Source organism: Pipra filicauda, unplaced genomic scaffold, assembly GCF_003945595.2.
Source record: "Pipra filicauda isolate LSUMZ 115617 unplaced genomic scaffold, ASM394559v2 scaffold5_size6683894_pilon, whole genome shotgun sequence".
Classification (NCBI taxonomy): Eukaryota; Metazoa; Chordata; class Aves; order Passeriformes; family Pipridae; genus Pipra; species Pipra filicauda.
The window spans coordinates 129019-273197 of record NW_024104754.1 but is presented as its reverse complement, the minus strand read 5'-3'; the positions used below and the strand labels follow the sequence as shown (position 1 = coordinate 273197).

Sequence of the window (144179 nt, the reverse complement as noted above, 5' to 3'; positions counted from 1 at the left end):
GGCTTAGAATAAAATATATTTTTCGTATGGATTAATGTAATAAAATGGGCCTGACCTTTAAGTCTGATCCGTCAAGAGATAGTCCAAGCAGGGTTCCAACAGTTGGCAGTCTTTTACTGTGTATAAAGTTTTGTTTAAATTTTTAAGATTTCACTGTGATTTCTATGGCTTTGACTTAGTTTTACATTTAGCCATTTCTAATTTTGTTCTAACCTTCTTTGTGGCTTCTGGGTGAAACCACTACAAAAATCCAAGGAAAATAGATCACTCTTCCTGCCCATGGAAATGTACTACGGCTGGAAGAGATTGAATCTTAAGCAATCAGTTTGCTAAAACTTTTGCATGACCTTGCATTATATTGTGATATAAGTATTTTTTTGCATCACTCATTACTTGGTAGAACTACAATCAAAATGTGCCTTCTGAAGGCATACTAATACAAATGCTGTTGTTTTTCATGATGTCTTTTATCTCATGGTATAATATTTAACTACTAAAATACTTAACAATCATTAATATGAATAAATGCCTTTGTTACCTTTAACATCTAGAGGCTATATCATTAACCAGATACACATCAAATGCTGAATACGTATCTTTAAATACCTTCTGTATATTAATTTAAAATACAATACAAAGCCCAGGTTTTATACATGCAAAGCCTGAGATTTCTGTGGATCATATTTGTCTCACATGATTTTATTTTTTTCCTGCTTATTGAACTGTTACCAGTGGAGGAATCAGTAATTTCTATATACTTTTTGTACAATTAGATCTTGTGCATAGATGTTTATGCCATTGTTAGTAGTGGCATCAGTTTGGCTCCAACTTTTCATATTACTGAAATATTCTATCCTTTCACAGAAGATAACCTATGTCTATGGAATTCACACTTTTTTCTGAAACCTTGCCAGTCTTGCTTTTGGTCAGTGTTGCCAAGATTTGTAAGTGAAAGTCCCGAGTTTAAATATCCATACTTCAGCATCAGAAACCCTTTGTAGGAATGGCTGCATTTTTTGTAGTTTTACTTTCAAAATATTCTTTTGAAGTAAAAATGTTTGAAGTAATGCTTATATTGTGAAAGTCCTCTATGATACAGATTCCATTTTCCTACATTTCAAATTGATTGTATCTTGGAAACCTCAAGATGTTTTACAATGCTGGAGAAATAAATCCTCAAAGGCAATATAAATCTTATTTCCTAAGACAGCTACCTGAACAGGATAACAGAATTCAAGCTTTTCCACTTGAATTCTGAAGAAAGGGACTGCTCATCATGCTTTTCCGCCCCTTGTCACTTCCTAGTTTATAACCACCCTCTGATTTTCGATGTTCTTTGCAAGGTACTGATGTTAACAGTTGTGATTTCTGCAGGAGTTTCAGTGCAAGGAGGCAAGCTCTCCAGGGAGTACACCTCTTTTTTCACTTGCAGATTTCCAGAGAAAAAAAATGATTTTAACTACAGCTCTAGTCAAATGCATTTCATATGTAGCAGTCTTGGCAAACAAATGACCAGGAAGAGGAAAGCAACAGTTCCTTGACTACTTTTCCCCCACCACCTACTCTTTTTATTGAGCCTTTGCTTCCCTTTTGTATCAGAAAGGACAATTTTTCACCTGGAGGATAACCTAGCAAAAAGACATATACTTGGAAATAATTTTTATGAAGTGTATCAGTGAAATGATAATACTAATGGTTGGTTTCTAAGCTGCATGTGAATTTAAAACATTTGCAGGTGAAACAGTAGCAAGTTTTGCAAAGGAACCGTAACAAAATAATATTTAATTGGTGTAACAGTTGTAAGACTGGGAGTAAGGAATTCTTTTGCTTCCCTGGTAAGTACTGTTTGAGTAAAAGTCTGCAATTCTCTCAAGAGAAGAATGCTGTTTAAGTAAAAAAATTATTATTTCTCACTTAATAAGGAACTCTTTGTTCAATAAGACTAAAAAAAAACCTAATTTGCTCCTACAAGATTGATCATGTCTGCAATACTGAATGTATTTCTTCATAGGAAAAAAAAGTTGATTTTGCTGTTTTTAAAAAATGACTGTTAGATCCACCAAAAAGGTCTCCACCTTAAAATCACTTGAGTATGCCACTTAGCATACAATTTTTTATAGTCTTTAAAGTGCTTGATAATACCATAAAGTTTTAACCTTCATTTTATTGGTACCTGTTACTTTGCGTGTTATGTGTTTAAAACCAATGAAAAGATTTTTCATGAATCACATGAATTTTTATGTTACTGTTCACATAAAAAAGCCTTATTATATCTTTTAGTAGCAGGATTTTGTGTATGAATTATGTAATTGTCAGTATGCATTTTTTTGAACTGTAGTTTCTGGACCAGAAAACCATGTTTAAGTCACTCTGGGCATTAAAATTAAATGGGTAAATTACTTGACTGCATCAACTGGCAGGGTCATCCTGCAGCAGAATACAGAGTTGTGAAATGAAGTATTAGTATATCTTTAATTTTGAAGCAGTGTAAAAGTTATTCAAAGGGGATTTTTTATTTACTTTAGTTTTAACCTGGTAAGTGAACAAAAACTGAGAAATCAAAATGTGGAAGGTTTAAAATACTCTATCAACAACCAAAAGTTGCACAGACATTTCAGTTTTTATGCAGAAGAAGTAAAGCTTGATGAAAGACTTTTTAGCCACAAAAATGAGTCACCTTAATTAAGATTACTAACCTTTTCAGTATCTTGTACTTCTCTGAAGCACTTTTTAAGTTTCAAAAAATCTAGCTTCCTCCAAGGCAGTTCAAAGAAATCACAGAAATTTCTCAAACAAAAATCTGATGCCAAATAAAGTTTGCAATTTGACCAGGCCTGTCATGTTAATGCCAATGAAAAACAATGGGTAAAGCAGGCCTCTCATTGAAAGGGAGTCAGTACTGCTCTACAAATAAGAAACAATTGCTTTAGAAAGTTTTAGAATGTTTGTAGATAGTTTCATTTGGGAATTCTTCTCTCAGACCAAAATATGAGACCCTGAGATGAGTTCGGTTGGTTAGAGGATGGTGCTAATAATGCCAAGATTGTGGATTTCATCCCTGTACAGGCCATTCACTTCAGAGTTGGACTCGGTGATCCTTGTGGGTCCCTTCCAGCTCAGAATGTTCTGTGATTCTGTGAAATATCTTGGTTTTTTCCTCCTCTAAAAAGCACTAGCCAAACACAGTTGAATGCTGACTTTCATGACAGCTTGGCAAATGGCACCAGTCAGCAACAATTAAAATGATGCAAACCAATAAAATTATGCAATAAGGAAAGCTAGGGATGGTAATAGATAATGATAATCAGTATTAACATATTGATCCAAACAGTCCACAGGACATCCACAGGAGCTGTGCCTGCCCATTCCCAGCAGGGCACAGCAGAGGGGCGGTGTGAGGCTGGGGAAACCGCTCTGGGACCTATCTCCATTCCTTCCCTCAAGGTGTCTGCCCCACCCAGGCACTCACCTTCTTACCACCCAGGGCCTCAAAGTGGCTCCGCAGTTCTTCCACAGTGACGGGGACGTGCTCCATCATCTGAGAGCTACCTGAGGTCTCCTCCTTGGCCACGTCCAGCCTCCTGCTGTCTGATGGCACCTTCTCCAGGGTGTTGCTGCAGCTGATCTTATCTGGCACCAGGGATGATGGAGCTGGTGAGTACCGGAGCATCAGGCCAGGTCTTGTAGCATTGGTGGACTCCCATCTCTGCTTGAGGAGCTCCACGGAGCCCTTCTGCAGGGGCAGGTCTGCCAGCTCCAGCGTGCCCTGCCAATGAAACGTGGACCTGGGGTCAATGGCCAGTGGCACAATGCCAACAAAGGCCACCACGGAGTGGCTCAAGAGCCCTTGTGGGTTGCAGGCTGGTTGCTGGGACAGATACCCCTTCCCAATGGAATGCGACTTCCAGTAAGACCAGATCCAGTAAGAGTCAGTGAAAGGGTTCAGCGTGTTCATATAAGAGGAATATGTTCATTATAGAATGAATTAAGGGTGATGTTCAGACATTTTATTCTTAGGCTTGACAACAGAATTGCTGTCTATCATGAATGGAAAAGCAGCAAGCACACAATTAGGGAGAATTCCAAACAAAGTGGGGTTAATGAATGAGTGCCTGGTAATCAGCATGTGCTGCATGAAAGGTGTTGTGACAGGTGACTGCTGTTTTCTTTTAGATTGATACAGCTGTCTGTATTGTGGAATGAGTCACAGCATTTTAATGCAGCCAGGAGACAGAAGGGCTACTGCATTAGCTGAGAGAGTACTTGGATAGTCTGGAAACACAACCCAGGGCAGTTCTGCTAATTGCACTGTAACTCTTCTGTCAGGTAAATTGCTAAGTGTTGACATCAAATCTTTCTGATCAGTTGGCTGTGTTCTCACAAAGGCTTATTCCATCTTTCTTACAGTACGCTTGGGAAGGAAAATTGCCATTCTGTCATTTTGCACCAGTTGCTGATATCTGCTCCTCTTTTCCTGAAATCAGCTCCCAAGTGGTTTGATTTTGAGCTTTTCTGCCCTGTAGCAAATACTCAAATGTAAGTTTTTACCTCTCATTCAAAAGGAAATTTGAGTAAAAAGAATATGAATTTAAAACAGTAAAGAAAAAGAAATGTTAAAAAGGACTGAGACCCAGCTAGTAACTAAAATCTTAATTCATTAGTACCTTCCTTCTTGGAAAGAGATTCTTGTATGTGTGCAACTGTCCTACTTCAAGTGAGTGTGCTTTTCCTAATTCAGGTGAGTGTGTCTATGCAATATCCATATTCTCCTATGTTTTGCTTCACTGATAGTGTGTCCTTTTGTTGGTGTTAGTGATTTTCAGGATATGTGTTATGCCATCTTTCAAAAATAGTCTGGAGTTCACCTCCTTCTCTCTCGCAGAAGCAAAGTAGCTTCTTTGACCCTTGTCTATTTTGGGACCTATAGCTGATAGATGACAGATAAAATGAACATGTTTGTTTTGATTGCATGATGTGTTGGCTGACGTGAAATTGTGTGGAGATTCAGTAATTTCTAAAGTTGGTGGTTTGCTGTGCTTCCCCCCCTCCCCCACAAAATAGAGATTTGGTTGCAACATCTTCATTTGTGTCAGGAATAAGTTTGGTGTGTCCTAGATGTCATTTGAGGTTTTCGCATTTTATTACTGGTGTTGCTGATCTTCACAGAATCACACAGAATCACAGAATATGCAGAGTTGGAAAGGACCCACAAGGATCATTGAGTCCAACCCTTAGCCTAGCACAGGACCATACCTGAGAGTATTGTCCAAACACTTCTTGAACTCTATCAGGCTTGGTGCTGTGATCACTTCCCTAGGGACCCTGTTCCAGTGGCCAACCACCCTCCAGGTGAAGAACCTTTTTCTAATATCCAGCCTAAACCACCCCAGACACAACTTCAGGCCATTCCCTTGGGTCCTGTCACTGGTCACCACAGAGAAGAGATCAGTGCCTGCCTCTCCTCTTCCCTTCACAACAAAGTTGTAACTGCAATGAGGTCTCCCCTCAGTTTCCTCTTCTCCAGGCTTAAAAGAATAAGTGACCTCAGCCACTCTGCAGGGAGCCTTGTCCTCCTGTTTTCTTTGGTTTGGAGACTCAAGTGTGCTTCTGTGGCCAAAACTGATGTGTTGGAGAGGAACATTGCAGTAAGAAAAAATTAAGTTAGCTAGTGAGTAGTCATTCTGTCAGAAATGGATGGTGGAATTTTTGTAAGGGAACTACCTAAAATGCTATATAACATTCAAAAGTAGGTCTTTGTGAATGCCAGCTATAAATATTTTGCATTAATGTGTTTGTTTTATGAGACCAGTGATAGTACAGCATTCAAACACTGCAGTCAAACTGTAGGATTTCCTTTTTTGTATTTCTTCTCTGGGATCTTTTGTATCTCGCTCCCCCTGATTTTAAAAGAGGCCTATGGTAATTCTTCATTGCATGTAATAAATGTATCCTTTTCCTGAGCAAACAGCTATGGAAAGGCCTGTAGATTTTTTGCACTCATGAGTTGCAGACATCAGTAAATTTCAGGGGTTTTTTTAAATCTGAAGTTGCTGGTAAATCTGTCTTCACAGTAGGATCATTGAAATGGTATTCTTTTTCTTGCACTTTAAATGAGATAAGCCCTCTTCTACAATTCACAGACTGTGTATTCAATTGGTAGGTGAACATATGCATGCAAGGAAAGAGCTGTTGAGGAAAACTGTATGTTCTGCTGTATGTTCCTTTGCCAAAATGGCTATCTGAATTTTCATCATATTCTTGATATCTTAAATTTTTCTTACATGTAAACTCTTTCATTTGTTCACTAGCAAAGCAGTAAACAGAAATTGAAAAAATAGTAAACTGATACAGTTTACTTGTAGAGCTATATGTGAATACTGTTGCTTGTATCCCCATCATGCATATTGTACTGGTGAGTCCTCTCCTAACATTAGGAAACAGTCTGTTGTAAAATAGCTGCTTTTTGCCACTGCCTATTCGTCTGGATTCCCTTCTCAATTAAAATAAACAGACAAAAAGCCCAACACAACAAACCACAACACAAAAAAACCCTTCACACGAAAAACCCCCAAAATCTTTCAGGGACAGGATTTGATAAGTCCTTCCATGATCTGCCATCCTACTTCATCCAACTTTTGCCTCTGAGACTTCCCTTCCTATCCTACCATGATTCCAGGTAATCTGCACTGTCAAGAGTCCCTGGCATGAGGCTCCATAGGCCATCTTAGGATAAATTATGAGAGAAAGAACAACATGTTGAGAATGAAGACTAGATCTCATTCAACCCAATGTTTTTTGCAAACCACTGAAGAACAGCCCTTAGGATCCAGAGGAAGCTACAGAACAAAAAGCAACTGACCCCTTAGTTTATGGCAATGCTGGGAAGGGAGGCAGGGAGATGAAAGAGGAGACCAGTAGCTGCATAAGCTCTCCTCTAAATCTAGTCAAGAACAGAATAAAATAGTTCAGTTGGAAGGGATCTGGAGCAATCATCTCGTCCAACTGCAATATTCACTGGCCACATTACTAAATCTATTTTGTGCTAAGGACTCTTTATATCTGCACATGACAGGTAGCCTCATGCTTTTGACACCATTACTTGAAGCTTGCAGTTTCTTCTGCAGGTAAGTAGAGCCTCCAGTATCTGTAACATTTCATTTACATTTCAGACACTTCTTAACAAAAGCACCTCAAACAAGTTTATAAAGAGCTAAAATAGTTCTTGATTGCTAGAACATATAAAGCACTTCCAGATTCCTAGTCATATTTTGAGAAAATACATTATTTGGGGCTATCATTTCACATGCCAACTTTTATCCCGATACAAATACGGATAGCTAAATAATAAAACTTTAAGAAATGTTGTTTCAACTCTGAATTATGACAGACCCTGTTCTAGCAAATATAACAAGGTTTTGGTATTTTAAGGTAAATCACACTGAAACAGCAATTCTCATAACTTACCAACAAAATCAACACATTTTATCATCTAATAAGAGAGGACTAGAAAGTGCATTATTTGTATTTGTGGGATTGAGGAAAGACTTGTTTATTATTTTTCCTCTTGCCCCACCATTCCCAATTATTACATAAGCAGTATCAGGCCTCACACTAGAAAGCCTATTTACAGAAAGAAAAAAAAAGACAAAAAAAGAAAAGCATAAATAGCGTATTTGTACGGAGCTTATCTCACCACTGTGTTCTTCTCAGGCAAGTTTTCCGGTTGTGACTCCACTGCATTCATTGTGTGCCTGTTTAAAGGAAGACAATTTTAAACATTCTCTTAATTCATTGGTCTCATTTGACTAACGAACATGAAGCTTGGTAGACACACGTCTGATAGTAGTTACGAGACACCAAATCTCTTACGTGCTTGCGTTGCCAATGTATTATTTAGTGAGGCATGGAGGTAAAGTATGCTTTCTGCCATACCTCTGGCTGTGCTGTGTGTGCTCACCTTACACTGCTTAGCAGTGGCAAAGGCTGGAGGCAACAGCTTTTGTTTCAGTGTTCTTTGGCAGGAAACAAAGCACCTTCCAGTAAAAAATTGCTGGTTCTTAACTACTTAAGAAAGGTTTCGGTAAAAATTATGATTGGTAAATCATAATTTAAAAAGGATAAGAAAGTACATTCATATCATTCAGGCCATGTAAAGATACCACATTCCAATGCAGCTGACTTTCTTGCAATAAGCATAATTGCTTTTCAGTAGTTTCATTGTAGACCAAAAGTACATATTATAAATCATACAGGAAAAAGGTTAGGATTTTCAAAGATTTTCATCTACTATGTTACGGAACTGTTACTTTTGCTTTTTTCTCCCTTCCTGCCTCAATTCACATCTGTCCCAATCACACATCATCAGCTGAAGGCTGCAGTCAGCAGGTGCTGCCTGCTGACCTTTACATACCTCACCACTATGGGCAAAAACATCCAAATTCTGGGATTTCTGGGCCACTGTCCCCACAGGCAGGCATATGCATCTCAACACTGCCAACCTAGCCTCCCAGAACTCTTTTTCCAAGAACACCAGCAAGGACGATGCATGCAGGGACAGAACACGTTCTGTAACCTCTCCCCAAATGACTAGGTGTTCTTAGGGACATATTTTTGGGGTGGACTATTCAGTAGATAATAAAAGTACCCAGACATAGGCAGCACTTCTTTTTCATCATCACTCTCGACTACTTGGCTAACTTCAGCTTCTCTCACGTAGCCAGCTGGGCAAAAGTAAGTGTTCAGTCAGCTTTGGCATGCCATACTTGGTTTTCTTTGATTTACACTTGTTTTTCTTTCTCTCTTTCTTTAGTATAATTAAAACTTTTCTGACTTTCAGGCTAAAGCTCTTTGTGCAATAGAAGTTTAAAGGACTCTTCAGCCAAGTGCAGGGTACACTAAGGGTACCCTTTCGTTTCCACTCGTGCCACATGTTTTGTAAGTCATAAAAATTACATGAAATCTTACTTCAAAAACAAAAGGCCATGAAATGCACAAAATAATGAATGCATTTAAAATACCTATGCAACTCTTTTGTTTTTTCCCCCTTACCTTTAAAGCAGTAACAAAGCTTATACTGGAAAAAAACTTACCATGCTGCAAGTTGATTATATGTGACTAATGCTTCTAACATTTAATGAGAGGTGGTAAAATCTGTGTGCAGAATCTCCTCTATTCTGCCCTTGACAGTTATTTTTATTTCTGTGTAGCTGCTATACAGAATTGCCAAATCACTGTGCAGGCTTTTTCCCTCTTTCAAGTTTAATCATGGCTAAATGACTGCAAGACAACAGGGCCTTGTTTCATGTGTTTTAAACCGAAGGGTCAGAAAGCTCATGGCAAATATTGCTGAGCATGAAATCCCTGTTCTGAGACTCATCCATCTCATTGCTACACCTCCATAATTTCCACCCACTCCCCTAGGTCTATCCTTGTGAACTGGTAGAATGCTCATATATACTTGTAAAGCTCTGAATAGTCTAACTGCTGTAACTATAGAGGAATTTATTGCATTTAGTTTTGCCTAAGAAAATCTATTTAATCGTTTATATTTTTTTAATTAGGATTATGTTTTAAAATAGGAATTTACTTGATCAATATCTGCTCTTTATCATTCCTGATAAGTCTTAAAGCACAGTCATTGTGAGGCTATTTGATGTACACTACAGTCCTCTGAAAGTGGCTTTTTCGGTTAATGTGTTCTTAGCAAAAGGGAAATTAGAGAGAAATCCTACATAGGCCTCTTTGCTTCTATAGAGAATCAAGAAAAGAAGTCAGAAGTTTGTCTATAACTTGATATAAGTTTGTATATAACTTGAATTAAATAAGTTTGTATTAAACTTGAATTAAAAAATTAAACAGCTTGGTCCTCATGGTTATGATAAAGGGTGATCCAGAGATGCACATTACCTGTCTACATTAGGGTACCATCTGTTCTACATTTGTATTCAGCTGACAGCTAATAAATGTCCTTGGGAATATCTTGCAGGAGGAGGGTGCAGAAAAAAAAGGTTTTAATATTGAGTTTTAACAAAAAACTCAGTACTTGAGTTTAAATAATGAGTTCTGAGTTAGATGATGCATTTCAGAGTAGGATTCTGGGTTTTTTTCTACACAGATAGAGCCAGTGAAATGCAAGTAAGGATTTTATAACCTCATCACTTTAGTCAGTGTTCTGGGAGCCGTGAATTGCAGCCACATGTAACTGGTTTGGCTCTGTCTTGGCAGGAATATATGAATCAGCACAGAAAGGAATATCACTTTGTGAACTTGTGAACACAGCAAGCCTTGGCGACATGCGTTAAATACGTGGGTGAAATTCCCAGGATCATGGTATGATTCACTCATATTGGGTAACTCTTTAACTGGTCAGTTATTTTCAAATGGAAAAATTGCAGCTGACTAGCTTGTTGGTAAGAATGTGTTATGAGTATGTTAATAATAATTCCATTATTATAATTCACCAAAAATAACCCTTATGTGATTTCAAGAGACAGTGGCATCCATTAAAAACACAGCTGATGTGTCACCTCTCTAACTCTAGAGGACAAAGTTCACTGTGCTTAATCACCTGCCCTCCATTGTAGACAAGAATATTTAGGATGCCTTAATTTTGCTTTTAATGTCTCTTAGGAATGGCTGGTGAAATGCCATATGTCTTTCTTTTTGGCATGATAGATTTTTCCATTATACTGCTATATCTAAGCCAGCAAGGAGGGGTGCTCCATACTGAGAGATCTTGAAACACGAATATTGGAATTATCCCTACTGTCGTTGTGAGACTATCAGGAGAAGGATTTCCTGTCAAGTTTTCCACACAAAAGACATTATTACTAAAATGCATTGTTTAAATTATTTCTGTTCGTTTAATAAGTATTGTTTGACATATGCCTTCATAAGGAAAAACAAAGGTTTCAGTGGAGCAGTTATTATTATTGTGAATATATAAATACTTATTATTATTACATCACATTATTATTATTGTGAGCATGTGAATATCTCCTGGAAATGTATGCATCTTGTATTTGTTCTTCCCACAGTTTAGCACGTGGGAGCTTCAGTATGTTATAGAATCTGGTATGCTGGAATCAGTCATAGGGAGTTGTAGCCTCAGTTGTCTGTTTTGACTGTATTAAACAATTTGAAAATGATTGGGTGGTTTCAAATTTCATACTATGTATGAAACAGAGATGAGAAAAGTCCTATTTTGTTGAGGGAGGCAAAGATAAATGTGGGCAGGCCCTGAACTGACCTGAGTGACTCCCAAAAGTTTAGTTTGAGTACAAAGACTAAGACAGACTAGTCCAAGGTACATAGCATAATATCTTAGCAATGGAAGAATGATCTGAATGAAGTATTACTATCAAGACAGACCTTAAAGACAAAGTCAAGGAAGAAGGCAAGTCCTGAAAGGCTAAAGCAGTATACTTTAAGATACTTGGTGCAGAGAAAAAGAGGTGTATAACCTCACCGGTATAGGGATACACACAGCAAAAGGTACCTAAAACTCATGCTAAGCAAAAAAATAGATGTTACAGAGAAGGCATATCTATTGTTAACTATGCTTGTATTAGGAATGAGATTTTTATATCTTAATTGATGTAAAATGTACATAATCTGGTCCACTTTTACTGTTACTACAGTTCAACATAGGAAATAATTTATGCCATATGATGAGAAAATAAAATCTTGGTATGGATCACTTCAAAATGGAATTTTTTGAAGTACGATATACAAGGTTATTAATTTTACCTCTCTTTTAAACCCAGTTAATCTTTTCATCTCTCGAGAGTGTCCATAGCAGCGACTGGGGTATTCCTTTGGTCTCTCCTAAATAAAGGAATTTCCACACTGGGAACGCTAAGGGGAAAAAGATTTTTTTTTTTTTTTTTTAAGAATGAGGTAGGGTAGGGCTTTGGGGAGGAGGGGGGAGAGAAATATTCTTTTTTTTCTGTTGCTTTTGTTCCTCCACAGAGTAGTAGGAGCACTGTAGTAAGACGTACTTCCAATGAAGTTTTATGCCCAACAGGCACAAATAGGTAAATGATGTTACTATTTCAGCTGGTGAGCACAGGCCTTACAAAACCCACTAAAATAGGAAAGTAAATAAAATGTGATACATGTATAAGCCTATGCTATCAGATGTACTTAACCATGAGACCTCATAGAATAGGATAGTGCTGTAAATGTCTGTATATCTCTGTTTACAAGTGATTGCAAAAGGTTAAGGAGAAAGACAAATGGAAGTGAGTTATGATAGACATTATCTTGTCTGATTGACACATTCTTGCTTATTTACCTCAAAGATCCACCAGAGCTGGGTGCAGTACTTCAGCTGGGGTCTTACCAGAGCAGAGTAGAGGGCACATCAACTTGCACAGGTTTCCGATAGAGTAAATAATGTGTTCTCTTCTTTTTAATTTTTGAAATATTAATTATTTTCAATTTAGAACTGCAAGGGAAGTCCAGTTGCTTTGTACAGCAGTGAATTTTCTAAATAAAATTTACTCTAAGGAGTATGATGTTAAAGGGCATTCTGAAAGAGGAGGTGCTGAGAATGTTCAGATAATTCACAACTGGTCTTCTACTAGCTGTGTCAGAAAACTACAGCCCTTTTCCAAAGTAATAAGCTTAACAAAGATAAGCCTTGCTACAGAGAGTAGAGGCAAGAATTAGGATACTTTTACTCAAGAACAGGCTTGTAGCCTCAGGATTGGCAAGCACTGACTTGGAAAACCAGCTGTTATTTAAAAGATTTAATTATTTGGGATTGCTGACATCTTCTAGGTTTTAAAGTAGCCTGGGACAGCTTTGGTCTACTGCTTTACTTCCTTTTCAATCTTATGAATGTAGTTTCTATGGTCTACTTGAAACAGCACTGCAGGATGCCTTTACCTTCTGTCAGGATGTTCTGCAAGGAACCTCTCTGTCCTTTGCCTCCATTGGATTTGCAAGAGCACTATCAGAAGGATGTGACAGCATTTACGATCTCATATAAGTAAACTTCTGCATCAAGACTGCTTGCTTCTGTCATCTTCTTCTTTGGGCTACACTTCTCACCCTGATGGTGAAACAGATTTCATTACTAATAGTAGCAGAAATAAATTGGTTTTCTTCTGGAAGAGACAGTGCTAATATTGTCTAAAATTCTGAAGAGAGGACAAGTACTTTCAATACTTTTTTCAGATGTATTGCTGAGTAAGCAGGAAATAAAAAAAGAAAGGAGATCTCATGTTTCTAAATAGCTTTTATAAAACATCCAAAGTAAAAAGTAAGTGAGAGCAAAACACAGTATTTTTTTTCAGATTGTTATATTTGCATTCAGATGCATCATATTGTACTGTCCAATTTTCAGTTATGTTCACTGTCAGAAGTTGTAGGAAATTAGTGAATCTCGTAAAATAAACTTAACAAGAAATTTTCAAGGAGTGATTATGGTAAGTTTTATGGGTCAGAATATCAAGAACATGTAATGGGGCTTTTATAAGGAAAAACTTAAGGAAAGAGAACATTTCAAATACCATTATCAATGAAAATAACAATATGAGCAATTTTTAACCCGGAGGAATTCTACTGAGGAGTTACCATGCCATCACTAATAGAACAGAAAAAGCCATAGCTAAATCAACTGCAATGCTGAGTAAAACACATACAAATCATTAATTTGTTCTGTTCTTGCTGCTGGTGGCTTTTATTTACCTTTCACTCTCTTCTATAAAATTTCCACTTTAATGGATGAGATATAGGTAAGTGGTAGAGAGTAGTACTGGGAAATAAAATGTGATTTGCATTTTCTTATACCTCTTTCTTAATCTGTATTGTGTCCAGAAACATAAGCTTACAAATCCAACAATAACAAGAAGAAATTAAATATTTGCAGCTTTCTTTTAACAATTTGGAGCTCTTCTAGTGCACTGTTTTAATTTCCTGTCCCAGCAGAGAGGAGAATTAGACTTTATAATAAGAACATAATAGTTGAAGAGATTGTCCTTTTTATTGGCTTGCTCTGGTTGTTTAAATGTGACCATGAGAACTGTAAAATCAAGGAAATCCTTTCTTTTATATCTGTCTGACACAATTTTTTCCTTCATTTTATTTAGATGTTGGGTGGTCACATTGCTCACACTGCAACTGCAGCTTAGGAATGTAGATGTAAAATCTCATATTTTTTCCACGTGAACACTTGTTATGATGGTCTTTCATATAGAGGTACAATGCTTTACATTGAAAATGTCGTTTAAAAACAGGTTGACTCTTCGTTTGTGACTTCAAGCCGCTCCTCATACGGCTTCCCCTCAAGGCCCTACACCATCTTCGTTGCTCTCCTTTGGACACTAACAGCTTAATATCTTTCTTATATTGCAGTGATCAAAACTGCACACAATATTCAAGGTGAGGCCACCTCAGTGCAGAGCAGAGTGGGACAATCCCCTCCCTCCACCGGCTGGCGATGCTGGGCCTGATGCCCCCCAGGACGTGGTTGGCCCTCCTGGCTGCCCCCAGCTCCCTTTCTGTGACACTACTTTTCAGGATCTCATTCTCCAGTCTGTTGCCCCATCCCGGGTGCAGAATCCAGCACTTCCTCTTGTTGAACTTCATATGGTTGGTGATTGCCTGGCTCTTTCATTTGTCTGGGTCTCTCTCCAGGGCTTCCCTGCCTTTTAGGGAGTTAACAGCTCCTCCCAGTTTTGTGTCATCTGCAAACTTGCTTAGTATTCCTTCCAGGCCTGCATCCAAGTAATTTATGAAGATGTTGAAGAGCACAGGGCCCGAGGTGGAGCCTCGTGGAACCCCAGTAGTGACAGGTGTCCAGTCTGATGTTACCCCATTCACTATTACCCTCTGTGCTCAACTTGTGAGCCAATTATTCACCCACTGTGTGATGTGTTTATCCACCTGTGTGCTGTGTCCACAGCTTTACTGAAATCCAAAAAGATGACATGAGCTGGCTTCCCTGGATCAACTAGGTGGGTTACCTTGTCATAAAATGAAATCAGGTTTGATAAGCAGGACTCTCCTCTCATGAAGCCGTGCTGGCTGTGATCAATGACTGTGTTGTCTTTCAGGTGTTTTTCAATACTTCCCAGAATAATCATCTCCATAAATTTATCATGCACTGAATGAGACTGACAGGCCTGTAGTTTCTGAGGTCCTCCTTCTTGCCCTTCTTGAAAATTGAGACAAGGTTCACCAGTTTCCAGACAGCTGGGACCTCTCCGGATTCCCAAGACTGCTCAAAAATCATCAAGAGAGGTTTTATGATGACATCAACCAGCTGCAGTCCCTCTTTCATTAATTTGAAAAACAAATCTTGTTGGAATTCACACAAACTTATTAGAGAATACTGATTTCCTTGTTTTCTCTAACAAAGTTTAAGTTCAGGATGGTTTTCCCACAAGGAGATTAATAGGGAAAATACTAAATAAGAAAAGAGTAATAATTCTGTCAGTCTGGTTTTCCTTTCAGCTCTAGTTGTTCAAGGGCTGGGGTATGCAGCTACTTAAGGATTAGTGGCAGGGAGAGTATACCAGAGCTTTTCCCTTAAGAATTCAAAAATAAAAGTCTGGCTTATGTAAGACAATAAAGCTTTTAAAAGAGAAAGTGACCTGAGTTATTAATATGCAATATTTTTAGGGGAATTTGGTAATTTTTCATTACGTATTCTTAGTCTTGTACTTGTGTGACAACCATTTGTCCTATTAGGGTCATAGTCCAAACCAACAATCAAAGAGGTGCACATTTTTTAAATTAAAAAAAAATACCCTACCAGCTTACCCAGAGGGTATTGAATGTGGAAAACCCCTCCCCTGCTTACGCGCGTGGGGCTACCACTGTATGGCAGGATCCCACTGTTGTATGGCAGAGTGCTGCCGTTCTGCTCTCCATCACAACCCGTGTCTGTTCGGTGACTGGGGCATGAGTGGCCAACCCCCACCCACCCACGCAGCAGCCCTGCAGCCAGGGAACCCCTTACCCCAGCATACAGGGAGTCTGCCACTTTTGACTACTGCATTTCCCACATGGGAAGCCAGAAGACTTTTTCTGTTGGATTGTTTGTTTGTTTTTAGTGTACATTATCCAGCCAGACTGAGATGGAGACTGATTTTGTATTTGGCTAAGGGCTTTGGTGTAAATGACGTGTCCTGTCTTGTAAGAAGAAAGCCATGAAGACTCTGGGTGCAGAGCCCCTCATCCCTCCCCATCTCTACAGGCCCCAGCACCTCATGCAAAAGCCATTCTGTCACCAGAAACTCCCGAAATAGCCACATCTGCAGTGCTGTTGGGAAGTTGGGACTGTTGTCAGCCAAGAAGTTCCGTGCTTTTAAATGTGGAGAGTTTGAGTGGTTTAAAATTAGTTCAGTGGAACTGTAATCAAATCCATTTATATCAACGTGAATAAGTACTTTGTCTGCAAGGCTTGACAGCAGTTGGGCCACTCACAGTGTGCGTGCCCAAATCCTCCAGGAGCAGAATGTTTGGTTGTAAGCTCCCTACCCTGGAGACTATGTTTCTCTAATGTTTGTAAAGAGCCTGATGCAGAAGTGCTGTAAGCCTCCTTGGAGTTTCTGAAATTTTCTGTTGCTTTTATAAAAAAGATGAAATTATAAAATAAGACCAATGTGAAAATAAGAAATGTGAAAACTGGGGACCAGTCTCTTACAGGCATTGTTACTCAACTTATTATTCATAAAGTAAACATGCTATTAGCATGTGACTGCTAAAAAAATCTGTTTATTTTCATATGAGAGAGATGCACAAACAGAAAAAAAAAAGCCTAGAATGTCTGTTTTCTGTTCTATCAATGGATAGGTAGAGTCCATTTTTTTTTTCATTTTTGTCACATTAGGAAATTCTTACATAAAAGAAAAAACTGAAAGTCTTTTCAAGAAAAATCTTAATTTGAACTCCTCTATTTACATAATTTAGTGGGAGAGAGAGACAACATAGTATAAATTCAAAGTTTGACTTTAATACACCTTAGGGAAGAAGACATTGAGGAAAAGTGGTGTTTTTAGTCAAAAGATAGGAATCATGGGATTCAGCATGCCAGAGCAACATTTTTCGATAATGCTGATGTTATTGAAATTAATAACTGCTGTGCAGTGATAAGAAATACAATATTATACTCATCTGGTAGAGTTGTGCATACCATACAGTGTTCTCTGTGCATGCACCCCAGCATTTGTGGGCTTGTTGTGTGCTGTACTTGTCGACATCCTTAGCTGCAGGTTTGTGTTAAATACGTGAGGTGTAACACATGGGTTTTTTTAAATAAAATTTTCCAAAATTATTTTTTCTAAATTAAGGAAATTCTCTGAAGTAGCTCCAGAGTTGTTGAAAGTGAGAGGCATCCTTCAGGCAACAATACTGTAGTGCAGATTTCTGGCGATGTCTTTGAGCTCTGCCATCAGCAGATCACTTGCAATGTCAGCAGTGTATATGTATGCTGTGTGAGACCCCAGAATGTCAGGACTTTGAGGCTTTTCGAATGCTTGAAATTTAACTCTATTAGTAAAATGTTGGTCCAATTATGTATGCAATAGAAGTATTGCTAGAATCTACTTATCTGCAGCTCTGTGCTGTTCTCTTCATTTGCTAAACCTCCAGCAGTGAGATGCAGCCTTCTTGCTAAAGAACATTCGTGTTTCAGCCTGATTAACATTTTTAAAATATTCATGAAAGAGACCTAGAAATTTTGCTGACACTGTTTTTAGAAGAACTAAATGCTCTGGAGCATATATTGAATTGTATGTGGCTGCTGTAGTAGGAAAAAAACACCCTGGAGACGTCTTTTTTCTGGGCTCCATGACAAATTTTACGTCTATCTGCACTTTAGTCTCACATGAACATAAATATCAAACTATTTTAACTTGCACCCAGCTGGAAAGTATATACTTTATGAGAAGAATGACATTTTTTAACAGTACTGTATTCGCAGGTTATGGATCTCATGTGGATAATAAACTTGAAACCTATACTGTATTTGCTATTACATTATCGAAGAACTTGTCTTTCAGGAAAGTTTTTAGATTGTGTCCTTGTTTTATGAAGAACTCAAAAAAATGAAAAAGTTCACCTTTTGTATGCTTGTAGGTAATACATCAAAGCTCCCTGAATTAAGAAATTATGGGTATGTTTCTATGGAAATACTAATTATCTATTTATCCACATAGGGCTTGTTGAGCAGGCTTCAGGTGAGAGTGAGGAAAACATTCCATATTCTGGTCAGCGTTGATCCTCCCTCCTTCACCAATAGAGTCATTAGTACTGGGGTTGTCTCTGTGTCGAAAAAAAGAATTACTTTGTAGTACAAAGTAACAAATACAACACAATTGCACATTATTACAAAATGACTTGGTGATTACAGGTTTGGACTTGATGATCTAGGGGTCTTTTCCAACCATTAATGATTCTGTGATTCTATGAAGCAGTGATGTTAAATCATCTCTTCTGGCAAAATGATACTAGTGGGAGGAATATCAGTAGTTTTGGAAAATAAACTTTAACAAGAAGGGGAAAAAAAGAAGAAAAACCGATTAAAAAAAAAAAGTTGAAAAGGACAAGAGGAACTGTTTAAATACGGAGAATAGGAATCAAAAGGGAAGCTCAATTAATGAGTCAAGAGACAGGCAGCTGTGAGTACTCTGAGAGTCTATCATTTCTCTCTTATGCTAGCTTTCTTGTGAACTGTAAAGAATGGTAGAGCTGAAGTATATGCCTGTTTAGGAAGTCGAATACATTTTCAGTGCAGTGATATAATGTCCCTTTGTTGTTGTTGTCATCCCCCATTTCCCCTGAAGGCAAAACGAACAATAAATTACAGAAATGCCTCTAGCAGAGTTTTTCTATCGGTGTTCTAGGAATCATGACTTCTACAGTTTTTTCTCCACTTGCAGTTCAGACTTTTAACCTATGATACTCGTTATGAAGGGAAAATACTGTGTGACAATCTATTTACTACTCATATAGTCTTCTCCTTTCAGACGTTCCTATCTACCTCCATGCTCAACTTAAAATCCTCCTATCCGGTTGTAGTTGCATTTTATTTTTGCTGGTACCAATCTGAGTGGTTCTTATCCAGCCTCTCCTTCTATAGTAAAGACTCTCCTGAGTTTACTCTGAGTGTATTTTAACTGTCCTTTAAAAACAGAAATCATATAAAAGCAAGTGTTCTCTCAGTCTATTTTGTCTCTTCAAACATAGGTGTCAATATTTTCCTTCATTCTGGTCTAAAGAAAATAAAAACTAATGGAGTTCAAAGTCTATATCAATGCACTTGTAAGGGCTCAGATTGCCTTTGAAAGCCAGACAGTTCAAAATGTATGATTCTTAGCATAGTAATGTTATTACCAATGTAAAGGTAGAGTTGGATCACACAACGAAAAGTAATGTCATGTTAATGTCATTGGAGTGTATATTTGAGAAATAAGTATTTCTGATTTATTTTGTATAACTGTAGTCTTAATGTTTCAATAATATAGATTTCCACATTTAAGCTCTCCAGTTTTTAATAAGTGGAATAGGAAAGGGCTAGAAGATACCATTAAGTTTCATGAAGGGCTTAGGGCAGCCTTAAATGCAAGTATGGAATGAAGTATAGAAGAAACTCATTTTATCTCTCCTTATTGAGTATTTCTAATGGTTTTATTGGTCTAGTATGGATCAGTGTGATGAAGTAGCATTAATAATATCTTATAGGATCTTTTTTTTTTTTTTCAGTTCTTTGATTTCAGATTACCTGTATACTAAAAGTACTGCTTGGGTAGGTATTCCAAATACTTCTCTTTTATACCCTTTATTCTTTCTTAATTGTCCTTCATGTCAGCAAAGAACCATTCTGATAACCTGATTTTGTTTATATTAGCCCAATTTAATTTAACCCTCTGGTAAGGGCTTCAGGATGAGATCTTGGGCTTTAATTTAGCTTTTCCGTCCACTAATTTTTTTCTGGATAATAACTATCTACATAGGTTTTGAGAAACAAAATTTAGGATTTTTATTAAAAGGACAGGATGTTGAGGCTGACTCCAGAGATAGGAAACCAGAATCACTTGACATTGGCAGCCCAGATCTTCCTGTGCTTCCTATGTGTATTTCAACCATAGTAGAAACTGCATTTTCCCTGCAATGTTAGCATTGCCCTCAGAGTGATAGCAGTGTTCTGCTTTGTGCATGGTGGCAGCATGTATTACAGTGGCCAGGCTCTTCTCTACAGTAAAGAAGTTCTATTTTCTAGTCAACAGAAGGGGAAATGCATTTCTTGTTGTTTCATAAGCAGAAAATCCCACTATTAGATCATCTAGGGTAGATTCAGGAGATAGTTCCAGTTTCCTGGCTAGGAATCAGCCTAACCACTGCAGGTGTGCTGTGTGATTTGGCCTGTGTCTGATCCTGACCATTGTCTCTGGCTCTGTCCTGAAGTTGCTACTTTACATCCTGGCTCTTGGTGCAATTGCTCATGCCAGCCTTACCACAGTGCTAGTTTCCAGCTCGCTTTCCCTTGCAGAGCAGCTGCCCCTTGATGCTCTGTGCATGTCTTTTGCTCTTTCTTCTCCCCTTCCCTTTTTCTCTACTCCTTCTTAACTCCTTCTTTCTCTTCTGCTTAACAGAGAAGGATGTTAAGCTTATTGAACGTGAAGGGACTCTGTTGGTGGAGAAATAATACCTGAGATGGCTGCTTGCCACACGAGGATACAGAAGAGTGTAAGTTTCAGTTTAAAAGAACAGGAGTGGAATGTATTTTCTAATGATTTCTGTCTACTTTCTTTCTGTATGTGTAGTTCTTGATAAACATCTAGGTAGAACTCTGGGGTATGGCAGACAGTTTATGATTTTTTTGTCATATGGCAGTAGGAATAAAGCACACTTACAAGTGGATCTTTACCTGAAACATCAGAGTTTTCCAGGGACCCAGTTTAGGTAAGGGCTGATCCTTCACATACACTTGGAAAACACTAAAGTCTCGATTCTTATTGCTGTACTTATGAAGTACACCAGTGGGTATGAACTAGGAGTGGGCAGAACCGAGAAGCCTAATTCCAGATTTGCTTATAAAAGTGTATTAGTAATAACTTTAGGCAAGTAATTTATAAACAGTAACTCAGAAATTAAATCAGTATCTAAATAAGTCTTGCTGAAATTAGCATTTGCTTATATGGATTATTATGCAGATAATGGGGGGCACAAGCATACTCTCTCTACATAGGAATAATTGTTGCTATATTTATTTTTCCATGTGCAATTATTAAACTCAGAAGGCATTGATCTTTTCGTCTCTTAGCCTGTGCTGACAGTGAAGATGTTCTGGACATCCATGATGTGATTCTCTTAGAACTAGCTTAGCTACCAGCACAGTGAGATTAATCTGCATGAAATGTTTAGTTGCTACAAGCAGATCTCATCTTCTAATGTAGCATGCTCCAGAGGAAATGTGCTTTAATTCGTCCTCTGTAGAATAGGAATAACATTCATTCCCAATCACATGTTGGAAGTGGCACTGTGAGAATTAACCAGTCAATGTTTCTACAATACTCTGCTGCAGAGGGGGATGTTATTTGCTGGTAGGTGTGATTCCGAGCTATGACTAACAGCAAAGCACCGTTGTTATTCCCACTTTGCCATTAGGGACGAATAAATTATTTTAACATGTTCTCCACCCACAGAAATTTCTCAGTATCTTTTAATTTGCATAGCATTTTACAAACAGCTTTTTAGGAAAATCAAGAGTATTGAGGAAAAAGAAACTTGGTGGAAAAGAATCATAATGTGTTGCTGCCACACCCAATTGAAATTACAAGTCAGAAAGCAATGTAGCTGTTAAAGAATTAAAAACGAAGGTAAGCATCTATTTGAGGGATGCAGTACAGACCAAAATTATTATGCGTAACTGCCAGTCTCTGAGACAAGCAGCATTCCAGCAGAAAGAAAGGGAACAGTTCAGCATGGAGAGACAAAATCTGAGAGAAGATGTAAAGGTTATTAAAGCTAGCTAGAGAAAATATTCTCCAAGTTTGCCTGCTTTGTTTGAGCTTAAAGTTCAAATGTGATGATTTAGGGGGGCACCTAATCTCTTTTCCTTATTAATATTTGTCCTTTGAATGAATCTAACTTGAAAAGTCACAGTAATTAAGACCTTCTGTATTAATTCCAATATTTAATTTTCATATTCTTGGAATTCAAAGAGCTTGGAAAATCTTGGAAACTGCAGAGGAAAGGAGATTGAGCAAAAAGTAGAATTCCTCATAACTAATGAGCAAAGACTGAGCCAAAAAAAGAATGTTTGAGCTTTGCAGTCCTATTTGATTCCTAGACTAGTTTTATGCCAACCCACTATAGTTTAGAGCAGTCTTGGAGATATTCTAAAGTCATCCAACACCCCCTAAATAGCAGCCTTTCATGAGAGAAGAGAAAGTCCAGCAGTGCCCCTTGTGCTTCCTGTACAGGGACTGGGGCCTGGTGTAGAAGTGCCACCTTTGTGTCTGCCAGAGGGACTCTGTACCAATCACAGGAATTCTTGGCTGGGGAAGTCTGGTTGGTTTTTGGTCTCCGTGTGGCCAGAGCATCACAAAGGGATTCAGACAAACTGGAGGGACTGAACGTCTCAGTCTAGTATATGTATTCCATGCATTTTGTGCTATCTTGTTTGGAAATAAATCCAGGCATGTACAGAGAGGAGCTGATCCAACATTACTTTATTGCCAGAGCTCCAGCAGCTTGCTTAATACTGTGTAATATTTTATGAGTTACCGACAAATTCATTGGTGGGGTTGTCAGGCTAACCATATGGTTGGCTGTAGAGGAACGTACCAGTTTATTTGTTGGATCAAATTTTTGATTGATTAAGACATTTTCAGTTAGCTGACCTTCAAGTTTGGTTACTAGAGCAGCCTCCAGACTTGCAGTGACAAACACCTGAATCGAACTTAAGTTCAGCAATTTACCTGAAAAGTGTGGACAGCTATATTAGATCATTGTGGAGATTTTACTCATCTCCCTGGTGAATATTCCTAGTGGGACAATGCTGTGTTGTATTTCAGAGATGTTAGAGACTTGGCTTCAGGTTTAACGTGCTTTTCTTTACCGTATTTCTATGGTAGCACATAAGAGGACATAATTCACGCAGTGTGTCAAAACATAATGGATTTATTTTGACTTTCTGATGTAACGCCTCTGTAGCTCCTCCAATTTACCAGCATTAGTGTTCTGACTACCAATTTAGATTCCTAGTTGGAAAAGAGGATCAAAGAGCCTATACCACAGCTTTTCTTTTTGGTCCCTACCCATTCTGGCACTCAGACTGAAAGTGAAAATGGGAGTAGTGAAGACCTTGCCCTTGTTCTGTGGTTTCACTTTTACCATCCCTCTTCTCTCCTCTCTGGTGTGTTTTGTAGACACCTGAGGGCTGCCGCAAGTTGTATTACTTTTCCCTGTCCTTTTGGACCCCAAAAGAGAGAGGACACCATTTGTCTGGTGGTTACCAAGATGCATTTTTACATGATTTGAGACCATTGTGCTATCTGATATAAATGGCCTGACTGAACCTGTTCTCCAGCCATCTGAGCAAGGCTTTGTATTTCATGATTTTATTAGCAGCAGCAGCTTTTCCATCAGTTATGATGTTCTGTAAACTCAGTGCCAATTTGCCTTCATGTCATCTGACAAAATGTGCACATAGCGTAGGATTCCACTGTATTTTTTGAGTTCCAGTATTGATTTATTGTAGGTAGGTACCACTTCAATATCAAAAGAATCATAATGAAACTTAAAGGTATTATTACAAGATTTGATGGGAACGGTCTTGGACAGCTGAGGTGTATTTCAGATAAAAGGTGATTTGAGTTGGCTACAGTAGAGATGCTGTTAGAATCTAGTAAAGTAGAAAATACTATTAATATGAGTGAACTGTTGCTTCCTTTTGGCAATTCAAACACATCAGTAATGTGTATTGTGAAGTTAGATACTACATCACTTGCCAAGTGTCACTTGGCACTCTTGGAAATACTTGGAGATCTGCTGATTTATTAATACATTGTCTGCTGCTTTTTATGTGATCAGTTGCCTGCTCTCCTTGAATGTCTAACAGCCTTCTGGGAATTAATGCTGTATTTCTACTCATGCTAATCAAAAGTTGATATACAAAGTATTTCTGCTGTCAAAGGAGCTATAGGGAACAAGAAACACTGAACATGATGATCTGCCTGTGAATCAGCTTTATACCATCTCCCTTTTTGTTTGTTCCTCTTTTTTTTCTCCCTCTATAACAGTAATCATCAAAAAGAAATTTTTCAATTAATTATTATTTTAAAGCTGAAACAGGAAGTAAATATGCATTTTGAAAGCAAGAACAAGAGGCACCTGTCTCTAATTCATCATCTAAAATTTTGACACTTTCTGGTTAGGGCATTTTCTTATAGGCAGATAGCAGACTGCAGTGATTTTGTCTGTGGAGAATTCATTCCTAATTCCCTGCTTCATAATGCTACTCAGTTAAGCCCAATTATTGCTTTTGAGACATTTTGTTCATGTAGTAGTTAGCAAGTGCATTCTGAAATAATGATAATTTTTCTAGTTGCCACTCTTTTTTCTACAGTGCACTAAAGATACCCTTTCACAAGCAATTTTAGTCAACCTCACAGTCAGTAACTATTCAAAATACTAGTTTTGTTTCTACTTTGGTGTTGTCTTAGTGGCATTAGCTTTTCTCTGCAAAGAGTCATTACATTTATTAAAAATATTTTATGCTGATCAAAACTGATATAACAGTAAAAATATAATTTCTTTTAATAGTGAAATAGTAAAGTAGTTATATTACTGTGAATTTTTTCCTAATGTTAATTATGCAGAAGCAGGTTCAGCATAACATGGATCATGTCTGTTGTTTCTCTTGCATTTTAACATCAGTTTTTAAAGCCTTATGGTCCCTTAAATTAGACAGTATTCTTTTTTCTTTTTTTCCCTAGCACTATTCAGTGTTTGACATTGGCTTAGTGATAAACCTATCACTTATGTACATTTACAAGCACTGCTCTATTACAACCCAGTCCTACCAGGTGTTTTGTATTTTGGACTTATTTAGCCATACCTATGGAATATTTAAAATACTAGTTCCCTACATGAAAGTGCAATTTTAAAAACAGCTAACAAAATGTACTATTTCCTCCTCTTTATGTTGTGTTTTTTTTGGGGTTTTTTTGGTCACTGCACAAAACAAAAGTTCTGTCTAAAAACTAAACTTTGACACTGGCTAGAGATTGCCTTCAAATTCCAATGTTAGATTTTAACCCAAATATTATGACATATGACTCAGAAAATTATTTGAAAATATAGTTAAGAAGTTGAACATAAATGCTTAATTAAATGGGTTCAGTTCTTGCAGAGATTATTTTTTAAAATACCTTTGAAGATTGTTTTTTTTCTTCTCTCCATTCTTCCTTAGCCATCTTTAGACCACCAATTGAAGAAGAAAAATAAACTTGACAGACTTGTCATTTGATTCACAGAATCACAGAATCAGATAGGTTGGAAAAGACCTCTCAGATAATCAAGTCCAACCTTTGACCTAACATGAGGACAGTTCTAGGATTTGTCCATATTCTGAGTCTCTCCTACTCTCTTCTTTGGCAAACAGTAGTTTTTTGTGGCTTTTTCACTATTACTTTACTCACTGGATGTTGGGAATGCATATAAAGCATGTTGTGTGTGAAGTAAGAAGGTGTTCAATGATTACCTTGTCCAACATTTCTAATACTCATTTTCTGTTTCAAGGGCTGAACTTAAAATAGTTCCATCTTGGTCTGATGGTCTTCACAAGTTACAACTAAATAGGATGTATCTGGCCTTTGAAAGTATAGTTATTTTTGTATTTCTGCCACCTGGTCAGTATTTTTGGTTCAGTTACGATGCAGTCAACTTTCTCTTGGTAAATAAATGTAGAAGAGTATCTCATTTGTGAAACTTTTAGCTTCCTTTGTCAGTTATGACCAGTTAGGGAGCCTACAGTACAGGGGTATCATTAGCTTTGACAGATACAGAATTAGACTTTGATGTATTATCTTATTTGTATTTATTGGTCAGTAATAAATTTGGACAATAAATCAGGAAAGGTTTCTGAATGTTGTAGAATAGGCTAAGAAGATGAGGAGACTTCAACATCTTGTGTCAGGACAGAGCTTGCTAAAATGATGAAAGAGATTAGGTTTAGGAGGGAAGGGCTCATGAAGCTGAAAACTAAACTCATACCTAGATCTCACAATTACTAATAGTATATATAATAGTGTGGTGTGTATGTTGTAGACCTACCCTGCTTGTACTTGATTTTAACTATATGACTAATTCTCCTATAGAACTACTTTTATATTTAAAAAGTAAGCACACAATTATTTTATTATGTCTTTCCACCTCAGAGAAAGACAGCTGGGCACTGTGGAGCATCGCATTCATACTGGAGCGTGTGCAGCTCAGCTGGTTTTAGAAGCATTTGGCTAATGCTTGGATGTTAGTAATTAAGGCAATGTAAGGCCAGTGATGAAGAGCAGCCTAACAGAAACTTGCAATGACATATATTAATTACTTGCAAAATAAATGTTTGAACAAAAACTGTACTGAATGGAAGGAAATGGCTACTTGCTAAGTTCAAAACAAATGACTTCACAGATTTAAAAGGCAGAAAAAAGTCAGCAGCTTTTAAAAAGAATCAGAAAGTAGAAACACTGATACACCTAAAAGATAGGTATAAATGTTTAAACGGAACCACTACAAAGAAATGAAACATTTTTACATCGTGAAGCAGAAGTAGTTCTGTGAGTAATGGAGTTTGCAACGTACCTTTGCAACAGAAGTCCTCCACTGACATCATACTCATTGAAACAATAGTTGTCACATAATGAAATGACATAAAATGATACCAAAAAAAGGATTTACGGCAAAAATACACAAAATTCAGTTACAATGCATTTTAGTTCCTATACAACATATATGCTTATGGAAAAACATTTTCTCTATTTGGTGTAGACAGCAACTGTAAAATGGAATGCATCAAAAGATCATTGAGTTTTCTCTTCTAATTAATCTAGAAATCAGGGAGACCTTCAAACTAAATTTTCAAGGGACCATGAGCTCCTGACACAAAGAGAAAGTAATGGTTGTAATTGTTGCTTCTGTTGAATCTCTAGCAATTAATTTTATCTTCTTGAGATATACTTCTGTATATATAATGCCAATTTCAGAAAAATAAGTACATCAGAATATATGTATTGTATCCAAAAATATATATGCTATATTGGAAATATTCTGCTCTGCAATTTCTCTCTTGTTGAACAAATTCCTGCTCTTTTCTACTTAAATAATACTATATTGGAAGCTGACTTTCATTTCAATGTAATTTCTATTCATAACAAAGATGGTGTTCAAAAGAACTGTAATTTTCTTTTGAAGTTCTTAATTTTCTTCTTTCTTTCAGAGAGAGTTGAGATATAAAAATAGAAATGCATTTAATGGTGCAAAATGCCTAGGGGCTTACAGCCTGCAATTTAATGTTTTATTCATAATTTCCCACAGTAATTGTAGTTACTTGTTGATCTTCATGCAATTCTTTTCAATATTGTTTGGAATTTAAAATTAATTACACAATTTTTTTTTTCTGGATTTTCAAGATCAGTGTTCCAGTCACAAATCCAGATATCCGTATGCAATTCACAGTGAGCATTTCTTGCAAAGTGCTCAAATACATGAATTATTTAATAATTCAGTTGTTCATCTGTTTCTGTTTGTGAGGACTGCTTCATTTCTGTAGACACAGTAATGTCCTTGATTTGATTTTCATACATATTGGTCTAACTTAGATACTGGTTTTGTGAGATATCTTAGGTTGAATAACAAACAAAATAATTGTGAAGGCTATAAAGGAGAATCTCCCTTTGCAACTTAACCTGCTCCACAGTACTTAATTTCCACTGAGTTTTCCATTGGACAAATCAAATCCTGTTCTGCTGCAGACAATGAGCCAGTGATGTCTCATATTCACATGGCACTGCTGTTTTCTCTGTGTCTCTGAAGTACTCTTATGCTACATTTTCCAGCAGACCTCATAGGGTATTTTAGTCAACCAAATTCTTCCTTGGATCTTTGGAAATGTTAACTGTCTCAATTTTTGACTATTTCTCACAAGAGACCACGACGTAGAAATCTGATCACTGCAGTTAATGTACATCAATTCATATCAACTTGATCTCTGTATACTTTTCCTGATACAATTTATTTCCTTTTTTGTCTTGCAGACTGAAATAAATGTCCCATCTGCAGATGAGTTATTTTTGCGTAGCTTTTCTTACATTAGATCTTTGTAATATTCGTTCTGCTCATATTGCTTTTTTACAAGTGTTTTCTTGCTCTGTATCTTCTTCTTAAATATTTTATTAACTTCTTCAGGCTGTCCGATTTTAAACATTTCTAGAAGTTTAACATACCACTTGGGCCATGCAGCTATTTGGGAATTCCCATTTACAGCTGGGCAGTAAATGTACTTTCAACTAGACCATCTATTTCAGGGTGTGCTTCTCTGACCTTCAGTTTCCATTTAGCAGTACTTGAATTCTACCACGGGAACTCGTTAGTACACATCTGTTCTTTGGTAAGGATAGTAGTCAAACCACTTCATCAAGCAAGGTATAATATTCTCTTTTATTTAAGTATAACGTATGCTTTATGCTGCAGGCAATACCAGTTAATCAATTACACTTAGTACATATCTAATTGTACATCTTTATGTTAGGTGAACAGTCAAGAACTGTCATGTTTAGTTTGGCCTCTCATGTTTATTGAAAAGAATAATGATAACATTTTAGGAACAAAATCGAAGAATTTATTGCAGAAATTTTCCCTAGTTGCTAATGAGCAACACCAAAGTTACCTGTTGCATCTTCTAGAAAATTCAGCTCCTTAAAAGCAATGAACTGAACTATTAAGAAGCACAAAATATGTACAACCTGATAAGAAATGTATTTTCTTTGTCAGATATATATGCATATTTAGTTGCAATGCAACTACCTTAGCTATAGAACATGGTTACTTTAATGCTAAAAGCAAAGTCATTGTGGAAAAATAACGCTTTCAAAAGAGTGATTATTTCCATTCAAGACTGGTCAGTCTTAACAGCATGCCCATGAAATTTATGACTGTTTCTGCTCTGATCTACCTTTGCTAATACACTCATTTCTGCGCTCACTTGCCATCCATCCTATTTCTATTTGTCTATTTAGCCATCCATTTCATCTGGGCAGAACTGCAGACAAGCAGCTCTCTGCTGGGCAGGCTGCCTTACCTGCCATTTCTTTAGTAGCCTAAGACCAAGAATCCTTGGTGAAGCATAATTGTAAGATATTCTATGTCACTGTCAGCAGTTATATTTTACAACTTTCATTAACTGAATATCTGAATATGTTGAAATAACAATATGAAAGGAAAGTATAAAGTATTGAATAATGACACTAAAAAAATCCATATAATTTCTTTTTTGTTGATCTAAGCAGCAAAATTTCCTTGGGGTTGTTGGGTGATAACCTTTCAAGGACACAAAATTAGAAATGTGTTTCTTTGTCATGGGCAAGATTCCATATGTACAATGAAAGAACATCGAGACTTAGTTTCCTCCTAGATCTACAACTGAATGAGGATTCAGAGAAGGGACTTCTGGATGATGACATAACTTTCACATCACGGAAAGACTGGTATGAAAAAAACTTACATAGCTAAAGAGTGTTGTATTTAGGCAGGGTCAGATACTTGGGATATTAACATTCCCTTTCCCTCCTTTTAAACAGGGAAAGCAGAATTATTTGGGTAAACAGAATACATTGTTAGCAGTCAGCCTGACTTCTGCAGGCAAGTCTTATGTTTGACATTCTAGCTGGTTTTTTATGGCTATGCAGTTGAGCATCTTCACTGAACTATTCTTAGAGTTGGAGATTTCAAGGAAAAACAATGGTGGCAATTTTCTGTGATGTCTTGTATAAGACAAAACATACTTTCTACATGAACACAACTAAACTGTAGTCAAAAAAGTTGTAATTACTTAGAACAGTTCTGTTTATCTTAACATTGAAATGAAGTAGTCTTATTTCCATCCCTATGAATTCATGTATGAAATATGAACAACTACACAAAACTTGTCAGAAAGGTGCTTTGGCAGAATTTACCTGAAAGAGCTAAATTATCTGGGCTGAATCAGTTGGAGGTAAACTGCGATGGCAGAAATAACAGTCTAAGGATAAGAAGAAGTTGGTACAATATTGTATGTGACACATTAAGTAAAGATGGGATTATTATTATTTATTATACAAGGGTTTGGTTTTTTCCCTTTCTCATTTTTTTCCCTTTCTCCTTTTTCCCCCTTCCTACCTCTTTTCCAAATGTGATAATAGTGGTTTCACATTATTGAGATGTTGAGGATGCTAAAGCTGAGGTAGCTCAGTGATTATCATTTCTTTGATTAAAGTGTGCTTTTTTAATTGTTATGTTTTTAGTATTATTTTAGCTCTGTACTAAGTATACAATTCTCATATTTCTGCAATTCCTGAATGGAGAAAATTAAGACAGAAGAATAACCTGTCATTCTGTGTCATGCAGTGAAGTGTATCCTGGATTTTGGGGTTTCAAGTAAACAGTTGGGTGTTAATCTTGTTTTGTCATAGCCAATTCCTGTCTCATAACTGGAGGTCAGAAAGTGATGTTAAATATCTTCCCTATCAGGAAAACACATTAGTTAATCTAATAAGCCTTCTGCTACAAATACTTTTTGCAAAACCAGTTATGAAATCTAAGGCTAACCAGAGCCATATAATCTGCATTCGGTGTGAAACTTAATCTAATCAATGATCTATTCTTTCCCTGAAAAAATGATCAGGGAACATGTGAACCCATAACTCCTTCCTGAATTAGATGCTCAGTCATAGAATGCATTTCAGAGTACCTTTAGCAATTGAATAATAGTGAACACATGGTAAAATGAAACTAATCATAACAAGAGTAACTGCTGAGAATAGAGATTGGCAGATAATTTGAAAATGACACTAAAACAAAAATAAAATACATCTTAAAGCATCAGCAAGAGAACTTTAGTTCATGTAAAATAGAATTTGCTCCATTTTCCATAGAGAGCCATAAAAATAAAGTTGAAATCTGTGACATATTTCATTAAAATGCAGCATATGCCTCCTAAATTAAATTTTGGTACAGGACAAACGTCATTGTGAGCTTTATATGTAAAATTTTACTCTTAACTCATTTCTAATAACAGAGCTATAAGGCATTCTAATAACAGATTCTTCATCTTAGCAGTGCAGCTTTCAAAACGGACAAAATTCACAATACTACCTAATTTTTTAATTAATGCAAGGTCTTTGTGTTGTCTTTTGCACAAATGCTTCCAGAAAATAAAGTAATTCTGTAAAGTAAGATGCTGTGCAAAGTCTTTTGAGTGTTTACATGGTAGAGTAATATAAATTTCTGCTCCTACTTTAGATTCTTTTTGATAAAGTCCCAAGTGCTGAGACAGATGTGTGAGGGCTGTTTACTCTCTCATATGTTATATTTGTACCACAAATATATTGAATATGTTTGTGATGGTTTTTTTTGCCATCTGTTTTATTGGGGAGGGACAGAACAGTAACTAGCAAATGTAAGATAGAATCCAGTTATCTTTCTACTCAGGAGAGGCACTTACCCTGCCAATGTGAAACCACAGGTGCCAAGGCAGATTCTGTTTGTATTCCTGGCAAAATCTGTAAGTTCTCATATCTGCAGTGGTGGTGCATTTTGATAATGAGAGTTGCTCTAACTTTCTTGTTCTGTTCAGATTCCTAAAGCATAGGGAGTGTTTTATTTTTCTTTCAGACTGTGTGTCACCTACAGCTTGCAAAGGTCAACATTTGGATGTTTAGGAATGAATTTGTAGCCTAGCTGGAGAATAAAAGGATTATCATTGGCTCATTTCTTCCTTTTTCTCTTGGAGGCTGCTCTTAGTGAATGTATAGTAGCTGCATTGTCCCTGCACTTTTCTGCAATATACCAAACACTTTAAAGAGCATGTGACCTTAAGGATCTATGCAGAAAGAAGCCTATCTAAAGGTCTGTACTGCATGCTGATGATTTTTTAGGTTTTGGGGTTTTTTTGCATTAAAACTAATTTTAAGGATTACTTGCTAGAACTAGCACTAGAGATCAAAAATTGTCATCAAAATTGAAGTCCTTAAGCCTTTCTGCATGGTTTTCTTTGTAAGAAAGTGGCCCAGGGAGGTATAGTACAAAAAGCATTTCCCTTCCTGTTACTAAAAATTTAAAAAAAAAAAAATTAAAAAAATTATAAAGAGAGAGAGAAAACAACAGAGAGGAAAAAACCCAATGAACATGTATAAAATGCACATCACTAGACATAAGGGGTGTGCTGATTGAAATACAACTGATACAGAAGGGCTAATCAGTCCTTTGTGGCATTTGTCGGGTGCTTCCTGTGAAGGGAAGAAATTCCTACGCATGGTATACAAATCCTATAGTATATAATCCAACTTAATTATCTACCATGCATCAGTGCAAGTCTGACATTTAATTTCATTTCATTCACAACCAGATTTGATAATTCATTCAACATATATTATTACATAGGTAACTAAGCAGAGCTAAAGTTAGGACAGGATTGCTATTTTTATAGAATATAAGAATTATTTAAGGGGTTTACCACAGAATATAGTATATTCAGAGAACAGTTTATTTAGGAGGAACCAAGTGATTGCTAGATCTCAGTTCTAATCACAGCTGAAGAGTACTAGAACAAGGTGCATAAAACAGATGCTGTTACCCTTTCACTTTCATCTTCTTTGGTTTTGGGCTGTGTCATCTTCCATGTCACAGCATAAATTGGAGTCACTGTAAGGCAGATAAATTACATGATTTGGGACCTGCACAAAAGATTCAAGATCACTGTAGAGACCCATCAGGCCTGAAGTCCTTCCCAGGTTCCCTCTAAGCTGTTCAACAATTAGTTGGCACCAATATATGCAGACTATCTAGTTACCAAGGATTATCATGCTAATGGTGATCTTTACATGTTAGCATATTTTTTTGCCCTTGATGGAATATACACATCTGTAATATATCAGCAAATATGTCATGTTTTTGTTTGCGTTTTTTTTTTTTTTGTGTGTTTTTTTTTTTTTTTGTCGTTGTTCTTTATTTTCTTGAATAATATAGCTATTTGATGAAGTTTGTTGTTGTGAGCCAGTGGGGTCTTCTTAGATGATTAAGTAATAATTTTTAATAGTGTTTTTCATAAATTAGGAAATAATAAACCCATGAAACTACAAATTCAGAAAAGGGTTATTTGTTAAAAAATACTATTTTCACTAGATTTTGTCTACAAAGCAGAAAAAGAAACAAATTTTCAAATCCTAAAAGATTTGAGACTGATTGAGAACAACATATAGAACAAACCTCTATGTGTACTTTGGGTTTAGTTTATCAAATCACAGCATAACTTTAAATGGAAACAAAGAGGTCTCACGTATTTTGCTGGCAGATAACACACCTATAATCTTAAGTAACACATAACTACTTACAAAAAATAGTTCTACACACACACACACATATAAATAAAATACCTTAACACACAACTACTTATAATCTGTTGCAGAACAATTACTAAAACTTCAGTGTGTTCAACTGGAAAGGAAGCTGGTGACACACGGTCAGTGCTATTTAAAATAACAGCCTAACAGTTGTGGCTGTTACAAGTGTAGCTTTTCCCATCTTCATACACAATATTAGCAGTTGTATTCACAGGCTTTAGAAGGTTGAACTTAATAGTAGAGCTAGAGGATGTTGATATAATATGCAGTAGTTCAGTAAGTCTTATTTCCTTTTAAATTCAGTAGGTAGTCATAAAACTGTGTTTTTTGTTAGAAAGTATACTTTTCCAGGGACATGTGAATAGACAACGTACACTGAGGTAGTTGCAGTTGAGTATAATGAAGGTTTGGCAAGGTCATGAGGTCTTAGGAATCCAGGCAAGGCTCAAGGCATGGCTCTTGTTTGAAATCTACAGATTAAGAGGCAGCTCATAAATTGTTAGAATAACTATGGCTTTCACCACAATTAAATGTAACTATTCTTTTTGTTACTGTTTTGCAAAAGAACTGACCCAGAATTTGAAAGCTCATCTGTAAGTATTATTTACTAGTTTTTCTGTGAAAACATGAGGATGGATTACTCTTCCCCATAAAACCTAATTTAGTATAGATGGAGTCTTGTGACCACATGCTCTCTGTCCTTCCTGGTCTGGTTGGCTTGCCTAGAAGCTGATCTGCATTGTAGCTAATCAAGATGCTTCGCTTCACCTCCCTTTTGTCAGCAGACAAAAGCTCATGTCAGGAAAGCTTTCAGAGGTAATCAATCCAGAAAAATAGATCAGCAAAAGGAAAACACGGTGAATAAATATTTCATTGCACTATGTAAGCCTGTTGTTTTAAATAGCAAAACAAACAGCTTAGGCTGTTTTCTTTACATATTTTAATTATTCATTATTTTGTATACAGACAATATGTATGTGTTCATATGCAAGTATCATTCCAACATTTGGGATGATTACTGCAGTGTTTGAAAGCACATAAGTTCCTTGAACCTCATCATGTTTTGGTAACTGCTTCCCAGAATGCAGTGATATGTCATCTCAATGTATTAATATACTCTCACTAGAGCATCCTTTCCCACTAATATTATTATGGCTACAGAAATTTGTCCCACTTTACTGAATTCAGATGTGGCCATGGGCTTGGCAACAGGGGTTATACAATCCTGACATCCTAAGTAATAACAGTAGATGTTTGAAACAACTTTTTCTGTGGTTTACACTACTAGGAATATCATTCTCAAATTGGGAATCAACAGTGAACGTGCACATGTGCCTTATATTTAGCATAGATGTTTCTGTGGCCTGTAGGAGACTATTGTGTGGGTATGCAACTAAGAGGAACATTTATTTCCCAAGAATTTAAAAGCAAAGTGTCACACAATGAGTGACTTCATGGCAGTGTAATCTGATTATGACAGTAGCAACTATGGGAAAGTAAAAATGGAATCAAAGTGATTATTAAAGCCTGTGGAATAATGGCTTGTGTTTATTATCTAATTGTTCAGTAAGAGTAGAATCAGACCTTCTAATTGTAAAAAGACAGGAGCTCTGAGCTGAGACTTTTTTTTCCTTCCTAAAGGAAAACATAAGGTAGATGCACACATTCTCCTTTTCCACATTTTTGTCAGATGTGTTGAATATTTTTTTGATGTTCCTACAAGCAAGCCACTAGGCATAAATAAATTCACAGTGAACTGCATGCTTTCTTTTCACAAATCTTGAGTAAGAATAATTGAAATGAGTAGCCATGCACTCACACAATGTACAGTTAGATCCCCACAGGCAGCATTTGTGACTGAATAGGTGCACAATTGTATATACTGTGGTCATATACGGTGACAGGTTTGACTTGTCCTACTCATAGAGCAGAATTGCAGCTATGATTCCTTTCAAAGGTTATACCAGTTCTTTAAATTATAAACATTACATTTTAATGTAAATACTCTGGTGGCTGTAAAATATATTGCTGTTTTCTCTTTTGTATATTTTATCACTACTTTAAACTAAGATTTTTACGTTTTGCATAAAATTTTAATGAAATAATGAAACTAACTATTTTCATTGAGTTTGATCTTTGAGCAGTTATTTGCTTTTACTTCCATTCACTGGTCATAATTTTAAGATTTCTTCCTGTGCTCTTTCCCAGTCTTGTTGTGAGTTATTTTTTGATTATTACTAAATGAAGGAGAGGTAGTTCTAATTTTTGTTTTCAGAAAAAGATTCAACCATTTGAGCTTTCTGTTTCAATGCTCATTTCATGTCTCTCTTGATCATTTTTTATTATAGCTATGGTAATTCCAAGCAGACTAGAAGTATGTACAAACTCATTTGAATTACAAAATTGACTGCAGCTGTGAAACTGTACTGTAAAAAGACATAATTTAGAGACTGAAATTTTTTTCTGGAACTATATTTCCATAAATGTTGCTTTGTTTCTAACAGACATCTTGTAGAAACTCCTATAGAATACCCATTTAAGTGTGACAGCTGCAGTTCCTTTCCAAACATGAAAATTCATTTAATTGTAACTGAGTTACAACCAGTTGATGACTGGTCACCAGTGGTGTTCCCAGGGCTCAGTACTGGGGCCAGTCTTGTTTAATATCTTTATCAATGATCTGGACAAGGGGACTGAGGGCACCCTTGGTTTGCAGACAACACCAAGTTGGGAAGGAATGTAGATTTGCTGGAGGATAGGAAGGCTCTGCAGAGGGATCTGGACAGGCTGGATTGATGAGACAATTGCCTGAGGTTCAGCAATGTGAAATGTCCTGCACTTGGGTCAGAACAATCTCAAGCAGTGCTACAGGCTGGGAAAAGAATGGCTGGAAAGCTGCTTGTCAGAAAAGGACTGGGGGGTGCTGGTCAGCAGCTGGATGAACATGAGCCAGCCTGTGCCCAGGTGGACAAGAAGGCCCATGGCATCCTGGCTTGTATCAGAAATACTGTTGCCAGCAGAACTAGGAAAGAGATTGTCTCTCTGTATTTGGTATTGGTGAGGCTGCACCTCCTGTGTCCAATTCTGGGCTCCTCAGTACAAGAAAGACATTGAGGTGCTGGAGCGTGTCCATGGAATGGCAACAAGGCTGGTGGAGTGTCTGGAGCACAAGTCCTATGAGGAGTGGCTGAGGGAGCTGGGTTTGTTTAGCCTGGAGTAAAGGAAACACAAGGACAACCTTATTTTTCCCTACAAATACCTGAAAGGAGGTTGTAGTCAGGTAGGGGGTCAGTATCTTCTCCAAGTAACAAGCAATAGGAATAAGAGGAAATGGACTTAAATTGTGCCAGGGGAGGTTTAGATTGGATCTTGGGAAAAATTTCTTCATGGAAAGGGTTGTCAAGCATTGGAAAAGGCTGCCCAGGGAACCGGTGGAGTCACCATCCCTGGAGATGTTTAAAAGACGTTGCACTTCAGGATATGATTTAATGGTGGACTTAGCAGTGCTGGGTTAACAGTTGGACTGGATGATCTTAGATGTCTTTTCCAACCTAAATTATTCTGTGATTCTATTCAGTTGCTTATTTGGAAAGTCCATTAGTATTTAGAAAGCAGGATTTCTTTTTAGTTTAAAGGTGAGGATGATAGAAAGAAAAACATCTCCATTCTATATTTCTAGAAAAAGATGAGATGGCTCTTACCTCTATACCAAATGGCACAACTGAACTTTAACTAAATCCTCCATGACCTCTTAACTCTTAATTGATGGCTGTGTTTTGATGAGAGGTAGAGATAAATCTTCTACACTGAAATATTCAAAGGAAAATTTTATCTTCTACTGAAATTAAAGTGTTTATATTTTCAGTAGCTATGAAGGACTCAGCTTTTGCTCTGCAGTGTTCAAGTCCATCTGGTTTTATGTTGTATGTTTTTAAGATTTCTGATCAAAGGATAGTATTGACCTTGGGTCATGACAAAGGTGGTATATGAAGGATATTGTATATATGACTGTGGTATTTGTGCTTAAAGGTGAAGAATACTACCTTCTCTAAATATGTGTGATAAAAACCCCAGGCTTTTCTTGTTGCTTACCACTGTAAGTTGACTCATGTATTCTTGTCATGTATTACAAGTATGTTCTCCAGGGCACTTTAGAAACATTTGCTTGCTGAGTGGATGGAAGTAGGATTTTATGGTCATTTGAGGAGTTCTCCAAACACTTTTATTTTCATGTGTCTTAGTCACACAAGAAGAGCCATTCTGTTCAATAACACCCTATTTCTGGCTTCATCTGCTTTCATTGTACTAACTCCTCTTGTAATGTGAGTTGTGATATACATCCAGTGGTTCTAAGAAAGCGTTTTCCTCCTTTTACAGCATAAGAGTTTTTTGGTGCCACATGCGACTTGATTCCTCACAGAAATTCAGCAGATTCTACTTTGGCAGGAGATGTCAGAGCAGATAGTTTCAGCATGGTTTGAATTTCAGCAAGGACAAATTCTTTGCAGTTAAAACAGTCTAATTCATAGTGTTCATTTATATTACTATAAATTCACACTATTTTATTACTGCTAAGTTTCAACACGTTTGATGGGATTTGACTATTGGGAACACCAAGGGACCAACTTGATGGATGAATTTTTGAAATTTTCCCCAGATCAAAAAAAGTCTAGCAACCTAATTGGTACTTTTTCTAAGCTATATTGCTAAAATATACATGCAACTTCAATATGCATACCATCAAACACTTGAATTCTTTCACATTTGAAACACGTTATATTCTGTTTGCCTTATCATCCATTTTGAATGAACTTCCTTCCAATATGTCTGACTGTCTTCCCAGACTCAGAAAATATTTATTAAATCCTTCAAACCATCTTCTACTACATTCCCTCATTTTGGCTTGCCTCACGAACAATATATCATACCATAAATTCAGTTTTTAGCTACTACCTCTACAACGTGTTTCTTTTATTATACTGAGGGCCATCATATTTTTATACACAAACTATTTTTTGAGCCAGTGACTATTCAGGGATAGTTTATACTCCCACTAATAGTCCTGTTGCATTGTGCAAGGATTTGTATGTGAGCAGCATGCCTAAAAATGACTGAAATGTGTCGAGCAGTGGAAATTTTCATTTTTCCCTCCTTTTTAATATCATCATAAGGTTTTACTGCAATAGTATAGGCATGTGTGTTGCACTCTTTTCTACCTTGCCTCTACAGGAAACTATTTCTTCTTCCATATTGGCATTCACAGTGTAGCGAGTTGTTGATGAGAGACACTCACGAGGAGTTTGGTGAGCTTGCAATTTTGTAAATAGTGCTGGATGCTTATGAGCATTCAGTGAGCGTTGCAGGGCCTGCACCTATATTCCACTGCCATAACTCATGGCACTCTTATCAAGAATACTTGACAGTTACATTTGGTTAGGGAGAAATGAAGAGCACTTGAAGGCCAAGGACTTTGTCTGTGAAGTTGGGAAAACAACCTGACTGGTGCTTTGCATCTGGGGATTCTTTCATGACTTCTGCGAGGACAATGGTGAGACTGTTCATAGTAATTGGAAACCAGAGATTTTTAGTGAACAGAGTGGCTTGCACTTAGCCTCCATGAGGTGGAACTGAGAGCTTAAGGATCACATATCCCCTATTCCTTTACTCATGACTATCTGTTAGTTCCCCAACAATTTTATGCTGTGCTGCTTTGATCTATGCTGATGTGGACCTTGTATGTTACTTCAGGGGCAATATGTTTTTCACTATTCTTGCAGATGATATGAAAATGGGGAGAGTGACTGATACACCTGAAGGATGTGCCGCCATTCAGTGGGACCTTGATAGGCTGGAGAGTTGGGCAGAGAGAAACCTAATGAGATTCAGCAAAGGCAAGCGTAGGGTCCTGCACCTGGGGAGGAATAACCTCAAATATCAGCACAGGTTGGGGGCTGACCTACTAGAGAGCAGTGCTGCTGAGAAGGACCTGGCAGTCTTGGGGGATGGAAAGTTGTCCATGAGCCAGCAGTGTGCCCTTGTGGCCAGGAGGGCCAATGGTATCCTGGGGTGCATTGGAGGAGTGTGGCTAGCAGGTCAAGGGAGGTGATCCTGCCCCTCTACTCGGCCCTACTGAGGCCACATCTGGAGTGTTGTGTTCAGTTCTGGTCTCCACAGTTCAAGAAAGACAAGGAGCTACTGGAGAAGGCCCAGTGGAGGGCCACAAAGATGATCAGGGGTGTGGAGCATCTCTCTTATGAGGAGAGACTGTGGGAGCTGGGCCTGTTTTGTCTTGAGAAGAGTAGACCAAGATGGGATCTCATTAGTGCAAATAAATATCTCAAAGGTGACTGTCAAGGGTGCCAGACCCTTTTCAGTGGTGCCCAGTGACAGGATGAGGAGCAATGGCCATAAACTAAAATATGAGAAGTTCCATCTCAACATGAGGAAGAACTTCTTTACGTTGAGGGTGGCAGAGCACTGGAACAGGCTGCCCAGGGATGTCGTGGAGTCTCCCTCTCTGGAAACATTCAAAATCCACCCGGACGTGTTCCTGTGTAACCTGCTCTAGGTAACCCTTCCTTGGGAGCGGGAGGCTGGACTAGATGATCTTCAGAGGTTCCTTTTAACCCTAACAATTCTGTGATTCTTGGAAAACACCGACTACATCAATGTAAATAGTGTATTAGTCCACTGGATTTACTCAGCCTGACCTTATCATATCAATACCTGTATTGACTATCCTCCTCTGTTCTCATGCTCCCCCTTTTACTTCCAATTGTAGCCTGGTGAATTGGCTATATAGAAAGTCTTTGATTAAAGCAGCTAAGATATTGCATACAATCACTCTTGCCCTGAAGGTAGACTTACACATTATTCCCACTTGAAAAAAAATTGTCTCTGAGAAAAACCAGGAAGGGTTAAGGAAAGTGAAAGAGACTTATTGTCAGTGGATTTTCCAAATGATGTAAGATGATTATGGGCTTCAGAGATTTGCACTAATTAGAATCTTTATGTGAGTAAACGATAAAATGAAAATGTTTTTGAACTCCCAGTTATTTATAGAGAAAAAACTGTATTCTGTTTTCTCTTAGAATATGTCTAGCCTTAACATGACAAATGATGCAGCTCACAATTTTCTTATGACACTCTCTGATCCAGTTAGAATCTCTTCAGAGAACATTAATACATTTATCCAATACTGAGGGGGGGAAAAAGGATGTAGAAACCTCAGCCAGAATTTGATATCCATGGTTAAATGATGGGATTTGTTCTGCTAACCAAAAGGCATATATCCATTCAAAATTCTCTACTTAGTGACCATGGGACACAAGGGGCCTGTGTCCTAACTCAGGTACAGAAAGTGAATTGTTCCCAGGAGTGAGGAGGTGTTGACTTAACTTTGTGATTCAGTTGCTGAGGTGTGATGATCGACTTGAGTCTTAGACAATGTATTGTCTGAACAAGGACTTTATGCTGTTTATCATTTGTGGACAGGCCTCATTTGAGATCGGGTCTCCAAATTCAAGAGGATTTAATTGCCTAGTGTAGTTAGGTGTTTTCAGAACTTTGGTAGACATCTCTGTGCATCTTAAAATAGCTAAATACCTTTGTAGTGTTGTCTAAAGAAGCGTATGTGACTCTAGATGGAGTTGAGGGCAGAACTGGAAACGGATCCAAGATCATTCAAGGTCCAGTCCAGCACATCTGCACAAATCATCCTTCCTCTTGAAATTTATTCAACTGTGTCACAATTCTGTGCTCAATTCATTAATTTTTAAAAACAGGTACTGTATACCTTAGAGTGAATTTAAGATTTAATATCTTATAATTTATTGATCACATTGAGATCTTCATTAAAAACACTGGATTGCCCTGAGTGTGCCCTTAAACTTACTTGAAACCAATATGTTTTAATAACTTGGCATAGTTGCTTCCGTTTTCTCCAGTGAGAGACCAATTTTATATTCAGTAGGTCTACAGTATTATTCAAACAGCTCTGCACTCCACTGACAACACTTGTAAACAAAACAGTACAGGAGAGAGCATTTCTTCAGACAAGACAGTCTATGACAATAGTAATAATTTTCAACAAATGCACATTCTAAGGAAGAGCAGATATCCACAGAGGACATCTAAGTTTTTTTTTAAAAAATCTGAACACATTCTGTTTTTGCAAATGGTGCAGTGTTTCACTTGCCATTTTCATGCCTTCAGGTTTAATTAGAATGCCCCTGACAGTACTTTCAGTATTTTAAATCTCCTTAAAGAATCTAAATATACAAAAAAGTATAGTTTACATTAATATAGTTTTCTCAGGAAAAGCCTTCTGTTTAGAGAAAATTAGGCATAATCAGGTACTGGCTGTAGACAAGACATGATAAGTGTTTCTGAAACTGCAATAAGCATTGAAGATTCAATTATTGTGATATTAAGAATCTGAAAGCTAGGTATAAAAGAACTTCTGTTGTCAGGGTCAGGTGATAGCCCAGATTCTATTTTTATTAATTAGTCAGTCTGAATGCCTAAAGCAAGAATAAAAACATTGTGTCCCTACAGAATTAAAATTTCCAGACTGAGCTCTCAGGGCAATGTTTCAGTCCTGTTGCTTCAGGGATAGAGAAAGTATGAGAGCATATTCTGTATGACATATATCTCTCTGGTTCTTAAGAGAAAACCTGTAAATTCCACAGTATTGGAATTACCTTCTTAACAAGTATTAATAAATATCTTAAATAGACTCATGAAATTGAGGGAGGAATCATGTAAAGTTCTGAACTACAGGACATTAAAAGACACCTGAGATTGCGACAAAATTCTCATTTAAAGAAAAACAAACATTGCAAAGGCATCAAATATTGTAAATTTGAGTATGTTTGTAATGAAAACCACAGCTTAATAAAGAGGAAACATCCAACCAGTTATGTGTCATGACTTTATTTGATATCACATGCATTTGTAGTATACATATTCTAATATCTTTTAGTAAGTCTATATAAATTATATATTATACTAACATATATTTGGAAGTCTGAAGGAGAAGTACTGTAAAATTTTACATATGTACATTTGGAGAGAACTTACTTTAATGGAGTATGGAGGAGTGGATGGAGGATTTCCTTCAACATTAAAAATAATTGTTATTTTACTGTTAATCTCAGGTGGAATTGGATTAAGACTTCATTTGTCATAAATGGCCATTCCCTACTCTCAAGTTCCTGGATACTTCTGTGTCACAGGAGGTTATTGCCTGACAATTGCAGAGTTTGAGGCTACTAAGGACCACGTGGAGCTTTTTTCCAACCTTGAAAAATGCTGCTAAGCTTGCTAACATCTCCCTTTTTTTTTGGTTTGTGTTTGTTTGTTTGTTTGTTTGTTTGGTTTGTTTTGTTTTCCCCTTCCTCCCAGATCCTTGCTTGATTAAGGAGGTGGTTTTATTGCATGAGATTTTGTGGGTAAGTGTAAGTGGGAAGTTCACTTGTGGAAAATGTGAACATCTGAACATTTTCATTCAAAAACCCTCCCTGAAATTTCTTTTGTTGTATGGCTGAACAATAATATTGATTTGAAAGTGTGTGGGGTTTTTAAACTAATATTTCCTTTTTCCCCCTTCCTGTTTTCAAATACATTCAAAACCTGAGACCAGGAAAAACCTATATATTTTTAGAGGCAAATTTTTTAATCAAGAGTAGGATGTTCTGGATTTTCAGTGCACTTTAAGAACTTGCAGAAGCACAGACTGCATAGTGCTGAATTTAAGTGTCAGTTCTATTGTCTTCTGATCAATAAGATCCCTTAAAGAATCCAGAGAGACTGACAAAAAAAGAAAAGGAAGTAATTTAGAGAGGAACACTGCAAATGCAGCAGTCATGATGCTTTGAGTGCAAAGCCTGTGTGTTGAGCTGCAGTAAAAGAAATGTAGGCTAACAGCCCAAAAAGGAGTAAAATATGTAAAAAAAGTATTTTTCTATTGACTGTGCCATATGCTGTACAAATTAACAATAAATTGCTTTTTCCAGGAATAGTAAGTATGATATGAAATGGAAAGTAATACTGAATGGTTTGATAGATGTGAAACAAATACTTAGAGTGACAAAGGATACTAATGAAGGGTAGTATACACTGCTGTTTTAATAGCCTGTCACCAAAGGGATATACTAAGGCCATAGAATGTATTTGCTGGTGAATGCTTTCTTTTTTTATTTTTTGGGAAAGAGAATATAGTTGGATGACTCCTGACTAAACTTATCAGGACTTAACTGTGAGCCTTTTTCATGTATCAGTAGTAAAACTTTCTGTCCTTGACCTTTCTGTATATTTTCCATTTAATCTTTTTTTCAGGAGAAAGGGGTGGGAGGGAGTAACAGGAGAGAACAGAAATGGAAGGGAAGGATAACAGAAAAGGAGGTGGTATATTTAACAGATATTGAGAAAACAGATTTTTTTCCTGTTTCTTCCACTGCATTTAAGCATGACTTTGGGCAAGTGAGGTAATGTTCTGGTTTCCAATATGCTTTAGTCAGTATCTTGAGTATTATTTGTCTCTAGGTACAAGAAGTACAGAAGAGATGTAAATATGTAAAAATTCTTATTTGGAACTGGTTTAAACTAGAGTCTTTCTAATGGCTGCCCTTGTAGATTGAAATGATGAATGACTGAATGACAGCCTCACTAAGGGTAGTAGCCTGTTTTGAAGTGCTTAAGAGTTTCATTATTTAGTGAGTCACATTTTGAATAGTTACATTTTTTAGAATTAAAGTATTTTGTTCCATCTTCCGTGTTAAAAAAAAAGAACCAAAAAAACCTTGATACTATGCAAATACACTTTATGATTCATATCCACAAACAATACCAACAAGATAAAAAAGAAAGACACAATGAGATATGTCAGATAAGATTTTAAAATCTTTGCCTGTGAGAAAGAACTGAAAATCCTGCACTTGATACCTAATGATAGAATATTGTCTCAAGTTTTAGAATTACTTTTGCAGTATATTTGTGATACTGTTACTAGAAAGCTATGGCTGTTCTTCTTCCCAGGATCTGCATTACCATGGTAGTTTTCTCTGTTATGCATATAGGACTGTTCTGAATTTTAAAAGATCTGGATCTGGCTGAGGATGAATAAGCAGCTGTAGGCTGCAAACACTCTGCTTGTGACTTCTACAGGAGGTCACAGCAAAAGAGAATAACTGATCAGTCACCCTGTTCCAAACCAGGCACAGGAAATCATTGCTTCTGCTATGCGTGGGCTTGACAGATGTCTGTCTGAGCATTGTGTATTTCTGTTCGACAGATGTCTATCTGATCGTTGTGCATTACTGTTCAAACGTCTCTGAAATTTTCAAGATAAAGACCTAAGAAACAAAATAAAATATGTGTGAAAGTGACACTGTTTTTTAAGATATAAAATAGAAAGTGACATGAGACAAGAGCACCCAAGATGCTTTTTTTTTTTGAGAAGGTTTGACTTTTCCACTTGTTAATATTTCAACCTGTTACCCACAAAGCAACAGAACGAGACACTCTTGATGTTGGCTACACAGAACAAACTTTGTAAGCAAAGCACAGCAGCCAAGATCCTTATCTGACTTTACAGGACACAAACCTCATTTTTAAAGAACTGGCTCTGTAGTCTATCTACAGATAGTCTGTCAAAAGATTGAAACGGATCAGCTGCTGGTTTCAGATACTTCTTTCCATGCTCTAATAAATTGTGTGGCTGCTGTTCAGAACCTTTATGCAACCAAACATAATTTTCTAAGTGTAGGTGGAAGACTGGTCTTGACGTGCAGGATAGTGCAGGATAGTTCTGACTTTTGTAATAACAATAACTGTGGTATCTGAGCGACATTATGCAACAGTCCTTGTGACCTTAAAGCCCCTAGATTTGCTATTGTGACACTTAGCTTCCCAAAATCCCTTTACGATGGTAGGTGAAAATCTCCATTTTGCATCCTAGAAAACTCAATACGCAGGAGACCTAAAAAAATGTCTTAGTGTTTTCCCTTGACAGTGGAAAAAACTGAAATACTTTTTTTCCTACATCAAACAGTTTATAGTTTAAACTCAAAATACAAACACCTGTTAATGACTGTGAAGGAACTACTGTAAGTCAGAGGTTTAATTTCTGTAACTTGAAAGAAAATGCTGTAAGTCATTGGGCCCACAGAAGCTAGCAAGGTAATTATCTGTGTGTTTGCTGTTGCCCTTATTCTCTATGGGGTTTATTTGGTTAAATTCATAAAGGAAAAAATTGATTCAGGATACATTTCTTTAAAATGTCATGGAACAACTATGAATTCACATGTACTTTCAGTAGTCTTTCTGTCCTCTTGGCCAGTGGGCTTAAAATGAGTGAGATGGAAAGAAATAACTGTATTTTTTCTTTTGCAGTCTCCAGTGTGAATCTTTTGCAGAGGGAATCAGATGAGTAATTTCAGTCTAAATTGCAAGGCATATATTAAAACATTATATTACTCTTGATATTAGTAGGCCTAATGGGCATGTATAATTTTTCTCCTTAATGTGTATATTTTTGGAGACATTTGATCCCTTCTTTCCCACTCTCCCCTCTTAGATACCCCTTGGAACAGATTAGAGCTATATTAAGAATTTGAATGAATTCTTGTTTACCTTCCCTAAAAGACCTACAGGTTTTTACATTATTGTTCTTTCCCTCTCTCCCCATTTCTACTTGCACTGAATGTTGGTTTGTAAAGAACCTTCCTAGCATGGTAGGTTATAATTTTAGGTAAAACAGTCCTGAGCAATGCTTACTTGGTGAGATCCTCAGAGGTTTGGGACAAGAATAGAGTCTTAACTGTTCAAAGAAAGTTTCAAAGCAAACAGTGGGAACTCAGACCCAGCACTTTGCAGTTTGAACTTAGATAAATGCTGAAACAACAACAAAAAGAAACAGAGATGTAAGACAACTGGCTTTTCTGGCTGAGTAACAAACCTGCCTAATGGGGCAAAGTATCATTGAGGTAGTAATGGCTTCTGAAAAAAAATTATTATGTCAAATCCGAAGTTCGGTGACTCCTTTACTAAAAAGGTGTTTGATGCCTTTGTTTAAAATTGTAATCACCACAGAATATACATAGCTGTAGTTGTACATTTTTTATTCTGGAAAAAAAATTTGCACGCTTCCATACAATGGTAACATGGCAATGAAAATCTTTATTTCCAGATGTTCAGACATCTAAGTATTTTTCCAAATCATATTCAAACACCTGCATAGCAGAATTAAATGAGTATAATAGAGGAGAAGAGGCACTTAAATTTAGAGATTGAGGTTGTAATTTAATGGCAAAAATCCATTTGAAAAGGGATCACTAAGCCCTGGCTCTATTAGAGTGCAATTACTGAGAGAGGACACCTTGTGGCAGTTGGTGGTTGAGTAAATGCACATACCTGTGAAAAGTTTACATAGCTGCTGCTTTGTAATAAACGTAATAAGAACCTATGGTTCTCTTCTCTATAAGGATCAGATTACAGTCTGGTAAAGTCCATTTTATTGTATTTAAAATATAAATTATCAATAGACAACTTGCTGCTGTTTTGTATTTAGGTTTCTTTTTCTAAAACTTTCTTATCAGTCTTTTGCTCTTAAAGGAGTTATCATAAAATTTAAAGTCTTTTTTGCAAGCTCGGGATTAATTCCTCTTTGAGCAAGAATTCACAAGAATGATTTTGATGTTCAGGTTTTTTTGTAAACATTATATCTTTTTATCCAAACATCCTTTGATTTTATCTTTTTTTTTATATTATCTGTGCTTTTCTCAGTTCAACACAGAAATATCTATGTTCAAGGTAATTGGCATTTAGGTGGTGGCTCTTGTTTAGAGTCCTTCAGAGGACTATCTCTGGTAGGATCATAGCAAGTAGTGTTTTCCAAACAAATTTTTGAGTTGAGCATTTGAGATCTTAAGATAGTGAGGTGCACACAGTTCTCTTTAAGCTGCTCCTTGGCCCAGTCATGTGGTATTTCAAACCTATACATGCAGTACTGAATCTTGAGTAGCCCTGGCTGGATTCACGTCTGGTTTTGTAGATGGGCTTGGGACCACCCATAATATTTAATTTCATTTTTATGTCAGTCTCTATTCTGAATAAAGACAAATTTAAGCAGAAGACCTCAAATGGATGAGATAAGGTTATCCTATGATCTGTTTTAATCATACTTTAACTTAAAAAAATCATTGACATAATATGTGATGCAGGCACATATTCCCCATGTACTTACAAAGAGAACTCCTATTAGCTTCAGTTGCAAGAGAAGTGCTGAAGGGTGAGAATCTTCATGTGAATACAGAAATAGAGGCTAAGAATGCTCCTGAGAGCCTTGAGAATTTTCACAAACAATGTACAGCAGAAAAACAAAATGGAGGGGGGTCATATTGTGAATGTGTTCATTTGAGAACTGGATTATATTAGAAATGCTTGCTGGGAGGCTCTAAATCTCAGTCTTACCAGTTTATGAAAAATTATAGTGTTTAAAAAGCCCAACTGCTTTTTAAAGATATGTAAGGCCAGAAAATCAATTTTTAAATCATGGTAAGTAGTGGTAAGTACCTTCAGCCTGGCAGTTTGTTGGAACTTCTTTTTTTTTTGTACCTATGTTTTGTACCTATTTGTACCTATGTTTACAGCAGTAATCTCAAGTTCACACTTTTAATTCAGAACTAGTTTTCCTCAAATTACATACCTGTAAAACGCAAAAAGAGCACTTCTTCCCAGGTTGTTTGACTGTTGGAAATTAATCCAAACAAACAGATTAGCATTACGCTGCCATTGCAGTGAATGTAGTTAATGAATATAACAATAAGCTGAAGCATATCTAATCAAATTGAAATAAAATTATTATTGCCAAATAATAGCGTGTATCTCAGATTTTTATATGGAATTACATCAAATATTAATTTAACATAAAACACAGGGGGAATTTTTCTTGAAGCATGGCCAAAGATGAAGGTTTTCTGTTTTATTATTCACTCTCACAAGGATACCGTCAAAATTCAATCACTCTTTTGTTTTATTGATATCCAGAATTCCATTAGACCTGGTCATGTTGGAGGAAAGATGAAACATGCCAGCTTTTTATCTCTGTGTTCATGCTTCTTGCAAGTAAAAGCATAAAATGGGATTCTGCAAACTTCATTGGATATCTTGCCTAAGACTGCTGTCAGCGTTCTAGTAGGCCTTTTTACAATTTCAGCTGCTAATCTACTCTATGTGATAGTTACAGTTACAAATTATTGTTTGTGTGTTTTGCTATTCTAGGTCAACTGCATGGGTACATACAGAAATTTCTGCTCATCATTTGACATGATTCTCTCCTGACAAATCCAGCATTTCACTGGGAAGAAGAGGCATTCAAATCCTGATGGAATCAGGCTGTTAAGGTAAAAATCTCTTTTGCAGCTCTGGTACCTTTTTTCTGATGGCAGCACTGAACCAACCATTACTGATGTACTAGAGACAGGAACAGATTAGGTAATGCTGCTGCTGAGGGCCAGTGTAGTCAAACAGCAGGAATTTATTGTTGCTCTGATGCTATTGAACACTTGATTTACAGTATAGCACAGTATAGGATCAGCCAGTGTCTTCTCTATGGCATCAAAGTTTTATATAATTGCTTGTGTTGAATTTTTCCTTACATGGTTAAAACATAACATAATACACCTGTATAGTTTGGAATATGTAGTACTTTATATAGTTGTATTAATATTATCTTATTATAATTCCGTATTCACTCAAGATATTGAGATATCCAGTTTCACAAAACTTCTTCATTGTAAATTTCCATGTAAATGCTGGTTTTATATATAGGTACATGAAGTCACAGACCTCATCTTAAGCATAAATCCTGTCTCTTGGTGTCTTAGAGGTTGGGTTTTGTTGGGGTTTTTTTTGCATGTAATTAGGCATTTTAGTTAGTATGACACACTAACACACTAAGTGTAATACTCTGAGACCCAGTGCAGTTAATGGAGGCAAATGTAAGGATCCAACAGCACAGAAACACCTGAAGAAAAGGGGCTTTAGTGAACATATATATGTATATATTTATCAGGTAGAAATATTGAATCAAGTTGAGATTGACATTTATTTTCCTAATTTGTGTATTTGGTGCCCATGGTGTGATAGAGAGTGAGCTGACATACAAGAGGGGAATACTGCTGCCAGAGAAAGCAGCTTTGTTGGCGCAGCCCTGCTTCTGGCTCTGCCACACTGACACCCCACAATGGGCCAAAAGAAAGAACATGTAGAAAAGCCTTTTCCACCCCCTTTGTATCTCTTACCGTTTACTTAGTATTAGATTTACTTTTACTTACTAGTATACTTCCATATTTAATAGATACATGAGTGATTTAACCATTATTTATTTCAAACTGAAAACTATTTTTGATCTGTGATTTCTAGGAGAATGTTTAAAGAATTTTCAGGCTTAGAAAAAAATTAAATTTCTAATCTTCTCATAATTGCACAATCAAAGATTCAAAATGCATATTTATATTTATGAATACATAATTACTGAGGCTTGTATATACATTTACTTGTGTACATATCTAAATGTTGCAAGAGAAGCATCAACTCACTGTGTTGCTTTCACATCATTTTGACAGATACCTGAAATACAGATTTCTTTGTGCATAGCAAGAACACATGTATGTTTAAGAAACAGCATCTGCTTGCAGCTTATCTAAAAGAATATGAATAGATAAAAATAAATATTTTTCATCTATCATATAATCTCCTGAATGGATAATCAAGAACAGTGGGACACAAAGGGTAGTGGATGAAATGCTGAAACTTAAGTCAATGGGAATTTTGTTATTGAGTTCAATGGGACCAATATTTTAACTGATACATTGAAGTTCCAACCCTTACAAAAATGCAATAGGCAGGTCATTAATCATAACTACTTAGGGTTTCACTAGTACAAACCCATACTTTAAATTGTGATATGAAAAGTTATTGTTTTCTTGTACCCATGGGAGGGTATGGTGATAGTACTCACACAAAAATTAAATTAAAATGGGGCTTCTTATTCATGATGGAAAATATATGCTGATTGCAGCAAGAAGTACTCGTTTTTTGCTTTTTTTTAGAGAAATACAGTTATGAAGCACAGCTGAAGCCTGAGCCTAAAAACATTCCCTTCATTTCTTCAGATGTCCTAGACCTCTTCTATCAACCACCATTACTTCAAGGTTAAGACACATGCAACACTAGATATGAAATTAATATGGATTATTTAAACTGAAAGGTTATTTTAAATTATCACTGTTCAAAAATATGTGGAATCTTTAAAAGTGTGTGAAAGTGTTCTTTTGCAAAAGAAGTATGAAATGCCCTTAGTAATTCGGAAGCATTTCCTGATGGTAGCCAAAATATCAGAAGTGAATATTAAATAACTTCTGAATCACTGAGTTCATTCTTTATCTTCCATTACAAACTTTTGAGGCACAAACAAGATGATTTTCAGTTTCAAGAAAGTACTTAAAAATGCTTTATTGGATACCAACAGTAATTAAAGTATTTCTGGAATTGCCAAACTATAAATCTATGAGAATAATAATTAAAAAAATAAGTGTATGGAAAATTAAGAGAGTTTGTATCTCACTAGTTTTTCTAACTGATTTTTTAATATACTATTTTTCAAATGAATAGTCTATAATTGCTTTTACTATTAAACAGATTCTTAGATAGTATGATGATCAGAACGATATAATTATCCAGGATGACAGACTGAAGTTTGAAACAAACGGATGGCTTACATAGTATTGTTTATCTCCAAACATAAAATAAGACAAAATCTCAAATATGGTTATACTTTGCAGGCTAAGAAGATATATTCTAGAAAAAATATTTCTCCTATTAAACTGAGAGAGGGTAAGTATACTGGGAATTTAAAAGGAAGTTCTTCTCCACCTAGTTGTAATTATTTACAACATGGTAAATTTTTCTATAACATTCAAATAGAATAATCTCATTCACTAAAAAAAATTCAAGAAATATGCAAAATATTTTCATATATCTTGAAAATGTTAGATCACTTTTGAACTGTTGCCAAAAACATGAGGCGGCCATGTCAGCTTATTCCAAGAAGGCAGACAGAAAGAAAATTAATCCAATCTAGCTATCGGAAACTCTTTAAGGGGCTATAAAGTAAAATACAAATAAATAGTACAGATGATTACTCAGTCAGGAAAAATTCATTTGTCTGTTATTCTGTCTATTCATCTGCAGCCTTTGTCACTCAGCCTCTTCACTTAAACACATTTGTAAAAATAGCTTTCAGGCCAAAGATCTGAAAAAGCTGACACAGACAGAAGAGTGAAACTTGCTGAGTGATTCTATGATTTTAGAGGAGTATTATATAAAATTCCCAATACCAGTGGAAGGGAAGAAATCTTCATTCTACCCCACTTCCCTAGGGCAGTAATAAGTACTGTAACTATCGAAATAATTCCATCCTTTGTTTTAATTTTGAATTTATCTCTTTGTCCTTAGTTTACCAATGAGCATATTTGTTACCAAAAAGAAATAAAAATGGTGGCATAGGTATTCTACCATTGTGCCTTCATTCATAAGTGTAGATGCAGGACTCGTACAAAATGCTTTGGCCATGAACCCATAGAGGAAGATGCCTACAGTGAAGCGAATTTCCAAAGGTGGCAGCAGTGTTTCACTATGGCCAGGCAGAAAATGAAATGCCACCATGTAATAGTAATAAGTAAATAAGGTGTATTCAAGTACCCAAAATAACCTGTGGGACAAAAGTTCTTTTTGATATGTGTGAATATGTACACTGCTTTCCTCCAAAAATGTTGCTCCTTTAAAAAAAAAGGATGGTATCATATTGATAGCCACAGGGAAAAAAATTAGGCAGAAAGCACCATTTTAGATTTGGTGCAGGTGAACTCCCTCTTTGTCATGCTGCTCATGCTGCTGAGCAGCATGACAAAGAGGGAGTTCACCTGCACCAAATATCCTGCCACTGCATGGCTGCCACTGTAGCCCTGCTCATCCATCAAACTCAAGGAAAAGACCTGTGAGATTTCAAAGTCTGTTGACTTAGGTGCAGACCCAGCTTCAGGGATTTGATGCAGTTCTTAGGTAATGTTACCCTTCTCTGACAGATCAGCACAATTACTTTAAAATATACTTTATTATTTAAACATTTTTATGGTTGGCCATAGAAGTTAAGCAAAGATATTTCACTGTTATCATTCTGAACCATGGCATTGCCCTCCTAAGAGAATTAGGGTAGTTCACGTAACTGAGCATATAGAGGTTGCTTCAATATTCATGCAGGAATTACATAATAGCTACACCATGAAAAAATTTGCTTTTGTAGTTTTTCACTAATATGTTTCAAAATAGTCTCTTGTGAAATATTTTTTCTGTGCTGCTGCTTCCTTGATGGCTCTTTTTTTGATTGCTCTCTTAAACATAAAATAGGCATCTCTGAGATATGCAATTAAAATGAGGATATAAACAGGGATTCATTTAAAGAAGGATTATGAGGGGAATTCTAAATCTAACTATATAAGTAAGGACTACAAATGTAACCCAGTGCATTCATTAATCTGATTGGCAGAAATCATGTAGCAGCCAGCTGAGAAACAACATTGAAATTGTTTTCTTATACTATGCACTTTATCAGATGTATGCTAAAGAATTCCATCTCTAGTGTCACCTTGACCAATTCCACATTCCACTTACTGCAAAGGAAAACAAATTCCCTCCTCCCCCCCATGCTGTGTTGGTGCAACTGGCCTGAAGAAAAGGTATTTGGGAAGTGAATGTATAGACTGTAGAAAATCTGACCATCTTTCTGTCCTTCATTTACACAGCTACTCTGATAAAAATAGGACAGACTATGAATAATTTTGATGACTAATCCAACTAACGCTCTAATAGTTTTGGACGTCTTTCTGTTCTGTCACATTATTTCAGCTCTGTGTATGTCCATGCCATCTCCTCTGCAATTCTGGAGATACAGGCAGCTTCCCTACCTCCCTACCTCACCTGCTTTATCTTCCCAAAGTCATGCCATTAGTAAAAGGCAAGAATTCACAAGGATACAATGGCTTCTAATGTAGAAATCGACATAGATGACACATAGTGTAACACAAAGATAAAATCTGTATTTGGATTTTGAGAATATGCTTCTATGAGGGAAATGGCTATGGATTTAAGGTAACTCTGGAGGAAACTCAGCTACATTCTTACTGCCATCTAGACACCCATTTCACTGTGCATCTGAATTGCCTGTCTGGCAGTTCAGAGTTGAGGAAAGAGGAGTCATAGTGATTTCAGAGGTGTGTTTGGATAGAACTGGCCACCCATGTCCAACCTGGAAACCAGGGTAGCTACAAAGATTGATTTCTTCCAAGCATGTCAGTAGCAGAGAGACAGTCTGAGAAACACAACACTGTCATTTTTGAAGAGATTTCAGAGCCCGATGCTCAGCTGGAAAAGCTTTGAAAAGCAAACTAGCCTCCTGCATGGATTTTTTGTGATTGGACTTAGGCAATAACAGAGAGAAGAGAACCCACCAATGCTCTCCATACTTCTCCAGTCAGATTATAATCTTTTGACAACACAGGATAACTATTTCCACTTGATATTGTAATTGTTTAGAAGTATAGCTCCTTCCTTACCCTTTCTTTATATTATAGCTTCTGCTGAGAAATCCTTGCCACAGAGATCCTTCCTGTTTAGTTATACCAGCATGAACTTCTTAGTCATCTTCCAGTTAAGTGGTGATCTACCTCTGCAACTGATATGTTTCTTTGGTAGATGGGAACAGTGACCTAAATTCTGATATTTTAATTTTTTACTATTCATCTGTTTTACCCTGTGAAGCTCATGTGTATTCAAGTAATTTTTAAACAATGTGGGTTCTGCTGTCAGAATGAAAGGTAGGTCTCTTGTTTGTTAAGTATTGTTTCTGATCATATAGCAGTTATCAGTGGTTTCTGTGGCAAGTTCTTGCCAAAATTCTACTAGACATTTACAGTCTTGTGTGATGTTCCTAGACGTGCTTAAGAAGTCCTTCTTGTTTGGAAAGTCCACATCATGAATATAATTTCTGTTTTAGATGTGTGATATGCTGAAGTGACTGGAAAAGTGCAGGTGTATAAGTATCAACACTCAAAAGTTTTAAAATAAGCCTTTAATGTAGCTCTTTAAAATAACTCTTTAAATGTATGCATTCAAACTAAAACAATATGCTAGTCTATATTTGCAACTGTTTTTTGTAAGACCATATGCAGAGAGATACTCTACTTTAAAAAAAAGTAACAACAAATGTATCTTTGTGCTTAGTTATCTGGGGTATTATAAACAGCATTTTTGGTTTATATTGGTTTAGCATTCATTCTTGCAAACCCTTTACCTATATTTTTGTTATTCAAAAGTACCAGTAAAGACAGTGAACAGCTTTTTTTTGTTTCTTTTTAAATTTTTTTAACCTGTAAATAGGCCATGAAGCCTTGGTGAGACACCCTGTCAAACTTGTGTAGAATTTCTGTGAGCCCCTGGGATCCTGTTTCAGAAGGTCAGTGTTGAAATTCTACTTCATTACACAAATGTATGGCCGTATGCTGCCATCTGTCTGCTCTGCAGCTGGGAGTCAAGTGCACCATTAGTTTTATGTATCAAATTGCAGCTATTTTCTGTGTTTCTGAAAAGCTTTAAAGGCTTCTAATGTACTATTTTACCTCATTTCAAAGCAGTTTCTTGGTCTGCTTTGGTTTTTCATGGGAAAGCAGACTGCAAGGCTGAAAGGTTTGACATATATAAACAGGTTATTTTTTCTCTGCTCCCCAAGACAATGCCATTCTTATCATCTTTAGAGAATGAAAGAAGAACCAAATTGGTGTTGTCTGTGATATCTGTCATTTTCGCAACTATTACTGTGACTATGTACCACCATATTCCAAAATACTATATGAGAACTCAAAATGTTAATTCAAGCCAAAGCCTATGATGGACTTTTTCTTAACTCATTTTTTATAAAAGCCTTGAGACAGAATTTGGACTGACTAGCATCCTACATATTCTGTATATTAAAGACTATTAAACATCATTATTGTGATAAAAATTGTAAGGGGAGAAAGAAATGGCATGTTGTGGTTTAAACCCATCTGGAAACTAAGCACCTTGCAGACACTTGCTCACTTCCCACCCTGCCTGCCCTCACAGCGGGGAAAAGAATTGAGAAATGAAGCAAAACTCATAGGTTAGGATAAGAACAGTTTAATAGAGTAAAAGTATTATAATAACATTAATGATAATAATAACAATACTACTACTAATAATAATTGTCATGAAAATGAGAGAGGGAGAGGAATAAAACCTGAGAGAAACAAGAAACAGCTGCTCACCACCCACTGACCAATGCCCAGCCCACCCCCAAGCAGTGATCGGCCCCTCCCAGCCAACTCCCCCCAGTTTGTGTACTGAGTGTGACATCCTATGCTATGGAATATCCCTTTGGCCACTTCGGGTCAGCTGTCCTGGCCACGTTCCCTGCAGTTCCTTCTGCAGCTCCTCACTGGCAGAGCATGGGAAACTGAAAAGTCCTTGACTTAGGGTAAGCACCACTTAGCAACATCCAAAACATCAGTGTGTTGTCAGCATGATTCCCATAGTAAACCCAAAACACAGCAGTGAACCAGCTATTACAAAAAAAGTAACTCTATCCAGTGCAAAACCGGGACATGGCACAATATTCATTTATTCTCTTCTTGTAATATGATGAGACTGATACTGTAATTTTTATTAATTTATTCCATTTTTTTTCAGATCTTAACATTTCATTCTTCCCCAGTGCCATTTTGTCCATTTTAAGTTATGATGCATGACCAAGTAGACGGTGAACACAAAATAATTTGTATAGCTCACATCATATCCATTTGACCATGCCAACATTAAGAAACTATTTGAAAATTTCAAATTAGACAAATTGATAATTTGACAAATTTTTAACTTTATCAATTTCCAACTTGAAATTGTCAATATTATCTATAATATTTATTACTTATAATTGTACTGTGTTTTAGTGAATTCATGTATTCAAAAACTAAGAAATGAGGATATGATATGATACTACTTTCCAACTCCAGAGGGAAAACCTTTTTCAAACTACCACAACTTTGCAGGCAAGAAGACTAGTTTTTATGTAGGTGCTATGTTTGAGATTTTTATTTATACTCCAAACTATTTAATCAAAAAAAAAGATGTTATTCAAATACCGAACATTTACAAATCTGCTCCAGAAGTTGATTTCTTTTAGCTAAACCCTAGATAACCCCTTCAGATTAAAAGCAAAGATATTTGTTATTGCAATAATCATGAAGAATAACAGTTACATTTTCTGAAATAGGAAAGCAATTTGGCAAACTGTGCATATATTTTCCATGTAGTCAGCCATTTCATGACAGTAAAACAAATCAAGAGAATATATTTTTATAAAATGCTGTTTCATTATTATTTAAACTATAATTTTCCCAGATAAACAGCATTGTGCATTTTACCCATATGCAAAAACACTTGTAAAACTGAGAGATTAATGGAGGGTCATCATTTACATCAAAGCATAGGGGAATGAATTCTGTACCTTTATGTTCTTGTGAGGAATATGAAGGTAATAAAACCAACATTTATTCTGAGGTTTTTTCCAAGAATACGTGCTGTTAAATAGTATTGCTAAACTTAATACACAGGCTGTTTTCAAAAGAACGGATCAGGAAAGATCAGAAATGGCATCTAGAATTTCCAGTGTGAAGTTCAAAGCATTAGAAATGCTGAGGAATTTTTATGAAACTTTTCTTAATTATGTTCTTTATGCCCTTTAATTAGCAAATTAAACAGAGTTTTTAACTTTGATTTTTTTTTCCCATAAGAATTATCAATCAACATGAATGCTTTTTAGTGAAGACTGGTTTTATTTCAAAATAGTTCTGCTTTCTGCAAATAACACAATGAAACTGTCAAAGCACCCTGCCCATTACTGTTTTAGCAGGTGGTCATATCATAAGCAGGATAAAATAAATGGTTTTGTTGTTGTTGTTCAATTTATTTCTCTTTCTTTCCAAGCAGATCATGTTCCTTAAGTTTCTAATATAAGCATTATGAAAAATTCACAGCACAGACCTGTAAACCCTGGGGAAAATGTTACCTAAAAGAGATTTAAACTGTAAAATTTTAAGTAATTTTTTAACAAACCATATTTTTAGCAGTGCTCACCCAGTATCTCTGTCTCAGTGTGTATGTTTCATGAAAATCATGTAAAAGATACTTCTTTCCTAGTTAGAGTTTGATTCACAATGCAGTACCTCTGGCAGAAAGAGCTTAAGCAGTCGCTTGAGTGCCTTCAGTGTTTTAACAGCCACACAGTCAATTTAACTCAGTTTAAAAGTATCCATCATCAGATAGTCCATTTTCGTTAAACAGCCAGTGGATGTTATGCAGTCTGAATTGCTGGGAGGTTAAATCACATAATCAAAATGTGATGCTGAATAATATGGCTCGTAAGAAACTGGTTAATCCTATCTTCCGAGGCCATTGTAACAAAAGTGATGATTATATTATATTAACTAGAGCCACTGAGATTGAATTGTTGTACTATTTTCTGTGGAGATTGGGGGCTTTTTGTTTGTCCAGGTCTAATTTGGTGAATCTTAGGGTAAATTAGCATTCTTTCTGCTCAGTAGATTCTGCATGTACCACTACTTAAAGTTACTCAAGAACTTTTTCAGCATAGAAGTCTGAACCAGAATTTCTAGTGCTTGGAGGATTCCTGCTGCCTTGATCTCAAAGTGAAGACTCTTGCATCCTTAGCCTTTTGTTCTTAATTTCTAGACTGCTTTCTTCACAATAGATGTGATTGTAGCTGTAGATGCAGTGTTATGCAGATAAGGGATCACAGCCATACTACGCTTAATAGCGGTTTGGGTTTTTTTCCCAGAATCAGAAACTGCTAGTAGATTTTCATGGGTTCTAGGAATTAAATTAGGAGAAGGAGTTCCAAAGATGGGATGAAATTAAATTAAATTAAATTAAATTAAATTAAACAGACTGAAATTCCTACCCATGGGAAGCTTCACAATTTCTGGGTTTTCCCTTTGATTCAGAGTCAAAATTTTCCCACCAAAATGAAATTTGAAAAGTCTGACCGGATCTATTTTGAAGTCCTCTTCAAGTATGTTCTCAAAAAGGCTCCCAACTACATGGCTTTTTCCCCCCTCACCTCTCCTGTTTCCTACATAAAAAAGTGTTTTGTGTATTACTCTTTCATTTTTCTTCCAGTCTTCCGGTTTGTCCTCTCAAACTTGCTCCACAGAGTTTGCCTTCTGCCAAAGTACTGCAACTTGTTCTTTCTTTCATGATGCAATCAAATACTCATACTGTATTGAAAGCATGATCAGTAAATGATATTGTTTAGTTTTATGTTCTTATGAATGTGTATAGTTCTTTCTGTGAAAATAATGCAATTTCACTGATCAGAGGAATTTATCATGTTGTACCAGTAGGGGAAGTCTCTGATTTGTGTGTGACAGAAATCCACAAAACAGATCAAAGTACTCTTTTGTTCAGAATGCTTGAATGCATCTTTCTGCACAAGAAAAGAAAGAAAAAAATAGAAAAAAGGGATGTGGTTTCAGTTATCTGTATTTCCACAATAATAATCCTTTGATATTAATCTGGATGCTCAGGTAAAAGGTAGGCTTTCCAGCAACACAGCAGTCCCCTTTGAAGATCTGACTGTCCTTATAGCACAAATGCTCTATTTTCTTCTATTTGGGTTCATCCTCTGAAACAAAAGGTAGACTGGAAAGCCCTTGCTGAAAAGAAAATTCTTACTGGAGAGTGACTGCTAAGAAACAGTGTCTCATTAAGTTTCCCCAAGACTTTCATCTTGCAGCTACTAGCAGAAAACTCAATACAGCTCACAGCTCTCCTAGCTCAAGACTTTAAAAGCATAACTCATTTATGAAATAGGCTTGGTTGCTCCTGTTTCCTTTAATGTGAGAACTCTCTTTGTCTCATGGCCTGTGAGTCTGCTTTCCATCTACATGCTTCCCTCTGAAAGTGTGAGACCAGATTAATAGTAAATGGGTGTACTTGTCAAGATTTCCACTTGCTGAGAATTTCTAAAAACAAGGAGGAACGCTGTACAGATGAAAGCTTAAATCTGCTATATGAAAGTGAATACTCTGGCTTGATAATATTGAGTGGGCTGGAATAATTAGTGTAACAAACAAATAAAAATATCTCAGTTGTACTTTAACCTTCTTAGAACCGGAATGGTTGTACCATCAATGTGGGTTACCTAGTGGTGTGATAAGAATAATCACTCTTGTCAATATGTAATATGGTACACCTGACAGGCACGTAATGGAAGGAGAAGTTCACATTTGGTAGATGCTATTAGCAAAGCCTCACAGGCACTATCTAGCCAATCCTCTGCCATATGGCTTCCTGTCCTGTTGCCTGAATCGAGTGGAACTAAGTGAGAATTTTGAATGTTCAGTGCTGGAGAGAGGACAGCTATAAGCCAAGAGAGAGGCTATCTCTTTCCTGTCTTCATTCTCTCACCTTCCTCCAAATTCAAATTTTATTGCAGTCCTTTCAGCTCACCTGTCAAATTCTTGTTATTTTTTTCTGTCATGCTTATATAGATGAAGCGTGTAATCCACTTTTGCTGCTTGAAAATAGGATGATACTCATCTCTGGGTAAGTAGGTCAAATTTTGCTTTTTATGATTATTGACATTCTTTTTATGGCCCTGCTATTTTACTCCTGTCAGCTGTAATGCACATGTGGAAGCACTCAAGGTAACATTAAAGATAGATGGGATAATCGCTGCAACTTGCTGCTGCATTGAGAAATGTAATGCCACTACTTCTGCAGCGGAGGTCAGCTTCCAGTGGGCACACAAAGTACCAGCACCATTTATATCTTTGATCTCTGGTTAGAGTGAGTGAGTATTGAGACTGAACTATATGCCTCCCCGAGGTCCCCCTTTATCCTGGAGATAAAGAAAGTTTGCTTTGCTGCAAATCGGAGTTTTCCATCTCTAGAAAAATCAGTCCAATGCTTTCCAAGACTACTAAAAGCTCTGTGGAAGTAAAAGTAAATGAAGTAGATTATCAATTGCTTTCTGTTGGCATCATGGGTGACTTAAGTGTTTTGCATATTCTTCTTGAGTAAAAGTGAAAAAACCCTAAACTGTCTAAAAAATAATTTCTTTTCATATTTATAGTGCACTCTACCAAATACAGTTGTGAGTTAAATGGTTCTAATTTTCATTTCTATCAGATTTGGGCCATTTAAAATGACTGGTGTGCATCTTGGTGTAATGAGAGCAGAATGTGAAAAAGAAATAAGGCCAAGTAAAGATTGAGACAGAAAAAAGGAGTTAACAGTGCTCTGTTTAAAAAAAAAAGAAAAAAAAAAAGAAAGTGAGAAAAGGTAAAACATCCCTCTAAAGAAACTGTTGCTCAGCTCAACACATCAGGGACATGAATTTCCTTTCATTTGACAGATTTTCTGATAGCTTTGGAATTAGTAATCCTTAAGTAAGGTTTTTGCTTGAATAAAAATGATTTTCCATTGGAAATAGGTAATTTTATTCCCAAAATTAAGCAGAGACAACCTACATCTTCTGAAAACAATCTTAAATAATCTGTGACACTAAAAATTATGATTAAAAATTAATTTACAATTTATGGTCAAGTCATCCAACTTCATTCTCATGTGAAAAAAAATTTCATTACATATTCCATTCTATTCACGTAGTATATTTAAAGTTTCCTCTCCTGTTGATTATGTCTGTGACTTCAAGCATGGAAATGACTGTCAATTTTTTTCATTTTGTTCTTCTTAAATCAGTGATATTTTTCTTTGAACTAGTGCTATTCAACAGAAGTGGATGAGGGAGTGATTCAGAGAGGTTCCCCTTGGTATTTCGTAGGAATGGCAGAAGTCTCTTCCTAAAAGTTAGCTACAATACATAAATCAGGAGTAATATTGTACTCTTCTGTGCAACTACATCTGTAACTAAGATCAGAATCTGAGTGTACAGACAAGACAATGGCTACAGATCAGACTTTATTTTTAAGGCAAGAAACAGAAATGGATTGGACACTGTACCTATGTAAATCTATGTAAGTACAGATTTTCAAAATCAGAAAAAAGAGTGGAACTTTTAAAGTTCAACAAAGACAGTGCAGGGTCCTGAATCTGAAGAGGAATAACTCCACGCACCACTACAGGCTGGGGGCCAACCTGCTGGAAAGCAGCTCTGCAGAGGAGGACCTGGGGGTCCTGGTGGACAACAAGCTCATTTGCATTACTGTACTTGGGAGATGATAACAGCAAATGATGTCTTATCTTAAAGACATTAAATTTGGGGACAGGGAAAATTAGTTCCTGGTTCCATGTAGTCAAAGCTAATTACCAAAGAAAGCTAAACAATGCAAAAGACAGAGTTTGCAAGCACATGTAGAAAGTTTGGTTGTGCAACAGTCTGAAAAGCCTATTTAGAAGGTCAGTTTTTCTTCTGCATAAATATGATGGTCATTGGTATTTTATTCTGACAGCTGCACAAAGTAAAATTTAGTGGCCCCTCTTTGGATTATGGTGTCATTCCTCTTACAGTAAGCTCTTACAGTACTCCACATAAACATCTAGTCAGTGACTTGTGAAAGATGTACTCTTGAACCCTCTCCATCTTGTTAAACCCCTGTCTTAGATATGACCATCTTACTGCTGCATTAAGTTCTTCATTCCACACATTACCATATTTCATGCACATTTTGCGTTTTAAAAATCTGTGATTTCTTCAGAACTAGTAAAATGAGAAATTGAAGTGGATCCAGCAAAGGAGTTTTATGAAATAAATTCTTTAAATAATAACTTCTGGTTTTTTGTATATAGCACAATTTAATGTTGGTTTAATATTTAAATAATGAACATAATTATTAAAGATTCAGTAGCACTATATTTTAATCAAAATGCATTTCTGTATGGCAGTGTTCCTCAGTCTTCTTTTAACCATTATTGCTAGTAAAAATATTATGGAGATGGTGGGCGACCATGTATTTATTTAAGTTCCAGTAGGTTGACAGAAAAGCTGTAGAAATATGCATGAAATAGTATGCATGACCTATTTTGCTAGATAACGTTAAAAGAGCTTATTCTGATGACCTTGTTTTAATTTTTATAGTAGGAGGAAACTGTAACAAAGTTGCAAAGGAAACCATCAGTACCCAGTTAATACATGCTTTAAATTAAATTTGCCTTGTCAGCACTAAAATGACAACGAACATGATTTAGTAACTTTTTCTCTCACTATACTCTCCAGAGGGCTTTCTTTCCTCCTAAAGCTTTTAGAAAGACCTTTGTTAAAAAAAAATGAAGTTCCGCTGTTAGATAAGGGTGCCCTCTTATGGAGACTATTGGCACAAAGGCTCGTTGAGTATTTCAAGATTTTTTTCAAGGGCTTAATAGGTTTACTTTACAAATCAACACAGTGGGTGGTCAATAACTCAGCAGGTGGACAAGTAACAAAATGTGTAATTTAGAAAGCAGAAATAAGAATTTCATTTCTTTGTTGTATCCTCTTATGAAAATCTTCCTCTTTAGGGCAGTTTTACCTTTTGCCTTCAACTCCAACAACTACTGAATTTCTCTTTCGATTACAGGTAGAAATTGTGCAAGTACAATTAACACTGATGGAGAAAAAATTATTCAAGACGTGGGGGAAAAATAAAATGTGAATAGCTGAGGTAAGGCTTGATTTAAATTAATAATTTTGTAAATGCACCTAATCTCTGCCCAGATTAATTTTCAGTATTAATTTATTAACACATATTTAGGGTTTAAGTCAGAATAAAGGTATATATTTCATATATGTAAACTAGATCCAACTTCATCTGTATTACTCTGTGTGTTTTCATGTTGGAAAATCAGACAAATAATTCCATGGATCCATTTTATGAATAGAATAATTTTCTTAATTTCCTACTAAAAACTTATTTATTGTTAATAAACTTTTTTTTCTTTCTATTCTAAAGTGCTTTTAAAGTGGCAGTCAAAATGCTATTAATGTTTTTCATCTATCCACAACTTTTCAGTCTTTTATATTCCATCCTCACAGATATAATGACATATGCAGCAACGCAGAAGTTTTTTCATTTGGATTCATTAATATAATGTGACTGGAAAGATACATGAAAAATCCAAGATCTGATGCAGGCCGAAATAATGAGTTAGGATATAGAAATACTGTATTAGTATTTCTCTTAATATTCAAAATTAAGCAGAATGGTTTAGATGTTAGTGTGCTAATGAATTGCTTAAGCAAGAGTTAAATATCTTTAAACGTATTTTCTTCACTGGTAACATTGAAAGTATTGAACATTGAAAATAAGCTTGTGTTTTTTAGTATCTAAAGATCTGAATAGCTTCTGTCCAAGAGAAAAAGGAGTCGCCTGAGGAGCCCTATGAATCATGGACATATTTTTTGTTGCTTTCTACTGTGTAGCACATTTTACCTTTTGCTTTATAAGAAGGTAAATAGAAAGCTGCAGTTGGAGTTACTCTGACAAACAAATGCAGTTTTACTGAGGCTATTTGTGGAAAACTGTTCTGCTGCCCCCACCACTTAAAGAATCAGCAAACTGGAAGGGCATAAGAAATTGATAGAACAAACAATTTGAAACCTGGAAAATATTTGTGATGCTAAGTGACTAAGGAACTGTATGCTCAGCTTGTCTAAAAGAACTGGCTGGCATACAGTTATTTAAGATTACTGATGATAATGTCTCTACTTTGAACAGACAGAATAGGATGTCATCTTCAAATACCTGTTCCAAGTTACAACTCTTCTGCAAAATACATTTTTCCATCCACTCCGCCTCTTCTTGTTTTTATAATGAAGTGGCAAAGGAATGTGCAGCAGTATCTCATACACAGTATTTTTGGGTTTACTACTATTATTTACATACTATGTATTTTGGCATTTATATTATCTATGATAATATTGACTCATACCATCAAGAAACATCTTGCATTGACGCTGAATTCTTAGATCACTGTCATGGCAGAATGAGTTCATCCATAACAGTTTTCCCATAGGGTGCTGTCTGAATGGTTTATCTTAAAATACAGGAACTATGGTAAAGGAAATCCAGGAGAAGGTAGACAATATAATACCAGAAAGAAACGCCTAATTGGACAATGTAAGTAGTGAAGTCTGATAGTACAATTTTTAAAGAAAAAATACAACTATTAACTAAGTGGAAGGAAGGATTAATATAAATCCATGTTAAAAAAATCCAATAAAAATTTATTTCTTTATGTCTCTTGAGGAAGTTGCTGATCCTGGTGCTCTGTGAAGACATCAGTGAAGCAGCTCCTGAGACAGCAATATTTCATGGCTGACAGAAAAAAGGATTGCTGGAGAAGAAAATAGGATCATTTTAATTTCCCTTATATCCACTCCTTGTGAGGAAACCATGACATTACTACGAGCACTGTGACTTTAACATGGCTAAAAGCCAAGCTGGAAATACGGTGCAAGATCTAGACTTTCTGAAGCCAATTATCAACTGTCTCCTTGCTAATCATGTTCATGAATAAAAAGTTAGCACATTATATGATATAATGTTCTTTGGTGAGAAGCGTGGGCAGAGGATAAGTCTGTTCTGATCTTCAGGATGATCAGCAGATAAGAAACTAAAGGACTAAACAGGTCAAAATAATTTCCTAGCTTTTGGATGCTGGTAACAACCTGTAGTGAGTTTTAACACTTCCACTTAGGGTAATTTGTATCAAGATAGGTACTAGACTTTTTTTTCCAGTGTTCTTATATTCAGCACACATTTGTATCCGTGTGTTACTTCTTTCATGGTATACCTAAAGTAAACTGCACATTGCCATATATATAGGATTAATGAGGTTATAAATAGTACCAACACTGTATTTCTTCAAGTGGCAATGCAGCTGTTGGTTACGAAGCCATATCCACTTTGAACACTGAGGGGTGCTATGATATTAAATATTGCAATTCACTCTTCTCCATTGGAAACAGGTTGTACCATCTGATAAACCCCTTCACTTTTCACTTATTTATTAGCAATTACAGTTATATGCTATTACTTGTATTAATTAGTAATAATGACTTTATTATTTTTATTGTTGTTATTGTTATTATTATTAGGCATCACTAAGACTTTGTGTGAAAACAGGGGCCAAATAAGTAAAGTAGTGGTAGTTTGTATTGATTGTCTGAATGCAACTCTAGCATTAAGTAATTGTAGCTGAATAATGAATCCAGGTATCATTGCAGTAGATATTGTTGTATAAACAGATGAAAAACACCACTGCTGTGTGGGAAGACTCTGGAATGACTCATTTCAATTCAATATAAAAATTACTTATTTAATATAATTTAGCATTCTGTGTTGTAAGAAGGTCTTTTGGGTGTATTGCAGTAACATTGGATACTGAAATATTACAGATTTCAAGATAGACAAGGCATTCAGAAAACAATTGTACATCAGCACTAAAACATCAAAATTATAAGGAAAAGAAAAAAATCTGAAACAATTTAAAAGAACACTGAAAAAAGGGGAGGCACTCTATTTGCGTTGAGTTTTGAGAAAGAGGGAGGAAAAGGAAAAAGAAAATTTTCCCTCTGCATGTAATTTCTCCCAGTTTAACATTGACTTTTGAATGCATACAGAAATCTAAAGGGCTTCATTTGTAGTCACCAGAGTCAGGCAACACTGTCTTCTGTGCTAAGTTACAGCATCTTAGATCTATGTTGTTCAGAGCAGCCAGACTGAAGTTATCAAATAGCATTACAATATTGCAGGGAATAAGTGCCTTTTTATTTTCTTTTTTCCTTTTTTTTTTTTTTAATTTAACTGTACACAATGAAGAAGCTGGTTTCTGGCAGCCAGTCAAGACAATATGGATACTTTTTCAAGCAGGTTCTATGGGGCTGCTACCGAATCTGACACAATTTGGGGAAATGTCTTAAGTGGGCTATAAAAACTAGTGACCTGCTGCCCGTGCTAAAAAATAGAAGTGAAGAGGAAAATGCCTTCTTATCATCTCTTTTTCCCTGCCATGGTATGCTAGTGCTGCAGCAAGAAAAGTGAGATTTTGAGCAAGCAGATGTGAATACAGAAGCCAGATCACATAAGAACATTTTCAAATATGCTAATGAATTTTGTTACTGTATTTTTCATAGTTCTGAAGAAGTGAAGATTTATTTCTAAAGATTGAAAAAAACAATTGTTATTACTGAATTATTCTGATTTCACAGGTATATACTGAATTTTCCTACTTTGAAATCAAAACTATCCTGTGCCGCCCCTCCCTGCTCTGAAGTAGAAGGGAATTCAAACATTTCCAGTGATTTTTTATGGTCTTATGCTATGACCACGGACAAAACCTACAGATGTGACCTATTTATGCAGCCTTCAAGATGCACCAATGTTCTATGAACATTGGAACAGGGTAATCGGTGCAGACAATGTGCCCAGGCCACATCAGGAGGCTTTCAGGAGTAGTAAGCACTGATCATGGAAGCGCTGGGAAGCAGTGGTGGGCTGGCATTTTAACTTGTGTTTAGCTGTGGCTTTGGTTGTAACTGGCGACCCGTAATGATTTCAGATACATGTTGTAAGAATGATGCTCTACAGCTCTAATGCTTACTGCTCTTCAGGTGCCAATTTCCCCCTAAAATCTGTTCAGAATTACTGTCTGTTGTCCGCACCCAAAATCATGGAGGACATATGTAAATATGAACACAATGCCTCTGAGGCACTTCCTTGAGTAATACATCATAAAAAACACCTCTTCTCGCACCAAGCTGCAGACGAGCTTATTTTCCATTGCCAGCTTTCCAAGGTATTACACTTGGTGATCAGTAGAAAAGAAACACACATAAATGCTTTTAAAACCTCATAAGACAAATGTTTAATGTCACTACCGTGGATTACAGCCAAGGGACACCGCGACTTCCTCTCGGGAACCCATTTAGCATTGAACGTGAATGAAGAGCAGAAGAGAACGGCTGTGACCGCGCACTCCAATTGGGAAGTTCCTGCGCCCCCTGCGCCTTCGCGGGTCCCGGCACCTGCTGCGGGCGGTGCCCCGCGGGTGCGGGCGGGGCGGGGGCGGTGCTGCGGCGGGCGCGGCCGGGCCGGGCGGGGCTCCCCGGGGCGGCGGCTGCGGCGCGGAGAGGGCGGGCAGCGCTGGACACGGAGCCGGCAGCCCCGCAGCGCAGAGACTGCACCTACCTGTGGCATGGCAGAGGTGAGTGTGGCCTTTCCGCCGTCCTGTTTGCGGGGTTCCGCCCAGGCTTGGGTCTAAGCTGCCTCGCCTCTCCCTGGAGGGCGGCTGGAGCAGTGAGTAAAAGTAGGTAGGGTATTCGGTTACCTTTTCCTTTTTTTTTTTTTTTTTTTTTTTTTTTTTTTTTTTTTTTTTTTTTTTTTTTTTTTTTTACCTGGCATTAGCTTTTGGCGAGCAGCTTTATTAGCAAGTCTTGGGTTCTCCACCGAGGAGAAAAATTCATCTCGCATCAAGCTGTGTCTGAGGTTCCACTTGGTACCTCCGAGGTAACAAAGAAAACGTATTCATCCTAATTGGCTGTGGAAGGTAGTTTGCTGCCGTGGAGGTGGAGCAGGGTGAGCTCTAGATGCAGGATTTTCATGTGTGTCATCATGTCCCCTCGGTTGCTAAGCAGTGGTGACCACATCTGTGGGAAGATGGAAGAACCACACAGAGGAGAGAGCAACAGGAAAAGCCAGGAAAAACAGCAGATTCTTCTCTGGAGCAGCCTTATCTGCTGGGTATTTGTATAGAAAATAAACACCTGATGCCTTAGTTCTTACGCACCTGTTACCTTAACTCTAAACTTCTGGCATTCCATCTTATTTTTTAGGTAGAGCAACGTTATTTTACTCAAACAAATCGGTTTGTCATGACTTTTGTACAAAGAGTAGTAATTTACAAAAGTGCACTTTGTGCTTCCCAAGAGTGGCACTGCTTTAACCTCAAAAAAAATCTTGGCAGGAAAACAAATGATGGGAACAACCCTTACAGAAAGTACATGGTTGATTTATGAAAAGTCACTCACTGAGAAGTTTTTCATCATAAAAATTAATTTCAGTACACTTTCTCCCTCCTTCTTTAAAATCAGATTTGGTCATTTAATTTGAGGACTCCAATGTATCTAATGTTTCTTTTTTTTATGAAAATATCTCATTGTTTTAGGAGTATATTAAAAAGACTTCTAGTTTGAGTGGGATGAAAAAGCAAAATTATGTTGTGGAAGGGTAAATTTGGTATTTTTTTTGCTCAGTTGAACTTGTTGAGCTTGAGAAAACATGTGCATTTGAGTTAGCAACAAAAAAAACCCAAAAATTTTGTATTACTGTAATGACATGATTACCATTTGCTGTGCAGCGGCACAGCTCTGTTAAGAAGAAAATTCTCCTTAATGACAGGCAGTTTTTACACTGCCATCTTCATGTCAGTTGTTTATGTGTGTAAACATCTTCCAGCTTCTAAGTGGACTGAAAAGTTTACTTTTATTAGGATCTGAGCAGTTGCTGCGTTGTTGTTTGCCAAACACATCTGTTGCAAATAGGAAGAATCCATCCTGTATGCTGGCTCTGATCTCACTGTGAGAAACACAGCAGCTCCTTGGCTGGTCCTGATGGAAAAGGGTGTGTCAGGGTGGGAAGGCAGAGCTCTGTTGTGTGCATTGCACACTGAGATTCGGGGTGGTCAGAGATGTGTTCAAGGTACTGCAAGAATAGCCAAGGGCCATATTGGCCATTGGCCAGTGCACGGTGTTTGGTGTCATCTTCACCCACGCTCTATCCCTGTCACTCTTCTGTGTTATGGATTCAAGAGGATAGTTTCATATAGGCTCTTGTATTTTAATTCTTTCTTACATATTTTTAAATATACTGTGTTTTTTAACCGGTCTTCTAAAGGTGTATTTAGCTGAAGTTTATACCAATGCAGATTTGATGAAAATACTAGTTTTGTATACATCTTAGGCTTTGATAAATAATTTTATATTATTCCTAAGAGACACAAAAGCAAACATTGCCCCTTCCATATTTTAAACGTTATTCTGTGTTTGCAGATGAAGTTCAACAGAGAGAAATGGAAAAGGGTGAAACAGAATGTTGATTTCAAAATTAAATACATTAAAAGAAAGGCAAACTGCAGATAAATAGTATAAGACATGAACAATTTTCTGGGCTTTTAAATAGATTTTGTTAATCTAAGGTTTTATTACCAACAATACTATATTGATATGGATGCCTTTTGCCTTCAATATGTTCTTATAAAACTTGTTGCTCTTTTTTGAGAAAAAGATGAAGCTTTGAGGTAATGCTGAAAGGACAAATACTTTGTTTTTCTTCATATAAGAAAATGTAATTTATTGCTAATATGTAATTACTACTAATAAGCAGTAATAGCACATAGAAAACGTTCCATCTTATTCCAGTCCGAGGGAACATACTATTCCTGGATCCAATCCTTCAAGCACATATCCTCATTTAATTTTTCTGTAGGGACATTGAGTTGGATGGCTTCTGCAGCATATCCCTAGAGACTGCGTAAGTGCATATAATCCAGAACACATGGAGAGAGAACTGGTGTAATTTAATCTTCAAGAACGTTTTCCTTTCCTGTTGAAATAAATTGTAAACTCAGGCCAGGACAAGGATGTATTTATCAATAATAATCACAGATGTCATGCTCCTTAGAGAGGACTGAGTCACTCTCATTGTTGAATAGTTGTGCTGGTTGAAGCACTTGTGTCCAAAGCACATTGGTCTGTTAGCAGGGAAGATTTCCCATTAATTGTCTTGTTCCTCTTGTAAAGGTTTTTGTCACCAATAATTAGTTTATTTCTAAAGAGGCGACTAACCCCTTCTCACATTTCTAAGTGCAGGTTGCATTTTTCCATGTGAGGTAATAAGCTCAGTATAAATAGTTTTCTTAAGGTCTTGGATTAAATCAACTGTAGAAATTCAGTATCAAAGCAGAAATTTAAAAGAAAAATTAGATCATCTTGCATCCAGTCATTGTGTACTGGACAAATCCCCACTCCAACAGAAATTTGAATATATTTTCATATGAGAGCCAGTAGGTTTAATACGGTTATTTCCATAGTTCTGTCATGTTTTCTCTCATGATCGGGCTCTTCCTTTGAAAGTCTCACCATGAAATTTTCTTGCCTGCAATTCAACAGGTTAAATAAGGGAAAACAACAGCAATGCTCCAATACTCTTTGAGAGTATGCACTTTTGTGACATATTTGTGACATATATTGAATGGTAGTCTCTCCTATATCTACAAGTTTAGTTGATCCTCTTGGGTTATTACTCTGTTGATGAAATTAGTGTATAGATCTAGGCTGGTAGGTTTTTTTAGCCTAAAAACATATCTTTCTCAGATGATTCATTTGCAGAATCATAACCCAATGTTATCCTGAATTTTTGGACTTAAAATGCTTGTTTAAAGTGCCATATCTTAGGGTGACCTGAGTAGCCAAAAGACATAAAGTGTCCCTCTGTGCCCTTGCAGTGTTACCTACTTGTGCAGATGGGCTGGAGCACGTTTTCTCTAGTGGCTGTTCCTTGCCTGCAGGGTGGGCAGTGCCGGGTCCCACAGGGACTGGTACTGTGCTCTGTGTACTTGCCACGGTATAGAGATAGGATGCCATCTATGCTGTACCCAAAGAAGGAGCTGGCAGTTTTTTCTGTCTTGTATATGCTCCTGAGACACTACCAAGTTCTGGGACAAAACAGGCAAGCCCTTTGCATGACTCACTGTTTGGCTTTGTGTCTGGACAATGATGACTTACTGTACAGATTATCCTGTTATGAAAATGAGTAGATAATCAGTGAGGAGATATGATGGAGGAAAAATAACCAAATGGCAAACACAATTTTGAAACTCACTTTGATATACTTTTAGAGTGCATATAATTACAATGCTTTTATAGATAGTGATTTACCTTGCTACAGCATCATTGACAAGGGGTTTTTTGTGCCTTGAGTGTGTCATTTGAAACCCTACTGTGTTCATTATTACATCTCCAACTTTCCTGAATGTATAATGTATGTCTTGGAATATTTACAACATCCCTGGGAAATGTTTTGCCCAACTGTGTATAAAAAACTTATATACCAGTGGATAAATACATTATTGCAGAGTGTATAAAGACTGCATCTTCCCCTTCCTACTGCATTTGCTGCATTTCTTTTCTTTCCACAATTTCTTTAGTAATTCTTGAGTGTTTCACTCCTCACTTGTCTTACCATAGCCACCCTTTTCTTCTGATGTACCCCCATACTGCACCCACTGCAATGATTGCCCTCCCAGGTGAGACACAGTTGTTCAGCTCTCATGCACCTCTTAACTGCAGCTGTAGAGGAAATGTTTGATATTTGATCAGACAGCATCCAGGAAGGAGCTTTTTGTTTCTAGTACCCAAATAATTAATGTGAATATACTTCTTGGCCATCTGGCTTGATCAGCTAGCGCGCAAATACTTTATAATAATGAGATATGTGCCTTCTGAGCAGCTAGCCAGCCAGTGAGGAAATGTTTATTTTGGACGTCTGCCACTTACTAGGGACTTGTGCTTCTTTGCCCTAAATCCATCAGTGGCTTCTCTGGTACCTGCTGCCCGGGAGCTGCACATTTCCTCAGCATTGAGATTATGTTTGGCCAGCAAGTGGTGTGTTTTTCTGTGTTTGCTCATCTTTCGTGTCTCCACCCTGATTCTATCTGGGAGCCCTTCTCTTACAACAAGGCTTATATTCAAGCGGATAACCTCAAAGGAAATGAAATAAATTCAATTGTTTGAAGATATACGGTACTTTCAGTGTTTTTAGGATGTATAGCAAGATTAATCAGTACAGTCAGAGGCAGAAGAAAGCAGTTATAATATATTTATCTGCAGTTTGTTTATGAAGACTTTGCAGCATTCAGTTGGGAAAAAACCCCACAACAAAACCTTCTGATTTGCTACAAGTTTTACTAGATTTATTCATCTGGTGCACAGGGTGTTTTAAAGTTTTGAGGTTTTTTCCTAACTAGACAGTTGGTGGGAGAAGAGGAGGGTAATTGTCCAGGATAGAGTCTTTACATACAGGCCAACCAAGGCAGGAGGAAGGAGAGAGGGAGCTCTAAAAACAGGTGCAGTGAAATGGTACTTACTAAGGAAAATATGTGAAGGCAATGCTTAGGTAAACAATGGGGATAAAGGAACATATTTGGAGTCATCTCATGTTAAGGGTGCTATGAAGGTGACTGCCTTCCGTATCAAGCCATCAAAATCTGAAATATCCTTATTAAAATAGATACCTCAGGTTCAGCACAGTCAGAGGGATCTCATCAAACAATAGAGCCACTTAGTGGGTAGGAGATGCCGATTTTTGTGGTGTAATCTATTTTTATTTCTATCCCAATAAAAATACAATTTCTTTTCTGTTTCTATTACTCTAAAAAAAATGATTTGACAACTCTGAGATGAAAAATCAGAGGAATTACTTTAAAATTAAATAGATTTGCTGAACGAGTCTCTCATAATTTTGGTGAGGCACATAGCTATAGAAGTAGGGTGATCTGCACTGAAACCAAAGTTGCCCTATTCTAGAAGTGAATCTCAAGTTCTTATACTGTAAAATGCGTTTTATGATTTGTGTTTTGGAGGTGTGGTTTTTATTTTTTTTTGGGGGGGGGGGTTGTGAGTTTGTTTGAGCTGGGTTTCTTTACAGCCTCATACCATTAGCTTTCACTGTAAGAAAAAAAGTAAAAAAGTAAATTTCTAGTTCTTGGAGGTGTGTTGACTTTTTGGAGGGGAGTAGTTGAAAGTGTGGCAAGTGAATCACAGAGGCAGATAAAAAAGAAAGCAAACAGCATCAAGCATTTGTAAGCCTCTGAACAGCAATTCCCATTCTTTTAAGCAAATGCCATCATTTCCAGGGCCAAACACAGATGTATTGTATGTTTAGAGCAGTGCTGATATATTTTTCTTTTTCTCAAGCTTTTACATTATTAAAACATTTATGTCAAGGTCTATAACTAGGAAAAGAATGTTTGGCAAGGACACTAGCTGCTACTCCATTTGTACTTGTTTATGAGGATTCTAGTCCAGCTGAAATGGAAATAATAAATAAGGATGTTCTTTAAGGTTTTCTGTTTAGAATCTGCCCCTGGTCAGTCATATCGAGGACAGTGTTCCTCCCATCTTTGGATGAATGTGTCAAATGACAATAGCTTGATACTTTGTAAGTAATTTAAGAAATGCAAATGTATTTACCAGCAAATCAGCTAGCCACAAAATCCACTGACATTTTCATGGTGTTTGAATCTTTTAGATGGAGATGGGTGTTTAATTGAAGAAGTCTCTGGTAACTTTTTTCTAAAAGTACTGTTGTTTTAATGCCATTCTTCTAGTTTCATTTGCAGTGTGAAACAATCTTTTCCAGAAACTGTAACATTACATTTAGAATGGCTATGTATTCACTTTTAATTTTAGAAAGTTGTACATGAATTTGAAGATACTCATAAGTTTCTTTTTATCTTTAACTCAAAGATCTGTATTTTAGCTAAGCTAAAAAGAAAAATGTACACTCCTGGAGATCTAAGAGATGCAAGGAAGCGAGGGGGAAGGAGTGCAGGCACAGACTAATAGGCTATTCCCCTCTTCTGATGAATACTTGATTCAATTATTTATTCTTACTGTATGACTGCAAGGAAGGAACACGAAAGGTTTTGAAGCTGAACATCATTCCGCAGTGCTGAAAAAGTACAGTGGCTCTGGTGGTCTGGTCTGAAACAGCTGCTTGCTTTTTGCCTGAAACAGAAAATTGTGGTGTATTACGTAAAAAAAGAAAATTTCTTTTTTTAAACCAAGTGCTGCACTTTATATTCTGCCTTTTTAATGACTGTTTTCTGTGAGTGTCTTGCAATTCTGTTTTATATTGGACAATCACAATATAATTAATCAGTTCTTTCTGCAGCGAGACAGCACTTCTAGGCAACGACTCCCATGTTTCCAGGGGACAATGTACTACTGCATGTGTATTACAAATGCTGTGTGCTTACAGCAAGGAACAAGATTGAACTTGGCTTTGGTTGGTTTTGGGTTTTTTAGGGGGGATGGGGCAGGAAAAGGATACAGTGAGGATTTTTTTGTTGTCTGTCCCCTATACACTTATGACTACTTTTAGTTACTGCTGCTGTAGGTATTTTCAAAGATCTGCCTGTAGGTTGCCCATGCTCATCTGGTGTTTTGTGTGCAAAGTAAATGATTATCAGGTGTCATTTCTGGAAGTATTCCTAATGGCTGAAGATTTGATGATGAGCAAACAGTATCAACAAAAACTATCAGGGCAATCTTTGGATGTTTCCTGTGCTGATTTTGCAGTGATAATAAAAGTGGGACTCTACCAAATGTTTTCATGTGTGTGAGATGGGGCCTTTAAAGATCAATAGGGTATTTACCTCTCGATATTGGAGACAGGGACAGGCCTGTTGACAGAGGGATGCAGGGACATCTTTCACTGCACAAGGGTGCTCAAAGCCCTGTCCACCCTGACATGTTGAACCACACCGGGAGTCTGGGTGGGCTTGTTCAGAACTCTTGAATCACTGGGTTCAATGCAGTGGAAATGGATGATTCCAAGCCAGTAGATAGTTCTGTGACTTTGGAATAGGTATTATTGGCAGACACATTTCTGTGGTTTTTTTTCTTCTACCAAGTGGCACACCCTGACAATACAGTGTGAAGTTGGCAGATTTTTTTTAATGTAGTCTTGCAGCTGATTCAACGATTGCAAACATTTTGAATATTCACAATTTATCAAAAGCTAGGTCAATAACTTTGCCTCCTTATTCTTAATAATTGAATTTTTGAGCATGCATGGGAAAATATGAATATGTGGCATACTAATATGAGGTGAAAAACATAATTTTTTTTCAATTCTTCATGTATTGTCAATTACCAGAAGAGTGGATTGCACCAGAACATTTACCTTTGTCTACATATTATAATGAAATAACTCATAGAAGTTGATCCTTTTCTTGCTGATCTTCAAGAATCTTTTATTCTTAATTACTGAACATTGCTTCAGCAATGTCACATAACAGTGATATCCTTTAAACTGGACTTTGAATAAGGTAAATTAGTTGCAGAATGTATTTCCCTGGCTAGATTCTAGTACTATCATTAGTAGTACTTCATTAATTACTATCAATATTTCAGTATTTTTCAACAATTCAATGTGGTATAATGTTCTACTGCTGCCTCTTATTCATATGTCAACTGACAATCAGTATCAAGTGCAACCTTGATTTTGAAACTCTAAATTTAAATGCGGGGGGGCAAAACGTTTTCAGTAAAAAAAAAAGTAATTATGAAATTAAATTACTACTCCACATTTGCCTTTCCTTTTTCATTCAGCAGATTTTGTTTGCTTTTAGAGGATACTGTCATATCTGTTTATTTGTTCATTGTTTCCTCTGCAGGTGCAACGATAGCAATAACTTTGGGGTTTTGTTTTAGAATAGCTTGATCTTATCCAGTTAATTTTTCTTGTCTATAATTTTTGTTTACATAATCTAGAACAGGAGTAATTTTCAAAAGCAAGTAACTAAGAAAAGGAAATGAAAACATGAGATGTGTTTCCAGCTGTCCTTTAGTCTTAAGTGGAGAGGGGTTTATATGAGAAAGGTTCCTGTTGTATTCTTGCCAACTGGACATAATGTCATAAATTTGAATGCAGACCTGTCTCACAATATAAAGCCAAGAGGAAAAAAGAATGAGGGAATAGAAATACTTCAGAAAATAGAAAGACTTTTGGATTCGACCTCCAGAGAAAACTACTGCCAAATCTGCCTGGAGGTTCCGTTGTTCTGGCTTGTGATCACATGAATGTCTAAAAGTGACTGATAAAGACTAAGAGAATTAACACCGTTTACAGGAAAGACTCAGTGCTCATAAGGAAATAAGGAAGAATTTTCTTTTAAAAATAGTTACATCCCAGAACAAAACAGGAAAACAGAATGTAGCAAATGCAGGGCTTAGTTGATTGTGAAGGAGACCTGTGGTTATCGCCCTAGTTTTATTATGATGCTTTCTAACACTTCAAATACAAGTAACCTATTTTCCAAGTTTCTTTCACAATCTCTTTTTGCTTTGTCTTTCTCTTGTGATAGGAAGCAATTTCATATTGAAATAGCTCTGTTTGTTAGAAAGTGTAGGGAAACCAAAGGAAATGCTCACTATCTCTTTACTTCAGCCACTGGCATAGTAGTGGAATTAGTTTGGTTAACATTTGGGCTAAAAATGATTATGATGATGGGAGTGCCTGGTTTTGGTTGTTGTTTTGGGTTTGTTTGTTTGATTTCTGTCTTTGGTTTTTTTGTGGGTTTTTTTTGTTTTGTTTTTTGTGATAAACTTGGCATGAGAAATAAGGCCATCAATGCTTCCCCTAATTCTGTTATGTGAACTCTAAGTGCTGTGCTGTTTGTAATCTGCGACCATGTTCTGCATGTTCCCACCTTTCTGTTTAGCTAATAGGTATATATTTTCTGTGTATATTTTCTGCTTCAGCTACAGGAGTTTCTTTGAATCTCTAGCACATTTCGATTTGTCTATAGCCTTCTGGCACCCTAGCTTGATGGGCATTCCTGTGGATATTCCATAGCAAAGAGAAGGCACAATCTTACATTTCTGTTCGTATTTATAACAAGTAGTGGTTTTTGTAAACTCACAGAAATGTACACAAATGTAAGTGAATCTTTAATATTAATGTGCTGTATAAAGTGAATTGGTCAGGACTGAATATCTGGATGACAGGATTCATTCCCTGATATTTACTATGTTTTTTGTTTGTAGATCATATTGCTTTTTGACAGTAAACTTGGAGTTGAATGTAATGGTGATTTATTTTATTTAATATGTGTGTCATCAATAATAGTGAAATACACTAGAAACAGGAGGAAATAATCTAAATCCAAGTTGAATAAACAGTTCCAGCTTAATATAAAATTTTAGTGAAGCGAAAAGCTGTGTTCAATAAGTTTTGATTCAAAATAGTGATTTAAACTCAAACTAAAAAAAAAATTACAGCATATACAAATCGTTATTCAATTTTGTCTTCAATTTTAGGCTGGTAAAAAATTTACTTGGCTTATAGACCTGCTAATTTGGAGTTAGTAATTAGTTTCCAGGCTTGGTCTGTTGCATATTCCTTGTATGTCAATTCATGTTCTTATACATCTGTGAACATCTGTTTTCTTGCTCAACTATAGAAGCAATTTTATTTTCTGTTTCAAAAATTATGTAATTAATTAATTACTAAATGATAACTGAGGCCAGGCCTCAGTTTTTATCTTGGAAGGAACTATCTAAATAGATCACCCAGGACTGAATGTCAGGTAACATTCTTTTCAGAACATTTTCAGTTACCAAAATCTGAGAAGCTTGAAGGCCTAGGTTGTGTCATGGCTTAAACATGAATTCAAGTATTTGAACAGTGACCAAAACAAGATCTTTTAGTAAAAAGATTAGCAAACATTTCTGTATCTGTCTGATATTCTGCTTATACAGCAGTTTTCATAAGAACTGTTTTACAAGCTTAGGGAATTAATAATATTTTTATTTCCTTGTTTTATAAATACATCTACCCATGCATGTTTATTTAGGGGTGCAGTTTATATAAACAGACTTCATACTACCTTAGGGGGTGAGGGGAAAGAAAAAGGGTAACTGATGTTGCCAAATTAGGGAGCTTTTCTTTCATTCAAGTCCTTTCAGAGATCCCATGTTTTCAAGATTCTGCAGGGGTTTTGTGGCTGTTGCTGTTCTCTTCCCATTGGTACTTAGGGAAAATCTGCAACTTTGATAAAGATCTGTCCATCTCCCCTGTTGTGGCTTTACTTGGGGGACACAGCTATTCCTAGGGCACTTTCTCTGTTGAACTGAATATGAAACTCTTAAAAGTATGCTAGTATTTTTTTGCTGCTGGTTTATTAAAAAACACCATTTAAACCTGCATTTTGTTAGGGTTTGTTTGTTTTTTTTAGTTCAGATTTAATTATTTAGAAAGTAAATCTTTCTGTATATGGATTGCCATGTGCTCTAGGATGACCCTGCTTGAGCAAGGAGGTTGGACCAGATGACCCACTGTGGTCCCTTCCAACCTGACTGATTCTGTCATTTGATGCGGTATAAACATGTCACTTCAAAATGTCTCGTTCCTATGGACAGAATGTTTAGATGGAAGTAGCTTATCAAGGCTTTGTCACAAGAATGAAGTTTCTCTTACATGCCTGCTTTGGTCTTTATCTCAAGTCAAGTATTCTAGCATATTTTCTTTTTCCTTTTCATACTCTCCTGTTCATTGGGAAGCAGACAGTGAACTTAACCATTGAGACTGAAAGCTTCAAAGTCTATTGTAGCAACACAGGATTGTGTTTCAGGCTGTTGAACTGAAAGGAACAATTAGTATTGAACTCTCATTTCAGTTTTACAGGCTTATTCTGCTGCTGTGGCTTTTTTAATGGATGTCATTAGTAAACATTTTTTTCTGATACATATAAAAATTCAATAATATACTGGAGGTGCTAAATCGTTTTTGAACCTGACAAATGAACCTTTTCAAGAAGAACAAACATCCTGCCATACATCTCTGTGTTGATGTATGCTAATGCAATGTGTTTGCACAGAGACATACAATGGATTTGGGAATTCTGCCTCCACATCACTATAAACTGGCCAGGTTTTACCGATCACCCCCAGCCTGTATCCATTTGCAGAACAGCAGCTGAGCCTCTCTAGGAAATTAGACCGGCACAGAAAGTAGACTCAGATTACACTAATGAGGCCATTAAATGAGATAAAGGGAGCCTGTCTGGCCAGAATGAGGAACTGAAAGAGGTCTGGCTGTACTCCTTGCTTTATGTCTTTTACATTCTGCAGCTGGTTTTCGCATTCTGTGTATTTACTTGTGTGGGAAAGTTGCTTTACTCTCCCCCCCCCTTCTTTCCCGTATTCTCTTATTTGCAAAAAGAAAAAAAAATCTTATTTTTTTCCAACATTTGATGGAGAAAACCTGACACAAGTGGTCTTTGCAGACTAAAAAGCTTGTGACAAAGCACTAACAAAGCATATTGGCTTTATAAAATCTTCCAAATGATATGTCTGACCACCTTACAGAAGGCCTCATTTACTATATGGAAAATTAAAATGCAATGAAATTATTAATTTTTAAAATAATTATTAGAAACACCTAATAAAAATCCCTTCATGTTTATTAGGTCATAGTAATGTTATCTGTAACAGCAAATAAAGTTAAAGATTGCTTCAGAATTTTTACAGTTTTCAGTCAATGGAAAAATGTATTTTATATTATAGGTAGCCATGTTCTTTTCTGCTGTGGTCTAAAGGAAACATCGTTTTGAGCTTTCTGATAGACAAAAACCAGAGTCGGTGTACATTTTCAGGATTTGATAACATAAATTTTTACTGTTTCAAATCTAGTGAAACAAAGGTTTGTGTTCTGTTCTGTGTTATTAATTCTATGTTATTAATGTCTTGTTAGCTTTTCTCATCATTATTATTGTCATTATTAATATTGTTCAAGAGGACTTTCCTAATATAAAAAGTCTTCTGAGTTTTAAACCTTGATTTAGGATAGCTTAAAGAGCTCATTCTGTTTAAGTTCCTAAGTCACTTTTGTTGTTCAGGAGGGGAACTTTCAACAGGGTTTTTTGGAAACTGTACTAGTTTGATATCATTTATTGCTGTTGCTTTACAGTGGTGACTTGTGTTAGTGGTGGCCCAATAATTGAGCATAACACAAGAAAGGAGAATGAAATTTTAATTGCAGATGAGCAAAAACCTACAGCAAATACTCCAGAGCTCCACCTACTAGAACATGAGCCAGAAAGTTGCAGGGGCAGATGGTGCTGAAGGTTGATAGACAGCTGGTAAAAGAAGCCTTGCGTGAGCTTGCATGAGGAGCAGGTTGGAATGTGGTGGGTGGAGATCCTGGAGAGACCCAGTGCAGGAATATGGGGAAGCAATCTGCAACAGACCCCTTGAACCTACTTTTACTTAGTGTAGGCTATATAAGGTAGGTAACCTTAGCCTCCTTTTGAGCTGGGTTTTGAACTATCTGCCTTCAAAAGGTGCCTCCCAAGCTATATTTTCCTCTGATATCTTCAGTCTTACTTTATGTAAGTTCTTATAAATACAATACTAAAATTTCCATCAGAAATTTACTTTCTTTTTTTCCTCTAGCTGCAGTTGATATAAACTAAACCTTTCTGCTTCAAACGTGACCTGCATGTTCCCTGTGTGGAAAAAGCAAATCCAGTGTTTTCTTCTAACTTTCATGAAATCAGTCATAATTCAGAATAATACTTTATGCATTAATGAAAGTTTCATTGATGTAAAGAAGGTGTTGGTACAGTTGTAGAGATCCCAATACGTTGACTTTAATCTGATAGAGATAAGGCATTCAAGATAAGTTTTTTTTTAAATCAATTTTACAATGAAGTTATCAGAATGGTAACAAAACTGAACCCTGTAACAGTCTAAAATCAAATATTTATAGCAAGAGGTTCACCTGCATGACAGAATAAATCACTTGGAGATGATATACAAACTTTGAGTGATTTACTTGGAGCATTTGGATATCTGTGGCTTGACAGATGACACTTGTAAGAGCCAAACTAATGAAAAATCCCATGTATGTGGATGTGTGCAGTTTCTTTGCTGTGCACAATGGTTATGTACTTTGTAATATTATGAGCACATAATTTATTTACTACCGTATTAATAATTCATTAATTTGAACTTATGAGGTCTGAGCAAATGATGTAGTGGTTCTGATTTGCTGCTGAGGCAGTCTATGCAGAGTAAAAGAACTTTGAGAGGATATATTTTAATGGATCAACAATGGGTTCACTGTGAAAATTCTAGCACCTTGATACAAAAAGATGAAAGAAGCTCTCAATTTCTTTCCCTCTTGACACTATAATTTTGGGAATGGAACAGTTACATCCTAGAGAGTTTGTGTAGCTAAAACAAGTTTAAGTGGTGAATTCAGTTTTGTAACTAATACAATTACTAGGTAATAAGCATTCTGTGTGAAAAAAATAAGCTTACCCTTTGTGATGGTTGCCCTTCCTCCATGCTCTCTTTCAGCTAATCAATTCAAGGAAACTAAACACTGTGCAAGCACCATGATTATTTAAAAATATGTGTAGAGAGTATTGTTTCGTAGCTTATGCTTTAAATGGCTATACTGTGTTATTCTGTGGTATTCATGGAGATATTTCTTTCTCCTGTTCATCTTTTAAATATCAAAACAAGGACTTAGATGCTTGCTCATTTCAATCCACAGATAGAAGTAGTATTTAAAAGTTTTGATGGTTGTCTTTGCTATTAATTTATACAGAAATATTATCCAAACTTATGAAGATGAATGTCATAATGTAATTAACTTGATATCATCTTTGGTGTCATAAAAGAAGTGTTTTAGAGCAAAGGTCACCCACCACACATTATCAGTGCTTTGTGATGAAACTTCATAAAGTCTTATTTTGCCATAAATTGGTTTAATGACACATAAATAATGGCAGCAAATTGAAGAAGGAATCTGGAGAACTGAGGAGAAAAAACCCCGACATGTGGATAATGAAATCTCACAAGACCAAACACCAGGATTTACAAAAACAAATCTGTCCCACAAAGTAACATAAACGCAAAAAATAAGTGTCAGTGACTAGTAGCATTTGTGTGACTCACAGAAAAGAGTCACTGAACTCATATCACCAGATACTTTGAGAGGAGCATTTTTACTGTAAATATATGAAATTAGGAAGCACTGATAGGCTATTGAAGTGAATCGCAGACTTAGTGTAGGAGCAAATCTGATATAAACTTCTCTTTAGATTGTAGAAATAGTAAACAAACTGAAGAAGCTTTAAATTAGGATTATTATGGAGAGAGTTTGCTACATGACTTTTTCAGACCTAATTAGAAGTAGGGTCTTGAAATATTGCTCTGGTCTGGAAAAATGTCATAGAATTCATGTTAATGACAGAAATATCACACTTGATAGAATAAAAATATGTGTATATCACATTTCTGAGAATGTAAATCATGTTTCTCACAGTTCTCTGATGCCTTGCCCATAGTAAAAAAAAGCTGAAGTTTTGTATCTGATGTGTTGGCTGTTTGATATAAGGTGATTGGGTTGCTTGTTTGTGAGGACTGAATTTCCTGGATCTGCACTTGATGAATGCATTTTCTAACATAAAGGAAAGAGGCAGATCGGTTTGCCAGTGTGGTTGCACATTGTAAAATGGGCTTATATTAGAGAAATTTTCCTTCTGAAGATCAGCTGTAGCATCCTCTACCTTTTAAACATTTTTCGTTCCTGCAATATTAGTATTTTTCAGATATCTTCTGTGAATTGCTATAAATTCATAAATCGGAATGAGAGGCTCTTGAAATGAAAATAGCTAGTTTGGAGTAACTTTGCAATTGATACAAGTCATGTAAGGCAAGTTGCATATATGAAGTTGAATCCCTACCTAAAATTGAACAGAAATTCAGTCTGTCAACATTTGTTTTGGTCTTTAAAATTGTTTTCATGAACAAACTATAGAGAAAGAAATGATTTATAAATTAAGGACATGGTGAAGTACTTTCTTTAAAATGATCTGTCCCACTGAGTGTTCTTGTATTGGCACAGTCTTTTGTTGAGAAGTATTGGGTGAAATGTAGCATAGGTCTAATTTATTCAGTCTCAAAATAATTAATAATTCAGTAACGTTTTAGTTTTTATTGATGTTTAGGAACAGATGCTTTCCAGATGAAACCATTGTCCTAAGAATTTTCTGGATTTGTGTTATAGCTTCCTGCTTGTTTTGCAAACAATTGCAGAATAGTAATATTGAGGTATCAGTAATAAACGCAGCTTGTTTTCTGTAGAAACTGTAACAGTCTCAAGGCTGCATCACTGAATAATGACAATATAGTAGTTAATAATGTAAATCTTAATTTATGGAGTAGAATTCAACAGCCCTGGGAAAAACCTCCCATGTTCTTTTACATACAGATGTGCATAAATAAGAGCATAGCAAAGAACATGTGTAAATTTGCTTATGACTCACCAAATTTGATCACTTGCCTAACTGCATTTCACTGAATATCTTCACCCAGCTATCATGGTAGCAGCTTCTTATTTTTAATGAAGTTTCATACATGTGAGACTTAAATGGTTTTTGAGGCTTAGTAAGTTCAGTAGTACAGCTTCTTTAGTATGCTGAAAGCTTTATTCATGCTACTAAATAGTACTGTGAAATGTACCGTAGTACAGAGAACATTGAAAATAACATTGTAAAAAATCATAATTATGTTATGGAATATAGAGTAGGAAGAGTAGAAATGTTGTTTCTATCTCTGAAAAAATATTAAGATAAATATACTATGACTCATTCATTTCCTCATTACTGCTGTTTTTCTGCGGTATGATTTGGGTCTAAGCTTGACCATTATTTTTGCAAATATTAAAATAAACATTTTGTAGATTCCTGTAGAAAATAGAAACAAAAAATCGTATATATTCATGCTTTTGTTTTTAGCCCAGTGGACTCGAGCTTAAAAACCTCAAACTTGACATAAGTGCCCCTGATGCTTTTCCTTGTATACATATTAAAAATACTATTTAAAAGATCGTTTATAAATTTTTCTTGCTTACTCAGCCATACTCCATGAAAATATGTTTACATTAGTATTGTGTTGTTAATCATCTTGTTCCTGGCCCCAAGAGTTTGCTTCTAGTGCTGTGCTACTATATAGTCTGTGATATGTCACAGTTTTATCTAATCTTTCATTTGTAATTTGCATTTTCTGTCCTGCTTGATAGAGGGAGTCTCCATTCAGGCTCATCTGTACAATATGGTAGATTAGGAGCCTAATTCTTCAGAGTAAACTGAGTGAATTGGGCTTTATGTGTTGGGTTTTGTTTTTTATTGATGATGGTTTTTTTAATGTTGGGCCTTTTTCTGTTTTCAGAAGGACTTTTGTGGGGGTTTTGGGAAGAAGGGCTAACAGTTTCTTCAGGATTCCCATTCTTTTTTGTTTTCTGATTTGATTGTTATTACCTCTTAATTTGTAGTACGGAAGTCATCAAAATTGCAGAAAAGAGACACATTCAAGTCATTAAAGCAATCCAGCCTGCTTCATAAATTTTTTTTCATTCCATTTCTTTCTTGGATAAACTGATTTCCATAATGTAATGATATAAGCAGCATCTGTTTGTTCCACAGTGTTACAAAATTTATATATTTTTATTATTTTAAAAAAATCATGACAAGAAAATATGATCACTGAATTGTAACTCAAGATGTGTTTAATAGGTGTGCAGGTTTTTTCCAAGCATGGGTTGTGATTAGGCTGCTAGGGTAGACCAATCACAGAAGAGATTTGTCATGTGTTAGAACATAACTTTTTTCAGTTTTGTGCTAACACCAAGAGATGTGCTGCAGTCATTGGCTGTGGTGTCTCTAGAGTTCATCTCAGCCCTAAGGGTACCACTTAAGCCTTGCTGAATAAACCAGCGGAATATGAACATGCAAGTGGAAACATTGGTTTTCATTCTGATAACATCTGTAATGACTCAGAAAAACTGCCATAAGGCTGTAGCAGTATTTGGTAAAATGAACAGTCATGAGCTTTTAATTTTACGCAGTATAGACCTCTAAAGAGTAAATTTAGCCTAAATGCATAAACAGATATAACAGTTAGTGACATTTTCAAATGCATGTTTGATAACAAGTAGTTTCTACAGGCATCATATTCCTCACCTTCTGAGTCTACATGCCAAATGTTGACTAGAAAACTATTCCTAAAGTTTTATAGAGCCTTTATCCAAGTGACGAGAACATCCTCCAAAAGACTAGCCAAATGTTTTGGTATATAGTTGAATTCTCTGAGAGGGTTTTTCTGTTGGTGGTGGTGGTGTTTTTTTGTTGACATATTTATTTCTGTCTGTATTGTTTTTGAAGATAGTAATTGAAACACAAAATTGCCTGAGTATTTCTTAGACTGCCAAATGTGCCCTACTTGTTCATAGGCATGGTGGACTGGTCAGTGGTGTGTAGATGTGCTGAAAGACCTGTTTGGTATTTAGCCTATAAAGGGCAACATAACTGTAACAGGGCAGCAACATGTGTACAGCTCTTGTTCTGTTTGCTTACAGAAGCTGGTCTAATGGCTGTTAGATCTTGCTCTCTTATCTCTTCAGACTCTAAAAGACTTTGTGCAAACATCTAACCATTTTAGATAATAACTGAGTGTGTGTAGACTATTTATGTTATAGCTGCATATATATTAAGTTTTGTTTGCATCATTCAATAAAGAAAAGACAAATCGGGGAAGCACCGCAGGGAAAACACATCCAAAAAAAGAGCAAAATGCCACAAGTCAGTGTAAGGAGAAAAGCGTGAGAAACAGCCCTAACACCAAGGTCAGGGGAGCAGGAGCGGGAGGAGGGCTGCAAGTCGTGGAGCAGAAATTCCCTGGAAGCCTGAGGGACAGGCCACATCAAAGCAGGTATTTCCCCACAGCCCACAGAGGACAGTGCCAGAGCAGATATCCACACTGCAGCCTGTGCAGGACGCAGCATTGGAGCAAGTGGATATTCCTTGATGGGAAGGCACATGTAGAGCCCACATTGCAGCAATCTTATCCTGAAGCTCTACAGCCTATGTGAGGGACACATGCTGGAGCAAGGGAAAAACATGGGGAGGAAGGAGTAGCAAAGGGGAACGGAGGGGTCTGACCCCAGCCCCCATTCCCCATCTTCCCTGTGCCACTTGGGCAGGGAGGAGGTAGGAGTTGAGAATGGAGCATTGAAGTTGAGCCTGGAACAAAGAGGTAAAGTTCTTTTAGGATTTGTCTTTGTTTTTCATCATTCCGTTCTGTTTTAACTGGCAATAAATTATTTTTCTCCAAGTGAAGTCTGTTTTGCCCATGACAGTAATTTGTAAATGATCTCCCTGTCTTCATGGTTTTTTTTCACTACATTCTCCCCCACTCCACTGTCTTTTGTGGAGTGGGAGTGGAGAGCAGCCAGCCAAGGTCTACTCACCACATTGTTGTGTTGACAAAGGCTGTACCACTTAATGACAGTCAGCAAGTGGGATCGGATTCTGTTTTGTCTCTGTTCATAAAACTGGTTTATTCTGAAGATACTTACCCTTGGGTATTAACTGTACTCTCACTGTAGATAGTGTAAACCTAGAAAGAAGTCATCAGTCAGGGTTTGTTGTAATTTAATGAATTTATTATTTTTAAGTATTTTGAAAATATCTTTGGCCTCAAAGAGAGTACTGCAACTTTGAGTAGAGTATGATGTGCTTTCTGTATAAATCTAAACCCCTTCATCCATCATAACTTCCTTAATTATGGAGGTAGCACCATCAAAGATAAAATTAAAAATCAGGTGGATAGAAATTAGAAGCCCTAAAAGAGAAAGACAAAACTTCAGCCCAGTTGCTTTCTGCTTGTGCACATGGTTTTAAATAAAGAATGCCTTTATGTAGTACCTGTCTAATAGTATAATATGAACATTAGTCTAGCAAGTAGTATAAGCCACTAGATGGAGTAATGTTGCCATGAGAAATTGAGAGTAATAGAAATATCATGTTTTTTCTTTCTACTTTTGTAATATATGTGACAAGCTTTTTTAAAGTACTGTGCCAACAATGTATAAATTCATGTCTTAGACGTTTTAACCACTCACTGCAGTACTTAGCTGTGCTATTATATTTCTTACATTTTCACAATAAGGTAACGATGTTAGGCTAGGGAAAGTGAGAATGTTTTTCGTTTTTCTTGTTGTGAGATATTAACCTGAGCTGTAACAAACTATAAGCAAATCTGAACTTTTTCCCCCCCCTTTTTTTTTTTTGTTACATCATAACTTCTATCTCTTTGCCATGTTGTTACTGGTAGCTAATTTTCTGTAAAGTATCTGACAATTAATTGAAATATTTCTTGCTACAGTGCTTTATAAGTAGAAAAGGGGCAGATGATGACTATGCCAAAAACTTTTGTGTGGGGATCTTGGTGGTGGTGCTCTCTATTTTCTGTTGTTTGTTTGTTTTTTCCTGTTTTCCCAGGATCTTCTTGCACAAGAGCCTAAAAGCATTTAAAATTTGCAGAATGAAAAGATGGCACGGGCAATGCTGGTACCGCCAGGACCTGAAAGCTTCTTCTATTTCACCAAAGAATCTCTTGCAGCTATTGAAAAACGTATTGCTGATGAAATATCTCATTGTGACAAAGATGAGCCTAAAGATGATGGTGGTCATGAAGAAAATCACCCAAAGCCAAGCAATGACTTGGAGGCAGGAAAGATACTACCGTTTATTTATGGTGATGTTCCTTCAGGAATGGTGTCTGAGCCCCTGGAGGACCTGGACCCATATTACATCAATAAAAAAGTAAGTATTTTATATTGAGAGTGTAATTAGAACACTCTTGTTGAACTATATAGGGTTAAGTGCTCTGGTGGGGAGGTGGTCAGAAGCCCTTATTGAGGTGACATCATGTTAATTGTTTTAATTACACTGTAAAGAAAGCTGACTTCAACTTGCTTAAGTTGTTTTTTGGTTGTTTTTTTTTTTAAGAGTTTTATTTTAATGTCTAATGTTATTGTATTTTACTTAATGGATTCTGCATTAAATGTCCTGCAGTCTCTTCAGATCTGATTGAAAGCTGAAGCATTTGAAAATTTCCCCTCTGTCTGGCTACTCTCTGGGTTTTTTAGGAAATGTAGCACCTGTGATCTAGTTCATGGCAGTAGTCCTTGCACAAAGTGCTCATTCAGTCATATGCCAAAACAATCACTGTCAAAGAATTCTTGAAATATCATAAAAAATATTTATTTTACAAAAGTAAAAAAAATAAAAGAAATATTTTAATATTGGGTCTATGTTATAGGACTAATATAAACCTATATATATATTAAAAATTATACATATAAAATATATAAATATATATAGAATATTTATAAACTCTAAATTTATATATATAATATATAAGTATATTTTATATATAAATTTTATATATATAAATTTATGTATAATTACTCAGTTTCTTCTGTAGATACAACTATAACAAAAGAAAAGAGCAAAGTGATTACTTTGGCAAGTACAGATGAAGAAAACATACTTTTATGTAGGCATGTGAAGTAAAATGTCCAGAAAGAAAACTAAATTGAGTTTACATTAAAAAGACAGTACAAAGTAAGCAGGAAGTGGTTATTTTATTGTGTAAATCAATAAAATGCTTTTTGAATGAAAAACATAGAGCAGGTTCTTGAAATGAAGTACTGGATAATCAACAAATTAGTATCTCAGAAGTAAGAAACTGACCGAAGAGCTGTATTATCTCTGGAAGAAGCAATTTAGTTAAAGCAGTGGGTTTTTTGTAGTACAGAATGTAGAAGATCAATAATCAGTTGTAGATTTTTTTTTTAGTTATTTTAGTTTTTGTTCTCTCAACTTTATGAATAGTTCTGACAAATGACCAATTTCTTTTACAATAACATATCATTGGAATACAGAAAGATTCAGTGTTATAACCTACTTGTTTCCAGATATTAGCCTTTTGGGGGGAATAATCATAAGATGCTGAAATCATAAGAATTAAGATTTCATTAGATGACATTTTCATTGTGTCTCCTAGTTAAAATCAAAAATGTTTACATGGATGGTGCTAGTGACAAATGCACAGGCAATAGAGGCAATAAAGCCTTTAAAAAATGAAGGCTGTCTCAAATCAGAGGCAGTTTTAACATGCTGAAATGGTTAAATATTTGCTCATGAGTGTCCAAAAATGGTTAGTTAGGGCCTTTGATTTGCATTGCCAGCTTTAATCTGAAGTACAAGTAATAGAGCTGCATTAAATCTAAATGTTAAAAGTGACATATTTTAAATTATATTTTTAATGTAATTACCTAATCCTAGAAAATGCTGAAATGCAGATTTTGTTTAAGAGCACAGAAATAAAGAATGCATGAGTTTTCATGGTTCATGTGAAAATTTAGAGTCTGATATTTGCTTGTATAATTCTACCGAAAACAAATATGGCAGCTACTTAGATCTGTGTAAGTACAGCCTCTATAAAGGTAAGATTGCTAATATGTATCCTTAATTTCCTATTTCCTATCCCACTTCCCCAACACCCTTTTTGTCTATTTTTTAAAGACATTTATAGTATTGAATAAACAGAAGAAAATCCACAGGTTCAGTGCCACACCTGCCTTGTACCTTTTACCTCCTTTCAATATTATTAGAAGAATAGCTATTAAGATTTTTGTTCATTCATATCCTTTTCCAGTGGTTTATTAAAAATTATTACTGATTAATTTTACTATTATTAGCACTGGTGGTTTTGGTTTAGTGTTTAAACGTGTTCCTGCCTTTAACTCTTTCCTCTCAAAATCAATCAGAGCTAAGATTAGTCACTATAAGCTGCTGATTAAATTCCGAGGAAGTCACTAGTGATATTCCCCAAGGTGCAGTACTGAGCCCAGCCTTGTTTAATATCTTTATTGATGATCTTCATGAGGGATTGAGTGTACCCTCAGTAAATTCACAGATGGCACCAAACTGGGTGTGAATGTTGATCTGGTGAAGGATACGGAGCCTCTGCAGAGGGATCTGAAAAGGCTCAAGATGGACCAAGACCAACAGCATGAGATTCAACATAAACAAGTGCCAGGTCCTACACTTTGGCCACAATACTCCCATGCAGTGACATAGGCTGGGCAAGAGTGCTTGGAAAGTGGCTCAGTGGAAAAGGACCTGCGGGTGCTGATCAGCTGCCACCTGAACATGAGCCAGCCTGTGCCCAGGTGGCCAAGAAGGCCAAAGGCATCCTGGCTTGTATCAGAAATAGTGTGGCCAGCAGGACCAGGGCAGTGATTGTTCCCCTGTACTTGGCACTGGTGAGGCCACACCTTGAGTGCTGTGTTCAGTTCTGGACCCCTCAGTAGAAGAAAGTCAGTGAGGTCCCAGAGAAGGACAGTGAAGCTGGTGAAGGGTTGGGAGCAGCACATGCCCTGTGAGAAGCAGCTGATGGAGCTGGGGGGGTTTAGCCTGGAGAAAAGGAGGCTCAGGGGAATCTTTATATTTCTCTACAGTTGCCTGAAAGGAGGTTGTGGCCAGGTAGAGGTTGGCCTCTTCTCCCAGCCAGCTGGTGACAGGGTGATAGGATATAGCCTCAAGGTGTGCCAGGGGAGGTTCAGATTGGACTCAGGAGGAATTTCTTCATGAAGGGCTTGTCAAGCATTGGAATGGGCTTCCCAGAGAAGTGGTGGAGTCACAATCTTTGGGGTTCTCAAGAAATGACTGGATGTGGCACTTTGTGCCATGGTCTAGTTGACAAGTGATCAGTCAAAGGTTGGACTTGATGGTCTCAGAGGTCTTTTCCAACTTAAATGATTCTGTGATAGCTGTATAGCCAATATTATTATGAAATATCTTTACAGTATTTATGACATTGATAGTGATAGTAAACTGATTTGTATCAATATTCTATGGCCTGTCAATTCCTCATATTTTATGTTATGCAAATTCAGCTTTTAAAAGGAGTATGTTCCTTAACTACAGTCAACATGGTTCAACATGCTCATTATGCTCACTATTATGGCAAACTGTGTATGTATGACATGGGCTAAACTTCCAGAATGGATGAAGATTGTAGAGTAAGTATACTTAAATTGGCTAATAATTTTTAAAGTGGTTTAAAAATGGCAAGCAAATTAAGAGCTAGACCATGTAGTTTTACTTACCCTTCTGTGTAATATCTTTTTCTTACTTAGAGTTTGGTCCTAGCTGCAACTCAAAGCAGCAGAGTTTTGCAAGCTCTGTGAAGGAAAGAAGCTGTGACATTGTTAATCTCTTTCTCTGAACAAAACACTGATAAATACTTTTCATCAGAATATTTGTACAAATAATGTTCTTATGCATTCTTGAGCTGTTCCTTTATCATTAAAAAAAAAAAAAAAAAAAGAAAAAGAAAATAACCATTGAAGCCGAAACTACTGCTTTTCAGTACAGAAGATACTTTCTGTAGCCCTTTTGAAACACCTTCATTTTGTACAATGAAATTTTAAAAATAGGACGCCCTCTATAAAGAAAATACCTCTGCTGGGGATAATTGTTTGATATTCTCAAGTCTATCTGCTCAGCCACTGCGTACCTTTAGTAAATACTAGGTTTCACTTACCCATGGATTTTATTTCTGACATGGCAACCATGCTGAAATTTTTATTTGAACAAAAATATTTTTTTCATGTTAGTCATGATTATTACTACCACACCTGGAGTACTGTGTCCAGTTCTGGGCCCCTCAGTTCAGGAAGGATATTGAGGTGCTGGAGCAGGTCCAGAGAAGAGCAGCAAGGCTGGTGAAGGGACTCGAGCGCAAGTCCTGTGAGGAGGGGCTGAGGGAGCTGGGGCTGTTCAGCCTGGAGAAGAGGAGGCTCAGGGGAGACCTCATCACTCCCTACAACTCCCTGACAGGAGGTTGTAGCCAGAGGAGATCGATCTCTTCTCCCAGGCAAGACAAAAGGGCCTGGTCTTAAGCTGTGCCAGGAGAGGTTTAGGTTAGATATTAGGAAGAAATTCTTTACAGAGAGGGTAATCAGGCATTGGAATGGGCTGCCCAGGGAAGTGGTGGATTCTCCGTCCCTGGAGGTTTTTCAGATGAGACTGGATGTGGCACTCAGTGCCATGGTCTAGCAACCACGGCGGTAGGACCAAGGGTTGGACTTGATGATCTCGGAGGTCCTTTCCAACCTAGCTGATTCTATGATTCTATTATTATTAGTGATGAAATTTCAAAATCTTACATGCTAGGAACTGCAAAAATATGTATGAGTTTGTAACTGCTATTACAGTGCATGTACTAATGACTGGTTTTGAGTTATTTTCCCATATGATGTATCACTGAACAACACAACAGTCTAACTTTTGCTTGAATGTTTCTTACAGGTACACTTTCACTGGAATTTATACTTTTGAATTTCTAGTAAAAGTCCTTGCAATGGGCTTCTGTATAAATGATTTTACTTGCCTTCGTGACCCCTGGAACTGGCTTGATTTTATTGTAATTTCCTTTGCGTAAGTATATAGTATTTTTTTGAGTCTGTAATAATTTGTTTGGCTTATGTTAGCTCATTTGAAATTAATTGTAGTTGAATTGTGTTTCAATTTTTTCCACTTTAATATTTCACATTAATGTAGCACATAACAGAATTAGTGGGCTATCCAACAGTACAAAAGAGAAGTTACTGGTGAACAATCAATTTAAATTAATATTTAAGAAATAAAATCAGGGATATACATTTCATTTTAAATTTGCATTTACTGGAAAAGCTGAAGGGTGCATTTTTTAGGGAAAACTTAATTGAAACAGGAAAATATGAAAGCAAGTTTTTCATTTAGACTTGCTCCTTCTAAAAAAAAAGAGAAAATCTGAATTACAGGTCCAGGTAAGTAGTATACACTCTGCCTAATTCTGAATGACTGTGATTTAATCCTACAGGTATATAACAGAATTTGTAAACCTAGGCAATCTTTCAGCTCTTCGAACTTTCAGAGTATTGAGAGCTTTGAAAACTATTTCTGTAATTCCAGGTAAGAAGTAACTGTGTAAAATAGTACGCGCTCTTGTGTCACCTCTGTTTAACTTTGTGTGTGCTGTCATTGTGTTTGTGTGTGGAATACCTCACTACAGATATGTGACAGAGCTTGTGGACCTGGGCAATGTCTCAGCATTGAGAACATTCAGAGTTCTCCGAGCTTTGAAAACAATATCAGTCATTCCAGGTGAGAGCGAGGTTAAACACTGAGGCTGACTGAAACTCCACAGAAGCTGAACTCATGTTTTTAACAGAAACATCCAGGTTTTAGTATTAACTTCATTCCCTTTTCTAATTCTCTAAAACACTCAGCCTCAGAGTTTAATACATTGTTGCATGGGAAACTCCTTTACATAGCCTGTATATATTTCCATTTCATGATGTCAAACTTTCACACATTAAGGATCAAAATGAATTCCTTATATATTTCTCTAACTAATTTGAGTGTTACTGTTTATGAAAGATTGAAAATTTTAGTGTGTTGTAAAACTTGAATCCTAGAGGAATGAGATAATAAAAAGTAGCATGGAAATTGCATGATATATTTATTAGCTTGTGATGCCTATCTTCACCAAACTCCATCTCCAGTGGAATAGGGTGCATTAGGATGCAGACATTAAAATTACTACTGAAATACAGTTGTGCTCTCTTTTGGTTTGATGTTAGAGAACTAATGTATTGTATATTGGAATGGAACACTGGAAAAGGTTTGGAGCAAGAGGCATCAAAAAGCAAAGAAAATGAACTATTTTCTTTAGGAGTAATTTACATGTATCGAGAGCATAAATTAAAAGTTCTTCATTTCAAGAGCGGGTGGTTTGGAATGTGTGCCATTCATCCCCCTTTATACATTATTTTCAAATTAATCTTTCAGGAATGATGAAACTTATTGGTATCTCTTCCTTTTGAAAATATTTTTGGGAAAAAAAGACTATTTTTTTGTGAAGCTATGCATGATAATTAGTAGTGTTTGCATTGCATTTTAGCTTAGGTAAATATTTAGTATTAAAATGAAAATCTGCCTCTGCTTGCAGGCTTGAAGACTATTGTTGGAGCATTAATTCAGTCTGTGAAGAAGCTCTCGGATGTTATGATCCTGACTGTGTTTTGCCTGAGTGTATTTGCACTAATAGGATTGCAGCTGTTCATGGGCAATTTGAAGAATAAATGCTTGTTCTGGCCACCAGAAAATTCAACAGCTTTTAAAAAATATGTAGTTCCATACTTTAATGGTACAGAATTTGACTGGGCAGCATACATTAAGGAAGAAAGTAAGAAATACTGTTGTGACTTGCTAAAATTTTTTTGTAAAAACACACACAAACACAAGTTAACTGTTTCATACTACAGACTAAAGATAAAAAAGCATTTAAATAGGATGACAAAGAATCGGGGTTTGTATGTATTACACCCTAAACTCATGCTGACATGATTGTTCTTTCCATTAACTGCACTTAGAAATGTATTTATAGGGTTAGTTTCGTTTTAGAATCACAGAATCACGTAGGCTGGACAGGATCTCCACAGTACAGACCAATTGCTGCTCAGCTGCAGGTCCAGTTAGAGCGGACTGCTCAGTGCCTTGTCAGGTCAAGTTTTTAGTATCTCTAAGGACTGAGATACCACAGCTTCTCTGGGCAGCCTGTTCCAACATTTGACCAGTTGCACAGTAACTTATTTTAATATCAATTCAGAATTTCCCATTCTCAGATTTTTGCTACTTACCTCTTATCTTTCCAGTGTGCACCCCTGAGAAGAGTCAGGCTCCATCTTCAATTACCATCTTTGATGTTATACTTGTGGGTAGCTTGGAGATCCTCACACATCCCAACCCCCTCCCCCCAACCTTTAGCCCTCTCAAGGCTAAACAAAACCAATTCTTTTAGGCTCTCCTAGTATCTTTAGGATATAAGACAGAGAACCTCTAGATAAATATCAGGGATATTTCTACTTAAGATGTACTTTTATTATTAGGTAGAGGTAACAAATCAGACTGAAATATGTAACTCGTTAGGCAAGCAGAGATTCTGGTAAGAAAGGAGGTAGTATTCATCTGTAGGACTTGTTGTTCCTCAGGGGGCTGCAAAGGCATCTTTATCAAGATATTTTTCAACAGTTTTAATGTCAGTAGACTGAAGTGATACCATTCAGGCTGGTTCAGAAACATGCAGATACTTTCGTGTTTGTGTCATTTTAAGAGATAGCATCAGTAGTGTTACAATACACATTTAACTGTGAGTTAATGTAATATAATAACTTTACCAAAAATTTGGTTAATTTTCATGTGTGGGTTTGTGTTGGAAGTGGATTTACAGGGTATTGCTCAGTAATTAATTGTAAAAGTAGTGTATTTAATTAAAGAGAAATTGATAGAATAATGCTAGCTTTCCTTCTCTCTGACCCAAAAGTGAAGAAAAATACAGTTGCTATGGGCTGAGTTCTGATGAGTCATATTTTCTTCCTTTTTTAGCACTGGACACTAAAGTTCTCTGCTGTTTCCTGCGTTTTCAGATTTTCTTTCTATACTTCTTAATTTTTGAAATGTTGTGACTGTATTTATGTTTTCTGTGGAATCTATCATTTTAGCTAGTTTATTTGCCTAAGAAGGGTTGTGAAAGTGAAATGGTGATAGTACTTTGTGAATAATTTTGGCTGATAGTTTATGTGCTGTAGAACACTTGTGAATTTTCTCTTTGGATATACTATATATATTCTCTATTTCCATTTCCCACTGAGTAGCAATATAAAAGAAATAAAATTTTCCAGAATGTCAGTTGCTTCCTATGCTGCATCTGTTGACTGTTGTGAGTCTCTACAGAGTGCTGATGCAGGCAAGGCTGTTAGATCTTGTTGTGTTTTTATTCTTCCTTTCTCATATAACTATTCTTAATACTATACACTCTATACAGTGGCATTGCAATATAGTTTCACTGGGCTCAGTTATGGGTCCTTCTAATATTTTTTTCAGCTATTATATTCTGGTCACTGTGACCGAGTGTGATATCCTCTTGTCACTTTTTTTTAACATGTGTGCATTTTCATTCATTAAGAAACAAGGCCAGATTCATTTTTTGAAAATACAGCACAGATCTTGGATCCCCATGCCAAAGAATCGGCACATGGCATTTAGGTCATTATCTGAACATTTAGAGTTTTAACCAGCTCTAAAGCTATTAGGGAAGTAATAGGATTATAATTTTTCTAACATTTATATAAGTACTGTTCTTTGATGGTAGGGTTTTGGCATCACTGTATTTGATTTAAATGTTCAGTTTAGAATCCTCCTCTGTTCTTATATTTTTTTATCCCTTGGGCTGTTTCTGACTATTTAAATACTACAATAATTTTTTACTTTGTGAAAACCAAAGCCCTTGTCAACTTAAAAGGTACATCGATGACATCAACTGAGGATGACAGCACATTGATTTAGTTGAGAATAGAGGTTTTTTTCCAGATTTCTGTGTCTTTTCCACATTTCAGTGCCTGGCTATCCTCATGGTGAAAAGTTTCTCATTATATCCAGTCAGAACCTTTCTTGTTTTAGATTATGCCCAGTGTCTGTCATTCTTCTGCTAAGCACCAGAACTTACTTCTGTCCCGTTGATAACTTCCTTGTAGTTACTGGATGGTTTCTACCAACTCCCCCCAGAGCCTTCCCTTTGCCAGGCTGAACACGGTCAGGTTCCTTGGTCTCTCCTCACATGGTGAACGCTCCAGCCCCCTCATGACCTTGGTGACCCTCTGCTGCACTTGCTCCATTTTATCAATGTTTGCTTGCACTGTGGGGCCAAACCTGGAAACAGTTCTCTTGGAGAAGTCTAATGAGCGCAGAGCCAAGGCGGACAGTCACTTCCCTTGCTCTGCAAGCTGGGCTTCTGTTCCTGCAGCCCCGGAGGCTGTTGACCCTCCTGGCTGCCAGGGCACACTGCTGGCTCAGCCTCACCTTGCTCTCTGTCCAACAAAAGTCTCAGGGCACTTTGTGCAGAGTTGCTCAGGAGCTTGTCAGTTCCCAGCCCGTGTCACTGCAGGGACTCTTCCTTCCCAGGTACACAGCTGCATTTATCTTTGCTGATTTTTATGTGTCTCCAGTCAACCTGTTCCTCCAGTCTGCCTAGGTCCCTCTGAATGGGGCCTACCCTCAGTCCTATGAACTTCTTCCTTGATTTATTATCATCTTTTTATCTGTATTTTTTATCTCTTTTCTTTTTCATTTTTTTTTTAAATTTTATTTTGAGGACAGCACAATTGTTAATCATTAACAACAAAATATATTCATTTATTTCTGAAGGCTACCACCTTATAATTAGAAGGAAAATTTTGTAAAGTTGTTTATAGTACAGCAGCTGTTATTGTCATTGGAACATCCATCTTCTTTTTAAATACTGCCTTCATATTTTAGTCGCAGGATGTGCTAGTTAATGTTGCTCTGACTTCAAAACTCTCAGCCAGCCATTAGAAATACTTCCATTTCAAATGAGATAGGCTTTAATTTTCTGATTACAATCTACCTGCTGAATAAGAGAAGTTTTAAGTTTTGTGTTTTCTTTCTCTCATTTATTGGAAATCATATTTTGGAAAGATATCCAGTGTGCAGTGACTCAGGAAGAGAAAATGGAATTTATACTGTTTAATCATTGTTCTAAGATTTTATTTTTCCACGGTATTTTTATTTTGTTACCCAGAGAGGTTGTGGATGTCCCATCTCTGCAAGTGTTCAAGGCCAGGTTGCATGGGGCCCTGATCTAGTAAATGGCATCCCTGCACATGGCAGGGGGGTGCGGAACCTCAGATGATCTTTAAGGTACCTTTCAAACCAAGCCATTCTATGATTCTGGGATTGTGCCAGCATTTGAACCCATTATTGGGAAACCATAGATGGGAGATTATAAACATTTGAAACGTGATGATTTGAACATAGGTTCATCCTTAAAAAAAAAAAAAACAAAAAACAACTCCTTCCATTTGTAAACATATCTCTTCCTATTTTTTCTTTAGGTCATTTCTATCGCCTAGAAGGAGCAAAGGATTTTTTGCTTTGCGGCAATAGCACAGATGCAGGGTAAGGTACACTGAAAATTACGTACTACATGTCTAAACATGTAAAAAATATCAATCTAAACTTAGATATTGTGTTATCAATCACTTAAGAACATACTTCTTATTCATAGGTTTTATGCAACTTCTCAACTCTGAAATAGGCATGGGGCACTGAGACTTATGACCAGATTTGGGGATGACACCTTCAGGTTTCTTCTGTCTGGGAACTGCATGCATGACATTGTCTTGCTTTCTCTTTGTGACAGTTCTCTATAACAAAATCACATAATTCTATTTGCTAATGGTATATCAGTCCATCCCTTGGTTTCAGTTGGTTATGGCTTTAAAACATATATACTTAAGCTATTTTGGTAAACATTTAGTTTATGTATATAACTATGAGATAATTTTACATGTCTGTAAGTACACATCAAATATACACACACATATGTGAAAAGAAATCTTTATAATGTTTTTCTGTAGAGGTTTTGGAGGCAAGAACCTTTTCTGTCCTTCAAGAATGGAATCATAATTGAAACAGTGTGCCTACAGTTGATATCAAGATTGGATCACCTACTCTCAAAACTGATATGTACAAATAACCCTATGTGGGTTATTTGCTGCTGAGGAATTGGTAGAATTCGTTAATTAGGCTTACTAATTCACAAATATGAAGAAACCCAGAAATCTAGTATGCCAACCTCGCTGACAGACAAAGTTCAGCATAAAATACATATGCTTTCTTTTTTCTGCGTGGTAGTATCTGCTTCTTCAGATCTCTGTGTTAAGTAAATATGTTGTTTTAATTGAAGAGGTATCTGCAGAACTAATACCGAACTGTTGGGAATAAGTTTTATTTTGTCTATAATGAAAGGGTGTAAGAAGAAATATTTTCATTTACTTGTTTGTTCTTCCTGGATTTTTCTTTAAAGAACACTCTTTTAATTTCCTCACTAATTTTTGAAATGTTGTAAGCCATAAATAGCAGCACTCTTCACAGATGAAACTTCCTTAGAAGCTCAAGGCACAACAATTAAAAAAAAAGGTTATATATTTGTATATGTATTGCTTTACCTCTTTTTCTTCTTTTTTTTTACCTCCTAGTAAATGTCCAGAAGAGTATATCTGTGTGAAAGCTGGTAAAAACCCCAACTATGGATATACTAGCTTTGATACGTTCAGTTGGGCTTTCTTGTCGCTGTTTCGACTGATGACACAGGATGGCTGGGAAAATCTTTATCAGTTGGTGAGTGTATAGTAAAAATTGTGATTAGTGTCTTATTGGCCCCAAATCAATCATGGAAAGGCCATTCTTGTTGATATTGCACACCACTGTTGTTGTTAACAATTGAAAATTATTAAAGGAAGCAAATTCAGTTGCAGAATTGAGCAGACATGGAAACTTGTTAGAGAGTCTCATGATTTCCGAAGAGGCCCATGAGGGTTTTTTTGGTCCTTGATTTAATTTTTACAGTGTATATTAGATTTTGTGCTGCATGATGAGATATTTTCAAAAATGTCAGTATTGAGTTTAACTTGTAAAAATGTTACAGCAAAATCTGAATCTTAATTCTGTTCTTTTAATCCTGTTTCTAATAACTAAGAATGCATGTCTTTATATAAATTAATTTTCTTACCATAGCTTTTCATTATATGGTGTGTGCAAATGTGTTAATTATAATAAATAATTATCTAAACAACTGTGATGTTTTTAATTATTTTAGTTATTTAAAATGGAAAGCATGCTAATATATGGTAAACATTCTATATGGTTTACGTTAATAACTCTGATCCCATATCCTTTTCAAGATTATTAGGTATTGAAAGAGGTTTGTCTCAGAAAGGCATGCTCCTAAAACATGTTTTCCACATACATGAATGGTCCCTTTGTTTTGATTACTTTGTAATTCAGAAAGCTTGTATGATCTTTCTACAGAAGAAAAACAACTCAGTATTAGTTTTCACTTTTCAAATTTATTAATGCTTATGAACTGCAGAATTGATGCATGTCTTCACCGGATGGATCATTTCTCCTCTCCTCCTATAGACGCTACGAGCTGTTGGCACATCGTACATGATGTTTTTTGTTGTGGTGATTTTTCTGGGTTCCTTCTATTTGATTAACTTGATTTTGGCTGTGGTTGCCATGGCCTATGAAGAACAAAATCAAGCAACTATCTTTGAAGCAGAGCAGAGGGAGGCAGACTTCCAGCTGATGCTTGAACAGCTGAGGAAGCAGCAAGAAGCAGCTCAGGTATTTTCTAACAAGAGTTTGGGCTTTAGTGTATTTCTTTGTGTGCTATTTGTTAAAAGCAGTAATAAAATTCACATATTAAAAAAACCCGATTCTTCAACATACCTCACAAGTACTTTAGACTCTTTTTTCTATGGCTCTTTATTGCTTTTTAAAGGTATAATGTCTAAAGCATTAACGAATTTCTGAACTGAGAATAAAAAGTACTCTCCAAATCAGAATAACAGTTTTAAAATAAATATTTCTTATCTAGGGGTATTATCTAGTAACCTGTCATGATGATTTTCCAAATTCTCAGCTTAGAAATATTTTCAATACTTGTCAAGCCTTTATTAGAGTGTACAATATTTTTGTCCATAAATTTCTGACTAAATTTTGCTACTTTTGTTACTAGCAGTGAATCAAAGACTGGAAGCAGTACCTCAAAGTTTTTTTCCTAAGAGCAGATTAAGGAAGTGGTTACTTACAATAAAAGTTAGAATTAGTTTGCTAAATGTATGACTCTGTTTAGCTTTTTTTTTTTGCCATTGCATTCACTCTAACTAATACTTTTATTGATTTTCAAATATTTTCAAATGAACTTTGTGGCTGTAGACAATGTGGTCTGTCTCCAAGATATGGACGCAAAGTAGAACTCCATTCATGTTACAGAATTTCATTTGATATAAATCTTAGGAACGAGGGGTATTAATCTTAGGAACAAGGGCTGTATTTTTCTTTTAAAAATAGTGTGATTTGTAAAGCATCTGATTAAATAACTGCTGTGGCAGGCAATAGCAGCAGCTGTAACAGAGATGACTGAATACAGTGGTGAAAGTGGGATTGCTGGACCCTCAGATACTTCTTCAGAAGCATCCAAGCTTAGCTCAAAAAGTGCCAAAGAAAGGAGAAATAGAAGGAAGAAAAGAAAGCAGAGAGAGCTGTCTGGAGAAGAGGATGACATAAAACTTCCAAAATCTGAATCAGATGGAAGTATCAAAAGTAAAGGTTTCCGTTTTTCTTTTGATGGGAACAGACTTACATATGGGAAGCCATTTACATCACCTCACCAGGTACTGTGAATAGTGTAGTTGTCATTTTTGAAATTTGTGACATAACTGTGATATCCAGATCTTTAGGACCTAGTGGGTCATAACATGCACAGAAGCCTTGCATTTTCCTAGTTTATCTAAAATAGAAATAACTTCTTAATTCGTAAAAGGAAAATTAAAGTATAATGTATGAATGTAGAAGACTAAGGGTATTGATATCTTTTAACTTAATGCATGATCTATGTGTATCATTAGAATTTCTATTTTTCTCTTTAAAGCAGATGAAACTACATTTTCATCCTTATACATTTTTTCTCTCCGGTAATTGTTTTAGGTACACTGTAAATGTACCCATTCAGATGACTTTCATCTCTAATGTGTCTCTGAGAACTGCCTGAGGCACTGTATTAAAGATAACACTGACAGATTCCTGGGAAATATAAATTATTATTTTTTAATACATAGACATGCATTTTGTATATTTGAAATCTTTGGATGGTCAGTTTTTTATGTTTCCTTTGCAGTCTTTGCTGAGTGTTCGTGGCTCCCTGTTTTCTCCCAGGCGTAGTAGCAAAACAAGCCTTTTCAGTTTTAGAGAATACGGAAGGGAGAGAGGATCTGAAAATGAGTTTGCTGATGATGAGCACAGCACATTTGAGGATAATTCGAGCAGAAGAGGTTCTCTCTTTTTGCCGTGCAGACACGGTGAACGGCGCAGCAGTAACATCAGTCAGGCCAGTAAATCATCAAGAAGGCTGACAGCACTTCCAGTGAATGGGAAGATGCAGAGTGCTGTGGACTGCAATGGAGTGGTTTCCTTAGTGGATGGACCACCAGGTCTATTGTCGCCTACTGGACAACTTCTGCCAGAGGTGATAATAGATAAACCGTCAACTGATGGCAATGTAAGACAGTTTTAAATTACTCCAGGTTTCATGGCCTTTCTTTATTGCACCAGACAATGTTTTAATGTGATTAATTGCTTTGAAAATTGATGAGAAGTTGTGAATGCTTTTGCAGATCTTGCTGTAATGAAATGGTTTTGCGGTGATTCAATCAAAAGTGAGTGGCTGAAGCATGAAAATGAAAGAGAACAAAATAGTATGTTTTTTATATATGTGCAAAGCAAGGATATGCATGCATAGTGAATCAAATTAGTAATCTTCCATTGCTAAATCTGTTTTAGAACTCAGAATAGGGTGCTCAGCTTTCTGAAATTTTCCATAAATTATTGTTCCAATTTTTTTTCTTTCTTTATGGTTTTGGCTTCCCTTTAAAAGTATTTCCTAATTCTCTGTCAGTAATCTGCTGTTTCTGCTTTTCTCTCTTGTCCATATATATTTGATATTGTGCAAATGTAACATAGTTGACATTTTAGAAGCTCTGAAAGTGGTTTTTTGTCCTGGGTCTGAGAGATTATCTGAGTTTCTCACTGCCTAGGATCAGCGTATCATTGAAAAAAAAAAAAAGAAACCAACAACACAACATGAAAATTCATCCATTTATCCCTATGCTCAGTTTTTCCTTTTCCCTCAGTTTGCTTTAGGAGTGGACTGCAGACATCCACATGCTTTTTCGTAGGAACCTTATTTTATTGAAATAGAAATTCCTATACGGATCACACGACCTTGGAAGTACATCAGCCAGGTTTCTTGTAGTTATCAGCCAGATGCTTTACAGTTCTAATCTTCTTGTTGTTTATTATAATTTCATTTTCATGCATTTATTTAATTTACTGAAAAAAAAATCTACCCATTCTCATGCATTAAAAACTTCTTCAATAATAAAACTACAACACAGCTTTCATTTTTTTTAATAAAATATTGTAAAACAAGTGTTCATTTTTGGGCTCAATTATGTCAGACTTTGTTTCTTCAGTTGAAATTCATAGAATAAACCAGAGCTGATAGCTATTCAGTGTAGAAAATAGAATTTAAATAAGTTTTGAATGGGTACAAAGATCAATTCTCATCTATTAAAACTAATTTATGGAATAATTTTTGCGGCAGAAAACTTCCTACCATTAGTAGCTTGCTATAAGTATCTTGTGAATGAACTAGTTTAAAAGTGAAATATTGGTAGAGAAAATGTGTAACTGGCAAATGGGAATTTTTCGACTCCAGTGCTGCAACAGTCTTGCTTTGTTTCCTTGGCTGTGACCCCCTCCAAAATTTGTTTGTATCCAGTGTGGAATTAATAGTATTTAACTATAATGCAGTGGTAATATTGAAACTAAATATCCAATTTTTTTTTAGTGCTTTGTAAGTATTAACAGCATTTAGAAGTACAGCATGAAAATAGTAGTTTAAAAAAACCATGGTATTTCTAAGTTGAATTTAATTTTCACCCTCTTCTTTTTTTTTTTTTTTTTTTAATAGAGCACTGCTACAGAAAGAGAAATAAAAACCAGGCGTACAAGTTCGTATCAAATACCAGTGGAGTTGCTGGAGGATCCCAATGTAAGGCAAAGGGCCATGAGTATAGCTGACATTATCACAAATACAATGGAAGGTGTGTTATAACTGCAGATACGTGAACTTTCTTGACATAGACTTGCTTGAAGGTATTATATCACAGTGCAAATACAGAAGACAAAAAATAAACTGAAAAGTAGAAAAAAAATGCATGTACATAATGAAAAAGGAAGGTGAAGAATCTGATAAACAGGCTAAAGCAAAAAACTCACTGTAATTAAAATAGATAATGTGTATATGTTTTATACTTTTCATTAATGTTTAGCAATGCAGTTATTGGAAGAAACCTTCTGATAACTTTTCCTCTATCTGTACTGTAAAAATATTACAGAAAATTAAAGGCCAGGCCTTAGGAGAAGGAAATTTTTAGTAGGATTATCTGGAATGATTACTAGTGAAAATCTTGAAAAAAGCGTGAATAATTTTCAAAAACCTATTTAGGATGAAATTAGGCTTATTATTTTCCTGAAAATAAATAATTAGATGTTTGAGAGGACTGTGAAGTTGAAAGTGTAACTGAAAAAAAATAATCCCTAAACGTAAGTATAGGGATTTTTATGATGGTTTTGGGGTTTTTTTGAAACAAGATTATATAATATTAAAAATAAACAAGTATTTCAATTATTAGCTCAAAACTCTTAAGGTTTTTCTTTTAGTCTTCTAAAACCTTTTCAGCCAGAAAACAATAGGTTAAATTCCTGGAAATCTGAGGAGGTTCCTATGAACATCCTTGGTGGTTTCAGGTATAAAGATTAAAACTTGAAAAAACTAAAAATTATCTTCACTTTCTCCAAAACTTGCTCACTATAAGTTTATTTTTTTCCCCAGAACTTGAAGGATCCAGACAAAAATGTCCACCTTGCTGGTGCAAGTTTGCTAACACTTTCTTAATTTGGGATTGTTGTGAGCTCTGGTTAAAAGTAAAGAGTGTAGTGGCATTTATTGTAATGGATCCACTTGTTGATCTGGCTATCACTGTTTGCATAGTTTTAAACACACTATTTATGGCCATGGAACATTATCCAATGACTGAAGATTTTGAGAATGTACTTAAAATAGGAAATCAGGTAAGTCCTTCAATCTATATAATTTGATACAATTGGAACTTGGTTTCTCTTTGAAATAGAATTGCTTTTATTAATTTTATTATTGTCTCATAAAATAAATGTTAAAGGTTTAATTATACTAAAAATACCATTTGAGATATGTTGTATGTAAGTTTGATTTCTGTATTAAAATTTCTTCAAATACACTTTTCAACAACCAGAGTTTGAATGACACAAAACTGAAAGAAATATGGCTTGTTTTTGTTTAGTATCACAAAAATAAAGTAGGAGCCAAATTAGATTTTTTTTAACTATAGGTACCATTGATAACACAAGAAAAGTTGAATGCTATTTTGGATTATTATTTTTCACTGCTATTTTTGTGTATTGATTTTGTATTTTCATGAAGAATGTTTATTTGATTGGTCCATAACAATTGCAAGGCAAAGAATATATGACTTGTAAGAGTATCTTGATACAACTGGGTTTTGTTCCCTAGTAGACAGAGTCTGTAGGTCGGGTTTGGTGAGGTTTTGTGATCGTGGCTGCATGTTTCACCCAGAAGACTCCCATTTTTTCCTTTCCCATGTAATGCAGTAACTTGAGCTGTGTGAGTATAACTGTTCCTTAGTGCTAAGAATTTGTGTGTGCTCCCAGTCAGCTAAAATGTCACTATAATACTGATGTAGTTTCAGTGGTTGCTTTTTTGCTTTTTGGACCTTTTAAAGAATGCTTCTGATTTTTTTAAAGTTTGCTCATCTTTCTAGTAAAAGAGAGTAATTTATGCAGTTTTGTAGATACTGGTGATCATACATCTACAGTAAATACAATGAATTTATTTCAGAGATGTTTTTTGCCTGCTGCTTGAGAAGGCATCAGAGACATTCAGAATCAGAAAGGAGTTTTACTTCAAACATGACCCTTCACACAACTGATGTTTTTTTTGGCAGATAGAAAGAGATGATGTGCTTATCTCCGAGTTCCTATGTAGACTTCATTAATAGCACATCGCTCCAATTTGTGACCAATTCACGTTTTTCCACACTCCTTTGTTAAAGCAGCTTCCATTTGTCAAGAACAACTGTTAATTATCTTGACGAGAAAAGTTCCTTTGATTAGATGGACAGCAGGTATGAGGAGCAAACTGGAGGCCTGTTAGGAACAGTTTGTTCTTTGGTAGTCACTAAACGTGTCCCAGGTTTAACTGAAATTATGGGTTTATGCTACAGCTCATTTTGATGTTGCCACTTACCTTCTCTGTGGGCTTCAGCTTGTTATGATTTTCCTTACTGACATCCTGCTGTAAGAGGGATGTTACTTCTTACTTAAGTTGTTCTTTATCTGCTGGTTCAACTTATTAATGTTTATCTATAAAGTAACAATAAACATTCTTTCTTCAGGTTTTTACTGGAATTTTTGCAGCAGAAATGGTTCTCAAGATAATTGCCATGCATCCTTTTTATTATTTCCAAGTTGGCTGGAATATTTTTGATAGTTTTATAGTTACTCTTAGTTTGGTGGAACTTTTTCTGTCAAATGTGGATGGATTATCTGTTCTCCGATCATTCAGATTGGTAAATAATATATCTGCATTAATGAATGAATTATATTTGTATTTCAACTGTACTCATAAAAATAAGACCCTTTTTAGTATTATGTGTATTTTTTACTAAGTGTCACAGGATATCTCTGCAAGCATGTTTTACAAAATTATTTCTGCTATCATTAAATACTGTGAGCCATTTTATGGTTCAGAAGCAACTAAATACTGTTTTAAGCTGTAATTTTATTATAATTGTTTTAACATGGATGGGTAAAGCTCAGTGAAATGTATAATTTTTTAAGTGTGTATTGACAGATATAAATAAAACTCTTCTAGTTTTGTTAACTTCCATATGTGGAAATAGCAAAGAGACTAGAGGTGTTCTTTTCAAATGTAGAAATTATAAAATTCATGGTTTTGAAAAAATTCAAAAAGATTGATTTTTCTTTTCCCCTTAGGAAAAAAAAAAAAGCTTTATTGTATTAGAAAAATATTTTTGTTTTAAAAATGAGAAATTATGTGTGAGACATGCTTTCCTTGTGTTCTGTTTCCATTTTGCATTTCTATTTTTCTTTTATTTGAAAACAAAAAATATTTAATGCATTTTTATTTTGAGTGGGTTATGGGTAAGAAAGAATATGAATTACACTTTTTCCGCTTCATAAGTTGAAATGTTTGACTTGCATATTGTGCTTTGCTTTTATTTCCGGACAGTGGGTGTGTCTGATCTTTTTTTAATTTTTTGGAGGCAATATTCTTTTGGAAGACCTCATTCTTTGAGGATTTCAGAATCCTTTTTTTTCTGTCAGGAGAATTCTGTTGAACTTTATTATTTTTTTAATTCATTTCTGCGCATAATGGTTGAGATGTATGCCATGTTTAGAATTCACTGTCTGAACAAATACAATCCCTGTTCTATTTTTTTCTTGAGTAAAAGAATACAGATATGCTACCAAAAAAACAAAAACAAACAAACAAAAAAAAAAAAACCGCAAAAAGGCAAAGTCTAAAATTTATTAGGTTTTAAAAATGCGTATTTTATGAAACTCCTGGCTCTGTGTAAGTTATAGTTGTTGGAATCATATTGAAGTTTCTACTTTTTGCTGTTGCTGAGAATCGCTAGTTTATAATATATTGCTGTTTCTATAGAATTTTTGTAACTACTGCAAATAACGCTTCTGTATTTTTGTTTTTCAGTTGCGAGTTTTCAAGTTGGCAAAATCTTGGCCAACTCTAAATATGCTGATTAAGATTATGGGCAACTCAGTGGGGGCTCTGGGCAATCTGACCCTGGTGCTGACAATCATTGTGTTCATTTTCGCTGTGGTTGGGATGCAGCTCTTTGGGAAACACTACAAAGATTGTGTCTGCAAGATCTCTGATAATTGTGAACTTCCACGCTGGCACATGCATGATTTTTTCCACTCTTTCCTGATTGTATTCCGAGTGCTGTGTGGAGAGTGGATAGAAACAATGTGGGACTGCATGGAGGTTGCTGGCCAAGCCATGTGCATTACAGTCTTCATGATGGTCATGGTGATTGGAAACCTGGTGGTATGTAGCCAAAATAATTTTAGAATTCATTTAGAAAAAGAATGGTAGCAGAACCAGTAACTATTTTTCTAAAAATTATTAAATGGGGATTTTAAATATGTTTTTCATGATTTTGAATTTGTTATGAGTATGGATTCTGAAATAGAGTTTTCTCTTTGTTAGATTTCTGATCCTCTGTAGAATCCTCAGCTTGGAGGATGGCCCCCCTTGGGGGTCTGGAGTGGAATTCAGATACGGATGAGAGAGTGCAGCACCATGTGTTCAGGTTTTTGTGGACTACTCCTGGTTACTTAGAGAGGGAGAGAAGAATAAAGGCACCCCAAGTGTTAGGCTTCTAGGATGGGAGTTTGCTGTTTGCAGAAGAGGACATAGCAGGGCGTGCCTCCCTACCTGATTGAAGCATCACTTCCAATCACACATAGCCAGGTTATTAGGGGTACTTTTTTTACCATTTTCTACTCTCTCCTGTCTAAAAGACTGCTTTAACATTCATAAGACTCTGAAATGTATGCCATTTTGAGACCTCCTTGTTGCATAGCCAGTACTTCACACAAGTGGTATAAAGAAACTTGAATTAGAAGGCAGTTGTTATGCAGAAAATAACCAGATTGGATTACTTCAGCCTTTCTTCCACTTCTTCACCTTTTTACTTCCTCTTCTGTGCTCTTTACAGATACTTTTAAAGTAGTTGCATTATATCTGCTTTTTTTTTTTCTCCAGAGGAAAGTATCATACTTGCACCAGATTGTACCAATATGTGTATACAGTTATCTTTTTAAATAAGTTTTGTATTTATTAACTCACCAGTATTTAAGACTTTAATTGCTCTGCCTTTTCCTCTGCTTTTCTTATTGCCTTCTGAAAACTTCCTGTGTTATTCTACATCTCTTCTTTACGCAACTGTCAGTAGCAGAAGGGATTTTAAATGGACCATCCTGGAAGCATTCTCTATAAATAAAATTTCTAACAGGAATAAGTTAATTATCTTTAAACCAGGTGTGCTTTGCTTCTAGTTGCATAGCCGTTTGCTTCAGTATTTTCTACAAATCTATTGTCTTACAAAGGATTGAACTGTGAAGCTTTTTGACCAAAGAAAACTTCCTCCTTAAGTAGTTTTCTAAACCAGAAGTTAGAACTTTGTGCAATGAAGTATCCACCTCTGTGAACTGTCCCACAGTATTTACCGTATTTGGATTTTACTCCATAGCACTAGTAGAATTTCTTACATGAGCAGACGTGCCTGCTGTATGTTCAAGGCTGTTTTATCCATTTATCTTTCTGTGTTCCCAACACGTAGTTTTACCCGTTGTCTTCCAAGCTGGTAGAAAAACTGATTTGAAGATTTCAAGAGCTGGTACTCTGCTGCTTTGGCGTTCGAGTTCCTGGGAGACCCTGGGCTCACATAGCCGATACATGTTCTAAATTTTGTCTAGCTGTGGGAAGAGGATGACTTGGGGTTAGAAAACAGAGTGCATTCCTCGTTTTTTAAGTCGCACTCGGCAAAATATTTGTGTGAGTTTGGACCAGCATGTAGGAAATGTGTTTTCTGCACAGATCAATTGTGTCTTCTGTTGCAGAGTGCTTCGCTTTGCCAGAACAGTAAATCTGTTGAATCTGTTCAGGCAGAACCAAAGAATCCTTCATTTCTGACCTTGTACAAGCCTGAGCAGAAAAAGAATATACAAGTTTCAGCAATGTAAAACCACAAAACCCCCTGTGTAGAGGTGTAGGGCAGGTGTTGTGCTTAAATTACATTTGCATTTTATTTTCTGCGTAATTTCCAGAATCTTATACTGTGAAGGAAAGCATGAAACCTATGTTCGTAGTGCGTTCATGAGAAGCATGTGAATGACAACTGAAGAAATTAGTCTCTGTTGTCTTTTTTTTTTTTTTTAAATTAGGTATTGAACCTTTTTCTGGCCTTGCTGCTGAGTTCATTTAGTTCAGACAATCTTGCTGCTACAGAGGATGATAATGAAATGAACAACTTGCAGATTGCTGTTGCAAGAATTCAGAAGGGAATAGATTATCTGAAGAAAAAAGGAGGTGAATGTGTCCAAAAGTCTTGTTTGGGAAAACAAGCTGTTGTAAATCAAAGAACAGCAACAGATCAGTTGAATGATGAGAGACACCACTGCATTTCCAACTGTACCATCGCTGAAATAAGGATAGATACGAATTATCACAAAAATGAGAATGGAATGGCCACTGTTATAGGTGGCAATGATTATACATCATTCATAAACAACCCAAGCCTTACTGTTACAGTACCAATAGCTGTTGGAGAGTCTGATTTTGAACATCTAAACACAGAAGAGTTTAGCAGTGACTCAGATTTGGAAGAAAGCAAGGAGGTAAAATTTAAATATTTTATTTTTTTGTATGAGCTAATTATACCAGTTGTATTGTTTCTTTGTATGAATCTTCCTACTGAGGAATGGAAAACAGTTGTAATTTGAGATTGTTGAACTGTGCTGGGAGTGAATAAATTGAATTGGGCAAGTGGAGCTCAAGGGGGCAGGAAATCCAGGCAGAACTGTATGACCATACATGAACCCATTTATAAAAAGATTTTTGAAAAAACAATCTCTTACAAATTGTTGGTTAAATAGACAAACTAGTATATATGTACAGCATAAACAGTTAAAAGACTGGGTTTTTTATGTAACTGTAATATTTCCGTGAAGGAAGGATGAAAGTAAATTGCTATTTAAAAATATTAGACAAGATATTAATAAAGTGTATGAATACCCTTTTAGGAAAATCAACATTACTTTTACTGGATAAACTTAACAGAGGTGCTAACTCAGGCTAATGAGAGCAGTAACAACAATTTTCGAGTTCTGAGGTTAAAATGATGGGGAAGAACCAAGGGAACAATGTTAGTATTATAAGGTGAATACATCAATTAAAAATTGCTGAGAAAAAGTAGAATTACTGAATGAAAAAATATTGATTTCTTGCTTGTTTGTGGGAGTTTTGAACCAGTCACTTCAAAGACAACTGCCTGACTTTAAACTTGGTCAGCAACTGCAGACTAAGGGGGAAAAGCAAAATTATGGATTTCAGCAGGATCCTGAGAGACAATGAAAATTCAGATAGCAATCTGTGGCTCAAGAGCAGACTGTGTCTAGCATCAATACCCCTGGCATGTGAAGACACCAGAACATTAATAGAGTACCACTGATTGTGTAGACAGCTGTACTCCAGCCTGGATTGTTTTGGATTTTGGTGGGGGATGGGGGTGTGTGTGTTTGTTTGTTTGTTGTTTTTTGGGAGTTCAGTTGATTGGTTTGGAGGGGTTTTGATTGGTTTTCAGCTTTTTAGGTTTTTAGTTGTTTTGTTTTGAATGGGTAATTAATTTGACCATATCATTTCCAAATTGTAGAAAATAAGTTTGTTCTAGAAAAGTGTAGTGAAATTACATTTAGAAAGGTGTAATAAGGTACTCTTTAGGTGCTTCTTTTATTGTAGAGTGCAGTGTTCATTAGTATTACACTTATTTTTGCTATTTCACCAGCTCGTTTTCTGACGCTTAATTTGTTCCATCTACTTTTTGGAGATTTCACTGCTTCATGTATTATATTGACCACTCGGTTGAGAAGACTGTAGATTACTAAGAGGCCTCTTTAAAGCAAAGCAAATAATATTCATAACTTCCTTAAAAATCTGACCAAAGGATACCGGACTTCTTAGTGTTTTAATAAAATTTGGTTTTGTGAAAGGAATATTTGATGAATCCAGGTAATCTACTCTTGCTCTGATAACTCTGTTAAATCTAACTCTTACCTGGAAAATATTCTTCAATTGAAGACACCTCGTTCTTCACTATTTTATATTTAAGTATTGGGTGACAAAATCTATGTCTCCTCACCTGTGATATATTTCTGAAGATGGAACGTAAGTATTAGCTGTTTATATGATACTATTATCTAGTATTAATTTTAACACACTCAAATTTGGAGAAGTGGCTGAGGATTGGTGTAGTTGAAAGACAACCATGTAAAATACATAAACTAACAACGAAAAAGTATTTCATGTAAACTAGTTCATAGTCAGCAAGGAAATTGTCTTTTGTTTTGTAGATTATTTCAGCTCTTCCTTTCAGACTTTCCCTTTGAATGGGAGCAGTTTATGTTGGAGTTATTAGATAGCTACATTATTTGATAAGCCTTTGAGAAGTTATTGGTGAGAAGTGAGATTAGATTTATAACAGAAGACTAATAAAGGATAGGTCTGAGATACCCAAGGAAATTACAGGTTTATTGTTAGGCATGGGATTTTGTTTTTGATTTTGCTCTATGTCTGCTGCAATCCATAATGCACCTTAAACTGTTTGAAACTTTTTTTTTAAAGTCATGCAGTTAAACCTAATGTTTGTGGGAAAAATTGCTTATGCAGAAGTTTTCGTGTTTGACATGGTATGATTTACTTTTTGTTTTGTTTTGCCCGCAGCTTCTTTCTGAAAGTTACAGTAGATACATATTTAGCACCTAGTGAAGACCAGGAATGACCTTGAAAACGAAATGCAAGGAGAAATAAATTTCTGTCGTTTTAAAGGTCTAGTTACTACTATTTAAAGGATGCTTAAACCTGTAGTATACACAGCGTGGGTGTATCTGTCTGTCTTTTTTGTTTGGGGCTTTTTTTTTTTTTTGGAGGAGGGGAATTTGAGGGTGAAAGGATTTTTGGTGGTGGTTTGGTGGGTTTTTCTGTGGGGTGTTTTTTATGTTCAGGCCCAAGTCCAGTATACCTCTATGAACTTCAGATGTTCTGCTAATCTTACCTCTTCCATTATATCTTTGTGTATGCTTAAAGCTCTAATCCACAGCTATAAATGTGATGTTTTGCAAATGTGTGTCATATCTAGGAAACACATTTTTTACTCAGTTGGAATCCACACTTCTGTTTCCAGAACTCAAACAACGTAAAGGGTACCATGTTTTAACGTCATTGCGTACCATTCTTACTTCTCACAGGAGTGAAATAAAGCTGGATCAGTGGCGAATGCAGATCTGGTGCTTTTTAACCAGGCAGAGCAACGTGTCAGCATGTTTACACAGGTTACCTGAACAAATCATACGTATATGGTCATTTTTGAGATTGATTGGCCTGCATGCTACTCAGCTACAATATATTTTCCCCCATATGTTGCAATGTAGTGGAAACATACACAGCTGCTCTGTAAGCTGAGCCCCATGACCCACATCACAGCATGACTGAGGGCAACACCAACGTGTTCTTCTCTCCTTGTTACATCTTTGGTATTTTCTGTACTACTTCTGTGGCATAACCTGCATGCTTTGTAGGTTTTTATTATTGTTAACTGAATTAAGTGTTAAGACTTCAAGGTTAAAAGAGGTTAACAACCTATGATTTTATGAAAATGAATAGTCCTCATGATGTTTTCTGTCATCTCTTGTACCATGTTTTTAGCTGTCGTGTAATTATGAACATTTTCTGAGCATGTTCATTTGACCAATGCCTCTGTAATATTACATATATACAGTTACCTGTATGCTAAAATGTTTATATCTTTGATATAAATTGTTTTGTGTTTGTTCACAGTGTTTTTATAATTTACATTCCAGTTTTCTCATATAAGAGAAGCTAAAATATAGGATGAAAGATACACTTCTAGGGATAATCAAACTTTTTTTTATACATATGCATAGTTCTTTGGATATGGATGTAATGATACAAACTACTCACAAAGTTTGTATATGTCTGTAAGATTGGAAGTTAGGGCATCATTTATGTAAGTTTTGTTCTTCATTGTCAGTAATTATTTCTCTGTGAACTTAATCCAGTTGCTTAATTTTTATGAAGATAGACCTAAAACATAATTTCAATCAAAAATTCTGTGTAGGTTTCTGTGTAGCTGTCTAAATATATCTGGGGTTTTTATAACTATATAAATAAGGAAGTTCAAACAAAGAAGAAATATAAAAATAGGAAAATCCAGAATATGAGTAAAAGTAAAACAATTGTTAAATAGATGAAATACGAACTAATAGCCTACCAAATCTCTAAATTCAGGAACTCCAGAACTATAAAACAAACCTTAATTGTACCAAGTTATGTATTTCTTATTCCTGATGATCTCTTTTGAATAGTTGGGCACTTCCTCTCTTTGTCATATTGAGGTATTCCTTTTCCAAATACAAATTTTGTTTACATGGTTTCGTTGTGGAATCCTGCATTATTTTTTGTGTATTCTGTGGCACTGTTTTATATATTGGAAAGATTTAGGCCTCACTTTTTTTGTTCAAGAGGGGCCTGTAAGCTGTTCAGAAAGAAGAAATGTAAAAATGTCTTTGTAAGGATTTTTCCAAACCATTTTAGAAAAGGCACTTACATAGGGGAGAGAAGAATGTGGTAGTATCCCATCCTAGTGGTCCCAAGTATGGGGGAATTAGTCTCATTTGATGGATATTGTTTATGTGACACTGGTCCTGCTTCAAGCTTCTGCTGGTATGAATTTGGACAAGTGCAGAGCAGCACACAAACCAGTAAAGCAGGAGCTTGTAATCATCTGAATATCACTTTGTCTTACTTACCCTTCATTGCATAATAACATGATGCTTTTTTTAATAGATACACACGCCATTTTTTTCCTAAGTTACAGAGTAGGAGCAGTAGGTTTTGAGTTTAGTTTGTTGAAAAAAAAGTATTTTCTATGGAGAATCTTCTGGTTTCTTTAAAAGGTACGCTTTAACTGTAGACATGGTTACTTTTATTCTTTCAGGAAAAGATCCCAATAAAAGTGACTTTACTAACTGTGATTATGCTGAAGAGTACCCTACTCAGTGATAACTCAACATGATGATTACAAAAAATGTGCTTTGTGTACTTTTTGTTGTTTAATTAATAGTTGACACTAAATGGAAAAATGAGAGGTTTTTTTAACTGAAGTATTTCCTGTTAAAAATAGATCTGATTGACTAGGCAGATAGCCAATAGATGGAATATCAAAAGATCCAACACTGGTGCTTTCTCTTGTGTTTCTACATAATAATGTTTTTGGATCCTCTTTTCTAAGAGGTTCCTAACCATGTTCTCCAAAGCACTGTTATCAGCAATTGTCTTTCACGTTTTACTGTAGTGCTTTACCTCTTCTTCAGCAAAAAGAGACTTGGTGATCTTAAATTAAAAAGCAAAAGAGAGAGAGATCCTTAGTTAATGGAAATATGAGAGTATGCAGTGCAGTCATCCAGTGAGTTGGGTTTTTTTGTTTTTTTTTTAAATTATGCAAGACAATCTTTCCCTCTTATTCCTCCTCTTAACATCTGTATTGCTGATATGTTTGTTCTTTGCTTTGGAGCTTCAGTGGAACAATTTGTAGTAGTAGTAGTAACATTTTTCTTGCAAATATTTGTGCTATTATACCTTGAATCCTTCAGAAATACAGCCAGATCATAAGCATCAAATTATGACCTTAAAACAGTACAGGAGATATTTATATTGAAAAAATTAAAGTATTCAAAATCTGAATAGCTTTTCACCGCCAACAGTGAAAAAGAAAAAGGATGTTGTATTGAGGGAATTTTCTGTAACAAAAATGATTTAGTGATTCTTTGCAAACATTAAGATCACTAATCAACTTTGAGTATGTCAGTTAATCCATTCAATCCAGTGCTTAGTGTACATACAATATGGCCTTCTTACCTCAGTCTGGTAAACTGAGCAGCAGCTAATTCCCCAGAAGGTAAAGGATGAACATTTCTGTCTTTCCTAAAAGTCCCCCTCCTGGAGTGATTCCTATAATCAGTTAGATTTCTGCAAACTTTGTAAATAGCAAAGAAACTAGCTTTCAAATTTTTAATTAGAACAGGAAGCTCTTCTATGCATAATATTTTTATGATCTCTCTCTGTTTCGGTTTTTGTTGTTTGATAACTGCATCTTAGTGAAAAATATGGGTACCCTACATAAAAAAGAGAACCAATGTTTAATTAAATCTGTTACTCTTCAAGCAATAGGATTATATCCTATACTGTCCATAGAAAACAGACTTTCACATTAGTGAAAGACTGTCACACTAGTGACAAAGTCACTAACCAGACTACCTGGTTTATATCAAAATAGTTCATGGAATCTCTAATTTGATTCTGGAGTCAAGAAAATTACTATTCTTAATTAAAACTAAATTTAAAAAAATCTCTAGTCTCTGATTCTTCTACTGTGAGTTAGAGGAGATAAGTAACTTTTTGTTCCAAACACATTGATTCTTTTCAGTTCCTTTTGTATTTATGGTTGTTCATCTCATTCTTTCAGTTGAATTCATGTCATCTGCTCAGACAGTTCACTGAGCTTACAGTTAAAATGACCCAGGGTACTTCATGTTGGTTTTAATTTTTTTTAGCAATATGACACAAAACTTCTGTACTCTTAAAAAATATATTTTTTAAAATTAATCATTTGATTTATAATTCAATTAAGAATTTCAGTTTACCCGCCACCGCTGCAACATTTTGCAATATATATGCTATGTCATGGAATGATGAAAGCAGCATATTAATAAAATTATGAAGGGCATATAGTGCTATCCTCCGGTTCAGAAGAATTAGATAGGAATAGTTGTTTGCTGTGAATATTGCTATTGTAAAATTAATGGTACTAAAAATGACGAGACATGTTTACAGTAGACATGAGCAATATGGGCCTTCTATTCCAGATAATCAGTTTTTAAAAAAGTAGCAGCAAAGTAGGCAATATAACAAAACCTTTTTTAATAAAAGTAAATGCAGAATATTGAGTTACTTATTGTATTGTCTCTGTCTTTCAAAAACATGAAAAAATTGTTTAATACTGAAAATAATTTTGTCCTTTCGTGTTTCACAATTGAGCTGTAAATACAACTTGATTGGATAGTAACTTGTCTGCTTTTGTATCTTAAGTATCTCTTAATCATGCAAGTCTAGCTAAATTAATGAAAATGGTGTTGATTTGACAAAACCAAGGTTGTTTTATAAAGTGTGCTTACATCATTCCCTACAGACATTTACTCGTGTGACTTCATTACTGATGTTTTATACTTCTTGATAATAACATTATAAAATGTCAGAGAATGCTGTGGCCAAAACTACTTTGACTTAGTTTGGTACTCATACTTGAGATTAAGTGTACAGGACACCACATGTTCCTTTAAAATCTCCAGACTATGGACTTTGCAATACACGGGCAGATTACAAAATAAAAAAATAAATTAAGGTTTATTCTTTTATTGGTTGGGGGAGGTTTTTTAATTGTTTTTGTTTGTTTGAGTTGGTTTGGGGGTTTTTTGTTTGTTTTAGTTTGGTTTTGGGTTTGTTTTTTTTTTTCTACTAATGTGACTTTTGTAATTTTAATTATTAAAACAAAAAAAATAATTCCTGGGTGTTGACTGTACAGGTATGTGTACCAGAGTAATGGGTAGTTTCAGAATGCACAATGTACTACATATGTGCATTGGCAAAAAAGAATGCAAATTAATGCCAGTTGAAATGTATAAGAAAGTAATAGTAGAAAACAAAATAAATAGAATATGTATCGGCAAATCAACTTGGTAACAGTTAACTTTGATGAATGATCACACTGTACTATATTTAGACTAGAAATTCTGAAATTTCATGAAAAATTACATGATATGTCTTGCAATATCTGGGTAGAAAGTGGATGATTTATGCACATTTCAACAGCATTGACTGCTACACGTGGGTGTTTGTGTGTATTTCTGGTGACAAATATTGTTCTTATTATTACTGGTACACAGCGTTGCATGCCTAAAGTTAATTACAGTTCTAAAAATGTAAATATTAGTAAAGTAAAAATGTTGTCGAATTTTATTTTCAGAAGTTAAATTTTTCCAGCTCATCTGAAGGAAGTACAGTTAATTTAGCTGTCTTTGGAGATGAAATAGCTGAAACTGAACCAGAAAAAGCATCAGAACTACAGGACTGCTTTACAGAAGGTATGGAAATAAAATTTGGCGTTAGAAGTTACATTTTGCTTGTTTGCAGTTCAGGGAAGATATTGGCTACAGCAGCCCTGGATCCTAGTTTGTCAAGTCTTAGGATATGATTAATTTTGTCTTTTGTAGATAGTTGTGCTGAAGTCCGTGGAGCCATTTGTGTGATGCAAAGATAAATATGTGTGTATGTGATCATTTATGATATTTTAAAATAATAAATAGGCAGAATTCTATAAACTGATTCTCAGCCATCAGTAATTCTGTTGATTTGAATTACATTGTCAGTAGTGAAATCTGCAAGACCAAGCCCTCCACAAGGTTCACTTCACTGAGAAATTTAAACCATAGTCATGTGATTACTCACAGTCACTTTTTAGTGCTAGAAAGCAATCCAGGGGGTGATTTAGATTTTGGAAAGTTTGACTCAAACAATAGTTATTATCTTGACATTATACTATTAATGGAGTGAGAGGGCACATAAGTATAATGTGGGATGCAACAGGTGAATGAGATCCTGTGGTGCTATTTAAGTAAAGAAGTCTTAACAGTGTACTTGGATGTCCTTAGAAGTTTTTATTCATTTTATTTCTATATAGCTATATCCTTTAGGGGACTATTGAAATTTACTACGTAGGAAAGAATTTTCAGTTTTTACGATATTAAGATTTTAATTTCCTTTTAAGTTGTGGGTAAAATCATTCAAAACAAAATATGTTCCAGGATTAAATCTCCTGTCCATGCTTTCTGATTTACTATTTTGAAGACACCTTTGATTTAGGCTAGGAATCTTATCCTTTGAAGTATTCTTTTACTCATCTTTAAAAAAACAAAATTGTTTTTAAATGTGGGATTACGTTGACTATATCAAACTCTTAGTTAAAAAAAAAAGTACATTTCTCAAATAATTTAACATTATATTACAATTCTTCCTTATCCTTATATTATGTGATATCTATCAGTACTTGGGCATAAGATTATTTTTTTCATAATGTAAGCATTTTGGCTAGTTAAAGGTGAGGTTAACCATGTTCTTCACAGTGGTAGGTGTTTTATCTGAGCTGATGAAACATAGTGTAACTTACTTACTTGTAACATATCAACTTAATGACACTCACAGGAAACCCAGAATGCATTTGGGACCCATTAAAGTAGTTTCAACCTCTTTACGCTTTTATGTTGTTAATAATTTTTAAAGAATTCAGGAGGCTACTATTGGCTAAGCAGATATTGATATTCATTGAAAATGATGCCTCTAGGCCCCATGGTAGATGTGGATGGTTGTGTGGAAGTTGCCACAAATCTGTATCACATGGGAAAGCTCTCACAGTTTCCAGTTAAACCATTTGTTTCTGTCATGAAAGAGGTATCCTTAGTTAGCCCTTGAAGCAGCAGTTTTTCCTCAGTGTAATAAATTAGTGTTTATGTCTGTGATTTATTTGAACCTTAGCTGAGAAGCAAAATTTCTTTTAAAAGAAACTTCTGTACTCTTGAACTAGTTCATGTGAAAGTTGCTGTGTATGCTCTTCTTTTCTGCTCCCTGATATTTCTCCTGTGTTCTTTGATTATCTGTATATAAGTTGAAAATAATTTTAAAAATGTTTGTAAATGAAAATTAGCTCAATTAGAGTACTCTCCTTTATTATAAGCTTGATGTAGCTAGCATCAGAGTAGAGAAAAAACTGTGTACATGCAAATTTTCCTACATCCAAAGAATAAAATTGAGAAAAGTAGGTATGCTTTAAGTAGCATGCAGTAATTTGAAGTGCAGAGTGAAGTAATTTGAACTTCTTGAAACAGGAGCTAGTTAAGAATCATTTGATTTTTCAGAATAATAAACATTTTACCATATAAAAATATTTTTTGTACTGTTAGGCTGTATACGGAAGTTTAAATGCTGTAAAGGCAGTATGGAAAGCACAAAAGGAAGAATCTGGTGGAACCTTCGAAAAACCTGTTACAAGATAGTAGAACACAACTGGTTTGAAATATTCATTGTCTTCATGATTCTTCTCAGCAGTGGAGCTCTGGTAAGTCAAGCTTGCAGCCATAGGAATGGTACCTATTAAAATGTGTTATCAAAGGCAATATTATAACGTGTTCATTAAGAAAAAAATACAAAGTTGTCTTGAAAGAGAACTTGGACCTGAATTCTCAGATTACTTCAGATATTACATTTAAAATAAGTCATTAAAATTTTACAGGTGAATTTTTGATTAATACAAGGTAATGTATAATACAAGGTAATGTATAATACAAGGTAATGTATAATACAAGGTAATGTATGTGTGTTTATGAAAAGGATTATGATAAAAACTTTCTTTAAGAAATTATAAAAATAATGAAAAATGGTGTGCAATAAAGGAAGCAATTTTTCTACTTCAAATTAAAATTGTCCCCAAAAGCAGTATAGATACTAAATTCATCATGCTCTCATTATTTTTTTGCTATAATTTTAGTTTCAGTATTTCTAGTCTGTTACATAGGAATTCTTGAATTCCTTTATATTGTTCTTAGTGACATTTAGTCCTTCACAGAGTTTGGACTTGTTTTGGTTGTTGATTGACATAGGATTTGGTATATACTGTCATTGTCTCAGCTCCAACACCTAAAGCACCACGTCCCTTCCTTCTCTGACCTTGATGTTTAGAGGGTAGTTTCTCTCACTTTTTTCCTTCAGTCCTCATGCTGCCATGTGATGTTTTGCAATCCCAGACGCACCACCAGCTTTACTGTTGGGCTCAGCTGCTTCCAGTGTTGGGTCCATGCTGGAGCCAGCACAAAGCAGCCCCCTGCTCTCTTCTCACAGTGGCCACACCTACAGCCTGCCACTACTAAAACCTTGCCATCAGCACCTTGTTCAGCAAAGATTGTCAGCAACATAATATTTGGTCTCTGTAGCTCATTATTCTCTTTGGTTAATTGGAGTTAATATAATGATGAGACTGCCTCCTGACTGAGCCTGACTGGGCTTTTCAGGGTGACAAATCGTAATTCTGCGTTGAATATTACTGAAATTTCTAAAAACTTTTTTGGCAACTTCAGACATTCTTTTATAATTCCATTATCAGACAATGATAAAATCTAAACCTCAGAAAGAATGCGATTGTAGTTTCTACTCATACTGGTTTTTCAAGGTAAAATATCTCAAGTTGAAAGTGATTCTACTTGGCTGTTTTAATTCAGTTCTGGCTTAATTTGTAATTTGCAAAGACTTTTCGATATCTGACTTACATATAACCCATTCTTCACAGGCCTTTGAAGATATAAATATTGAACGGCGCAAGACTGTAAAAATCATACTGGAATATGCTGATAAAATCTTTACTTACGTCTTTATTCTGGAAATGGTGCTAAAATGGGTGGCCTATGGTTTTCAGACTTACTTCACTAATGCTTGGTGCTGGCTGGACTTCCTGATTGTTGATGTAGGTACTATACTTTCTAGGTAGTCTATTTTTGTTGTTTAGGCAGATCCTTTTTTGTAGCTCCAATATGATATGTATACAGTGAATAATATAAATTTTGCTTAAAAGAACAGAAAATTACATACTTGTGAATAAGATTCCACTGTAATTACGTGGTGAGTAACTAAATCTGGCCTTGTGCCATCATTGACTCCATGTGTTCTGTGCTTTACTACTCTGGTTCCGACTGGTAAGTGAGGACTGTTAACTGGTTTGACTTCAGTCTTCTGGATATGGTGACAGAGAAGAAGGAGGAAGCAGACACAGGAAGGAAAGAGAAATTAAAGTGAGAATATGGAGTAGGACAGTAGGACAGCTGATCCCGAGCTTAATGTGTCACTGGCAAAGAAGTGTGGGGGAGAATTGTTCTTCAACAATAGCAGTAAAAACTAGTGTTGAAATTTCACGCCAAAGAAATTAATTAAATTAGTGATATTGCATGATGTGTTTGTTTAAAGGAGTTCTTTTTCTTTGCGAAGACATTGGAGTGGAAATTCAACAAATGGACAAGAGAAAACTCTGTTAATTGGATGGTATCTGGAATCTAGGACAGAAATTTTTTCTCCTACCAGTAGAATTGAAACTTACCTAATACTCTTTTTAAAGTAGATTTTTTGGAGGGAAGGGCACCAGTGGTGCTTTTTGTCTTCCTCGTGTAACTGTGCTCTCTTTCTAGTGAATCCACATTCTGAGCAAATGGACTAGTTCAGTGACATGAGATAACACATGGTCTTTCTGGGAAAGTTTTCTGCTTTCTCCTTTCATATTCTCTCCACTTCTTCTGTTGTGAACACCCAAATTAAATTTACACCAAGTACAAAGTCAACACATATTCCCAGCACAGATGTATTGATCTGTAAGAAACTTAGAAAGTATAAGAGATTATCCCCTTTGCCTAAGATTAAATTATCCAAAGCGAAATACCCTCAACAAGCAAAAGGAAAAAAAGTTAGGACTGTCTTTGAGTAAGGCTCAATGTATTATGTGTTTTTATCAGCTTTCTTTATGAATACCATTGGCTTCTGATTTTTCTTTATTGTAACTTAAATGAAAAATTATAACAATTTTTTAATTAGCAGAAAATCAGCAGCAATCATCTAGATCAATTTTGTTGTCTTCACGTAAAATTGTTGATGCAATGCTTTAGAATCCTAACAGGAAATGAGACTGACAGAAAGTTTCCAGAACCTTGTGATACTTAAATTTGCTTTTTTTTTATCCGTTAGAGTTGTAATTGGTGAAAATGAAAGAAAATTAAACATAAATAAATAAATGTATTACTAATTAAGTAATATTTAAGTAGTATTCAGAATTACCATCTCTGTACAAGCCTGTATTGGGAAAGATTGATCTTGAATTGTGTTTAAGATCAATGCTTTCAAGTGAAGTGTACCATATCTCCATATGGATAGGTACGGGCTCTTCCTTTTTGAGTGATTTCAGTGCTGTCATGTAGCTGTCTTAATCTTTTGCTTCCAGTGTCTGCATTTTATGACCCTGCAATAGCAGATTATATAACAGTTTATGTTGGATGGCACTTTTGGAGGTTTCAATTCGCTCGAACCTCAAAGTGAGATTAGACAGCTCAGGCTGATACTCAGTTTTGAACGGAGAATGCCTTACTTAGCAGTCCATTTCCAGTGTGTGTGACTGGAAACTCATCCCTAAAGTCAGTTGTGATCTGCTTAGCTTTTTCTGACTTTACTGCCAGATTTACTTGTTATTGTTTTCAGCTAGGAGCAAGCAACTTTTTCTCTTACTGTGACCGTTTTACCTAGTGGTTTAGTTAACTGGCAGTATGCTGCCCTCAACTACTTGAATCTGTCTTTGCTTTGTCTTCCTGTCTTGTGCCTTTATCTAGCTAAACATTGAAAAAACTTGCCATACTAGTACCAGTCAAATTAAATTATCACAATGAGGCAACATTTTACGGATTCGTTTTAGGCAAACTGTCCTGTACCTATCAGTCTGAACTTTCCAGCTGTTCCCTATTTGGGAAAGAACTCAGAGTATACAAACAGAAATTCTTCCATTGTGTTATTCATAGTGATTTCAGAAAAGGATAATTAGCCCCAAAACAAGTGCAAATGCTGGTTTAGCTCAGCTTTCTATGTGCAAGTACAAATGATTTTACGAAAAAGAACAAATATGGGATTGTATAGTATTTGGCAGCTTGCTTGAACTACCCTTAAAGGAAAGAAATCTACAGAAGTCTTCCTTGTGTAAATGCAACAAGAGACAGTGATCTGGGGTGGAAGACTCAGTGAGGAAAAAAGTCATTGACTTTCACCAGAAAATGGCAGGAAAATCAGCTTTTGAGCTGTTAATCCAGCTGTAATAAAGGTTTCGAAAATTTTTGTGGATTAAATCCTTTCTTCCTCAAAAGTAATACTGTTAAAGAGGAAATCTCAAGGCACATTAATTATCCAAAACAGAGACAGTTTAACAAATCCAAAATAAGATGTTTCCTGCTTATGGTAACCTGCCGTATTTGGTAGTTACAAGAGCAGAGAGTTGAAATGAAGCTGAGGTTGCGATTCTGCCTCACATGTACCACTGCAGTGGTTTTTTTACATTTCCTTTCTTTTTGCTACAATACATCTTTGTGTCAGTGGAAGTATATAATAGTTTGCTAATTTTACATCGCAGAAATGTTGCGTTTAGCAATTTTATGTGTGGAAGACAATTCAGTGCTGGTGTCAGGTGTTGTCCAAACCAGGGTCAGACACAAGGAAGAAGAGGAAATTTTTTTTTAAATGAAATTGCTTGTATGTACATAGACCCACATCCACAGATGGTACCAGAAAAACTAAGCTTTCATTGCCTTCAGCACCATGTGATGAGAGGAACTATCCTTACTTTCTCCCCTCCAAAAAAAGAAAGCAGAAAAAAGCAATGTGTTAAATTGTATCATAATTTTCAAAGAAATGAAACTATAGCATTATTAAGTAGAGATGCACTAATCTTGCAGGAAGAGGCTTTCCTGTAATGCAAATATAATGACTGCATTACCTAAGAAAATATGATTATCTGACAGGAATACTTGAAACATTTTCTCTGTAACTTCCATAGAATTATAGTCTGAAGGTGTAATGATCTTAAGGTCTTGATGGATTCATAAGGATTAATGCTTTCTATACTAAATGTTTGTCTAGCATTCGAATTTAAAGAGGGCACAATCTTCTGAAACTGAGTATTATAATTCAGTTTGTATAGGAAATCAGATTAGTGGCATAAACAAAGGTCATTCCACTCAGTGAATGTGTTATTTTTCTGGATCTTCTCCTAATTTTTTTTCCTTTTTTTTTGTTTAATTAATTTTTCTTCTCTTGAACTACATGGCCTAATTATAATTACTATAGTGGCTGAATTCTCTGAAGTTTTAGACAGGTTATTTCAAAAATACAGGTAGCGATCACTCACTTGTATTTCATGTATTGCACAGTTATTCCCTGTGTTAATTTGGTTTTATCAAGTTTGTATGATTAACAAAACAAAAATTAAATCTTGATTTTTTTTAAAAAATCACCTTTGATTATATTAAACCATTGCATGCTATCTTTAAGAAAATTAGCCAGTTTCTCCTCATTGTCTGTCTATTTTATTATGTGCCATTGTTTCATTCATTTCAATGCTCTAAGGTAGATAACTCTAAAACAAATCTGCCAGCTTCTCAATCACGCTTGGACTTAAAATTTTTAACTTCAGTTTTGAAGTTCAAACACAGGAAACAATGCTCTTTACCAAATGGAGGTAAACAGATTTTCTTCTGGTATTTGATATTATGATTTTTAAATAGCCAGATTGCAGTAGTCTGAAGAGACGGTAAAGCAAAGCTCATGATTAAATTATTAACTCTGTCATAACTCCACTTCCAGGAAAGTGCTGTCTATGCATTGAAGTGCACTGCTTTTAGATAATCTTATTGACATTGATATTTTTTTTTGTGTCATACAGTTAGAAGTCACTCATATTAAAGTCCTGTCTGACTGAGTATATGACACTTCCAAGCCTGTCTTCTTCAGCAGGCAATATGAATTACTAGTTCTTTGTATACCAACTATTTTGTGGATTATTCTAAGTGCAAATTAGCAGAAGCAAATACTGCTGGCTCACATTTTATCATGAGTATAATAAAGCACTCTTTAGTGTTGTAATATGTCATGTAGAATAGGATTAAGTTTTCAATACATTTCAAGCATATACTGAGTTTATTGGGAAGCTGAACTTCTATTCAAATTCTTTTGTCCAAATTACCCTTCATTTTGCACAAGTATGATATGCATTCTTCTAACTAAAACTGTGTGATGAAAATTAGAGAGATTGTTATCTTCTTGTTTAAGCTGTTCTGAAATTTACATGCAATGTTACACGAATTTTTCTCATGTTTTGTTCTTTTTTTATTTACTCTTGCTGGAAGATTAGGGACCTTGGAAACTTTTTTTCCACAATATCCAGATCAAAGTTTTTCATCCTCGAGGTATTTGTGTTTTGAAGTTACTAAAAAAAAAAAGTAAAAAAGTGTTCTTTTTGTTTTTTTTCCTCCAGGTCTCGTTGGTTAGCTTAGTAGCTAATGCCCTTGGTTTGTCAGACCTTGGTGCAATTAAATCCCTCCGAACATTAAGAGCTTTGAGACCTCTAAGAGCTTTGTCACGCTTTGAAGGCATGAGGGTAAGAAAAAAAAAGAAATAATGTGTAAAAAAAATCCATAATAATACACTTAATTATAAAATCGTTGAGGAACACTGAATTGCATGTCTTTTTACAAGGCCAACAGTAGCATGTGTGATTGTATTACATGCGTTAGTCCTTTTCTGTTTGCAATACTTCCATGTAATGTTTTACATAAAATCTTTTTCTAGAGTTAGAAAAATTAATCCTTGTGTTGTTTTTTTAAAAATGGGGATTTTTTTTGTTTTTATTTCCTAGGTGGTTGTGAATGCTCTTACTGGAGCAATCCCATCCATTATGAATGTGCTTCTGGTTTGTCTTACCTTCTGGCTAGTTTTCAGTATCATGGGAGTAAATTTGTTTGCTGGCAAGTTCTATCACTGTGTTAACACCACAAATGATGAGACATTCACACCAGAGGAAGTCAGTAATAAAAGCATGTGTGAAAAAATTAACATGACTACTGGAGGTGTTCGGTGGAAAAATGTGAAAGTAAACTTTGATAATGTTGCAATTGGTTATCTTTCTCTGCTTCAAGTGGTAAGTGTATAATTTTTCCAGCTTTATTTTTTGTACCAGTAACATTTAATTCCATAATTTTCAGTGCTATTTTACAATATATTAATGGATATGGGATTTGATTTTATAATTCTGTTCTATGAAGCTAATTAATGATGCTTATGGTAAAAATCTGATATGTTCTCTGGCCTTTTTGGAAGAGGAGGAATATCTCTTATTTACCTGATGGATATAAAGTTCCTTGGCACCCAGCCGCTAGTACCTTTTCAAGTTCTACAGAGAAACAGCGTCTAGTTAAAATATCTAGATAAAAAAATGACCTAGGTTTAATTTCCTTTGATTTGCTTTATCTGTTAAGGCATATTGACTAAGATTTTTATCATGGTAGTCATGTACATTGTAGGGCTCATCTGATCTTCAAACAAGAAGAGAGCAAACGATTTAGTTTGCTAAAAATCTAAAACCTTAAAAAAAGGTTTTGAATTCACTTTTTCCTCACTCTTCTTTTTCTTTTTTATTATTATTACTAGTTGTACTCCAGTCATTTGTCTATTATTGCCAAGTGAGTTTTTTTGGAGAAAGTTTTAACTTGTTTTTAAACTCTAGATGAACAGTTGCAGAATTTACTAGTGTTAGATTTATAAGCACAAAACTCTTTTAGAGGCAGCGTCTGTAAATTGGAGCCAATAAGACAGAAATATATATTCAAAATATTGACAAAATGCTTGTGGAAACTTTTTTGTGCTCATAAGCAATTGGCAACTATTCTGTCTTTACAAATTTCCAACTGGTAGTATTTAGAAGTTGGTATTGTGCTAGCAGGCTATCATCTGATTGCTTCAGGGAGTAGCAGTAGCTGTTGCTAAATAGCACTAGGCATAAATTACCTGCTTAGAGAACGGCAGTGTAACATATCTTGCATATAGAGTTCACCTTTGTAATGTTAGCAGTGAACATACCATTCACACCTTGTATGCTCTCAGTATCATTGCTCAAAGGAGTAAGTGTGGTGAAGGCCCACTGGGGGGATAAGGATGGCTGTGTTGGAAGATTTACAGTCAGTGGCTTAATGTCCAAGTGGAAACCAGTAATAAGTGGTGTCTCTCAAAGGTTTGCACTAGGACCAATACTATCTAAGAGCTTCACCAAGGACATGAACAATGGAATTGAGTGCACCCTCAGCAGTTTGCAGATGACACCAAATTGAGTGGTACAGTTGATACTTAGAGGGGTTGCCAACGTGAGGGACCTCAGCAGGCCTCTAAGGTTGTTGAACCTCATGTAGTTCCAGAAGGCCACATGAAAGATCCTGCACCTGGTTCATGAGCAGTCTCCAGTATCAGTACAGACTGGAGCATGATTGAATTGAGGTCAGCTCCACAGAGGTGGTCTTGTGAATACGGGTGGAGAAAAATTGGACATGAGCTGGCAATATGTGCTTGCACAGGATATGATTGCAAAGTCGGTCATATCCTGGGCTGGACAACAAGAATTTTGGCCAACAGATGAGAAGGTGGTTCTCCCCATACAGGCCATTCTTACAAGGCCTTACCAGTATGAGGAAGATATAGACCTCTTAGACTGGGTCCAGAGGATGGCCAGGAAAAAAAATCAGAGGACTGGAACACCTTTCCCAGTGTGGGAAAAAGAAAGGGCTGAGAGAGTTAGGAATTTCAGCCTGGAGAAGAGAAGGTTCTAGGGAGACCTTATTGTGTCCTTTCAGTATTTAAAGGAGATTTATAAGAAAGGCTAAGAGAAAATTTTTCCCAAGGCCTATAGTGACAAAGGGCAATGTATTTTAACTCAAAGAGGGTAGATTTACATTGTATATAAATAAGATTTTCACTTTTTTTTAACGATAAGACAGTGAGACACTCAAACAGGTTGCCCAGAGAAGTTGTGGATGGCCCATCATTGGAACTATGTGATGTAGTGAAAGATGTCCCTGCCCATGGCAGAGGGCTTGAACTAGATAATTTTTAAAGGTTCCTTCCAAGTCAAACCATTCTGTGTTTCTATTATTTTCTCAAGAGTTTTTGGGACTACTTACCTTTTGGAGTTTCTTCTAGGACTATTTCCATATTCTGTCTGAAAAATGCCAACCAATGGTGGCTTATTTTTTTTTTTTTCTGGGGAAGTTCTCCATTTTTTTTGGGAGTCAGAAAACTAGAACTGAGAGTCCTGTTATAAATTGCAGTCTCTCTGGTAGGCTCAGATATTGTTTGCAACTCATCTCACAGAGAGTTTATATGAATTTCCTTGAAGACTAGAATTTATTCAGTGTTTTACGAACTAGGGAGAAGTATTCCACAGTACAGTACTTCCTGTGAATGCTTCACTTGTAACCTACCAGACTTTTAATATTTCTCTTTATTTTTGTGGGTGCAAATACATAGCAGAAGACACTGTTTTATTTAGAATGTTTGCAAAATTGAAGCTTTGATAGAAAATATCAACAAATTTTGCTTTTAGGCAACATTTAAAGGATGGATGGACATCATGTACGCTGCGGTTGATTCTACAGAAGTGAGTGCAATATAAAATCTACTGAGTAAAAATAAAATTTACTGAGTGAAAACAAATAAACGATTGATGTCATGCTTCTTGGATGGCAGTTGAAATGAACTAAAATATAAAAAATTAAAATGTGAAACCTTGATAAATTTCCTATATAAACCTATGAACTACAAAGTGCATATACTTTTAATAGGTAAAAAAAAATTATAGCCATAGATCCACATAAAGTATTACTCATTTAATAACTCATCTGAAAATTCAAAACTAATGAGATCTGGTTTCCTATTAATTTATCTCACTGAGATTGTTTTACCTGTGTCTTCAAAAATAACCCAAATAGTCTAGTGGCATCCCTGCAGTACCAATAGCTGCAGACTCTGATGATGTCAAAAAATAAACTGGCTAAATTTTGCCTGGTTTTGTTTTAATGTTGATATTTGTTTGCATCTCTCCTCTATCCAACTCCTGATTTGCATAAAGTCTGTAGGAACTGAATTGCTTCTGAGCGTTTTAAGATTTGCATGTTTCTGTCAAATTTAGCAGTACCCATATGAAATGTCAAATGTCATTAAAGAGGACAGACAGGAAGGGGAAGAATGGCAGGTCTGTGTGTGCAGTTACAGATATCTGTATTAAATGGATTTTCAAGTTGAAATATAAGGCAAGTGTGGGATATGCTTCAAAAAAGTCGAATTTACCCCCTTGGCAGAGTTGCTGTCCATCTGGATGCCACTTCTGTTCCTGCTTGGTATACTGTGATTTGTCTTATCTGTTATTTGTGATGTGTTGCTGTTTTTCTGTTACATAGGCAGAGAAACAGCCCAAGTATGAAGAAAGCCTGTACATGTATATTTACTTTGTTGCCTTTATCATCTTTGGATCATTTTTCACCCTAAACTTATTTATTGGTGTCATCATAGATAATTTCAACCAACAAAAGAAGAAGATAAGTATCACATATTTCATTTTCACAACACTTCATTGTTACTGAGCACTCAGAAAATGTATGCAAGGATAAATATGTCTGAAACTTCTCATAGTAATTTAGAAAAAGAAATCAGCTGTTAAGATTTCTGTTTATTCAGTATAATGAAATAATAGTACTTTCTTTTCAAGGCATTTGAAGTAATTTACAGTTACACTGAGTGTTTGAGTGTTGTCAACATTCCTCTACAGCCCAGTGATATGCTGTACATCTGAAAGTTGCATCTTTGTTTTTCCTTACCCTTACAGTGCTGAGATAAAGCTTTGTGAAAATGCAGATGATTTAAGTCAAGCAAATAAATGATAGGAATGAAGAGAATATGCAAAACTATAAATATCAAAATTGATAAGGAGATAGAGCAGTACAGTGAAGGCCTTCTCAATTACAGACACTAATACAGACAAATTGACTGCTCTGTACTGTAAGACTAGAGAGAGTTGGCAAACTTGAATTAGTAGTGAGTTTGCAAAGGAAAGAAAACTGATGACATTTGAAAATATGTAGGTTTTCTTTTCAACTAAAATTGTTTCTGTTATTCAGATGAACACAGAATTGTGTCAAGAACTCTGGGAGCATTTAGATAGATTAAAATGCAGACTATGATAGCAAATTAAACTGTCCTTGCTATTTAAACTATAAATGCTGCCTAAGGTCTATAATAGTCTTATTTTTCTGTGCACATTTGGGGCAGAATCGTACTGGAATATTGATTTATTTTTTTTTTTTTAACTGAGCTAAGTAATAACAAGGCTGTACATAATTTCTGCATTTGTGATTTGAGATGGTTTGTCAATGATTCATTATACTGAAAAAAGATCTTGCTAGACTTACTGCAGTAGAAACTTCAGTAAATCTTTCCACTTTAGATTGGAGTATGCAGCTTCCTATATTGCTTCTTCAGATCCTCTAAGACTGTTGTCTGCAGACCCACATAATAGAGAGGAGGAGTTTGTGGTTCCAAACCTAGTGGCATCTTCATCCTCCGAGATGTTTGCACCTCCCTTGGAATAAACTTCAGGTCCATCCATTGCTTAGGAGGAAGGTGGTTCCATTTTTCATCCTTGGAGAGCAAGTCTGAGGTTATATACATTTTTGTATATAACCTGAGGTTATTGGCATTTTTGGCTGTCGATACATAACAAGGTGGCCTTACCCAGTAATGAGGTGATTTTCTATTAAGTTCACTTGGCAGACACTGTCTACTGAAATCATTATGACTCAGAAGGCAGAGAAGGGTTCCTGCTAAAGGACTTTCTCTGGCAGTGTGGTACCCACCCCTTGTACATTTGTAGCTGTTGTGACTGTCACCAAGAAAGTAAAATACTGCAGATACAATTAGGCTGGGGAAAATTCTATCTGCATGTTCATATCTTCAGTTTCATGTAGCTAACTAGCAAACATTAGTCATCTGTCTTTTGAATTTGTAGATGCACCTGTGCTCACAGAAGTGTCCAGATCACTACCCAGTAGCATTTTTCTGGTCTTTGTTCTGTCTTCACGTTACTGAGATCGCTTCGTTTTGGGCAATGTTGTCAGAATATGAATGGGAAAAGACTTGATGTTGCAATATACTGTCTCTGTGTAGTTAAACTGTGTGCATTTCTGTGGTTCCTGTGTGCATCCTACTTTGATCACATTAGTTCCCATGAGGAAAGAAATGTTCTGCTAGCTGTCAACTTCCTAACCCTTACAATCCTCCAGGGTATCCGGTCTTGAGACCTATATTCTCCCTATGGACAGCACACTGAGACAAGGATGACTTGTTCAGTCATGATAGCCATTACATCAGTGAGACAGCAGAAGAAATCCCCAGTTCAGTGCCAGTTTCTTCATAGTTTTTTTTTATTATTATTATTTCCCACTGGGTAAGATCTCCTGACAGTCATATCACATTTCCACCATAATTAGCAAATTCATTTCTTGTTTTTCTTCCAAAACCCTTATTCTCTAAGAAATAAATTTTATTTGAATGTTTGACTTATGAGGAGAGCATGCTAAACAGGGTCTCTTTTGACTTCTAAATCTTCCTGTCTATATATAGCCACAGCTGAAAGAGTCAAGCACATTTTCATCCAGATTCATCATTACTTTGTCAATAAGATTGACACGACATTTGACAAAGTCAGTGAGACAAAGCGACAGAATGGCCTGTGACTCTGAAATTCTTTTCCAAATACCACTACTTTGACATCATAGATACTTGGAATGTACTTACAAACAAATGCATGAAAACAAAAAACAAGTTACTTGTCAATATAAATTGTATTTCTGTCAAGCGTTTCCATGTGTGTATTACACATACCAGTGTAGGTCGTCTTTTATTCAGACTGCTGTCCTCTTATTCAGGCAAGAAACCTCAGACTAAGCTCATGCTTCTGATGATCTCTGTACAATATAGGGAGTTGATCAAGTCATATATATATATGTATATATATATATATATACAGTGGAAGTACTATCTTCTGAACTGAGATACCTGTACTGAAATGGTAAAATGTGCATCCTGAAAAGTAAAGTCACTAATTGCTTTCTCCTCATGTTTTATCTGAAGGCATATCTGCTTGCAGTGTATCTTTGTACCTTTGAAGCTTTTTTTATTTCTGATAGATTAATTTACAATGTGGAGTTTATAATGCTAGATTTTTAAGTATGCATGGAATGTATATTTTACAAGTTGGTTTTTTTTCATACTTCTTTACTTGAATTAATCATGTATGTATTTTTTAAAATAACAAATAGATAGAAGCTCTGGGGCGTTTCTTTGTTCCTTAATGTGTTTTATTTTTCCTTCAAAACTCATCAGAGATTTTAACTATCTTTGAAATAATTCCTATGTTTGGTTTTGTTAACAATATGTAAGAATGAATAAAGGGTTCATTAAAACCATGTTCTGCAGTGCTGTGAATTAATGGATTTAAAGCCTTGACTGTAATCAGGTTTTTTTTATTATTTTACCTTGGAGGTCAAGACATTTTCATGACAGAAGAACAAAAGAAATATTACAATGCAATGAAGAAGCTGGGAACCAAGAAACCACAAAAACCTATACCTAGACCCGTGGTAAGAATGTGTGCTATTCTTCTATCATCTATATTTGGGAAGAAATGGCAGCAGTACATTAACTATCAAAAAAATTTTTCCTTGAGTCTAAAAGGGTTTAGGCCTAATTCAAGTTATCTGTCCATTCTGAAATGAACCATGTACATGTGTCTGTTCTGCAGGAAAAATCTCATATTTGTTGTGCCTGACGAAGTAGAGAATCAAAGAATCTGAAGAAATATAAGCCTGTAGGTTTTCAGGGGAAAACTTAGAACAGGCAATTAAGGAAGTTACTGGACAGTGTTTTTCTTAGATTTTCCAGCCTTTTGCTTGGTTGTGTATTTTGGGGGAGGAAAAAGGAAATAGGAGGGAGGAAAAGGTTGTTCATTACATACAAAATACTATCACATTTTCTTTTTTCTCCCCTCAGAACAAATTGCAAGGTCTGGTGTTTGATATTGTAACAAAACAAGCATTTGACATTACCATTATGGTTCTCATCTGTCTTAACATGGTCACAATGATGATAGAAACAGATGACCAGAGTGAAGTGATGCAAAATATTTTACACTGGATTAACTTGGTCTTTGTTGTCCTTTTCACTGGAGAATGTGTCTTCAAAATATTCTCACTCCGTTTTTATTACTTCACCATTGGCTGGAATATTTTTGATTTTGTGGTTGTTATTCTTTCAATAGTAGGTAAGAAATCCTTATATTCAAAATGAAATATACTTAGGTATGTATTTAATGCTTTATCTCTGTCGAGTTATGCAAACCAGAGGTGTTACTTAATTTTAAATTCTCTTGATTGTTTATGAAATAAAAAACATACTTGAGAGTAGTAACTTTCTTAATAGATCTGTGTCAGTTTTAATACTTCTAGAATTTGCTTTTTTTTTTTTGTTCTAAGAGTACTGGGGAAAAAAATCTAAAATTACCCATAGCAGATAAAATTTAATCTCCAGTAGTCTTCCACTGATTCCAAAGCTACAGTTGGGTTTTGTTCACATTTTATTGTGGAAAATGTAATCTGTGTTAAAGTTATTCTCTTAATTTTATTCTTTTATTTCACAGGTATGTTTCTTTCTAAGGTGATTGAGCAGTACTTTGTCTCCCCCACTTTGTTCAGAGTTGTACGACTTGCCAGAATCGGTCGAATCCTGCGCCTCATTAAAGGCGCCAAGGGAATCCGCACTCTGCTTTTTGCTTTGATGATGTCTCTTCCTGCTCTGTTCAACATTGGTCTGCTGCTCTTCCTGGTCATGTTCATCTATGCGATATTTGGCATGTCCAACTTTGCCTATGTTAAGAGGGAAGCTGGTATAGATGACATGTTCAACTTTGAAACGTTTGGCAACAGCATGATCTGCCTGTTTCAGATCACCACGTCTGCTGGCTGGGATGCTTTGCTCGCCCCAATTCTGAACAGTGGGGAGCCCGACTGTGATCCCCATAAAGATCATCCTGGGAGCTCTGTGAAAGGTGACTGCGGCAACCCTTCTGTTGGGATTTTCTTCTTTGTCAGCTACATTATCATCTCCTTTCTGGTAGTGGTGAACATGTACATTGCTGTGATTTTGGAGAACTTCGGTGTTGCTACTGAGGAAAGCGCTGAACCCTTGAGCGAGGACGACTTTGAGATGTTCTATGAGGTCTGGGAAAAATACGATCCTGATGCAACACAGTTCATAGAATATAGCAAATTGTCTGATTTTGCAGCTTCTCTAGATCCTCCTCTTAATATACCAAAACCAAACACAATTCAGCTTATTGCAATGGATCTGCCCATGGTGAGTGGTGACAGAATTCACTGCCTTGACATTCTGTTTGCTTTCACAAAGCGTGTTTTGGGGGAAAGTGATGAGATGGATGCCCTCAGAATACAGATGGAAGATCGATTTATGTCAGCCAATCCTTCTAAAGTCTCCTATGAACCAATTACAACCACATTGAAACGAAAACATGAAGAAGTGTCTGCTGTCATCATTCAGCGTGCTTACAGACGTCATCTTTTAAGACAGGCAGTAAAGAAACTTTCATTTATGTATCGGGAAGATGGAGTTGATCTGCTTGTCAGAAAAGATATGATTATTGGTAAGCTAAGTGAAAACTCACCTCCAGAGAAAGTGGATATGTCTGCATCCACCACAGCTCCACCTTCTTATGACAGTGTAACAAAACCAGAAAAAGAAAAATATGAAGATGACAAATCAGAAAAAGAAGACAAGGGAAAAGACAGAAAAGGAAATAAAAAGTAAAAGACAGAGAGGTTGTCCACGATGAATGTTCACAAGCCTGAGAAGATGACGTTTTTATCAGTAGCATTCTTATTGAAGAATTATGCCAAAATGACAAGTTTTTACATATTTACCCACTGCTACAGTCAGTGCCTGTACCAAGACTATGACCCTTCACTGGTAAACTCTCAATTTGTAACGGGGAAAAAAACTTGCAGAACAATAGTTTTGATTATCAGCTGTCATTAACTGAGAGGAGACAAAAAATTTCTACTTAGACTGTAGGAACCCTTATTGGAGTGCAAAATTACCAATCCTTACAAGCAGGTATTTTTGTGGAATAAGTGTATCCACCAAGTTCATTTCATCTCCTGTGTTCCATGTGTGTCAGAGGGTTTTTTTGTCATCTTATTTGCTTTAATCACACACTGCTATCAGTAATTCAGCAGTGTGATAAAAAAATCTAAATACTTTTTATTTAAATAAATACTAAATGCTAAGTAATACTCTGTATGCAGAGGAACACAAATGTCCAGAATATGTGATTATAACATCATATATGAACAGAGTTCTCTTGAAACCAACTCTAAATGCAGAAACTAAGATTCCAGATTATTGAACCTCAGGATCTAGATCAAATCAGCAGCAGTTATAATAAAAACCCCAGAGTTTAGATAGAGAATTTATCAGAAAAATAAAACAAGGGAATAATTTTCACTGGAAAGGGGTTGGTAGCTTAGTCTCTTAAGTTTAATATACTTATTTTTAATACTTTTTAGTAATTCTTCATTTATTATACTATCCATTTCAGATACAGTGATTTAGATAAATGGTGCTACACACAGCTCCCATTCCAAAAATCATGAAACTGTGGAAAAACCCCAGTTCCTTTCAGAGTACAAGATGCTTCATAATTCCTGAGATATTCAAATAATTCTTTTCACAGAAAAGCTACAAATGCTAAATTGTGCCTATAGGAAATTATACAGATTAAAAAAGAAGGGGTAAGTTTGTTTTTTTTTAAACTGGTAGACCCTGTAATATCATGAGTAGTTTCCATACTTCATTCCAAAGTCTGTTTCTACACTTCTTATTTCTCATGAGTATATCCCACTTAGGACAATAATCAGAGCTATGTGAATAAATTGATAGCAGAGTACCTTTGGGGACAAATACTCCCTTAATGTATACCTCAGATTTAAAATTCTATGCTTTGGAAGGATGGATCATGCCAGAGACACAAAATAAATAGGTCAGAGGTGGTTTTGACACCCCCTATGGCACTTTAATCAGGTTTCCACTGTAATGCAATCTTCTATAGAAAGCTGAGTTGATGTACTTACATCAGCTTTGTCCTGCATCGTGTTTTAGATGACTTTTTTTGTCATCCAGGCTGACACTATACATGTAAGTAAAATCCTCTGCTATTTAATCGGTTGTTTACACGGTGGTATCTTTTTGAACAAAGAGACAATGACCTAATTACTCTGTATGTGTCACATATGTACCCTAGTAAGTTAGCTTATTAAATTTCAATAGATATTATGATATATTCTGTAATACTCCAAATAATTGGGAAGCTTTAACTGATGCATGCCTGCTGCTATTATGCTACAGCTGTTAAAGTTTAAGATGGGAAGACATGTGAGAGGTAAAAAGAAAAAAACTATTCGACAAGACCATCATTCCTCATACCAGTAAGCAATAGTTGCTGCTATTAAATATTTTATTTTGTTTGAATTTTGTAATCAGCAAATATGCAGTAAATTATCAGACTATACAGGACAAATATATGGCTTAAAATGTGGGACTAGAAAAACTTTTATAATATATATCTATTGATCTATTCTTGTTATTTTGAAAATAGTTTTAATTTATAGCATTTTATACTTATAAAAAATTACACATATCTTCATATTGTTATTATTTTTTCTTGATGTCTGTCTTTAACACTTTACTTTTGGGAAGCCTAAGGTACAATGCAAATTGGTAATTGGAAGTTTCTGCTAATTATTTTTTATAGCATTTTAATAAGGAATAATTTAAAAAGAAATGAACAGTACAGTTATTTTTCTGATCAGTAAGTAGGTCTTTTTACGTGAAAAAAGATAAAAGGGTTTGGTTTTTTTTTAATGATAATTCGGTCTGTTAATTTTCAGGGTAATCGTAGTCATAAAAACATTGCTTTCCCCAGAGTTAGTCTCACACTGTCTGCTTTGCTTACTGGTACATACTGCATAAAGAAATGCTTTAAATATAATTTGTTATTCAAAATCTTCTTTTATGAGGATGAACAGTGAACTTGTGCAATGGGCAGTGAAATACTTTGCATTTCTTCTTTATTCTAGAATATAGATTGGCTCCTGCTTTTATAGAAATTATTGGCTCATTGTTCTGATGAACTGCATGCAGGAAGTTGTTTTACTGAAAATGACTGCATTGCTAACAACCCAAAAGAATAAAGATAACCTTTTTATGGAATTATTCTAGTCTTTGTGTTTTTATTGTATGAAGTTTATGAAGATTAACAAGTAATGGTTGGTGGAATAAAGGGGGAACCTCTTTGGCAGTGAGGCGATATATTTTAGACGTCTAGATCACACGTTGCTTCATGACTTAGATCTGTATCAACTTGTCACCATCTAGTGAAGTGCTTATATTGTCCTGGCCAGAGAAGTTTTTCCAGAATTCAGAAAAGAAACCCATTCTAACTATGTGTCAAATTTTTGAGTGGACCAGTGATATTCTCTATTAGTCAAGTCCAATGCAGGATGACTCCACAGCTGATCCAGTAGACACAGCTCACCCTGGGATAGGTGATGGTGTCACCAAAATAACCCCATGAGGGCATAACGGAGTCACTTTAGTTCCATCCTTGCTCAAGAAATCCATACTTGCCAAGAGGATGGAAAAAGACCTGTTAGAGGTGTTAATGGCCATGGCACAGTTGTTGTCAGGTAACTGATGCCTTTACAGACCTAAAAGACATGGTCCCTGGCAAGAGGTTACTGCATGCAGGTGGCAGGATATGGGACACAGTGTGTGTATTGGACCTGTGCATGGGGTAATTAATGCTTTTTTGTGTGTGTTCTTATTTCTTTGTAAAGAGTAGCTGCTGTATACTGGGATCAATATAGCTACCACGAAAAAAACCCTTGAGAATGCTGTGCTTTGAAGGACAATATGCATGTTTTTAGTAACTGTCTGATTTGAATTAAAATGTGGGGGTTTTTCAATCCAGAATAGTTAGTGTTTTACTGTCCTAGTTTCTAACAATAATTATTCTTAAATTGCTGTTTAAAGAACAAGGTAAGTCAGTACTGGACAGGTATGTAGTTAACTTGAAAATTCTGTGTGGAATAAGCATAAAATATTTATGTGGTAATTTTTCTATGAATTTGGTAGTGTGCAGAAGTGTATGAGGTCACTTACAAAATCATTTTACCCTATAACATTTCTGTCATTTTTAAAGTTATATTTATTGAACCCATGATCCAACTAAAGTCACTCTCCATTTTTCGTGTCTCAAATGCTTAGCTTTTTGGTCCTTTACAAAAAGAGTAATGTATTTTTGGATTCCAAGTGTATATATTTGAATAAATTTGTATCCTTTCATATTTCTTTGAAATTATTTCAGTATTTCTTGAAGATAAAGAGCTTATGGAAGACATAGCTGACTTGCAGACTTCCTCTTTAACCTGCAGGTATAAAATAAATTAATGTTTTATTGTTGATATAAGACAATTGTTTCAGAATAATGGATCGGTCATATATCGTTATGCAAAGCATTAAGCAGAATTCCTAGAACAGTAGGACACTGCACTCTCTTACTGTCCCAGCTCACAGAGAATGAAAAATTAATATGAAAGGTTCCCTTAAAATTGTCTCAGAAATGAACTTTTTTTACTCTCTGTTACTATTTCAGGAATGTAAGTCTTTTTTATTTTGTGAAGGTGTCATCAACCTCCAACCCTCCTCCACACCCCCCAAAAATCCCCCAACCATACCCCAAACCTATATTAAGACATAAAAGGGGAAAATTTCCTGGATTTTTCAAATCTTGGCCTTACTAAACTCTATAACAAACTCAGCTTCACTTCTAAGGACAAGACTTGTTCTGTGTCCATCATAGAAGATTACGTCTAAAATATTTTTTTTTTGTTCGTAGAGGCCTTAAAGATGTTCTGGGGGTTATTTTTATTTTTAAGCAGAAATTTCTGTTGCTGAGTACCATGCCTAGATCGGATGCAGTATGAGCATCTCTCCGGCTGCTGGCAGCGCGGGATGTGCGATCCGTGGCTACTTCCAGCAGAGGGCACAGGCGGCCCGGGTGCTGCCGGAGCCGGGAGTCTGCAGACACAGGCGGGATCAACAGACTCAAATTGCAGGCACAGGGGAGAGCTTACAGCTTTACAAACAATTGGTAGATTTTTATACTTGTTACAGCATGATAATTCGGGTTGTTCTGTAAAGATAGGTTTGTTGTTAATACTTCTGTGACTGAAGCGGCAATTTCTTGGATTTAAGTTCTGTGCCCTGTAAGGCGTGTGGACCTCTATCCAGACCTGACACCACATTGGTTAAGAACTGCCATCTGAGCTTACTAAACTACAGCTAAAGGGTGTTGATGCATCGTGGAGTTCCACAAATAGCTTTAAGTTTTACTTTTATTAATAGGCATTATTCATCTAATCCCACAGTGCACCCCTGAAACAGCCCCAACCTTCTAAAAGAATCACATATGAAAGTATCTGTGTCATTTTCATGACAAACAGTCATAAATATAATGAAGTATCTTTAAAAATATAATTTTTTTGGCATAGAAAATCCTTACGATACTCATTTTATAGCATAGATTCAGAAAGGCTTATCTAGTTCGGAAAAGCGTTAGAAGAACTAATCTGAAATATCTGCAGTGTAGGAATATTTAATGGCTCACAAACCTCTGCATTAGCAGCATTCTTTTCAGTGGGGGATGGTACCATCTCTTTAATTGTCTGAGCACAACAGGGTTTTGTCTATGTGATACAGCATGCAAGCTCTGTCACTCAGCATATTTATTTCTCCTTGCTAATCAGTGGGAGCTGTTGCATGGTGAAAGAGACATATTCTAGTGCCTGCCTTAAAAAAAAAACCAACAAAAAAAAGATACTGCAGTGTAACCCAAGCAAAGTAAACTGCGGCATATTGTCATCCCTCTGGAGAGGGAAAATTGCATGCTGAAGCACACATGATCTCTGCTGCAAGAAAAGCTTTTGATGGAAATAAGGAGTGACGCTTCATAAACAATTTATAACAATCAAATCGAGCAGTTCCAGACATGCTCTGCACTTCCATTTTCTATTGTCTTAAAAGCATGTTACTTTCCCTTTAACAGCAATCTTGATAATAATCTTTGTGGAATGTGACAGCTGATTAAAAAACACCACAATATATTTTTTAGAAAATGTATATCTGAAACAGAACGTAATAAGCTGTTTTCATTTTCAAAGGAGTAATTATCTGCAACATTCATGTTTAAAAATGTTCAGAGAATTACATGCTGTACTGCTATTTGCAGTATTGCTTTATAAAAAAGTCAAGCTTGCAGATACCATAGCAACCCCTCTCATGTGGTACTTTTTGATTGCTGAACTATATAGTAGCTCTATGCCCATATTCTGCAGCCATACTTGCACTAATATCTTTATACACTGTTTAGTAAAAATTGCATCTGCAACATAAGGCAAGCTGGACTATGGCAGCAATGATCTCAGGTTCATGGTCACAGGCAGGCAAAAAGTTAAAATATTCTCTCCAATAATAAACATTCTGAATACCTGTAACGTTTCTCTTGTCTTAACTTCTTCATGGCCCTCATGGCTGTCAAATGAGATCAACAAGGATTCATGCAGCATGGCTGCAAACACTAGTATATTTATTTATATAGATGGAAAGCATCTGCTCATGCTCTAACTGTGTAAGTTTGGAAATTGGATGTGATTTATATGATGAAGAATAGATGGGCAGATAAATGCAGGCTCCTGATAGCCTCTATCTGGAACTGCATTTACATCCAAGAAAAAAACCACTCTGAAAGAGTGAAGCTCAAGAGCACCGTGAAGTCACCAGCTTTACAGCTCTTGTTTTCTCATTTATTTGAAAAGCAATTATTTGAAATTTCATTTATCTGTCATGGTGCAACAATTTTTAGAATTCTCTTATTTTTTTATAAAAATTAAAAGAACAGGGAAAGGAGAATGCTTGTGTTGAAAGGATAGCAACCAATGACAGCTATGGAGAAAACATAATAAAATGTTAACATGATTTTTCTGCTTGTATTTTAGGACTAAAACATTTATTTCGTAGTGGAATTCTACTCCATATAAGGAGAGCTTCAAACACAGGAAATTTCAAAAGTTGTACATAGAATAACTGATAGGAAAGGAAATTAAAGTGCTGATATTACCGAAAGGTTATTAATATAAAATCTTTTGCAGAAGTTGATTGGAAGCTGATGCTCTCTGAAAATAAAAAATTGTGCCAAAGAACGTGGAGCGAGAAAGATCTGCAGGAGATCACAATGAGAAATTACTGTCTTGGCACAGTGAAACTGTTTTGCTTTTGTGATTAGAGAGAAAACTTCATACTAAAACCTAGGATCAAAAAATACTTTACATATCCGTTAATATCCAAAACGCATCTATGTGTGTGTACCCTTTTTATTCATGTCTATTACTATATAAACTTCTTTAATCATTTTAGAGTATAAAAATCTTCTCAGTTTTCTTAAGAAAAAAATGGAAAATGTGTAATAGGAGGGGCACAGAGGTTCAACTTTTCTGTATTACTTGGTATCTACTCAGATTCCAGCTTCTCTTACCCTGTTCCACTATCAATTTGTTTGCATGAGAGAAAGATTTCACATGACAGTTCAGGCTGATGTGGTGGAATACACTCCTTTTATAAGACCATGATGAAGTAAAATAAAATGCATTTTCTCCTCTGAAGGACAGAAAAAAGTGGAGTTTGCAGGCCTTCCTAGCCTTGTCAATAATATAGTATCCAAAAACCACTTTTAAAAAGTTCTAGGTTGTTAAGTCAAAGGAACTGAACCTGAAAGGTTTCCTCACTATTCCTTCATATGTATGACGTAGTAAAAAAAATTACATTCTTTAGAGCTGCATTTAGCCTGCAGTCTCTGACTCCATTTTTGCCTCTGGTCTTATGGAAGTATGTTTGTGGAAGTATAAAGAAGAGCATGTAAGTAGCAGGTAAGAGCCTACACCTGTTCCTCTGCACATGGGTTCTTTTCTATCTTTAAAGCAGCTCTAGTAGAGGATAATTCAGTCTCCTTTCCTTTTCCTTCCTGCTCTATTCCCAGTCTGGAAGACAGAAGAGTTGCCTTTCAAACAGGAAGACCACAACTCAATTTATTGTTGCAGGTGATTCAAACAGTGGAGCTGAAGACTAATTGGATCAGCTGTAGCAGTTATTTCACATATGACAGCACCAGCAAATGATGGTAGGTAACCTCATTAGCAAACAGACTTCAGCAGCAATTAGAATAAATTTTAGAGGGAAGAAAGAAGATACTGGTATTTGGAAAAAACCTAAGAGGAGTTAAGGTCTTCTAGGTTTTACTGGTAATTGTATTCCACATAAAACTATAGCTTTGTGTATGAATTCTTTAAAAAGCAGAGGCACAGTACTCAGACCTACCTCATGAGGATAGAGAACACTCTAGAAGTGATTTTAAATGACTTTATATTTTAAATACTTTAAATATACTTTAAAATATTCCATTTAACTGTAAGCAGAAGCAGATAAAAAAATCATAGAGACTGATAAACAACTTACTTTCTTCTTTTACTTATTTTTTTCAGATAGGGAAGTTGGTTTTGTCCCTTTTAGACTTGTCCCATCTTATGAAAGTGAAAAGGATTTTGGAAAGTATCTGATTTGTTCATAACCTTGTGAAAGTTTCAAGAATATAGTTAAATGTCAGGGCAGTTTCAGCTATGAACTTCTAAATGTTTTCTCTTGGTGCCTAGTGGCTGTCCTAAAAACTTGTTAATCTATACAGCACTAACTACATGAAAAAAAAAGAGAATAGCATCTGGCAGAACATAATCTAAATTTATACTAAATTTCTAGTCCTTCTATGTACGGCTGAGATGCTGGTCTGAAAAACCTTCCTTGGAGATCACTGGCTGCTGGCCATTCTGATGGTGAAAAGCAGTTAATGCCAAAAAGCCACCACCTCTCCCTGGCTGAGAGTCTGACCAATCAATTGCTTTCTGATTCGTCCCAGCCCTTTGACTGCAGATGCACTGGAAAAGTCATGAGAATTACCAAGCAGGTAAAAAGTTCTTTGAGCAAACTGCCCAGCATCTTAATCCTTCAGTTAGTCTGTTTGTGAAAGCACAGCAGTCAACAGCACC

At 35.9% G+C, this 144179-nt stretch overlaps 1 protein-coding gene and 1 long non-coding RNA gene across 2 annotated transcripts; both read left to right on the top strand.

Moving 5' to 3' along the window:
- Positions 1-4423: 4423 nt before the first annotated feature.
- LOC113994509 lies at positions 4424-20688 on the top strand. The gene is made up of 3 exons (XR_003543115.2): positions 4424-4536; positions 19717-19759; positions 20607-20688. It is a non-coding gene; the product is annotated as an uncharacterized LOC113994509 (long non-coding RNA).
- A 42654-nt stretch (positions 20689-63342) lies between these two features.
- Positions 63343-138237, top strand: LOC120324597 (sodium channel protein type 2 subunit alpha-like). The gene is made up of 27 exons (XM_039388008.1): positions 63343-63424; positions 87900-88223; positions 89991-90109; positions 91403-91492; positions 92784-92912; positions 93337-93428; positions 94468-94704; positions 98429-98492; positions 99575-99716; positions 100518-100724; positions 101495-101776; positions 102280-102660; positions 104134-104266; positions 105058-105296; positions 106676-106849; positions 108016-108372; positions 110274-110726; positions 118205-118322; positions 120195-120349; positions 121574-121747; positions 126335-126457; positions 126716-126997; positions 129449-129502; positions 130302-130439; positions 133434-133538; positions 133948-134218; positions 134594-138237. Exons 2-27 carry the CDS (start codon positions 87951-87953, stop codon positions 135775-135777), a joined length of 5976 nt encoding a protein of 1991 aa, XP_039243942.1. The 5' UTR covers positions 63343-63424; positions 87900-87950; the 3' UTR covers positions 135778-138237.
- Positions 138238-144179: the final 5942 nt, after the last annotated feature.

Coding starts and splice junctions, on each gene's coding strand:
- LOC120324597 (XM_039388008.1), top strand. CDS start 87,951: ATGGCACGGGCAATGCTGGTACCGCCAGGACCTGAAAGCTTCTTCTAT. Junction 98,493..99,574: donor GGCAATAGCACAGATGCAGG/GTAAGGTACACT, acceptor TTTACCTCCTAG/TAAATGTCCAGAAGAGTATA. Junction 99,717..100,517: donor GGGAAAATCTTTATCAGTTG/GTGAGTGTATAG, acceptor CTCCTCCTATAG/ACGCTACGAGCTGTTGGCAC.